General features: G+C 40.2%; 3 protein-coding genes across 3 annotated transcripts; 1 reads left to right on the forward strand and 2 right to left on the reverse strand.

Annotated features, from left to right (window-relative positions):
* Positions 1 to 544: 544 nt before the first annotated feature.
* LOC109428798 (estradiol 17-beta-dehydrogenase 11) lies at positions 545 to 93,755 on the forward strand. Its single transcript, XM_019704654.3, has 5 exons — positions 545 to 1,302; positions 36,770 to 36,887; positions 83,591 to 83,826; positions 83,903 to 84,064; positions 93,134 to 93,755. Exons 1-5 carry the CDS (start codon positions 1,147 to 1,149, stop codon positions 93,434 to 93,436), a joined length of 975 nt encoding a protein of 324 aa, XP_019560199.3. The 5' UTR covers positions 545 to 1,146; the 3' UTR covers positions 93,437 to 93,755.
* LOC109421012 (uncharacterized) lies at positions 36,898 to 50,717 on the reverse strand. The gene is made up of 3 exons (XM_062850590.1): positions 47,335 to 50,717; positions 47,043 to 47,238; positions 36,898 to 37,570 (listed from the first exon to the last, which is right to left on the reverse strand). The coding sequence occupies exons 1-3, from the start codon at positions 48,006 to 48,008 to the stop codon at positions 37,322 to 37,324; spliced, it is 1,119 nt and encodes a 372-aa protein (XP_062706574.1). The 5' UTR covers positions 48,009 to 50,717; the 3' UTR covers positions 36,898 to 37,321.
* On the reverse strand, positions 93,502 to 107,842 carry LOC109421011 (chitinase domain-containing protein 1). The gene is made up of 4 exons (XM_019695496.3): positions 107,425 to 107,842; positions 107,175 to 107,355; positions 94,008 to 94,611; positions 93,502 to 93,943 (listed from the first exon to the last, which is right to left on the reverse strand). The coding sequence occupies exons 1-4, from the start codon at positions 107,686 to 107,688 to the stop codon at positions 93,802 to 93,804; spliced, it is 1,191 nt and encodes a 396-aa protein (XP_019551041.3). The 5' UTR covers positions 107,689 to 107,842; the 3' UTR covers positions 93,502 to 93,801.
* Positions 107,843 to 118,783: the final 10,941 nt, after the last annotated feature.

Consider the following 118,783-nt stretch of genomic DNA (forward strand, 5'->3'; position numbering starts at 1 on the left):
TAGGCCCAATAAGCCACCCGTAAAAATCCCCATTGCGAATAACAAACCCATTTCATACAGGGTGTGTTAAATATTCGCACGATAACTGCCTCGGCTATATCGTCCCTAAATATGCGATCAACCATTAATAAATTTGAAACATAGATTGACAATCAAAGAAAAAGTTGACGGATCGTAAAGATCCAAAACTATCAATAAAATAACTATAATTCGCAACTTTATAGCTATCATCCGAAGCGAATTGGCAATCGCAACCAATTCTGAACATCATTCCACCCGTCAACCACAGCCATATCGTCTCGTCTCTAGTTCTTTTATTGAAATTTACATTTCCTTATTGTCAATGCTTTTTGGAGTCCGTGGACGCAGCACGCTAGCAAACCACGTGCTCAAATTCACCTACCAATTTCGAATGCTTTCGCGAGGATCGAGGCATCGCGACGCAGCAGCGTCGCCGTCATGATCGTCACAGAAGTAGGTACGTACCGCGCCACGCGAAGTTTGCGCGTGGCGTACACGCCACCAACCAACCCAGCCCAAGAAACGGTCGATCATCGTCGTCAGTTCGCTTCAAAGTCTTTCGGCGATCGGTCGAATCGCGCTCTTTTCACTGGGCTCTCACCGTAGTGAACCGACACGTCCGTGGTAACCCTTTTTGCCGAGTGTAGTGTAGGCCAACCGGGCTCGCTCGAAGAAAGTCGTGGCCTGCTGCTGCTGCTGCTGCTGCTGCTGCTTGTTACCATAACTGTTCCGTGTTCCGAATCTTGCGCGTCTTTCTGCCTTTCTTTCTTTTCTGTGCCTGCTTCGATCGGCTTCTTCTCCTTGCACGGTGTGTGCATCGCAGCAAGCGGCGTGCACGGTGTTGATTTTATTGATTCAAAGACGAAGAAAAGGTGCTACCCCCTTGGTCCGTCGTTCGGCAGTTTGTGAATCGTGAGTTGAAGAAAAAGAAAGTTCCCAGCTCTTAAATCAAGTGGTGTTTGTGTACGTTCGTTGGGGCTACGTTGTCATCTCCCGTGTGGCAATCCCCTAATCGGAAAAAAAGAAGGTTATAAGAGCTGTTTTCGAGCGAAGAAAGTGGTTTTGGTTTCGATTAGAATAATTTTACATTGTTTGCTGATAAACCGAAAAAAAAACACAGGAAAAATGGCAATTCAGATGACCGATATGTTGTACGAGAACCCGCTGGATCACTTCCTGACGCTGTTTGTGGATTTCTTCATATTCTTCGTCAAGTCGATCTACTATACCTTGGAAACTTGTGTGCTGTCCTGTATTCCCTATCGATTCCGGAAACTGAAGGTATGTTTTATGCTACATTTATGGTTACAACTGTTTCATTTTTCATTCTCGTTTTCTGTATGACAAAATGTTTGAAGACACTTTAATGGACTACGCTAAAATAAGAAAATAAGAACAATTTTCTATTCACATAGGGCATCACGAACATGCTTATGTAAATTTGCATTTATGCTTAACAATCAACTATAAACTAAATCAGTGCTTCTTTTTACTTTTGAATCAGGTTAGTTATGTAGAAAAAGAATTCGCACAACATACGTTGAATAAGACATAAAAACCTTGTACAATGCAGTTTTCCTAATTAGAACATCTCCAGCGCATCGCAAGAATCGCGTAGATGCGACTTTTTCCAATACAAATAAAATGTGGCTCATGTGTGAGCATCATTTGAAAATGTTCTTCCTTTTTATGATATTTGTTTTGCAATATTCTCCTCCTAAGTTCCTAACTTTTAGAAAAGAGCGCATGAAAAGTCTAATTTTCTCTTTCAAAGAATTATAACTCGAAAACAATTTGTTGGATTGAAATGATGTCTTTGAGAATGTTTCAGGATGTTTGAAGGACTTTTAGAAGAAGAAAAATGCTCTGAGAGGTTTGGGATAAAACTTTTGTCGAAGATTTTATAATTTCAATTTTCCGAAAATCTTACTATTCATTTTTTCTCTAGAAAGCTGTCATTCAGCCTCACCGTATACCAAGTAACCTAGAATAGTCAAATGCATCTATTTCTCGATTTATTTTATTTTTCATCTATTTTCAAAACAAGTAGAAGAAAATCATTTTTGATATTTTTGATACCAAAACTAGATTCGATATTCAATTTTTTAACCATAATTCATCTAATCAATATACATTTTTTACTTTAGGAAAAGCACACTAATGCTCATAACTTTTTGGTTTTTCTCGAGGGATTTCAATGAAACTTTCACATTTCGCGAAAAACTCTTCTGGTTTAGGATATCGGAGACATGCCCAGACAACCAGGAATCACATAAGGATGCACGCTGTACATCGTATAAAGTACTACTTTAGGTCACTATCGCACATATGGTCGGCTGAGGGACAATTTTCATCGCATATGATGTTATTTTTTGAACTTACTGCGATGTATCTGGTAAAATCATATAAGAGTGCAAATTAACTTTTATAATGCATGACTACATCGTAGTAGACAATATTCCGATGTTTTGTTGCGACGAACTCTGCTTATTCGCAAAAGCGTTCGAGTGAACTCGCAAAGTGTCAATTGAATTCGCATAATTGCGTACTGCGATAATTATACGACTTCACTTGGTGCTTTTCCAATTATGTTCCAATTAACTCGCATTGGTGTACAAACTAAATCGCATAAAAGTGAAAATAAACTCGTTCAAATGTACATACAAACTCGCATAAGCTAGAATCGTTAACGTTGACATATTGCTATGTGATATGTGATAACAATGAAAGAGGTGCTGTTGGAAGAAAGTGAAAGTGAAAAGTCATCATTATTGTTACAAAACAAGTTACAAAGTCATCATTTTTGTTTTGTTGACCTTATAATTAACAATGGGTGGTGCTAGCAAGAGAGGAGTAGTGGTAACTGTGCGGGAAATCATGCTACATCATTTTGATTTCCAAAGAGCCTGCCGAACACGTACAGCGCACGGAAACCAAGTGCATTCCAATAAGCACTGAGGTGAGTTAGAATGTCATGACATTTAATCAGTGTGTTTCATAAGTAGTGTTTAGTGCTAAGTGCCCAAAGGTTTTTAGTTCGATACTTAGGTGACAAGATTTTTTTATTTCGAATATTTTTAAGTCGCAAAAGGTGCTATATTACGTCGCAATAGTCCATACCGTACATCGCATAAGATATCGCTTCAACTCATATAGCGTCATTATTTTCCCTTAAATGCACGTATAGCGCCTCCACTTTTGTACGCATAAGGCACATTTACTGCATCTTATGCGATGTAACTTTACCGCATGAAAGTACGTATAACATGAACATAAACGTCATTATGGGGGAAATCAGTTTGGTTTTTCTAACACATGCTTGCTTAATTTTCTCACATGTGTGAGTTTACAATTGAAGATGAAGAAATACTCGAATTTTCACCACTATCTGATATCGAGTTATTTTAAAATTTGCTTCAACGCTTGCTCAGGACACTTATCTTTTCATTGAAACCAAGAAACACAACATTTTCACAATATTTCACTGCAAAACTGCTAATTTATAAATTATGCGCTATCTTTTCCAAATTCCCCCCCCCAACGCACACCAGCTCGCACCATTTCACTAGCACTATCTTACCGGGAACAGTCTCACTTTTTAATTGCCTCTCGAAACGTAATTGCTTCCATAATCGAAGTGTAAAATGTTTCACCGGCTTCACAAATGGAATAATATTCACTACATCACGAAAAAGTCCGCGGCGATAGCCACACAATCGCGAAAACTGCACAAAATCGTTTTTCACTTTCCAACCGGCGCGGTATTTACTTCCATGTAGTGCACATACATGGTGTGGCTTTTCTTGATTTGCTGTTTCTTTTATTCTCCCATTGCCTATGCGTGCATATTTCTTGCGTCATATGCACAGCGTGATAAACAAGATGAAGATGGGAAAGAGACAAATGAAATGCACTAACGAACCTGCCTCATCTGCACATCCGCGTGCAGGAGTGTTTGTTTACTCTCTGTAAAGTCAGTATGCGCTTTCACCAATACTTATAAATTGTGAGTTGAACCTTATACGTGCAAATTGGTTGTCTGGGGGTACCTGATTCATAAGGTTTCGGGGTTATTTCAGATGGTTTTGCGGTAACAAATCCAGCACATAATTTGCGCAACGTATATCTCAAGATCCCGATCAGATAGAAGAATTGTTTTCTTGGTAAATTTATTCAGCAGAATAAGAACTATCTGACAACGGTGACCTAAGTTTGAGATTCGTGTCCGCAAGGTGGTGCCAATGAAAACATATTCAAACCCCTGTAGCTCGGAATCTTGATGAGATACAGTGCCGATTCGTTCGTTGGGGCTCGTTTGATGGGCTATCTCGATGTTCGCTATATCAACGCAGCTCAACCTGGAGAAATTTGTGCAAGTATGTGAGTATTTCATGACATATTTCTAGAGTATTTTGATTAGTTGTCAGTTGCCTCAACGAACGAACATGACTCGCTAATCGGGTGCAGTCGTGACCCAGATAGCGAATCCGAACTGTACAATGATGCTGTCTTCGGCAAAGTTTAAGTTTATGGTTTGTAATTTATCCACAAGGTGGCACCTAGTACACTTTGAAACCTTAATGAATCTAGAATCAGGCAGCTATGATTCTGCCGCTAGACGGAGCCAGCGTCAAAAACGTTCAAACACCTACATCTAAGAATTCTGATAAGCTAGAATGATGATACAAAACCATAAATGATCTACAACTATGCCATCAGCAGGTTAAGAATTATCTGGCAATGAGAACGTGAGATGTGCTCGTTAGGCGAAACCATTGTCAAAATAGTTTAAACTCCTAAAACCCAAAATTCAAAAAACAATGATGATGCAGTTTTCAGCGAAGTTGCGCAGCAAGCTCCAGTGTTGACCTGATTTTATTAGCTCCTGATTGCATTTTGGGCTGCCAAAATCGGGAGTTTATTTTCATGTTCAGTTTTTATTATTTTTAATCAATGAAAAAGTCTTCCTTCCCGTGAAAAAACTTAAGAAGGAGATAATCGTTCCAGTAGGTCGGCTCCAGAGGCACGTTCTTCGAACAAAGTTTGCGCAGTAAACTCCTATTGATTTGACGCTTGTTCACCTTACCTTACATAGCTGAATGTACTGCCGTCAAGAAGAATGCGAAGGCTGTAGTCCTTATCTGAATTTTCCACTCTTCGAGATAAGCCAAGAAAATTCATAAGATCGACGCACTTACCATAAGTAGTTAAAATGTGAAAATATACAAACATCTTATCGATACTTGTTAATGACTCATACTGCCTAAACCGACTTGATAACTCCTGGCTTCCTGATTTACTTATCCATGTACACATACCATGCCGTGTGTCGCACACATGATACTGAGATCAGCAACACCAACAGTTCCTGGATAAACCCAAAAAGGAATTATAGGAGGTATTCCAAAAGGTATCCTAGGAGGAAATTCTTAATAGACTCCAAGAGAAATCCCTAGAGAAATTCACGACGTAATCTTTTTAGATATTTCCAGAGGATTCCCTGGAAAGATTCCTATGCAACTTCTTAAGGAATTACCGGAAAATTTTCTGGATAAAGCCTAGAGGAACTTCCTTGGGAAATTCTGAGAGAAAGCTATGGAGAAATCCCCAGGAAAATCCATAAATAAACCCCTAGAGAAACTACTGGGTAAGTCTCTGGTGTAATTTCTGGAGGAATCTTAGGCAAAATGCTTCGCCGAACATTGAGAAATTTTAAGAGAAATTCCTTAATAATCCCTTGGAGGAATCCCCAGAGGAAACCTGAGAAAATGTCTGGAGGAATCACTGAAGGAATTCCCGGAAAAATCCACCGAGACATCTGACAAACTCTGGAGACCCTGGCAAAGTATCTGAAGGAATTACTTGATAAACCCTGGAAAAGTTCCTTGCGAAATTCCTAACAAAGTGCATGAGAAAATCATTTCAAGAACCCCTTTTCAAATTAAAAAAAAACGCAGTAGCCATGGAATGAGACGGATGCAAAAATTTTGTCGCTCAAGTTTTTCCGATAAAAAAAACAATAATTTTTCGATAACTCGTCTTATTTATTTCTTACAGCTTTGATGACTTCGTCAAAATTATGTACTTTACTGATACATACATCTTTGCAGAACATTGTATGGGTCCAAAAATTTAACAAACGTATATTTTACTTGAAAAACGTGTTTTTGGCACTTAATTTCAAACACAGGCTTCTCCATTCTCCATTGGTGTGATAATTATAACATTCACGTCTTCATCAAAGTTGTTCAGAGTTAAAAAAGCTACAACTTTGCTGAAGACATCAACCCTCTATCTCAACAATGTAAAAAATGTACCTCACTTTTAGGGGGATTTATCCGAAAATTCGAACTGTCAAAAGATAGCGCTGGTCATGCCCATCACTTTTCCGAAGACACCATTGCTCTATCTCCTTAATCATACGAGCTATTATTTAGAACGTGAAAATGGGGAAATAATCCATTGTGCCTTATTGAGGCTCTTGTGAAACCCCGCATGGAATCTCTAGAAGTACCCCCAAAAACCCATTGATGAATAACTGGATAAATATGCATCTTTAGAGGAATCCCGGATGAAAACCCTACAGGAATCACAGGAGGAAATTTATGGATTGATCTCTGGTTGTTCTTTTCCGAAAGTGAAAAATGTATTTTGGCTGGATGGAGTAAAAGCGAAGAAAAAAAACAAATAAAACAATGACATTGTAAAATTTTATTCCGAGTCTATTTGAAAATTTAAAATTTTGATCATTTTTGTCCAAAGTAGAAAAACACAATTTCATTGCTGATTGGTTGTGTTTGATTTTTATTAGGGTTTTATTACAGCAATAATTAAAACTCGCAGTTTTATGACTGCTTTTAAGAAAACCATTGATAAAATGTTTAATAGTATACTTCAAGCTATCCATAAAGACAGATTTTAAGAGTAAACAAAACTTTCCTATTTGTAAACCTTCTGGCAATCATTATTACCACAATAAAACTGTTAAAACTCTTGACAGATGGCGATCCGTTCGATTAGTAACGACATCTGTTGGTGGAAAAGCAGGACTACGACATTTCTAGGTTTATTGCAGTCATCATAAAAGCAAACTTGCTTTCGTATTATTTGCGCTTCCCAAGTAACATTTTAAGTTTTGTTCGGCTCTAAAAGAGATCTTCATGACCAATTTTATAAAACTTGCAATAAAACTGATTTATACATCAAAACCTCTTGATAACCTCTTTAAGAGCATCTTCCGGCTAAGTGGACCATTCTCGGAGAGGTATTGCAAACCACATTAAGAATAGCAATAAAACTATTTTAAAACCCCGTTGAAAATTTTCCCATTCTCGAAAAGAGGTTAAGATAATTGTTATGATAATATGATAATATGACAGCTCAAGATGCAGAGAAGCTTCTTCGATGGCACGTAAAGTTCAGGAGGATACATTATTCGTAAGTTAAAAGCGATCATTTCAAAGTAATATTTTAGTAGTTATTGTGTTGGTAGGCTTATGCGCATTCAATTTAACCGTGAATATGGAGGTTGCAGAAACATAAAATTAATGCGCTTCGAAAATAGTGACTATTATCATCTTGGAATGAAATTAATCAACTTGTTAATTCAGTTAAACTTTCTCGAATCACAAGAAAACTGAGAGAGTTTATTTATGTGGGTATGTTTTGGAAATGTCAGCAAACTATCAATTCAATGCTAATTTGAGCAAAATAACTATTTTCAATACACGTCAGCTAATTTTTCAATATGGCGACGACCACAATCAGCGAAAATAAAACGAAAGCAATTTTACTATTATGATGACCGTAATAAACCTAGCAGTGTCGTGGTTTCTGCTTTTTCACCAACAGATGTCGTTACTAATCGAACGGATCGCCATCTATTGAGAGTTTTTTTTTTAGTTTTATTGTGGTAATAATAAATGCCAGAAGGTTTACATATCGGAGAGTTGTGTTTACTCTTGAAATCTGGCTTTATGGATATCTTCAAGTATACTATAAAACATTTCATCAATGGTTTTCATGAAAGTAGTCATAAAACTGTGAGTTTTAATTATTGCTGTAATAAAACCCTAATAAAAACCAAACAAAACCAATCCGAAGTTGAATTGTTACTTGGGATTGCGCTTGAGTCGCTATTAGGGTCTGTTCCAATTGGAGAATTTAAAATAATTTTCACTTAAACTTGACAGTTCGATAATTATTACCTTAGGAGAACTGTCAAGTTTAAGTGTCGAACTGTCAAATTTAAGTAAAAATGAATTTTAATTCGTTAATTGGAACAGACCCTTAGTATACCAAAAAATCGATTAATTTGAACTAGAATTTACCTAATTTGTGTTTTTCGTATTTTACCTCTGTAACACATGAATATCAAAGGCATTTTTCGAATATAGTCGATGACCTTAAAAGTGAGGGCAGTTTTTCCGTGACTTTCTTGTAAAACTGATCTAGCCGCACAAGTTTTTATATACCGTATTTCAGGTTCAACTTCTAAAATGAGCTGTAGGTGATTGTATCTACACAGATCGAAACAAGAGTGTAAACTTATGTGGTATGTGATGCACATGTTTGGAGCGTGGGATATCACAAAAGTTTACATGACATATCATGTAAAAGTCATAAAATATCATGTGAACTTCCATTATATGTCATGTAATTGAGCATGACTCTGAGTGTTTACATGACGTATAACATGATATATGTACCATATGTACCATGTGAACCATCATAACACTAAGTTTACATGACTTAAATGAAATTTACATGACGTGTAAAACTCATTATTTTTATCGGTGTAGATATGTAGGGAATTGGTTCCCTTATTAAGCATGTGGCTCCCATTTTCATCTCACGAAAAACAAAGGATTGAAGCGCTGTTAGTTCCGTTTCTTATTTTTGTATGTTTTGTTAGAAGTAAGCACAACAAAAAAACAAAAAGAACGGAACCAATCGGTGCCATATTCGCTTGTTTTCGAATAGGATGAATATGGGATCGTGAGATTAGTGATAACACTTTTACCCTATGTTAAAATTACATTTTCATCACTGATAGTCGGTACTTGATCTCCACCTGAGGTTCTATTGCTTTCTTAACATTCTATCGGTTTTTTTTGTGCTGAAGCACGTTAGGCTAAACGTGTCACCTGATATGATACCTTTTTTTGCTAATGATTATAAAGCTTGCAAAAAAAAATATTAGTCCACATATTACTTAATTCGAAATAGTGACGTTAGTGACGCTATGGTCCGTTTAAGCACTTTTACTTAGCCAACTGTTTCCGTTCAACTTCAGTTGGGCGACTCAATCTATTACGAGTGCAGGAAAACCCACACAATGGGTGCATAAACCCGATGGGGCTTCTGCGAATGAAACGAAAACAAAAACGTTAGGAAGCTTAACGTCCGTAACCTGATGCACTTTTTGTACTTTCCCATTCACCGGAGTATGTATGCTGTAGCTAGGGAAATTTTCTAGCTGCCATAATTTCACGGCTTTTTTAGTTTCCCTCCAATTACCTATTTGTGATTACTCATAGTTTCTACTAATAATTCTGGTAGAATTTCTAGAGGAATTTCCAATAAAATTGTTACAGATGCTTGAATACCTTCATGAGTACATATGTACAGAGATGTTAGGACAATCGTGAACATATTGGACCTGGGTGTACAGGAAGCTCATTCCATCAATCTCCCAATAGCTTCACCAAATATGGGATTTCATAACTCAATTACAGTACGGTGAACCACTGCACTATTCGAATACAAAACGACGAAATGCTGACATCCAACAACGACGAGTTCAACAAACTGTGGCATCTTTGGGCGCATGCAAACAGCACCGTGTGACTGCAACTGGTTGTGAGCGTGAATCAGTTGCATCGCCGTTGTTTGGTCAACGGTAGCCATCTAATGGATATGACCCAGTTAGACCACGCTTTTATCCAACAACCAACATCTTTCGAATCGTGTTGTCGTTTGATTTTCGTTGTCTTGTTAATTATCTGGAGTTTCTGTTTTCGATTTCAACCAGTTTCAAGTTGTCCGGTCGATCATCGATCAAGGTGAATGTTTACTTTCTACGGGAGGTGAACACATTCGTATAAAAACGTAATAACAGCGCACCACGCTCAAAAAGCCTAAAGCTAATTTAATTTAGCCTGCATGTGTGTACACATCAAAGGGTACATATTAATTTTATTAGGCTCTCTTGTTATAGATCAACCTGCCGGCAGCGTAGATAATTACTTCGTACCGTAGGTACGTCAAACCATAACAAAACTGACAGCCTTGTGGCTTTCGCACGGTTTGACTTGTGGTAGTTTATTTTGTGCACTCATAGAAAACGCTAATCCTCACTAAAGGGACGATCATGTTTTGTTTGCATAAAACATACTAGACATATGTAATGACTGAAATTCATGGGCACAACTTGTATTAGAAAATTGATAAATTAAGAAAAATTGCGAAAAAAAATCCACGTAGTTCTGGTGGGGTTTGAATCCATGTCTCCCAAAGTTCGAAAGCCAATCTGAAGCCTCGTAGCCGTGCGGTTGGGATCACCAAGCTCTGCTACCGTCCCAAATGTCCATGTCGTCCTCAAAGCACACAAATTGACCGGATTTTGTGAAAATCGTTCCCCGGCTGTTGAGCCCGGCTCGTCATATCACACCTTTCAGAGCGATGTTGGAGAGTAGACATGACAGTCCATCACCTTGTTGCAGTCCCCAGCGAGATTCGAATGAACTTGATACTTCACCCGAAACCCTTACGCAGTTTTGCACACCGTCCATCGTTGCTTCAATCAGTCTAATCAACTTCCCAGGTAAGCCGTTTCCGTCCATGAGTTTCCATAGCTCTGCGTGGTCGATACTGTCGTATGCCGCTTCGAAGTTGTGGAGCGCCGAGGACCTGGGATCGAATCCCACTCCCGACAAACTCGCAAAATGGGAGTTCTTCCTTCGGAAGGGAAGTAAAGCGTGGGTCCCGAGATGAACTAGCCTAGGGCTAAAAATCTCGTTAATGATGATGATGATGACGCTTCGAAGTCGATGATCAGGCGATGCGTTGGGACCTGGTATTCACGGCATTTTTGGAGGATTTGCCGTATAGTGAAGATCTGGTACGTTATAGACCGGCCTGGCCGTCGATGGAGCTGGCTTGAAAACCTCCCACGAACTCATTCGTTTTTTAGGTGGCAGACGACGGAAGATGATCTGGGATAGCACTTTGTAGGCAGCATTCAAAATGGTGATCGCTCTGAAGCACACACATTCCAAATGGTCGCCTTTTTGTGGAAGGGACAGATTACCCCGTCCTTCCACTCCTCCGGTAGCTGTTCGGTTTCCCACACACTTAGAAATTCTGAAATTTGCACGAAACGGAATCACCAAAGAACGTAAACGTTTTCAAGACTGAATCATAATTTGGACTCAATTTTACGCGCATCATGTAAGTGCTGGTTGGTTGCGTTAGATGTCAACAAATTCGTTTCACCAGAAACGTAGAAGCAGTATCACGTTCATCAGGCACCTTATAACTCGGTGAAATAGCCGAGAGGTAAGAGATGTGGCTCACGATCAGGAGATCCGGTGTTTGAATCCATGCATGGCGTCATTTTACTTTTCTACGTTTTATCTGTCAAATCGGTTTTAGCGATTGCTAGACGCTAAGAAAAAAATAAGTTTTATTTTGGGGTGTCTTTAAAGACGTAAATTTACATGTTTCAACCTCTAAATTTGTGTTTTTGGAGATGCTCGTATATGTCAGGTTCAGGACACTTAAAATTACATGATATTTTCTTGGTGTGCAGATCATGACTATCAGCCAGTGCAGACAAGTGGCCAACTTTTCTGAGCCCATCTTGATGAGTTCAGCTGCGATACCATCCTTACCAGCTGCTTTGTTGGTTTTGAGCTGGTGAATGGCATCCTTAACTTCCCTCAGCGTGGGAGTTGGTTCATTTCCGTCCTCCGCTGCACTGGCGTCGTCGTTTCCTCCGTTGCCGTGGGCCTACGTTCTCCACGCCATTCAGGTGCTGATCGAAGTACTTCTTCCACCTTTCGATCACCTCACGTCCGTCCGTCAAAAGGCCTCCGTCTTTATCTCTGCATATTTCGGCTCGCGGCACGAAGCCGTTGCGGGATGCGTTGAGCTTCTGATAGAACTTCCGTGTTTCTTGGGAACGGCACAACAGTTCCATTTCTTCACACTCCGCTTCTTCCAGGCGGCGCTTTTTCTCCCGAAAGAGGCGGGTCTGCTGTTTCCGCTTCTGTTTATAACGTTCCACGTTCTGTCGAGTCCCTTGCTGCAGCATTACCGCCCTCGCTGCATTCTTCTCCTCCAAAACCGTTCTGCACTCTTCGTCGAACCATTCGTTCCGTCGATTCCGTTCCACGTACCCGAGTGCTCTCGGCTGCGTCGTTGATGGCTGTTTTCACTGTACTCCAGCAGTCCTCTAGAGGGGCCTCATCCAGCTCGCCCTCGTCTGGCAACGCGGCTTCGAGATACTGCGCGTATGCTGAGGCGACATCCGATTGCCTCAGTCGCTCTAGGTTGTACCGTGGCGGTCGCCGGTACCGTACATTGTTGATGACGGAGAGTTTTGGGCGCAGTTTGACCATCACCAGATAGTGGTCGGAGTCGAAGTTGGCGCCACGATAGGTCCTGACGTGGATAATGTCGGTGAAGTGCCGTCCGTCAATCAGAACGTGATCGATTTGAGATTCCGTCTGCTGTGGTGATCTCCAGGCTTGTCCGCACTGAACGCATGAAAATTCTGCTCTTTTGATTTACACCACCAAAACCATCGTATTTATGCAATATTCCTATCTTACCCGATAAAAGGATGTTGGAATTACCTAAATGTCATTTAGAACTGTCAAAAAACCGCGCTGCAGAGCCACACTGTGCGCGCAAAGAGAATTTCACCCGGGTGAATTCACCCCAGTGAATTTCTCTTTCCGCGCTCAGTGCGGCACTGCGGTGCGATTTTTTGACAGTTCGAAATGTCATTTAGGATATTCAAACATCCTTCTATCAGGTAGGATAAGAAGATTACATAAACATAATGGTTTTTGTGGTGCAAATCAAAAGAGCAGAATTTTCATGCGCTCAGTGTGGACAAGCCTGGTGATCTCCAGGTGTAACGATAAGGGAGGCTGTGTTGGAGGCGGCGAAATCAATGAGTCGTAGGCCGTTTTCGTTCGTCTGCTGGTGGGCGCTGAACTTACCAATCGTCGGTCTGAATTCCTTCTCCTGGCCTACCTGAGCGTTCAACCCAAGTAGCACTTGTAACTTACGGAATATTTTAGAAAAATAATATAGATTGCATAGCCGTTTCACTTCAGACTACTCGTAACTGTTATATATTTGCTGTATACATCTTGGTTGCTCAGACATCGCAATGCAACCTTAAATTTGCAGAAGCTACATTAATGTCACATGGTAGTTTTCGTGTAATATGCTCGTGAACTGTCAAATGCAGAAAGTTATATTCTTGACTTTATCTTGTTACATCGAAACCAAAAACCAAAACAAATGACCAGACCAGTTGCTGCGAAGTCATTGTTTAGTTGCCATGTATCATGTTACCGAAAGTCGTTTCCAAATGACGGCAGTGTAACTTTTTGTTGTTTCATTGTGAACGCGTATGAGACGCACGAAAACAAACGACTACTTGGTCACAAATGTGCAACCTAGCTGCTACTAGTAGGTGAAGAGCAACACTGCATGTCAAAAGTATTTAGTAATTAGATATGTTTGTATGCTAGAACTTAACAAATACTTTGTTTAGAACTTATTATGTTGAAGTAGCTCACGGAAAATCCAAACTACTTATATTTTGGGTGAATTTTACCAAAAAATAGAGTATATCGAATAAACTAGTTTCCCAAAAAAACAAATAGCGATGCATCGTCCCAAGGGGAGATCTTGTGCCAAATAAGTCAATTTCGGGAAAATGTAGTTTTACTCAAATTTGAGTTGTTTTCTTAAGGGGAGCGGGGGTAATGGGTTGAAGTTGTCTACTCTTGAGTATATTTTTTGATGGAGGAAACGCAATTTATCTAGTGCGATTTACTTAAAGTTATGTTATTGGGTCGAAATACGGGTTTACGTTAAAAAAACTTAAGCATGACAGTACCGTGAATTAAAAAAATGCTTTCAAACTTATAGTTGGGAATTCTGTATGAAGTAATGTTTGATGTGGATATTGATATCTTCAGACATCCAACCGACAATGTAGGCTCTGTGCAATCATCACAATGGCGATTAGTTGTACCAGTTACAAGAAAACTGAAATAATATATCTTTCAATTATGATATATGGAGTCCTAAGCAAACAGAATAGGAAAGAAAACTCATCAAAATTGACGAAAAAATTGGCCGTACAAATCTAGTATCTTTTTTCCCGTTCAATGATCGTACAACGAATCAGTGCGATGTGCAAATGTTCATGCTAAAATTCTCGAAATTTACAAGCGCACGTGTTTTCCGCTAATAAAATTGACAATTTCACCAGAAAAATATAATTGCCAGTCAATTTTAGGACGGTGCACCGACGAAACACATTTCCATTTCACTTGAAAGATACTTTTTCCAATCGTTATTGCCATATTTTTGATCCACCGGTTATCATTTTCCATAATTGTTATGACGAAACAAGCAATGTAACTTTGAGTTTATTTTTCTACTGATGTGTAAACAAACTATATTACACATTAGTTACCATCTAATGTCTTATGCGACGAACGATATGTTGCACAAAGGCTCCACCTCCTGCGCTTTTTCGGTGACATAGCTGTAGAAATCGACGTTGCAGTCATTTAAAATCGATTTTCGAATTTGTCGCGTAGAAATTACCGTGATTTAGTTGTAACAAAGTGTGCTGCTTGGGAAATCTTCTATGATGATCTTGACGTCATCGCTTGAGCAGCGATCGTGTTCGCACATCAAATCAAGTGCGAAAACAGCAATGTGGCGGCACCTGTACGTGAGCACTCACAGCACGAACTACTATGGCCGGGGAACATGGCTCCCTTCTGAATTATGCGTTCCGCTCTTCCGGCAACCTCACCAAGATGGAGAACCCATGACCAATAAAAGTCGTTCTGTCAACGTTTCTCCCTCTCCTATTCTACGGCATCGGCGACATTTATCACCGTCAGCGAAGCAGAACTGCAACAAACCAGTGAAACCATTACCACCCTCTGAACACCCACTTATGGTGAATTTATCTAATTTGAAATTTGTGTAGTAATAAGTTAAATGTTAATAAAGTAGTGATATTAGTGATTACAGCGAAGAAATAAAGTTCAATAAGACTTAAGCTGCTAGTACACAGGGTCAAATATTTGTCCGAAAAGAAACCAATGCTCAAACATCTTGTTTGACTCGATCAAATTTTCATTAGTGTCAAACTGATGTTGTTTCTTGAGTTCTTTCCTTGTCAAATATTTGACCCTGTGTACTACTGGCCTTACCAGTGATGTCCTGAACCTTGGTTGTGCCTGAAAAGGATAGAAGTGAACTTACCTATGGCGCGCGAAATATCCCCGTTGTGAAGTGTGGGGAATAGCGATTTAGCACAGATTCGCTGTTTCTACCCGAGTTATCAACACAATGTATGATACATAGATGAATAAAGGCATTATCAAAAGCTTGCTGAACAACTTTGTAAAGGTAGCATGCTTCTAGCTAATCAGAATTCCGAGATATGTGAGCTTGAATTTCTTTGATGCTATGTGCCACCTAGCGGATACATTTCAAGCCAAGATTAATCTTGCCAATTAGTTCCTAATCTACTTATCAACTTAACCGAAGACGACATGCTTCTAGCTATTCAGATTTTAGATACAGAAGAGCATGAACTGTTGCGAACTAAGATCGTAGTTGCCAGCTATTCCTCATCCTGCTAAATAACTTTACCGACGACATCATTCTTCTCACTTATCACTATCAAAAGCTAAATGTGTGGTCATTGTTGGTACCATAAAACAATCGGGAGACATTTTCAAAAAAGTCTTTGGATGGGAAATGTTATCAAAACATCATTATGTTTTTTTTTGCTTATTTCTCATTCTTTTGTAAGTAAGGTTTATCGTCGACATAATTAATTTTCCATAACTAATCATCATTATTGATTGGCGATGTTCATGGACGGAAACTCGACCCGGAAGCGCTGGAAATTGAAAAATATCATGACATTCTTTTCATGAAATTACACGACATTTTCCATTCCTGACAGCAGAAAAAGTTAAAGGAAATTTGAAGAAAATACTGGGTAAAAAAAGATTCGATAAATGCTTTTATTATTTTGCCTATTGTATTTGATTTCATCGTGTAGCTCATAAAAGCTTGCAGGTATAAATCTGTTTCTATGCACTTACTATTATTCATAGCGTACATTATTCCCCTTATTGTGTCAAAAACCCTTTTGCCCCTTCTGTTGCCGCTCGAGCTACTTTCCGGCAAAGAAGTTATGCAAAAATAATGTCAGACCCACCGTGTATACGTCCGCCAGTCGATTTCTCCACTCCCGCGGGGGTCAAGTGCCAATTCACCATGGGTGTCGTCGGCGGTTTACAGTTTTTTTATAGCTCCGAGGCATCCATCCCACGAAATGTTTTTATTTTTTCTGATGTGGGCTTGCCAAATTCAATTTACAAAAGATCTTAACGACATCGACTTGCGTGAAGATAATTTCTATTTTCGATTTCAGCTGACAACTTATAGAAGCCATAAAAATAGCGTTAGAAAGGATTACGTCACCTTCGCTTAGATAGTTTATCGGTGTCGGCTTGCAGATCTTGGAGAGCAATGTGACCCCGTGACATTTCGTGGTGGAGGACCTAATGACCTTTCTTTTTTCCCTAGCCATTTGAAGCGTTCGGTACTTGTGTATGAGCAAATTGACTTTGAGTGTACCACGAGAGTGAGCAATCAAGTATGTTGGGTAATTTCGCCGCAAACTGTCAGCTTAAGTGCATAGTGGTGCAAGGAAAATGAAACAACCCGGTGAACTGAGTAGTTAACGGGCCTATAACTTTCCTATAAATCAAAACTGTTTTAAAAAGTTATTCATTTTCCGGCAATAGTGGTGGCATTTGGCGGCCGTCGGTACCGTATGTTGTTGATAACGAAGTAGCTAGTGGCTTGGGCAACAGTCTAGGGTGGGTGACATTTACAGAACATGCTAATGTTTTCTTTGTCTCGCTCATTAGATGTTCTAATATGATGAACAGAAGCTTAGGATGACGTTTTTGTTAGTTCTGGTAATCCTAACTTCTCAAAGGTTATTCATACTCGTAATCGGCCGATGTACCCTTGACGTCTAATGTAGCAAAGCAATACTTATTAGTTAGCCATGAGCATTGGCTATATGCTGAACCCAAGAAGCCTGCAATGAGACATTGGATTGCCATGGAAAAACACGCAAATGATTAGGCATCGATAGACCGTGACATCCATACTCAGTGATTTGCAGCGCAGTAATTAGTCAACTTTTTTCGTCCACCATCTAAACATCATTTCCCATTTGATGATATTGGATGTACGATTATGTATCTTCCACCTCAAACCGGTGTATAACAAAAACCTTACAAATAACAAGGTAGTTTTACACCTGAATAGTTTACCATAAATTTCCAGCACGTGGAATTGACGATGGGTGTGTGTAGGCCACATTCTACTCATCTACCGGCGGCTTCGCGTTCTTGCGAGAAATGACGAATTCAAGATCGTTCTAAGATCGTTCGCTGAATTTTTAACACCTGATACTAACGAGTTATAACACCCGCACCGCATAGTCCGATCATGTTTCGGCTTATTAGCTAATAAACCTCCGCAGCATTCTCGCCGCAACAATAGATCATCTCCGATCGTGCGGTTATGAATCATGCATCACCGTAAAAATTACAATATCTCAAATAGCTTTGCAACATTCACCGACAAGGTAAGAAGGAACCCATGAAATGGTCGATTGTGTTTGCGGTTCGACTCAATTTCGCTGATAGTCGGGCGATTTGAATAAACCGCGATGCTTGAGGCCAAATCTGCTGCTGCTGCTACAATACCGCGTATTGTAGGTATTTGGTGTTCGATGAGGTGAGGTACGATTATTCCCACCTGATGATAGGCAAAATAGCTATGGACACGCGCATTTGAAAGTGAATGACCGCCCGCCATCCGTCGTCGTTGATCGCACAGCATTTAACGCACACCCCTCATTAGGCGAAAGACTTGAGCTGCCACGACGCCGCACAGGTGAAGCGACGAACCCGGCTTTGCCTTTCAATTACACCTAGCATAACGCACGCTGTGGGGAGTTGGCCTCAGAGGGTTGTTGGGCGTCAGACAGTGCGATATCGTGCGTCTAACCTGCCTAGCCTGCAAGTGCAAGTGCAAGTGATAGTAAAACGATTTGATTGTGTCGCCGGCCGCTTGCACTGTGTAAAAGCGCCACTAGTAATAAACACATGAAGAAACGAAAAATTTGCATTTTATGCATGAGGCTACTAACGGATGTCAACATCATAATTTGGATCTCTGTGTGTCAACGACAATTAACCCGGCGCGTGGAGTGTTTTGTCTAGCCGGTGCACAGTGGGAAAAAATCGTCAGTAAGCAGAATCCTCAGAAATTTCTTCATAAGTTGACTTTGAAAGTTTAAATCTTCGACAATCAATGTGTCTATTGTCATGTTTCGCAGATTTGTCAAGAATTTCTCCAACTGTTTCTCAACTTTTAATTAAATTTAGGATTTTGTCTTCTCAGAATCCTCCTAGCGCGTTTATAAAAAGTTTCCATTACAAGCATTACCTCAATCTAGCTTAAGATTACCTTCTTTCCCTCCTTAATGTAGCGTTTCAACTTGGACAAAGCCTGCATCTTCGCTTGGTTTTAAATGAACACTTTAACATTAAGCTGATTTTCCTGTTCCCAGGTAGAACGCTCAAGTAAAATTCCTTCTTTTCCGCAAGTAGTTTTGACAGATCCTGTATGGGGACAACCAATTTGCACGTATAATGAAGTTTTTATTCATGTTATACGTACTTTTATGAGGTAAAGTTACATCGCATAAGATGCAGTAAAAGTGCCTTATGCGCACAAAAGTGGAGGCGCTACGTGCATTGGCGGAAAAATTATAACGTTATATGACTTGAAGCGATATCTCATGCGATGTGCACTATTGCGACGTAATATAGCATCTTATGCGACTTAATAATAAAAAACAATTTTTGTCACCTCAGTTTCGAACTAATAACCTTTGGATTATCGAGCCACACTTCAGACATAACACCAAATACTACTTATGAAACACACTGGCTAATTGTCATGACATTCTAACTCACCTGAGTCAGTGTTTGTTGGAATGCACTTGGTTTCCCTGCGTTGTACGTTTTCTGGAGCTCAAAATGACGAAGTGTGATTTTCCGCAGTTATCACTACCCCTCTCTTGCTAGCACAACCCATTGTTAATTATCAGGTCAACAAAACAAAAATGATTACTTTATAACTTATTTTGTCACCATCAGGGCTGGCATTTCCTCACTCAATGCGCGCAATGCGCAGTTTCTAAACGCAAAGCGCTAAGAGCAGGTGACTACGCAATGAGAAATAAAAAGAACGCAGTGAGCAAACTCACACGCAAAGAGCAGTTTCCCATTACACACTGCGTTATTTGTTCTGCTCACTGTGAAAGAGTGTGAAAGTAAATTGACAATGAATGAGGCGAAACGAAGTGAAATCAGAGACAAACAGACGTAACACTGTCGAAATTTGCTTCCTATATTTGTCAAGATCCTGATTACTTTGAGAATTGATCTTTTCGGTAAAGTTGTTAGGCTGATCAAGTGCCTAAAGGTTATGGATCGTTTGATTGACCTCTAGCGCCACCAGGTGGTGCTAGAGGTCAAACAAATGTTATATTTCATATATCTCAGGACTCTGATCACTTAGAAAGCTGGTGTCTTCGGCAATGTTGTTTGGTAAGTCAAGGGCTCAAAGTAAATGGACCACTTGTTTCGAAACTCCGCCACTAGGCGGCACTAGTTACACATTTGCAAGATCATGCAAATGATTGATTTTTTTTTCATTAAGTATTCAACATGCTGTAATTTTGTTTTCTTTGAACATATTCAAGTCAAGTCAAATATTTTACAAAGACCAATATGTTAGCCGTAAATGTGCAAAATTTCAGTTCATTCGGTTCACTAAATTCTGAGATATAGCAGTTTAATGGAAAATACTCAAATATGAATCATTTAACTAGAATCGCTTGGGAATTAGAATTGTTACTTGGGAGGTGATGCGAAGTGACGACGCCAAGCTCGCGGATGTGGGAGCCGACGTGCGCAGTATTAGACGCACTCGTACAAGCGAGATGATCTTGGAGCGGAAGCGCGTTAAGGAACGTAAGGGCGCCGCCTACAAGTTTGGCGGAAGAGGTCCTTGGCGAAGGGGTAGAGGGCTCTGACAGCAGCGCGACTCTGAAGGTGAAGAACCTAGACGAGGTCACCGAAGCGAAAGAGCTTCTCGCGGCACTGCGGCAACAGTGCGAGGTGCAGCTGTTCGTCTACAGAAGGGGTTGGCAGGGACACAGGTAGCCTTAGTTCAGCTACCTGTGGCGGACGTAAACAAGTCTGTTAAAGTAGTGAAGGTGGGCTGGTCAGTATCTCATCTGACCTTTCACGAGTCACCGGAGGTTTGTTTCAGGTTTCTGGAACCAGGACAAAAGTCATGGGACTGCAAAGGCCCTGACAGGAGCGAACTGTGTAGGAGATGTAGCGCCAAAGGCAATAAGGCACAAAGCTGTACGAGTCCACTCATTTGTCTGATTTCTACCGGGAAATTAGTGAACAACAGGCAGCCAACGGGTGGTCCAAAGTGCCCGGCCTTCCAGAATGCCGCAGTGAACAAATCACAGTGCAGGTAACGCAGCTGAACTTGAATCACTGTGACGCAGCTCAGCAACTGCTTTGTGAGACAATTTCTGAGTGGGGGACGGATTTTGCCATCATCGTGGACCCATACCGAGTACCCGCCGGCAACGGCAATTGGGTCGCGGATGGGTTCAGAAAAATGGCGGCGTTATGGACGACGGGTAAATACCCCGTCCAGGAGTTGTGTCTACAACCTATAAGGGGTTTAGTGGTCGCCAAAGTAAAAGGGGTCTTGTCCTGTAGCTACCATGAGCCTCAGCGGTGGCCGATCGAGCAGTTCACACAGATGCTGGACTGTATGTCGACCGTGCTAATAGGGCGAAGGCCGGTGGTAATAGCGGGTGACTTCAATGCCTGGGCCATGGAATGGGGAAACCGTTTCACGAACCAGCGATGTCAGTTCCTGCTAAAGATACTGGCCAATGGTCTGGCCATGCTAGATGTCGACCTGGCTAATGTCGGTACCAAGAGTACCTTTAGTCGGAACGGTGCGGAGTCGATTATTGACGTTACTTTTTGTAGTCCTGGCGTAACAAGTAGTTCGAACTGAAGAGTAGACGATGGCTACAATCACAGCGATCACCTGACAGTTCGCTACAATATCGACGACGACAACAGCAGGTAGCGGGTAGAGGAAGAGGTGGCTAGGCCAAGGCCAAGACCTCGAAGGTTGAAGGCATCATGCTTCAACGAAGGGGTATTTGAGAAGACGTTCCGCCGTGAGCGAACCCTACCCAAATAACCAGAAGTTCAGATAAAAGGGTACTTTATGAGCTAAGCAGCTTGTTCGAAGTTGCTCATTAGCCTTCTAAGCAGCTTCATTTTTAAGTAATTTTGGAACTTGAAAGTTCACATAAGCACGCTGGATAGCCTTCTAAGCAGCTTCTGCCAGAACTTTGACAAAATTCATACAGAAACAAAAATATGTTTTTCAAAATCACAACCCTGTTGGTGGGTTTGAGGTTTCACGTCTGGGAAATTGCTTCTGATAATTATATTTTCACACATGTCGCTGCTATGTAGATTTGAACTGGATCCTTCTGCGTGATAGCCTGCCGACTTACCGCTGCGCTGCTGAAGACACTTGACAAAGTCAGGCTAACTTCACTACTGTACAAATGTGCAAAACTAGCTGCCGACAGAAAATCGATTCAAGTCAGACTTTACCTACTGTCCACTCCGTCGCAGCTGTAGTACTGTGGTAGAGCATAGAGTTCTCACGCAGCGACTATCGGTTCGATTCCGATGGGCGGCAATTTTTTTTTTTTTTGCTCAAGCTTAGTATTCATTGATTTGATAATTTCATATTTGTCTTTCATTCGTGTATGCTTAAACAGTTGTTTTCTGTAAAAGAAATAAATTTAATCTTCATTGAAACACAATGCTACTGAACTGAACTTCTATGAACTTGAAAGTTCCGACAAAGTTCCGAGTATCATCTTAAGCAGCTTTAAAGTTCCGCGAAGTTCAGATAAAGTTCCGAATGGAACTTTCTGGCTGCTTAAGAGGCTAACAATGAGCCTTGCCGGAACTTGTGACCGAAGTTCCAGCAAGGCTCATCGTTAGCCTCTTAAGCAGCCAGAAAGTTCCATTTGGAACTTTATCTGAACTTCGCGGAACTTGAAAGTGCATTTTGTCATGGGAAGCGGAACTTTTGGTTACTTGGGTACTTGGTCTAAACGGTGACGAGCTGGTAGCGGTGCTCTCTCGTGCGTACGATACGACTATGCCTAGGCAAGTCCAGCCTAAAAATGCGAGATCACCAAGCGAACTCAAGCGATTGTGGACCTGCGCTGCGCCTGCCTACGGGCTGCCTATGGGCTGAGGATAAGCGAAACAAACGGCGGGCGATGCACGCCTCTGCTAAATTCGCGCTGAAGACTGAGATAAGAGCAAGCAGAAAGGCCGGCTCTGAGAGTCTCTGTCAGAGTGCCAATGCGAATCCGTGGGGTGATGCCAAGAGGAGTAACAACTCCTACAGAGCAACCTCCAGAGATGTTGTTGGGAGGGGGGGGGGATAGTGAAGTCCCTTAGCGTAGGTAAGGCCCCAGGTCTGGATGAAAATCCAAAGGTGGCCTTAAAAGTAGCTATTGCAGAGGCTTCCGAGTTATTCAGGTCTGATATGCAGAAATGCCTAGACGAGGGAGTTTTCCCAGAAGTATGGAAGAAGCAAAGCCTGGTTCTATTGCCAAAGGCGGAGAAACCACCCGGAAACCCGTCGGTATATAAACCAATATGCTTGATCGACACGGCGGCGGGAAAGATGCTCAAAAAGATCATCCCCAATAGAATGTTGAGGCATACCGAGGGTGTAAATGGTCTCTCTAGCAAAAGTTCGGTTTCCGGAAAGGGAGGTAGACCGTAGACGCTCCTGTCGATTACAAAGCCAACCGAGATAGCGCTCCAGCGTTAAAGATGGTGGATTCACTACTGTGCAGTAGTGACTTTGGATGAAAAGAACGCGTTCAATAGCGCCAGGTGGCCTGCTGCCCGAGCAGAAAAGAATAGCAACAAAATAACATATCGAGATATTTATCTTAAATAACATTATACCGCCATATGCCCTTCATATGGTGGACATAAGAGGCAAAATAACAATAATGAATACCATAATTTTGTATAAATACCACCTGAAAAATAACAAGCCATGTTATTTCAATAATGAATGCATACCATAAATTTCAAGTGCTCTATTTGTTATCCAGGAGGTATGAAATAACCAAGTAATAACATGTCTTGCTATTGAATTGAATATTTTTCGACAGCTCCATGATGTAATAACAAATCTTGTTATTCAGTTATTTTCCCAGCTTAACCAATCAATACCTAACTTTGCTCAAATACCTCCATTTGTTATTGTGGTGTTCTCGTAACATTGCGTAGAATAATATAACAATACCAACTTGAGATATTAGAGCACAGGTTGCTCTTAGCACGGTATTTGTAAGGTATGCCCTTCTGCTCGGGTGTTGCCGCTCCAGCATCTAGGGATACCCGGGAACCTGTAAAAGATTATCGGAAGTTACATCCAGTATCGAGTACTAGTCTATGACACGGCCGTGGGTCGGAAGAGCTTTCACATAACCTCAGGAGTCCTGCAAGGTTGCATCCTGAGCCCGGTGTTATGAAATGCCATGTACGACGAGGTGTTGAGAGGGTGCAAAATGTTCAAAGTCATTGACTGAAAACAGCACGAATTTGAATGATTCTGCACTGAATATTCATTTTCAACATTTTCATTTTCGCTTTCCCTCTTCACACAGTCATTTCGTGGTCATTGAATATGAAACCGATCGAGAAACATCTTCAAAATTACCTACGTTTATGGCTACGATTCCTACCAAAAACACTCCACGACAATCAAATGGGACAAGATCTGTGTAAAGCACCATCAAATGTAATAGAAAAATAATATTTTACCAGCAATTAACACTTTGTAACTTGTTTACAAATATTCACTGACTTTCATTCAGTTGACAAACGAGTATCGAGCAGCTGACTATGAATATGCAGGCAAGTGAATGAAAATTGCCGCCCGGTGAACTTCAGCGCGTCTGCTCGAAAATTTTGCGCACTGGTTGAGGTTATAGTACCCAGTGGAGGTGAAGATTGTGGGTTTTGCCGACGACATTACGTATTAGTCCACGGTGAGACGATCGAAGAGGTCCAGGAAACTAGAGTTGGCTCTCCACATCACTACTGAGATGATGACCATGACCATGGGAATGTTGTTTAGTGGGTCGAGGGAAGAGTAGTCCTGGTCCTGGCCTTTGCTTTTGCTGTAGAAGGCGATCTTTAACCCCACACTACCTAGACCTTCCTGTTCAAGTGTCTGTTGAGTAGATTATCCCCTTATGGCTTAGAAGGAAAAAAAATACTCAATGCTGATGAGGGAAGAAATAAGTAAGTGTGGTGAAGTTTTAGAGCTACACTTTTGATATATTTACCCTACTGAGCAAAATAAAAATCTTCTCGGATTTTGACGGCTACGCAGTCCTGTTAAATCAAAACGAGTTGTTATCTAACCCGACGTTTCGACACTTTGGATGGTGTCTTCTTCAGGGGAAAGATACGTATTTCGTTTTTTGTTCGCTGTGATTTTGTCTAATTTTAACTGTCGGATGGTGTAAATGTTGGCCATCCGACAGTTAAAATTAGACAAAATCACAGCGAACAAAAAACGAAATACGTATCTTTCCCCTGAAGAAGACACCATCCAAAGTGTCGAAACGTCGGGTTAGATAACAACTCGTTTTGATTTAACAAGACTGCGTAGCCGTCAAAATCCGAGTTGTACAGAATACAGTCGATTCTCCCCCATTTATAAAAAACTTTTGAATTTAGAACACTCTTACATGCAAAACAATGTGTGAATTAATGCATTTTGTATGTAGCTTAAGCATATTTTCCTTACTCCAAATTTTGCCTCATATTCAGTTGTCTACCACTATGCGTAGATTCCGGGTCGAGCACGGAAAGCAATTATTTGCATAAATTTTCTAAAAGTAATCATCCGATTTCTACTGTAAGGAAAGCTTCCAATCTAGTGCGACTGAATGATACAGTCTGTAAAGCGTTACATAAACGGATACGTTTAATCGAACGCCTCAGCAACACGTGTTATCTGATTTCCAACTCGTTCGACCACCATAATTCGGTCGCGCGTTCATCAACTCCTGACCTATAGACCAGTGTGCCGACAGAATCTGATAATCTTGCATATAGCCAACGCCCTTTTCATCACGAGCGCCCTCGATAGAAATTATAGCCGGCATACACCCAACCTCGAAGTCTGAATCTTCTAAAAGAATTTATTTATGAGCTTTAAATGCTAATCAAACAGACCTTTATCTCTTGGAAAATCACCATTTTGAACGAACGATGAGTTCGATCCCATCAATATTTATGTAACCATCAACGAACAACCCCCGGATGGATGGGCGATGGACGATCGTTGTCTTCGACGCCGGATGGGTTCTACATCATATCCAAATATTTACACCGGCCGCGCGATAGTTGATTTAGCGTTCGCTGTCGCCGCTCCTGTGGTGTCCGCCCCTTCGCGATAGTGGGACAACTCTCGAGCTCTATAGCTCTCAGGAGATCTAGGTGAAGAAGCGTCGTTCGAGCGGAAAGGTGCGATCACGGTCAATATCTTCCGCACAAACATAAGACGAGGTGGCGACAAACGAAGGTTTCGATTTTTTCTTAAGTGCCCTCGTCAAGATGCGGATGGTTGTGTGAGCCGGGCGGTGGCGTGTTTTGAACATAGACAAGTGGACTTTTGTCCGTGGGATCTTTTGTACAAGACACTAACGAATGCAAAGACTTATGGGTTCGATTTCTGGACGGTCCAGGATCTTAACGGATCGCAATGGAAATATTCTTGAATTTCTAGGGCACAGAGTATATTCGTGCCGTGCCTGCTTTACGATTTTGTATTTGTTAAGACACTAACGCCATCTTCTTCTTCTACTTTATGGTTGTACGTCCCCACTGGGACTTGGCCTGCCTCGCGTCAACTTAGTGTTCTTTGTGCACTTCCACAGTTATTAATTGAAGGTTTTTCATTGCTTGTCATTGCATAAATTTGTATCTTGTGAGGCAAGTACAATGATACACTATGCCCAGGGAGTCGAGAAAATTTTCCCGATCGGAACGGGAATCGAACCCGCCATCTCCGGATTGGCGATCCATAGCCTGAACCACTAGACTATATGGAGACTCCTAACGCCATCTATTTGTCAAACAGTGGTGCCTTAGATGGGTACTAGGTGGCAATAATGATAGACACATTCTCTGTCATAAGTTATGTCTCAATAACACGTCCATTTGCCTCTGACAAAAAAACACGTGAACTTCACGAGCTGCGAGAGTGAAAACGTGGTCCATTACCCAGCATCAGAGCGAACGGTCGGTGGTGGTGGGTGACATTCCAGTATTTTTTAACAATAAACGCAGCGTAAACGGGCACAAATTTCGGGGGCACGTTTATTAACATATTTGGCACGCAATCGTCGATCGGGCATTGATAATTCAATTTTGGACCACACGCGTTCACGCGGTTTGTGAAAGCGAAATGAGTTTCATGTCTTCTTCGCACATGCGTGTTTTTCGGGTTGTTGCGATTGGATCGGGTGATTGATGAGTCGTTTGATTGATGGTAATAGGGGCTGTTAACATGCGACAATGATTGGCTATTGTTATCGTTGGGACGGTTGGGACGAATTTCAGGCATGTGAATCAGTCTATGAGATGTATTGAATAAGACTGCATTTTTAACTTCAAGTCTCATCTCTTGACCCTATTTTTTGGACATTTTGCTCCATCAAAAAAGTTACTTTTGTTCCAATTGTTTCAAGTTTCCCCAAGTTATATTTTTTGAAAAAAAAACCTAGCTAGAATTGTTGCAGAAATCCATCATGAATCTATGGAAATTCCTGCAGGGAGTTTTTCAGAATTTCGTACGAAGATTCCTTCAGAAATTTGTCTAGATATTTAATCAAAAAAATCCAAGGATTAATGAAGAAATCGCCTCAAATATTCTTTTAGAAAATCTTCTGTGGGGTGTTTAGAGAATATACCAAAAATTGCTTCAGAAAATTCTCTAGCAACTATTTCAGAAATTTTCCAAGAAAATTCTCCTGATATTGCCCAGCAATGCCTAAACATTTTTGTTAAATACTCCAAAAATGTATCTGGAATATTTATTCAAAATTTGCTTAAGAAATTCCACTTCCGAAAATAAAACAAATCTTGCAAGGATTCCTTTAGAAATTCCTTCAGGTATTCTTTCAGAAATGCATGCATAGGTTCCTTTATCTCTCGTTTGTCGGGTGAAGATCACTGCGTCCAGATTTTAGAACTATTGTGATATACCCTTTTGCTGTGAGGTACGCAAGTTATCTCAGTAACATATTTGTCACTGAGATACCTTGGTATCGACTGAACTCAAGACCATCTATTATTGATGAATAGAGATTCTGAGTTACAGTATGTGACTCCCTTATTCTGGCGAGACTAGCTTTATGAAGCCAACCACGTCCTTGGGAGATAAGATCCATATGTCAGCAGGCCCTAAAAAGGGCTTGCTGAGAACTTTGAACCTACGTTGAGTGAGTGCACTGCAATAGCAGAGGATGTGTTCTGATGTTTCCCTCTCCTCGTCACAGAAGCGGCAATTTGAGGTTTGGATTGCTCCGATCTTTTGTAGATGGTATTTGCAGGGGCAGTGTGCAGTTATTAGACTGGTGTAGATGTTGAGATTCCTTTTGTTGAGACCTAATAGTTGTTGGGTTTTTTTGGGGTTTATCGAGAGGTTCCTTTATAAATTTCTCTAGATATTTATTCGAAAATTTCTTCAATTACATTAGATAAATCTTTCATGGTGTCCTTGAGTAATTCTTCTCAGTATTTTTCGAAAATCTGCCAGAAAACCTTCAGAAATTCCACTAGAGTTTCCTTCGGAAATTTCTCTAGGAATTGATTTAGAAATTTTCACATATTCTCAAAAAAAAAAGATTCATTTGTAAATTTTCTTCAAGAATTCTTGCAGAAATTCTAAACCTTTTAGAAACTCCTGCAGAGATTCTTATACAAATGTATCCAAGGATTCCTCCAGAAATACCCATAGAAGTTCCTTATTTCCTTCTTTTAAAAAAGGTTGGAGTAATGGAGTTTTTTTTTTTCAGAAATTCCTCTACAATTTCTACAATTTCTGAGATATTTTTTTAAGAAAATCTTGCACTCAATTGTTTTAAATATTTATATATAAATCCAACTAACAATTGCAAGTCACAAACAAGCAAGCTTGCTGAATTGTTGCTTAATAATGGTAATGATAGCTGAACTAAAATTATGCTCTACACATTACTGTTTAAATGCTTTTCAAAAGAGAAAATAGTCAATGTTCGACTTTCCTCATCGGTATCAACAATGATAAATTGAAACACTTTTCAAAAGTTTAACAATAAATTTATTCGACAAGCATTGATTCCTTAACAAAGGAGTTTAACAAAACATTTGTCTGCATCTTATTAAGCTGATGCATCGATAAGCATATGCTCCTGAACAATGTGCTTTTCACTTGTCAGATAAACGCCTTCAACCCGTCATAGATTGACTCGGAACTTTGTTCGGATTATAGGATAAATCATGGCTAAAACTGTTTAGACAACCAAGTTATTAAAGAACCAAAATTTTAAACGAATCACATAAAATAAAACCGATGTAGTTATTAACATTGAGTGCCAAGAGACGTAATCAACGTAAAAATGAGGCATTTATTTATTATTATTAGTCTTTAACAAGATATCTTGTACCTTGATTATTATTTTTTTTTATCTTCCGCAGCAGTTCAATTGTACGAAACGCTTGGATCGATGCACTTGACATTGCTGTGCTGTCGTGTTTACTGAATATTGTTATATCTTCAAAAAGAACCAACACTTTTTGGCCACATTCGAAACAAGTTTTCCCACCGTGCGATAAAAATACTGACAGCGAAATCAGAATGAAAAACACGTGTTTTGAGCTGAACAGCTGTTGAAGTGTAAGGCGTTGTTCAGTTGATTACCACGTGGTGTGCTAATTCACCACTGCTGAACACAAGTTCAGGAGTGATCATTATTGAGTCATGCGAAGATTATGTTTTGCTTTGGGTGCTGCATCTCACCATCTCTAGGAGTGCGCAGATAGGAAGGCATGCGGCTGGCAATCGACAGGTCTCGAGTTCTAATCCGGATTTAGGTAATTTTATATGTAATTCTTATTTCATAATAGGTGTTCTTAACATGAGAGCAAATAATCACTCTCGTGAGAGTTCAACATTTTTGCATTTTATTTATTTTCAGTCATTTTTGCCAAAGCTTAATAACAACTTTCTTGTACATTTTTAAAACGCTTTGAACAACAAAAAAATAAGTTGGTGCACAACATGATATTTACAACTTCTCCAAATTTGTGTGAACAAAACCCGAACATAGGTTGTACGTGAAAATAATTCAAATGTTATTCAACATTATGCTGAATTAATTCGTCATAATGGTGCCTGTTAAATGAGTGATTGTTAGTTGGGAAATCCGTTTATATATTCATCCGTGAATTTCTTCAGGATTTCTCAAAGAGTTTCTTTAGAAAACCTTCCATAGATAATTTTATAAATTCCACACTTCCGAAATTTCCATTCTTAAAGAAATTGACTACTTTATCAAATTTTCCAAGATAGCAATTGGCTCCTTTAGCTTTGTTGAGATAATTTGATATTATGAATCTGCATGCCAAACTGGACCGAAATCCACATTTTCATGATTTTTGGCGCCCGAGAACCTACAGGGGATAAACAAAATGATCGGGACAGGCAAAATTTTCCCGTCTCAAAAAATGTTCAAATAGTTGTAACTTTTCGAAAAGTGCATCAAATATTCTCAAATTTTCACTGTAAGCTCATCAACTATTTGTAATTGTACTATTGTATCAGTGGACAAAATTTGGAAAAGATCGGACTATTCTGCACGAAGTTATATAGATTCTAAAAAAAGGTGGAATTATTCGATGGTCAACTTTGAGCTGTTATATTTCTGGATTCAATGAACCGAATACAATGAAATTTCGAGCATTTATGACTTACATAATGAGCTTTGAAAAACTTTTGACATAACTTAAAATTTTTAACACTGAAGAAAATTATAACGATTAGATTATTTTTCTAATAAAACACCAAATTTTCTTAAATTTCAACATCGTTTCAAAATTCAAGATGCTTATTATGGTTCATTTAAATTCCCTCCGATTGTCTTGAACACAGATATGTTTTGAAAGAGAGTAACAACAAAGGCGGCAATTCATTGAAAAAGTAATGGGATGCATATTAAAAAAAAAAGACCGATTTACTAAAAAATCATAAAATTAATGAAATCGCTATAACTTTTTCTCTTGTTATTAATTCCAAGTTTTTTCAGCGCTCATTATATAAGTCACTAGTTGTCCCGGCAAACTTTGTCTTGCCAAGCTGTGTTGGTTTGACAACTGTTGAGGTCATCGCAGCAACGCACTCTAGATTGATTTAATTTTGATCACGCTGAATTTGCTCCCGGTTCATAAAAGATCAGTATTTTCACAATTTTCATACTTTTACAAATGATTTTCGTAACTTTTTATACATATAAACACAGCCACCATGAATACGAATCGAAACGTGCAAGGGTCATGCTGATCGGTTCGGCCGTTCGTGAGTTTTGTTGCCTCAAAGAAGCTACAAACTCATTTTTATATATATAGATAAATGGACAAAATTTCATTGTATTCGGTTCATTGAATCCGGAGATATATCAGCTCAAAGTTGGCTACCTTTTTCTAAAATGCTTACAACTTCGTGCAGAATAGCCCAATCTTTTCCAAATTTTGTTCACTGATACACAACTAGTTGATCAACTTACAGTAAAAATTTGAGAATATTTGATGCACTTTTCGAAAATTTACAGCTAATTGGGCATTTTTTGAAATTGAAAATTTTGCCTGTCCCGCTCATTTCGTCGATCCCCTGTATTTAAAAATCCATTTGAAGTTTGTATGGAAGCGATCCAAGAAAAACAAATGACACGTTTAATAATTCTAGTGAGCTATTCGTTTTTTAAAGGATGCATGGCCTAGACAACGGATTAACAAGCAACGGTTAGTGACACAGACGATTTTTTTCCTGACACCTGTTGATTTGTCGTATCACCCCTCATCGGATTTTGTACCGGGTGGAACTGTCAAACAGTTGCCCAACTGTCAAAAGATGATTTCAAAAAATCTCATCGAAATTGATTTTGGGTATCAAAATGAGGCTTCAAAAATCTGAAGAAATCATAGTGGCTCAGAAAAAGGTGCTCTTAAGTGTAATACTAAAAAAACAATAACTTTAAAAAAAATTAAAAACCCGATTACTCCAAAGTTTTTTTCTTAGTACTTCTTAAGTAATTTCTCCATCGATTTATTAGAAATTCTTCAAGAGGTTGCTGCAGAAAAAGGATCGATGTTTCTAAAATTGCCACATAGATTTCTTTAGAAGTTTGACCAGGATTTTCTTTCAAAAATATTTCACGGTTTATTCGAAAAATTAGGTAAGAGATTCCTCCATTTCTTCAAGAGTTGTTCTAGAAAACCTTGCATTTTTTCGAAATAATCATCTCATCATCTCTCCAGAAAAAAATCTAGGAATTTATACAAGAACTCATTTAGAAATTGAAAGGCCCAGATGCAAAGGGGTGTAAGTAACCGTTGTTGTCGATTTTGAGCTGAGTATACCATTTTTTTCAGATTTCAAGTTTTCAGGAACTTTTTTAAGATGATTAGAAAAATACAATAAATAGGAAAGAATGTGTCAATTTTGAAAAATTGGCGAAAATCTTTAAACCTCATTTACTCGAAAGTCGGTCTTTGCCCTCTGCTTCTAACCCCCTGAATCATCAGAAAATGCTTGGAATACCTTCAGATATTTATACATGTGTAGCTAAAGTTATTTTTCTAGGAATTCTTTCAGAAAATTCTCCAGGGATTTCTACAGTAATCCAACTTGAGATTTCTTTGGAAATTCGTTCAGAAATCCATTCAGAAATTCCTATAATAATCAGTATTTTAGTATTCCTTCAAAAATTGCTTCAAAGTTTGCTTTGGAAATTCATCCAGGGACTTCTTAAGGCGAAACTGGAAGCATTTTCTCATTTTTTCGGTTTTTGATGTTTTATTAAATAACGATGCAATATTTTCAAAATCCGGTTTCGTACACATGTAGAGTATGGATCAAGGTATCTTCTGATTTTTTTGAGGTGGAAAATGTTTTCCTTTTTTTTCCGTATTAACGAGATTTTTAGCCCTGGGCTAGTTCATCTCGGGACCCACGCCTCACTTCCCTTCCGAAGGAAGAACTCACATTTTGCAAGTTTGTCGGGAGTGGGATTCGATCCCAGGTCCGAGGCGTGATAGTCAAGTGTTCTAACCATCACACCAGGAACCTCCCAGGAATCTTACAGATATTCCTTTAAAAATTGCTGCGGAGGTTTTTCCAAAGTTTCAGTTATGATTCCTTCAGCTATTTTACCCGGGATTCCTTTCAGGATTCTTTATGGGATTCCTACATCCTTCAGGGATTCATGCAGGGATTCCTCCAAGATTATGTGAAGGATTCTTGCAGGATATTTTGTTTTTTTTATGTAATTCCGTTAGTAATTCCTCTCAGGATTCTTTCGTTGATTTAGGGATTACTTCCCCTTTCGTTCCTTTAGGGATTGCTCCCGAGATATCCTCATGGATATTTTCCGGTATTCCATCAGGGATTTCTCTTAGGCTTCCTTTTATGATTTCATTCGGGATTATTCCCAAAATTTCACTAGAGATTCCTCCATGCTTTTTCCTGTGGTATCTGCTAGGATGCCTTCTAGGATTTCTACCGGGCTTCCACCATAAATTCCTTCTAGGATTTCTATGGGAATCCTCCAGGAATTCTTCTAGTATTGCTCAACTGATATCTCATGAATTCTTTCCGGAATTCCTTATTCCCAAGAATATTTCCAAGATTCTTTTCGATATTTCTTCATTGACACTTCCAGAGTTTTTTATTTTAGAATTTCCCCTATGATTCCTTCAGGGATTCCTCCAAGATTCTGCCCGCAATTCCTCCAGGAATTCTTACTGAAATCCAATTCAGAAATTCTCCTGGGCTTACATCGGTGTTTCTTGCAAGGATTTCTTCATTGATTCCTTCTGGGATTTTTTTCTATTGGTTTTTCTCAAGTTTCTTTCCGAAACATCATTCGAGATTATTCCCTAACTTCATTCAGAATTTCTTCTTCTGGGATTCCCACAGGAATATCTTCCGAAATTGCTTCTAAGATTATTTTATTGATTTCTCTTATGATTTTTTTTCGGCATTCTTTCAAGAAATTCTTGTAAGAATTATTTTGGGATTCCTTCAGAAAAGTGGAGCGGACCTGGTTGGATGGTTAGAACACATGACTATCACGCCGAGGACCTGGGATCGAATCCCACTCCCGACAAACTCACAAAAATGTGAGTTCTTCCTTCGGAAGGGAAGTAAAGCGTGGGTCCCGAGATGAACTAGCCCAGGGCTAAAAATCTCGTTAATACAGATAAATAAATAAATAATAATTCCTTCAGAAATTTCTCATGTGTTTCCTGCAATGATTTTTCCAGAGTTTCCTTTATAAATTCATCTTGTATTTGGGATAAACTTGAAAATTAATTGGCAAAATTGCGAGATGAAATTGTGAAAAAAATCGCGTTCAGGTGGAATTTCGAACCGACGACTCCGTATTCGCTAGACCGGTGCTTTAACCAACTATGCCACGGAACAGGTAACGATTCTGCTGAATAGAAAGCCAAACTGACTCCGACCCCACTCCATGAACACTCCTATTTTCACAATTCCATCTCTCGTTCGGCTTAGATTCCAACATACTCACGGTTGTGCCTTCTAATTATACTAGCGAGAGCGAATTACTTTTATAGTGCCCGAGACATACTGTCGCACTCCGCATACCTAGGCATCGAACCGTATGTATTGCCAGTGTCTATTTAGTATGCGTGGAGAGCTTGGTTTGGTCGCACGGTCAACTGCGCCGATGAAACGCAACTAGGGTTTACATGTCTATGTTGCCTTTTACCTCAGAAAACAGACATCCAAGTCCAATCTGAATCTTGTGTAAGCAATCCTTGAAAAAGGTCCAATAAGGGCCGAAACGTCGGATCAAGAAAATATGTAGTTGTTTTGATTCTCCCAGAAGACTGAAAAGCCAACAACATAACTGAAGACATCCAACATACAGTCGATCACATAAGAATTATTCATCGGTAACACAAGTGGCAATAGCGTGGTGCTGCAATCGGTTAATTTTCCATATTAATTTAATTCACCACTTGAAATGTTTCAACTCACCACTTACTGTGGCAATATGGTGTTTAGCGGTGTTAGTGTTGCCATCGTATATTGGTTTGCAACCTTACTCAAGCGAAGATTCAAATCCTTATACAACTTTCTGAATGAAATTTGTTCTAGCCTGGATGTCTGGTCTCTGTGCTTTTACAGACATGTACCAATTTGCTGGTACGATAACCGCGAACATGTTGTTGAGAGATTAGCATCTAAACCGAAAGAGAGAGAGAGAGATTCCGCAGAATCGTTACCTGTTCTGTGGCATAGTTGATTAAAGCACCGGTCCAGCGAATACGGAGTCTTGGGTTCAAATCTCACCGGAACGCGATTTCATCTCTCAATTTGCCAAATAATCAACATTCTGAATCTTCTAATTTTAAAACTTTTTTTTTCAGTACGTTACTTGATACATGCCTGTAAAGGGCAACATAGGCAAGTGTATACCCTCCAACATATTGGTATTCCTTCGCGATTTATTCTGAGATTCTTCTAATGATTCCTTTATCGATCCTTCGATGGATTCCTCCCGGGATTCTTTTGGGGGTTTATCCTGGGGTTTCTTCAGAAATGGCTTCCGGAATGTTTCTTGGGATTATTTTAGAGATTGCTATTGAGATTCCTTCCAGGACTCTTTTAAGGATTTTTCCCAGGACTACTGCATATATTCCTCTTAGGATTTCTCAAGGGATTCCATCAATGATTTTTTCAAAGATATCGTCAGGGTTTTCTTTGAAAATTCATCCTGGATTCTTTCTGGAATTCCTCCAGGATATTCAAAGGAGCTTTGTATGAGATCGATTCAGGGATTCCACTCGAGATTTCTTCCGGAATACTTTCTGGTGTTCTGGGGACTCTGCGATAGTGTAACAGAGGCCATGTATTGGAAAATATTTTGTACCAAATGTAAGTCTATGACATACTGGTCAATTTTGCAGAAGACACCATCTTTCCAAGTTATCCAAGCTCTGAGCTATGAGGTTTCAAAAATGCTCACTAGAGCGCCGCCTAGGGAGAGAAATACGAAATTTGCAGTTCATTATCCGTAACCCTTGATGTACTCAACATCTCTGCCGAATTCACTATCGTAACACATATCGTAACAGTTGTTTGACAATCTAATATACATATATGGTCCCATAAGGTTCCAACTTATCAGATAGAGGGGAGTCTGCGCTTCCTGTTACTGGTAAGATATTTCATAAATAATTGGAAATACACCTAGGAGTAACGGTAGAATCTAGTTGTTACGCCCTTTCAGATGCTAATCTAGAAAAATATGGTTAAAAAGGGAAGAAGAGTATTTTAAAAATTGTGCTAGAAATGATACGTAAATATGATTGCTCTCTAAAGCCCGGAAGAGAAGGATCGCCAAGGTAATTCACAACTAATCTAAAAATAGATTTCAGAATAAGGCCTACCATATCGGTTCTCAACATTGCATGCGTGAAAATAAATGACTTGTGAGGTGTGAAAACAGTTGCCAAATATGAAATTATTGCTACAAACAAAGTGCCTCGTGTGAAGACTGACAGATTGCCATTCGTGCCCACCAGCATATGAGCACTGAGTAATCTTGAAAAGTGATTAATATTCATTCAATATTTGATAATGATCAGATAGATCTATCATGGGACCAACTTACCGAAGCGTGAGAAAAGTCACACCAAGCCGCTTGTGGCTGCAGCATGGATTGCATGGAACGTTGAACACCACACATGTGGAGGATGGAATCGCGAACACACGAGAGATGATGGGTGTTCCAGTCATAAATAAATTCGCAATAAACTATTTGACCAACAATCATAGCGTTTTTACGGTTATTTGCCAGCAAACATCTCTCTCATCGCTTTATTTCAACCATTTATCATTTCAGGATGTGTCCGGCCAAGTGGTACTAATCACCGGTGGAGGCGGCGGAGTGGGACGAATTCTGGCGCTGAATTTTGCCAGACTCCGCACTCGGGTCGTCATCTGGGACATCAATAAGGATGGTGAGTAGCTTCAAGTATATGTACGCACGCATGGTCTTGCTACTAAGTATAACTGACTGTCGCTAACGGAGTACGGAACAGACGGACAGAGGTGATAATCAACTACGAAAGCGAAAATGGACGGGACTTAAACAAAGCATACCGATAGTAATTTATTCAATCCAGCTGAATCCGGTCATTGAACTGGTAGGGTAGGAGTATTCTGGTATAGATAGTTTTTTTTTTCTGAAAAAAAATACTTAAAATGTTGAGTATTTTCAAGATTGAAATCGATTTAACGGTTCTTCTAGAAATATTATAATAAAACATTTTCAAAATTATGTCAAATATTGACAGATTTCAAAATTTTCAAAACAAACCTTCAAATATGTAGGTGACCAACATGTCCACACATACCCTAGTTCCATCCCGCAAATCCAGCAAACGTGACTTACTTAGCGCTGAATTTTAATCGTTCTCATCATAAATGTGACCGCAAAGTAGAGTGTTTCTATCATGGTGGTAAATACGGGCACGGACATCTTGTACAGTCCTCCGCAGGTGAAACGGAATGGCTTCTGCGAATGCATTATCACAATCATCATCATGGTCTTGACACTGCGGTAGTGCTTCTCCAGCGTGAGTTTGTACTTCATCTGACCGTGCCAGTCCTGCTGGTAGAGGGCGATGGCGATGAGGTTGTTCTGTGGATGTTGGAAAATGTGCAGTTAGACATTGATTGGACAATATGCATTTATCAATGAGAGTTGTAGGTTTTGTAGCTGTGTACCGTGTAATAAATGCATTTTGATCGAATGTTTAAAATGAATTTTATTTTATTGTCTTCTTTTCTTCTTCTTATTCTTTTTTCTTTTTTTTCTTGTTTTTTTATGGCTCTATTTTCCCACTGGAACTTGGCCGGCCTCTTATCAATGTAGTGTTCTTTGAGCATTTCCACGGTTCTGAATTGAAGGTCTTCTTTGCCTGCTATGCATGAATTTGTATATTGTAAAGCAAGCACAATGATACACTATGCCCAGGAAGTCCCGACTGGAACGGGAATCGAACCCGCCGTATTCGGATTGGCGATCCATATTCAGCCTTAACCATTTATTGTCTTTTACCTCATTTGAATTTGTTGAAATTATTTTACTTATTAATTTAGTTTATTCTATGTTCGTTTAATTTTATTTACTTTTATGTTATTTTATTAGTAATTTATTTCACTTTTTCATTTTATTTATTTTTTTCTCATTTTTTTCATGGTCATGGTCGCCATGTAATGTAACAGGAACATGTTTCAATTTTTTTTTAAATTTTGAAATGGTAAACTGTAGGAAATAGTTAAGATAATAATAATTAAAGACAATTGCACCATCTTTGACCGTGCGGAATCTACAGACTGAACATTACTAACATTAGACAACGGACAACACATATAACACCCAGTGGCCCTGTCGAGAATTTTCCGCTTGACGGAAAGTTTTTCCCGGCAGGAGCGGAAATCGAACCCACATTCTGAGGCTTACGAGACAGCAAAACGAATGACGCCACTAATCGCTCGGCCACGAAGCCCACAAATGTTAATCTAATGATTAATGATTGGATTCAATTGCTGGAATAATTCTTTGAAATAATGTAGGGGGGGAGGGCATCCATTAAGTGCGTCACGCTTAGAGGGGGGAGGGAGGGTTTGTGAAAGTGTGACAAGCAATGTATTAGGTATAGGAAAACCCGTACGAAGGGGGGAGGTCGGGTTGAAAATTCTCAATTTTAGCGTGACGTACTCAATGGATGCTCCCTAGAAGGCCAGAAAAAAATACTAAAATGGATGTATTTTCTGTTGCATTCTTGGAGCAAACCTGAAAAAAACGTAGACCCATTCCTTGAAAAATCGGTAGAGAAAGTCATGAAAAAAATCCCACTGAATTTCTGGGATGTTCCCGGAGCAATCCTGGAAAAAATCGTGAAGCTATTCTATGAAAAATTACGGAGAAGGTCATCAGAAGTTTCACAGAAAATTTCAGGTCTTTTTGGATAAACCCTTGAAGAAACGTTTAAAAAATCTTTATAGTACAATTCCTGAGAAATTTCAGGAGTTTAAAAAAAATCAGGAGTTTTTCGGTGATGACTTTATTGAAAAAAATTACTGAATGTTTCCTCCGAAAAAATCTTCAAGGAATTCCAGAAAGAAAATCCTCAAGAAATTCCAGAAGAAATCTATGAAAGGTTTAGTGCATAAGTTCCTAGAGAAAGCCTTGGAGAATTTTTTGATAAAATATCTAATTTTTATAATTTCCTTTTTAAATTGTTAAGAGGACTTCTGTAAATGTCTGAAATGATTACAAGAAAACCTGTTGGAGAAATTTCTGGAAGAATGCCAGGAGGAATTGCAAGAAGCATGTCCGGAGGAATCTTGGAAGGTATTCCTAGAGAAATTACTGAACGAACTCTTCAAGGCGTTCCGCAAGAAAAAAAAACCCAGAAGAGCTCCTAGAAAATATCTCACAAAGTTCATTGAAAAATCCCTAGCGAAATTTCTGACGAAATTTCAAGAATAAAACCTAAAAAACCTGTCGGTATTTCTATAACAATTGAATTTTTGAAAAAAAACAAAATCAGTATAATCACTGGAGAAATGACTTAAGTCAATTTTTTTGCAGTAATTTATGGTTAAATACCTGGGAATTTTTTATCCAGATAAATTGAAGCAACTTCTGGCAAAAATCTTGTAAAAATACTTCAACAAATCCTGAAATATTCGTTAACAAATCAGGGGTAATTGCTAGAGATATTATTAGTAGAAATTCGCAAGTTATAAATATACGCATTAGGGAAGGAATTCCTGAATTATGAATAAATCTTGGGAAAATATTCCGAAGAAACTTATTGCTAAATTTCCTGCTTCAGGTATCTCGGAAAAACTTCTTGAGAATTTTCTGTAAAATGTTGAGATATTGCAGGAGAAATTCTTGGGAAAGTTCCTGTTGCCATTTCTGAAGGTAAACCCGAATAAACTGTATGACAAACTCTTATCGAAACCCCCAGCAAAATCCACGGAAAATAATTATAATTATTATTGCTTCTACTCAATTCTTGAAAAAGTCTAAGAGAAACTTTTCCAAATATTGCCGTATTTTCTTCGAGAAATTGTTACAAAACTTCATAAATATTTTTCAAAAGGATTTAGAAGTTCCTGGAATAATTGCAAATAAAACTATTGGATAAATTTCTCAAAAAACTTCAGGAGGAATGGCAAGATGCATATGTAGTGGAATTATAAGAAGGCAGAAAAAAAATCAGTTATATGCTCTTCGTAAATAAGGTTCGATTTTATTTCATCTTCCACCTTATGAAGCACAATATTCGAATATTGAAACCAGAAAATTACAATGGTTTCATTAGTTAATTCGTTTTACTGCGAATTGAATCATTTTTTTCAAAATTAAACTTTTACATTATTTCATGGCGTTTACGAAAACGACACTTATTCAAAACTAACCAGAGTCGCACAATGAATGCCAAAAATGAACCCTTGAATCATTAATATCCTATCGGAATTGCTACAGCTATCAAATTTTTGAAGACTTTAAAAAAAAAATGAAAATTTCTGCACAAAATTATAGTTAAATCACCAGAGAAATTGTTGAAGCAACCCCTGGAAAAAATGTAAGAATTCTTTGAAATACTTCAGAAAAAAACCTGAAATATTCCTTGAAAAATTCCCAAAACCACCCTGAGGTAATTTTGAGAGAAATTTTTGAAAAAAAAAAAACAAAAGTCATACATTGAGGTATTTGTGGAGGAATTTCTGAATATACGAAGAAATCTTGTGGAATATTCCGAAGAAACTTCTTGCCAAATTTACTGGAAGAAAGCAATTATTAAAAAGTATCATGGAAGAACTTCTGGAGAAATCCCTAAGAAGTTTCTTAAAAGATTCCCAGAAAATGTCCCTGAAAAATTGTCCTATTATCATTACTGGCATATTTGAAATAAAAAATCTTCATGAAATAGCTGAACGTATATCCGGAAATACTATTTGATTATTTTTGTCAAAAATTCTAGCATTTTTTTGGAGAAAATCCTCATGGAAAAATTTTTGAGAATATCCAGAGAAATATAATTTAAAATATCCATAAAAAACCACATAAAAATCTTAGATTTTCGGGGATTTTTGAACGAAAGCTGGAGTAATACCATGTAAATTCTTGGATTTTAGAGAAATTTATAAAAAAAAATGCGCCGGGCATTTTAGAGGAATTTAAGAATATATACTAGAAAATTTGCAAAAGGTTCTACTGGAAAACGTATTCATAACATTTTTGGTGAAGTTCCCAGAGAGATTTCTAAAGATATTTTTAAAAACTCCATAGGAAAATGTCGATACAAATTCCTGTTCTTTTTTTTTCTCTAGATATATTTGGAAGACTTATTGAAGAATTACATGAAGAAATTCCTGAGACTCCTGACTCCTTGAGACATTTCTTGGAAGCCTACAGAAGAACTTTCAGGAAACGTTTTGTTGGACAAATTCCTGGAAGCTCATACTCAAAAGTTCTGGAAACATTCTGGAACAAATTCGCTAGGGTTTATGGCCATAGTGGTTCCATATTTGGCCATAGTGGAAATTTAGAAAGCTTTCAAGCTTTGACCTTTTGTGGAACTTTGAATTCAAACCGAAGTGCTTAAGAAACTCCTGGGAAAATTTGGTAAAAGAAAAACCAGTATATATTAAAAAAGAAACTTGGGAATTGAAAAATAAATTCCTGAGTTATTACTAGAAATGTAGGACTAACTCCTACGAAAAGTCTTACAAGAATTCCAAAAGAAATGCTTGAGAAAATTCCCGGAATAATTTACTTAGCTATTCAGGGAAGAATCCGATGAAAACTTCCTTAAGGCATTCCTGGGAAAATCTTCGAGAAAATCTTGCAGAAATTTCTAGATTAATTTCTTGACAAATTTTCAAAAAAAATACCTGGAGGTTTCGATAGATAAACAAATCGTTATGACATTTCTAACATTTTTTAAGCAATTCTTAAAAAAAACTGGAGAAATTCCTGACGAAAGGACTCGTGGAGAACTTCCCGATGCGAATAGAAAAATTGTAGGATAATCTCCTGAAGGAATCTTGAGCGTAATCTTGGGGAAAATTTCTTAAAGTATCCCAGAAAAAAATCTCCGATTTTTCTAAATTTCTTAAGAAAGGGCACCTAGAGGGAAAGTGGAGAAGTTCGTGAAGAAATTGCAGAAAAAATATTCTGAAGACATTTGTACAAAAATTTCTGGACAGAACCCCTTAGAAATTCCTGACAAAAATTCTAAAAAAAAATCCTGGATAATTTTCTAAAGAAATTGTTAGATTCCTTATGTAGGGTACCTTAGGGTATTATTGACAGGTTTGTGCTCTTCGTCATGAGGGGTTTTGCTGACCAAATTGTAAACTATAGTTTCGAAATTTTGTTTAGAAATTGTTTTTGCAAAAGCCAAGCACATTGTCCACCAGGAAAAAAAAATCATCTGACTCTCCTTAAGGAGAAATCCTGGAGAAAATCCATGAAAATCATGAGACGATTCCCTCAAAAACTTCTGAAAAAGTTGCTGGAAAACTTAATCGAGAAATTCCTGGAGCAATTTCTTGGTATACGTGCAAAATTTACCGTGTGAATTGCAAGAGAATTCGTGTAGAAATTCCTGGAACATTGCCTGAAATAAAATCTCAAAACAAAATTTGAAGGGATTTCCAAATAAATCACTGGAGAGATTCATGAAAAAAAAATGATTGAAGGTAAATTTTTTGGACAAATATTTCGGAAGATTGCTTAAAAGTTTCAAGACTAAAGGACTAAACTAGACCGGGTAAAATATTGCAAGAATTCCAGAAGAAACTCCTGAGGATTTTTTTTACTACCGTACGGGTTTGGGCCGAAGGGTCTCACATTTTCATGAAACTTTTTCCACAGGCAGGGCTCATGGATATATGAACAAAAAAATGAGAAAAATTCAGGGTCGCCTATTTTCCCGGAAAATTCAACAGGATTTTTTTTGTTTTCCCCTTACACTTCTTATTTTGAAAAATCATAACTAAAGAAAGCGTTGTAGAAACAATGCTTTTTTTTTAGAAAATGATTTTTTGTCTCAGAAATCCAAAAAAAAATATGACCTGGAAAAAGTTTTCCACAAAATTTTCCACAGTTGAGAAAATTAGTAAAGAAAAGCCGGAAAACTGTGCCCGAACTCGTGGAAATTTTTCAAAATAATATTTTTGAGAAGTTATTTTATAAGCTTCAAGCGCTCAAATTTTTGGAATGCACTTTTCTTCATTTTTGAGTTTTGGCCAATTTTGTTGAAAAAAAATTGTGGAATACTTTTTCCACTTCATATTTTTTTGGATTTCTGAGAAAATCTACTTTCATTTTTTAAAAAAACTTTGTTGCTACAATGTTTCGTTCTTGAGCTATGATTTTTCAAGGAAAAGGCTTATATGGCACATTTGGACATTTTTCAACCAATTTGGCCATAACTCAAAAACGAAAAAAATGCATTCCAAAAATTTCAGCGATTAAAGCTTATAAATTAACCTTCTCAAAAAAAATTTTTTTTTTTTTGAAAATTTTCCACGAGTTCGGGCATAGTTTTTTCCAGATTTTCTTTACGAATTTTCTCAACTGTGGAAAATTTTGTTCATATATTTTTTGGATTTCTGAGAAAATTTGCTTATATTTTCTAATAAAAACTTTGTTTCTACGATGCTTTGCTCTTGAATTATGATTTTTCAAAGTAAGTAGTCTCAGGGGAATACGAAAAATTTCCATCTAAGCTTTTCTGAAAAATAGGTGACCCTGATTTTTTTTTTTTCATTTTTTTTTGTTCATATATCCATGAGCCCTACCTGTGGAAAAAGTTTCATGAAAATCTAAGACCCTTCGGCCCAATTTGTACGATAATAAATAAAATCCCCTCCTGTGAGAACTTTCTGGGCCTCAACAGCATCTCTGAAAACAAAAATATTCGATATGTTCCATATGGAATTCTAAGAAGGTTTCTAGAAGAAATTCCTAATTTCCAAAAGAGAAATGAAATGAAATTTCAAAAACATATTTCCTGAAGTCAAATTTTCCGAATGAATTGTTCGATAAAGAAATAAAGAATCTTATAATGATTTGAAGAAAATATGTCGTTGCATTTTTAAAGAAATTCCACGTGTTTTTTTATTTATTTTTTTACACGTTCCTGGAATTCCCAGAAGAAATAATTTAAGAAATCCTGAATCTCTGGGCAATCTCTGGAAAAATCATCAAGAAATTTCATGAAAAATACCAGAGTCAATTCCTAAAAAATCCTACTTTATAGAGGTATGTATCCTTGAATTAATCCCCCAAATTATTACTAGTGAAGTCCCTATAATTTCCGAACAAATTTTGAAAAAGTGGTATAAAAAGTATTTGATGAAATTTAGGACGGTTTGTATCGTAGTGCTTGAAGACATGTCTGAAATAATTCACACAAGACCAATATGAATACTTTTTCTTTAAAATATATGACGACATCAAAAAAAACGTTGTGCTGAACTTCAGCAACATTTCGGTAAATCCTATTGCTGCTGTTTCAAATGCTGAAAGCCTTAACTGTTTGCATGCATGTCTTTTATCTATTGGTATGTCTTTTTTCGAACACCTTCTCGTTAACGAAGTTCTAGATTTTTTTCATATCTATTTTTTTTAAATGCAGCGCACAGTGGTCCACGAAACAGATTTACGATGAAAGATGCATTTAGCGACTTCAAATGAGTTTTTAGACAATAATGGTTTTCTATAAAATTGTCCCTAATAGTAAGGCCCTCTTTTCAATGTGCATGAAGATTAGGGTGGTCCATATTTTCAAAGAAATTGGAAACCAAACTTTTTTATTTGCAGGAATAACTATATACATTCTTCGGATAAGTAGATCTATCAATTTTGAGCAAGTTTGCTGAAGACAGTTTTTATGTAGCTTTAAAATTGACCGATCTAGTGATATTTTTCTGAGTTAGCTTAGGGTGGTTCAAGAAAAACAGGTTTTCTGGCATTAACTTTTTCAGTTTCGATTTTTCATCAAAGTCGCCCATGAAACACTTGTAGAGCAAGACGGGTTGGGGCAAACATAAAAAATATCTTTTGCCCGGATTCAAAAGAAGAAATGATGTTATAAAACATATCAAAAAATTAGTAACCTAATTAAAAAATGCTTGAAAAGTGCCTATTTTTTCTAGAAAAACATCAATATCTTTTGAACAGAATGACGTAGCAAAATTCTCAAACAAAAAAGATAAAGCAATAAAACGATTTGTTCTAGCGTCACTCTATGAAAACAATGGGAAAAACCTCCAAATTTGGTCAAAAAAGTTTAAACGCTTTATCTTTTTTGTTTCAAATTTCTCATCAAAGTTGTCTAAAAACCATTTTTAGAGCTTTGAAAAATGCGAATTTTCGTGCGTTGAGAATGTTGCTACGTCATTCCGTTCAAAAGATATTGATGATTTTCTAAAAAAAAAATGGCTCTTTTCAAGTATTTTTTACTTGAGTTACAAAAATACCATCCCTCTAATTTTTTGATATGTTTTATAACAACATTTCTTCTTTTGAAGGCGGGAAAAAGATATTTGTTTATGTTTGCCCCAACCCAAAATAAACCCTTTTTAAAAAACTATGATGTTTTAAGAAAAACCCCTACAACTATTGAACCAAAAAAGATAACGACCATCTCAGCGCACGAAATGACGCGTCTTCAAATGCTCTACAACTGTTTCTTGGGCGACTTTGATGAAAAATCGAAACTGGAAAAGTGAATGCCAGAAAACCGGTTTTTCTTGAACCGCCCTAAGCTAATTCAGAAAAATATCACTAGATCGGTCAATTTTAAAGCTACTTAAAACTGTCTTCAGCAAACTTGCTCAAAATTGATCAACTTTCCCGAAGAATGTATGTAGTTATAAGAAAGTTTGGTTTCTAAAATCTTTGAAAATATGGACCACCCTAATTTTCATGTATTGGAAAGAGGGCCTTATTTTTAGGAAAAACTTTGTAGAAGACCATATGTGTCTAAAAAATCATTTAAAGGCGCTTAACCGTTATGTGGCCGGCAAACTTTTTGCTTTTTTCTACACCGTGTATTTTAAATGGGTGCTGGGTACCCGGGTACCCTGCCGGCCACATAAAAGTTAAAGCATCTTTCCTCGTAAATCTGTTTCGTGGACCATTGTGCAGTGGCATACGTGGGACCGCGCATAACATGCGAACGAAAGGTCCGATTTTGATCGTCTTAATTTTGTCCTGTTGGTTTCCACCTAAGGAAGGTTTATGAAGCATAAAACATGGACAAATTGAGAGTTTTTGAAAATTGATCTGCCATACATGTTGACCGGAGATTTGGTCTTGGCTAGAAACTTAAAACGTCAAAAATACCCAGTAGGCAAGACAAAGTTTGCCGGGTACAGCTAGTATTAAAATAAATATCAGCAATTATCAGGAATGGGTACTTGAGTTATAAACTACTAGCTGGCCCGGCAAACCTTGTCTTGCCGTCTTGTGGAGGTTTGACAACTGTTAAGCTCAAAATAGCACCGCACTCTAGATTGGTTTCATTTAGATCGTGTTGATTTCCTTCCCAGCTCATGAAAAATCTGTAATTTGTCAATTTTCTTACTTTTCCAGTTTATTTTCGTAATTTTTAATACTAATAAACACAGCCAACACGAATACGAACCAAACCGTGCAAGAATCATGCTGATCGGTTCATCCGTTCTGAGTTTTGTTGCCTCAAAGGAACTTCAAACTCTAAATATAATATATAGATTGAACGTAAATGTTGATATTCATTTAATTACATAAAAAAAATATTGTCGTCTTTTCTAAGTCATGACCCCTCCAGCCCCAAAGGTTTAAAAAAGATTCATAGACAAATTCTACAACTGCCACTTAAAGTCATACATATATAGGGTCTTGTACCATTTGGGAAGGTGTAACTATTTTGGGCACTTGCCGCTATAACTAAGTCAATTTCAAACCGATTGATTTGAATTTTTGTATAGAGTTAAGCTCACAAATGACTTAGTCATAGCGGCAAGTGCCCAAAATAGGTACACTTGCCCAAATGGTCCAAGACTCTACATTTGTTATTTCATGCACTACCTACCTTTTCGTCCAAATCATCCACCAGATGGGCATAGTAGTAGAACTCAATGATGGTCACAACCACGTGGATTAGACCCAAATAGTTGAAAGCATGGTCCTTGATCATAACGAATATGAGAGTTGAAATCGTTGTTACAATGTAGAATCCGAGTCCCAGAAAAATGGGCTCCACAATCTGTCGCAAAACTCCAACTAATCTACGGAAAATATTAAATTAAGAATTCATGTTAATGAGTGTAAATGTACACTTTTCGTCATATCTAAAGATCATAACAACGGCCCATGAAACTTACTCCATAACCTCCCCATGCCGGCTAATGCAATAAATCAATCGCCGCTCGATCCCTGTCCACAAAATTTCCTCCTTGTTCACGTAAACCGTTCGGCGTTTCTCGCTTTTGCGCAACGCAATCGGTGGCTTGTCATGAAAAATTTTCGCGAAAGCTTTTGCCAAAATTTCCAACTCCGTCTGGAACCAGTGCATCAGAAAGGAAACCACCAGTATGGACGTTGCATAAATCCCGTGGTGCAGCAGCGAAAACACTGCAGCCGCTTGGATCAGTGCCATGTGATACCAGCTGACCTCGGACTCGCCGATGCCCACGTACGAACTGGTCGGGTTGGTGAGAGCCATGAAGGCCACCACGTAGCACACGTTGAAGGCGCCGACCGAGAAGAAAATCTTCCACGTGATGAAGTAGGTCTTGCGACGGAGCCGATAGGAAACGGGGTCATCCCGGTGAAAGACATGGGCGTTGAAGTAGTCGATGAGGATTTGTGCCTTCGGGAAGGTAAGTCGCACCACGGTCATCTTGAACGCCACCAGCAGGTAGGCCATGAAGGAGATGATGCAGTAGCCGAGCATGAGCACGGTGGTTTCGCGGGTCATTCGGATGATGATGAGAATCAGCGGCGTGAAAAGGAGAACGAGAACGATGATCCAGCGGAGGTTGCGGTGGCCGTCCATGGCTGGAAGATTAGCAATCAAAAGATAGGAAAAAATGTCTGAGAGTTGATCGAATGCTTACAGACTGATTCGGAAATAACTATTTATTTCATTGAATAAAATGAAATATTAGAACGATTTTTATCTATTTCTTTCCATATTTTAAAAATTCCTTTTCAACCGTCATGATATTCTAGAATCTAGCAACAATGTAGTTTATTAATAACACTAGTTTACAAAACAAAATGATGAAGTTTTATTAAGGACCTAATTCCAGAATAGTGCTCGATTTTTTTAAGTAGAAAAAATTGAAGATATAGGGTGCGTGTACCAATTACGACACTACTTAAGGAAAGCTATTTATACAAAAACAACGAGAAGACCAACGAATGTCATCAATATATTATTTAAAAGACAGCTTAGTTTCCATACTTTACATGAAAAATACAGAATCGGAGCCAAAACTACTTTTAGTATTTATTAAAGCGTGTGCCAACGATAGGAACCCTGTACCAGTTATGGTTTCGCACTATTTGCATGCATTCCTTATGGGGTTAGCCATAACTGGTACACTATGGCGAAAACGGGTACAAGGAAGCCGAAATTTTAAGGAAAATGATTTATTTCTACCATGATTTGAGCAAAATGTGGAGTTTAAATGAAAGCGACCATCTTTTGTAAACGTGATCTGTTGTTCACAAATTTTTTCTTGTTGATTTACATCTTTGAAGGGTGAAAATCAACTATGGCGAATAATTGGTACTATAGCCATAATTGGTACACTTACCCTAGTTGAAATTAGAGTTTTACACTATATGAAAATTTTGAATTCACTGAAATTCATATTTTTTGAGTTATGGTGAACCAATTTTAAATCTTTTAGTACGATTTTTTGAGTATCTACAGCGATTTCTTCAAAAGTTTCATCAGTTTCCCATGTTTTACCCAAAAGAGCCTCTTGAAATTCCATCAAGAATTTTTACTGAGATTCACTCAGATGTTCCATATAAAATTATTCAAGGAGTTCCAACGGGATTTTATTCAGAAGTGCAGTTTAACAGTAAACAAACTACCTCGCTCTTCATAAGGTACCCCGAGGCAAGTGGGACCTAAAAAAATGCTAATTTAGTTTTGTCACGCCAAAAAATTCATTTATTGCGTTTCACGGGGTAAGTGGGACCTATTCAGAGTTTTTGTTCAAAGGGCTTAATATAAGTTGCAACAAATAAGGTAACATAAATCATAAATCCCTTATATGAATGACTATGTTTAGAGATTAAAATAAGAAGAGGTTTAAGGTATCGTACATAAATTACGTAACACATAAAAAGTCGCTGGGGAAGAAAACTTGAATCAACTCTAGCAGCTCATGCAAAATAAATTGTTTTTTCTATACAAAAAACGCCGTAAAGTGAGGAGACAAAAGATTTCGAAACTTGGTCTCTTTATTATATAGTTGATGAATCTCGCCAAAAGTAAATCTGGGGTTTCAAGATTTTCAGTAATATCTTCTCCCTTACATAATCTTACGATCATTAAATAATGTTTTTATTATATCATGAATTTTGAAAAGGTCATTTCCGTATTTAATTTTTTTATGAACGTAATGCTCAAAAGAATTTCATTCTGCTGCGTAATGTGAAAAAATAATGGAAGATATTTAGAGAAAAACATAAAAAATACATGCTTTTGTTTTTTTTTTTTTTTCGTTTTACCCAAGGTTTTACCATTTTTAACAAGAATTGTATCATCTAAACAAAGGTAATAATGTAATTCAACAGTAGATTACTTAACACGTCAATTTTTATTGACTTTCGTGCTAATTCATCTTAGGCTGGACAAGGCGAGATGAACCCATAAAATTGTGTTTGTTTATTCTCATAGATCCCACTTACCCCAGATAGCGAAATGCACTGGGGCAAGTGAGAGCAGTAAACTAAAGGTAATAAATAAAAATAAAATACAGCTTTTTCGCTTGAAATCATTTGCAAGAACTCCAAATACTATCCCGAAACCGAAAAAGTATTTGTAGAATGAAAAATCTATTTTTAAACGACGAATGTAGTAGAGCACGTCAATCTCACCTAGTGCATTGAAAATTACATATAAACAACAATAACGTATATGGTCTCTTTATGGTTGAAACAATAACATTTTTTATATTTAAAGTATCCGTAGGTGTGATACCTATGTTTTCCATGAAGAAAGTTAGTCTTCCAAATAAATCATAAAAAAATACCAACTGTAGGTCTCACTTGCCCCCCATTCTCACTTGCCTCGGGGTACCTTACATGTGTTCGTAAGAGATGGATATATTTACAATGCAATTAAGAGAAAGATGAAACATGATCGATGAGATTTGAATTACTTTGTACCAACCACTTGCGTATAAGGTCGTGAGTTCAAATCTCACCTGCAATATGGATTTTTTCGCAATTTCACTAATAACACTAGTTAACAGCATTTTTGAACTCGGTAAGCTGATGATCATTTTTGGTGTAGAATCATGCCCTGAGTTCGAAAACGCGAAGGAAAAAAATTACAGTGGAGCGGAATTTTTTTCGATTTTCCATACAAGGTTGATGATTTGATCTCTCTTGGAGTTAGTAGTTCGTCTGCAACTAAACTATTCTTCATTACACCAGCAAAGCTAGTCATGAAAATGTTTGACATTGCTCAGGTCATTTTGACAGACCACACACACAAGCATGAGAAAGACGGATCATATAAGTCCTGTTCAACGACGCAGGTTGAACTTGCTCGAAGTTGCTGCATCCTGCTCTTACCCATTTGTCAACAAACGGGTAAGAGCAGGATGCAGCAACTTCGAGCAAGTTCAACCTACGTCGTTATTGTTATTGTTATTGTTATTTATTTTTAACTAAAAATTTTGAAAGAGGGAAAAGCCCCTTTGAGTGATTTCCTCATCTACGAAATCTTTCTCAAAAAGGCATAAAACCTCTTATCTTTTCAAAAATCATTATAAAATAAACTTAAAACTAGAGGCTCCTCCGGAAAAGTATCCATAATCGAGCCGTGGTCTTGATGCGGATTTGTCAAGGGATGAACCAAGGTAATCTGACTACGACGAAGGAATTTTGAACATCAAGGACAGAAATCGGACGCAGTTCTTGAAAACTGAAAAAAAAAAATTAAAGAGTATCAAACAGCATAACCAATTTCAATAAAATATCTGAAAAGAATTTTCATCATGACTAAAGATTCACAACCTAAAATATCTCTAACAGATACAGGTAAAGAAAAGCCTAAATTTTTAAATCTATCAATTAAGTTTTTTCTGGGTAATGTATAATGAACACAATGAAATATTATATGATCAATATCTTGATATGATTCACCGCAAATACATAAATTTGAATCTACAATATTGATACGATATAAATGACTATTAGAAATATAATGATTAGACATAAGTCTTGAAAACAGACAAATAAAATTTCTACTAGTAGATAAATGTTTGAACCAAGGTTTTTTATCCACAACAGGACAAATGGAATGACACCAACGACCTTTATCACTGCAATCCCAATCAATTTGCCAAGAAGATTTCGATTTTTGTTTGATTTCAGCAAAGTATTCCGAATGAAAAATATTACGTTCATAAATAATACCACGAGTAGCACCTAATTTGGCCAAACAATCAGCTTGTTCATTACCAAAAATTTGACAATGTGCAGGAACCCACACAAATTTTATAATAAATCCTCGACGTTGTAAATCGTATACTAATTTTCTCAGCATTATGATTATGTAATGAATTTTAAAATTGAAATTTGTTGATTTAATTGCATTTAAACAACTCAAACTATCAGTACATATGATGTACAAATTTGGAGAATACCCTTCAATAACACTGCATGTGAAATATAAAGCAATCAATTCAGCAACAAAAATGGAACAAAGAGATTTCAATTTAAAAAAATGAGCCACCTCAATATTATAAACTCCAAATCCAGCACTATTTCTAATGAATGAACCATCTGTATAAAATAAATACTGAGGTTCAATTCCACCAAATTTACGGTCAAATAACAATTTAGCAAATCGATAATGCTCATAGTATGGAATTTGTTTTATTTCCAAAACTAAAGAGATGTCAATTAAAGGTTGAAAAGAGTGAACATTTATGTCATGATTATAAAAATTAATTGAATCAAGAGGGACAATGTTTCTAGTGTAACAATAAATAAATGAATTTAGGATCCTACAAGAGGGATTAATTTCATACAAATCTTTCAGTATGTTAATTATTGGATGGTTATTGGTAAAGCACTGGACTAGAAATTTAGTATTCAATTCATTGAAACGAATTTTGAGAGGAACAATGCCAGCTAAAACTTCAATAGATTTTGTGTGCGTGGAATTCATCAATTTTAAACAAATTCTTAAACATCGAAATTGATTTTTTTCGAGTTTTGCCAAATGTGTTTGAGAAGCACAACCAAAAGTAAAACAACCATATTCCATAACAGAATGAATTGTTGTCTTGTAAAGAGTTATCATATCAGATGGATGAGCACCCCACCAAGTGCCAGTGATAATGCGAAGAAAATTGATTCTCTTTGAACAACCTACGTCGTTGAACAAGACTATAGTTAACTGTGTTAACTATAGTTAACAAAATGATACATCTCATTACTGATCATGGGAAGTCATTTCATTTGATTTTTTATCAATATTTCGGGCATCGTTTTACATATCATTGAAAGTCGAAAAAAGTCGTCCAAAGCACGTATATGGCCTCCACTTTGGTATACATATAGCAGTTTGGTGCAGTTTATACGATTGAATAGGTTCTAATATGGTGTTGTATAAAAAAAAATATACAGTCCAAAATGTTAACTGGGTTTACTTTATCGATCCTGTTGCCGTCCTTTTCATGCTAATGTAACATCTGTCAAAATGACCTGAGAATTGTCAGTCATTTTGAGGTTAAATTCGTTGAAGTAATGAAGAATACAACAATCTAACTCAGAAAAGTAACTTCTGGCGAAAAGAAGGAATAAATTTCATGGAGAAATTAACAGTTCAGCTGCCAAACAACTCTGCAACAGTACACGGTTTGACACTGCAAATTCGAAAGAACAGCCTATTTTTATAAGAAGGCAAATATTTGAATAAGTGGAGAATTCTTGCAGTTTGGCTGCCAGTTCGTGACCGTGTTTATAAGTGTATTCAAGTAGATCAAAGCAGCCTATGTTGAAAAAATGTGATAACTTCCCGAGCAGAAAAGAATAACAACAAAATAACATAACGAGGTATTTATCTTAAATAACATTATACCTCGATATGCCCTTCATTAGGTGGACATAAGAGGCAAAATAACAAAAATGAATACCATAATTTTGTATAAATAACACCTGAAAAATAACAATTATTGTTAAGGTAAACAAAAACAACTCAATTTATCCCAAACTTCTGGGTGACAACTAAGCTAGCATTCATTCTTATGACTTTCGGGCGAAATGGCTGGACCCTCTTTTAGCTGGAACAACAAGGCACCGCTCAAACTTTATATTTATCTTCTTAGCGGTTGTCGACGCGACCACCGCAAAGTTGGCCGCACTGCCCGCCAACTACCACATGCACACCGAGCAGCAGGGAGTATCTCTCGTATGATAATCATTAACGCGCCAAAAGGCGCTTGGGTCCCATTATCTTTCGTATTCTATTGTAATTAGTTTTAGGAAACGGAGCACTTGAATTGTATACCTCAAAGCATCTAGTTCTATATTCAGTCGCGGAAATTACAGTTGTGAAGATCGTTCAATCGCGTAGCAGAAAACGAAAGTTACAGGTGTTTGCCATTCCTAGTTTAGTTCGTAATTGTGGTACAAGCGGTAAATAATTGATTCCCAAGTGAATTTAAGCCAGATTGAACTAATCTCCATGTTATTACTAGATTGTCGACTCACAGTAAGATCCGCCGATTGGTGAAGTTTGTCGGGTTCGAAAGTAAATTTATGAGCCCTCTAAATTGTAAGTAAGATAAGCATTTTCGTCGCCAGCAGATTTGTAATCTAAGTTCGTTTTTCAGTTTTGAAGCACCACGAAATATATGCTCTCAAACCTCAGTTAGACGCTCTTATTCGATCCGACAGCGGTTAACATGCAACTATACGTATCTTTATCAACTTCAATCACTGCGTTGTACTTGTTGAACTTAAAACGTGGATTTTCAAACATACGGATTACTTTCACTCATTGATAGCGATGTCGGGAGAGAACTGATCACACATCCCCATCACTTTAAGCTTTGGCACCGATGAGGGAATAAGAGCTTTGTAGCTTTCATCCAATTCGGTTTGAATGCCATCTTTAACAATATTTACGTTGTGTCCTGTTGCACACTCAGCAATAATAGAGCCATCTTTCACGTTTCTAAAGTTTCTGATCTTGTGTATTTTTGGATCCAGTTTAGTATACAAAAATTTTCAAGTATCGTCGCTACTCTGGTTGGACTCTTGCGGCTTTATCACGATGACTGGGCGAGCCTTACGAGTCACCTCATCCGTCTTGGTGACATTAGCGTCATTAGACTTCACGATTTTCTTTCTACTAGTTTTACCGTTAGTTTGATTCCCAGAGTTGTTCTTAACAATATCCGCGAAACTAACTTTTTCGATAAAAACATCATCCGAAGTATCGGCAACGTCGTCCTGAACTCTACTCTTTTTACCCCTGGGATTAAATTTCGGCTCCGAAGCCCGAATTAAATTGAGAAAAGGAACATTTCATACTTTCCATTTCTTTACTAACTAATCCCCCAAATCCAGAAATTACCTTCTCCAATGTACAATTTAGATTTCTCCCCAATTGTTCAATTTCGCATTTTACGGCTCTTTTGTCCACTAGTGCACTGCGTGAGCGATTCCAATTGGAAGCTGTACTTACAATTTGTACAGCGCCTAAATGTATTCTATTCTAATTCTATTATATCCAACTGGTTGCCGTTGCGCTGCTTACACTTTCTACCCTATCATGGTAGAATGATGAGCACGAGGAAGTTGATGTGTGGCTGTTGGTTGTTCCTGTTTCCAGTCCGATAGACGAGTGCACCGATGAACTGAATTCATCGCGGTCCGAGAATTTTGACACTACAGCGGGGTCGTTCCCAATCAGAATTGTTCAATTCTGATTGGAAATCTTTCACATCTGATTGGAAGCGACCCCGCTCTAGTGTCAAAATTCTCGGACCGCGATGAATTCAGTTCATCGGTGCACTCGTCTATTGGGGGCCCGGTCCATTATGAGTTGCCGTTCGCCGATGTCCAAATATCCGGGTCCATTTGAGCCATTGGCTCAGAAGGGGGTCAGTGTCAGCTGCTCTCAGGGGGAAAGAGCAACTGACGAAAGTGCCGGGGCTGGAATCGAACCCATGACCATCTTCTTATGAATCAAACGTGTAGCCACCACGCCACGGGCCCCGGCAGCGATCTTGATTTGAGCGCTACATTATCGTTCTCCGTAATAACCTTTGCCACTGCTTTAATCAGAGATGTGCATTTGTAGTGGACTACTTTTGCACATCCACATCCCGAACAGCACAAGGGTAAATCGCTTGGAAGCACATTACCACCACATAGACTACACTCAACCATCGCTGGAGCCTATACACAGATACAATATTATGCACATAATACCACATAGAACACAGAGAAACAATTAAAAAATTTGCTTTGCTGCTCGCCAGCAGTTACTGCTGCTGGGGTGACAGAAAATCATTAATTAAACACGAGCAACCACCCCCCCCCCCCCCTAACTATTGGTCTATTGGCGTCGTCGCGTTAATGCACTTTTCGGCCACAGCGCAAAACACTTTTTCCCGCGGCACTTTCACTATTTCACACGTAATTGAGTTAAATTTGAAGCTGCACGACAGAAACAAACTACACTGTTCACCATTACATCAATATGATCAATATGATCATCAGATATACATATTTCCTTCTTTTTATCATAGGCTTTTTTTTTCTAGTTTTGCCATTCAGGGATTAGTTGTCGTTGAAACTGACAATATTTGATCGAAGATGTTTCATTTAAATCATAGGCTGATCTTTGGAGTTATACTAATGCGGAGAACAGTCGCATGATCACTAAAGTTCATTTTTTTTTGCTAAACGGCATTCGACCAAATGTCTTCCGGTCAAATTACCCGGAACCGGCAGACGAAAAAAGCAGAATTATTAATTATAGAAGTGCTCAAAGAACACTAAGTTGAAGTGAGGCAGGCCAAGTTCAAATATTACGTAGCACACAATTTGACCCTTTTATACCACTTCCTCCCCCCACGTAACAACTTTTGTATGGGAAATTTTAAAATTTTGTACAAAACGTAACACAGCGCACAGTGGGAAAAAACAGTGCAAACCGACACTAAATTCTGTATTTCACTAACACATCCACTTTTTCTAATGAACATAACGGTTTCAGGCGTAGACTTGTCTGGAGAATCGAATGAAAATGGTTAAACAGACCGCACGGATCATTATCCTGCTCATTTTTTGAAGGACTTTTCTGAAAGATTAAGATGTAGAGAATCGATGGGAAGTAATTGCAGTGACCGCATGAATGTATTTATGCTTATTTTACCCTAATTTTCTACACATACAGGTCGGACTCGATTATCCGATTGACTCCTAAAAAAATCACCCTGGATAATTAGAATTTCCGGATAATCGAGCCATACTTTTTTAATTTTATTTTTAAGATTTATCAATCAAAAACAGTTTGAAAAACATAGAGACAAGCTTGTGTGATGTTATAGTCCTTAAACTCAACGGCTAACATGATTATAAGCATGTTTGTTGAAAATAAAATTTTAACCGAAAAATCTGAATAATAAAAATACTTCTCAAATAGGCTGGATCTGATTTGACATTTGCTACATCTTTTGACAAATTATCATCTAAAATTGCGCAAACAAAACGAAATATTATTTAGTCCCCGGATAATCGAGCCATTTTTTTTTTTTGGATAATCGAGCCCCGGATAATCGAGTCCGACCTGTATTGTGTTTTGTATGAAATTAGTTCTATAAATCACAAGAAACTTCTGAATGGTATGTTAGAAGCGTATATTTGGAGGATTATGATACAAGAAATCGATAAGAAGTGCCCTCCCCCTGGATATTCAATCTTGACGCGATGGGAGGGCTTAACCCATTAGCACTTTAGCGCCAGTTTATTCACCGCAGGGTTGACTTTGAGCTAGATATATCTGGTTTACGAGTTGAGCGCAAATGAAAAAATCGGCCGTAAGTGCTAATGGGAACCAAAGGAGTATCCGCTGTGCATTTATCACAAGTCAAAGACAAGTTATAATTCAGCTTGCATAGACCTAATCTTTGCATTCTTTGAATTATCTCAAATTTAACAGTAAATGTCAAATTTAACGTAACGCAAGAGTGGGTAGGGGAGGTCTCTGCGTTACACTCATCATTCATCACTTGAATTTGAAAGTACACAGGACAGTGGACGCAAGGATAATTTGACTTACAGACTTACAGATTAGGTTATGTTAACAATTAAATTCATTACCTGGACTGATTTGGTAAAGATAAAACGGTTGATTTTAGAAATGAGTTTATATTTGTATTTCTTGTTTTTATAGTTTTTGTAGGGATGAATTTATAAAAGTTGTCAAATAATCATTATTATTTTTATTTTTGACACAAAAATCAGCTGACTGATCTTTTTGCTTTTATATCTTAGATGGTATTATAACACTAAACAAAAAAATAGGAGTTTAGTTACATGTTTCTTTAGGACTCAGGACGGTTGACAATGTAAAGGGTTACGATGGATATAATAATACTTCGGACTGAGATGATCACAGATATGCAGAAGACGACTAGCGAAATTAGGAACACAATTCGACACATTATAGACTAAATTTTGACATAAAGTGTTTGACTGATCTCTTTACAACATCGAATGGAAGCTCAAAAAGTGTTATCTGACACTATTATGAGAGTTATTTGGGGATGATGCTGGTGCTGTCTATGACCAACATCGGTTATTGACACTATTGGTCATCAGCTTGAAATAATTTTCAAAATGTATTATAAAATAACTTAGGATATTATTTGATTATTGTTTGGGGATGCTGTCAGAAAAACTAGTTGCCTATATCGGCTAAAACGCTAGCTCTGGTAGCTGTCTCCAAATAATTTTCAGAAAAATATCAAATCTTTAAAAATTAGCTATGACATATTTTTTTTTTGCTCTTTGTAATATTTCTCAGGAATACTGCCTATGATCGCATAATTGTCCCATATGAATAGGAAACCCAGCAAAGATGGGACTGATATGCGATCATGGGCAGAATAGTACTTTGAAGGCGTAAACATTAACAACCTTTTTTCTCTCTGAATGTTGTCCAGTGACCTCGGAGATTTTCGATTATTGAAATATTGTTCAATTATCAAATCATCTTTGGAGCTTCCAATCGGTCAAAACACTAGTGCGATGGGATAGTTAAAACACAGTATTTTCAAAAACTACTACGACCCAATACTAATTACTACACACTTTGCTCAAGTTGACGACATCGTCTAGTCCATCGTGAGTATTGGTCCTAGTAGGGGGAAAGTTGGGAAAGGGTCCAGGCTTTGCTATCAGCTGCCCTGCAGCTCCACCTGGTCACTCTACAAAAAAAAATCGATAAGAAGTGTGCGAATGTAATTATGCTCATTTTACCCTAATTCATAACAAATATTGAGTTTTGTATGAAATTAGCTGTATAACTCACAAGAAACCTAAGGATGGTATGCTATGAAGGGTTTCTTTAGTGGATTATAATAAAAGGAATCGATTAGAAGTGATTGCAGTGACCGCGCGAATGTAATTATGCTAATTTTCCCCATATATATTGAGTTTGTATGAAATCAATTTAGAAATTAGCATCAACAATTCGGCTCCAGAGGCACGTTTTTCTCCATTTGGGATTCTTTCAGAAACTCCTCCATGGATTTATCTATGGCATACTCTTCCTTCAAAAATGTCACTAAAGACTCCTTCAGTAGTTCAAGAAATTCTTCACGAATGTCAGCAAGAAAATAACTAGGGTTTTTTCTATTGATGTTTTTTCTGTATTATCAAAATTTTCGGAGAATTTTTCAACAATTCCTTTAAAAGTTCTTCCAAGGGCTCCTTCAGGAATCCATTGGAAAATTCGTCAGGGATTACCGAAGAAATGTCTGCAGGTCCTGAAATTCCTACTGTGATTCCTGCAAAAAATATCACTCGGCATTCCTATAGAGATTCTTCTTGAAATTCTTTCAGATGAAATTACATAAAAAAAGATATTGAAGTAATTCTTCAAGGGTAGCCTGAAGGAATTTCTGAAGTAATGTTTGAAAATTTCTTAAAGAGATTCCTTAACAAATTTCATTGAAGCAATTCCAGAAACAATCGTTGGATGAGTTTCTGGAGGAATCCCTGAGGAATACCTGGAGGAACTCCTTGAGATGGCTTCAGAAGAATTTCTAGAAGAATTTTATGAGAAACTTTTGGATAAATTTAAGAAAAAATCCTGGAGAAGTTTCTGGGGCAATCCTTGATGGGATTTCTAAAGGACATCATTGAGAAATTTCTGAATTTGTCAAAGAATTTTCTGTAAAAAGTTTCTGAAACAAAAACGCCTGAAAGTTTGCAATTTTCATTTTCGCACCAAGCTCAAATTTGTACTAATGATGCACGTATAAAAGCATGACAAACAGTCAAAATTTAAGAACTTTTGACGCACTCTATGAAAAGTTACAGCATGTTGAACTTTTTTGTGAGAGAAAAAATGATGCCTATCCCAAACATTTTGGCCACCCGCTTTAGGTTTTTATAAATCCCAAAAGAAATTTACAATCCAACCCTAGAGGAACTTCCAGAAGTATCTTTTGAGAATTTTCTTGACGAATTCCTGAAAATGGGAATGACTCTATGTAATTTCACCAAATTCCGTTACCCCGAATACATTTTTTTTTTTCAAGATTTAATTTAGAAGGAAAGTCCAGGAATAAACTAGCTTTGGTAGAAAAATTTTCATTCTGCCTTTTCGCTGTATTTTTACTGTGAAATTATCTAAGCATATCAGCTCCATGGACCCTTTTTGAAACGTTTCAAACAGTATAGTGCGTATAATAGCATGGGACACGCTTGTATGGAAAAAATAAATCCTCGCTCTAGTCGCCTTTTTAGATCCCATTTGGATCCCATTTAGATGCCATATAAACTGTACAAAATATCAGCGCAGTCGGTGAAATTATAATTTAGCGCAAGCCCGTCACCCTCAGCATGGTCATGCTGAAAAACCTACGTTTTGCAGCTGTGGCTATATAGACCCTATTTTGCTATATATATATATATATATATATATATATATATATATATATATATATATATATATATATATACATAATTTTGCATCTTTATAATAACCTATGGAACCGATATAATTGCAGCTAAATAATATCTAAATTTATAATTTTTCATACATATTTTGCTTGCCGAAAAGTTTTTGAGCATTTGAATTATTTAATGAACTTGATAAAAAAAAATGGAAAATGTATAGCTAAGAACCTTTCCATGTTTCAATTCACAGAACAAATCTTACCAAAGTAGCGTAGAAAATAGCGAACATGCGCGAAACAATCCGTATGGTTGGAAAAGTAGTTATACCGTTTGTACTGATATTGCAAAAATGTCGAAACTCGGCCAACCGTCCGACTCCACATCTTTCTTCTTGCTGTAAATCGTAGCAATAATGTTCAGCACTGCTAATCTCAAAGACAGCTTGTCTCGTTAATGTTTCCACCGTGAACACGAACCAAACAACTCAACTGTGCAGCTAAGATTGACGGTGCCTTAAGGGCAACATAGGTAATAGACTACAATGCATTCGTCAACGCCCGCCACCGACTCCGAAGTAAATTTAATTATTTATACTCCGAACGAAGTTTTTAATTGTTGCGTAATGAGAGAAAAAAAAAGTTACTCAACCTAAAATTTTCACGCTTCGCTTACATGAGGTTCACGCAATTATGGAGGTTCCGAAACTTTCCATCAACTAAAAAAGCTAATTACCTTTTATGGTCGATCTGAGATCTGGTCAAGTACCGTAAACAAGGACTAAGACGTTATTCTTTTTTTTTTTCTTGGGCAACGATGTCGCCGAAGTCAGACGGTTTGTCGACCATAATTACTGTTAATTGGTGTAAAGTGATACTAAAAAATATTTCTGATGAATAGTGCCTCGTTTTAGTGTTATCGGTGCAACTTTGGAGGGTATTTTTGGTCAGCAACTTGCTGTTTATTTTAAATTTTTGGATAATTTTTATTTATTTTTTTTATTTTCTTTTATTATATTTATTTTTTATTTTATTTATTTTTTTCAAATGAATTTCCATCTCGGCTGTTACATGTTTCTGAAAGGGCAGGAATTGTAGGTTCTCATCGATTTTTTTATTTATCACATGCCACCGTGGTTTCTTGATGCAAGCTTAATAATTACAAGTTTTCTTATAAAGTGATCAATTTCACCCCATTGCACAAGCACCTGCTCTAGAATTCACCTTTGGCTCTTTATTACTCTACTCTACCACCACCGACCAGACCACCCATCTCCGAAAGAGAAAACAAAAGCGAAACCTCATTATGCAACCGAATCGGTCGCCATGTAGTGCAGTATGCGAGTAGGTAAGGTAGGTATGTGGTGAACCTCCAACGGAACCCGGACCGTACCCAAAGTGTGCCGTGTTGGATTCTTCGGAGCCATCTACTAACTATGGATATGGGTGTAACCGGTTTCAGCACAATTATGCTCAGACGCGGCGAGATGACACCCTCCTGCGGCTCGGATCAACCACCATCGGTGTCCATCGTCCGTAAGTTATTGTAGAGCCAACAACGACGACGGTGTTGACTCATTCATTCATTCATCGCCGGATTCGCCGGACCCAGTCGGCGGGGACCCTCTGTGGTGGTCGTGAAGATGGTTTTGTTTTTATGAAGTTTGAGCCAATTTGACTTTATAATCTGCAGCTAGTAGCTTTGCTAAGTCGGAGAAAACTTAATCGCTAGAGTAAGGTGGGGCAAAAGTTCGACCTTAGTTGATAATTCAACCTATTTCAAAAAATCGAAGCAGATAAAAATAAATAAATACCGTGTGGTGATTCTACCATCCATGAGCAAAAATTTTGCTGAACAAAGTTACGCCAAATGTCTTTTCAATTTTGAGTTACAATACTTTTTGTATGTGTGTGTTTTATTCGAACTCTTGCCCCACCACTGGGGCAAAAGTTCGAATCTAGTGTTTGTGGAATTTCGCTAACCGTAGCACACTATTTTGACACGTTGGTAATATGAATTCCTGAAACCACTTAATATTTGATGTTAGAACTGGAATACACTTTAAAATTCGATTTGGATTTTACCCAAATCAGGGTTAAATTTACTACACCAAAAATTAGTAGTTTTCCGCCAAATTCAGATAAAACAACTTTTTTTTTCAACTTTAATCGAATTTTCTCACTAATTCCATCACTCTTAGAGATAATATGTGCATTTTGCAGAATTTTAGATATATACCTAAAGTTGCCACATGACTCGAACTTTTGCCCCACAATTCGAACTTTTGCCCCACTATGTGTAAAATACGATTTCCAAATCTGTTTTGCAAAAAGTTATACATTCTGGAGCATCTTCAAAATATACCTAGTTACGCCCCAAAATAAAATATCGAATTCGATTTCATTAAAATTTCATTCCATGCGTTGGAAGGGCCATCGCATGTTACAATTTTTTGATCAAAAACCAACATTTTGTTATAACTTCTCGAAATATTGATGAATTTTCATAATTTTTGGAGTGAAAGACTCTTTTTCAAAAAGGGTTCGAACAACCTTGACACCCGAAAGAAATAATTTGAATTGAGCTCAAAAACTTCAAAAGAAACTCTTGCCCCACTCGAACTTTTGCCCCACTTTACTCTACTGATTAGGAAAGATCATCCAAAACAGATGGTGATGAAATAGTAGATCTGATGGATTTTAAGCAGGCGCAGATGGGAATATTATGTAGAAACGTGACCACTGCCTAGTTATTTTTATTTTGTCTAGATTAGACAAAATATAAGAAGCATACAGATTAGAGTATCTCGGCAATCGGATGTGTGTTGATTGGAAGGTGATAGCAGTAGGGTCTGGGACCATTTGGGCAGGAGCACCTATTTTGGGCACTTGCTGCTATAACTCAGTCCATTTCAAACCGATTAACCTGAATTTTTGAACACAGCTAGATACTGCGCTTTCCTGATCGTGTTTCAAAAATCAAGTCAATCGGTTCAAAATTGGCTGAGTTATAGCAGCAAGTGCCCAAAATAGGTGCTCCTGCCCAAATGGTCCCAGACCCTACTTTGATAAACGCATGAAGATACAGGTACAGAAGTTCTATACAGAAAGTAAGATGACTAATTCAACAAAATTGAATGTTATGGAGCTGTTGTTGATTTTTCTTTTTCCTCTTGTTATACATTTTCCGTGACATTTTCAAAAAGGGGAATGACTGCTTTTTAAGCACAGAGAACAGACATCCAAGTCCGGTTCTGAAACTGTGTAAGGAATTTAACGGCCATTTGAAAACGGCAACACAAGTGGCAATAGCGTAGCGCTGCAATCGGTTAATTTTCCATACTAATTTAATTCACCACTTGAAATATTTCAATTCACCACTGACTGTGGCAATATGGTGTTTGGCGGCGTTAGTGATAGCATCGTGTATTGGTTTGCAACCTTACTCAAGTGAAGATTCAAATCCTTACACAACTTTCCGAATGAAATTTGTTCTAGTCTGGATGTCTGTTCTCTGTGTTTTAAGGTTCAATTAGACGTGATAAATATTTGGCCAAACAAGCCCGAAAAATGACCAACACAACGTAAATCATAGCAACCTTGCATAAATGTCAGACTTCAATGGCAAATCAAGCCTTACTTTATCAAACATCGTATCTAACAAAATCCACGAACGGAGAAAATCGAAGAGGAAGTTCGCTGTTCCCATAGCAACTCATACATTGAGCATTTGAGAAACGTGAAAAATCCGGATATTTTTCCGCAAATCATCCGCAAAGGCGTGTGGTACAAGTAGTCCTTAAAGAAATTCAGCGCCTCATGTGAAAATTTCTTTTTTGTTTACATATGTTACATACGGTGTTTGGTAAAGTTAGGCTTGAAATATTTGGATTGAAAAAATGACAAACAGTCTAAGGGCAATCTTTAACGGAGTCTGTACCTGGACACCCCCACAGTATTTCGTCCCTTACCGCGTTAATGCAGGGCTCTGGCGTGGTGAAACTCTTTCCCGTGCTACTCGTGGGATTAACTATGTATTGCATCTTGCTTTGCTCTATAGATTACCGTGCAAATGTTCAATCGTCTAAAATATTTGTTCACACTTCAAAAGCCAAGGAAAGTAGCTAGTAAACAAACCGATTATTCCATGCACCACCCAAAAAGTGTAACCGACGCTTAAAATTTCTAGCAGTGAAACGAACCGATGTACAGTGTTGGTAAAAACTCAAATTCTCAAATCTCATGGTTGAGTTGTTTCACGCGCGATTCTTGACTCGCCAAACTCACCGCCAAAAAAATCATGCATGAGTTGACTCATGATTTCACTCATTGCTTTATTTCTTGGTGTTCTTGATATTTACATCAAAGTTTTTACGATTGTATGATAGAACAAAAACAAATCTAGCGTACAACAACATTGAATGCCGTTTAAATTGATTTGAATTCGTTTTACAAGCAAACGAGATTTCGACGCTTGACTCGTGAGAGCGAGATTTTGCATGAAATTCTCGCGCGTGAGAAAACGATTCAGAATCGCGTGCGAGTTTGCTCACGCAGGAGCGGTTCATGAGCAAGCTTTGAGTGTGAGTTTACCAACACTGCCGATGTATGCTGAAACTGGTGGGAACATATTGCGGTGTGACAAAAAAATTCTGCAGGGGGTCGAATACGGTGCAAATAAGCAATAGTCAAACTTAAATAAACAAAATCAAACAGAAGGAAGTGGTAGTGGCGGGGCTAACCTTTTCGCAAGAAGTGTGTTGGTGAGGTCCCCGAGGAGCGAGGAGGTAGGAGCGGGAAGCTACACACGCAGCTCCAGCATGGGAGCTCTGATCCATTACCCGGATAGCCTGCCGGTGGAGGTATTCACCGACTTTACGTCCACGAAGTCCAGCATAAGTAAGGACCTGAAAATGGCCCTGTTGCAACTTCGTAAGTCGATGGACGATGCCAAGCGGGATCATGTGAGACTCGTGAAAACTGCAGCAGCAGCGGAACCGGCAAAAGTAAAGATTACGAAGTCTACCCAGACGGAGGCCTTCGCTTTCGCAGGAAGTCCAAAAAGTTATGGCGGATGCGACTGCTCATGATAAGCACTCGCAGAAGCGGGTGAGGCATCCGTCAGGTGAGGAGCTTTCTGCCAGGGCCCACAAAGCTAGGAAAATACTAACCCCGAAAGTCAGCAGTAGTGCCGGCAAATCGGATCCCAGCCAGGTGTCCCGAAAAGCTGGGAAGGGTGGGCTTGAAAAGGCTGGTTCGTCCCGGATGGAAGGGAACAGAGGGTTCCGACTGTTGAAAGGCCCTCATCAACCACAGAGTAGGGTAAACCAAGGGAAGCACCCCCTATGGACGAAAGTCGAGCGCAAGAGGAAGAAGAAAATGACGCAGGTCGATGAAGTCATGAACGCCAAACCAAGAAGTCACAAAAGTGTAGGTGCCAAGCGCGAGAAAGGCGATGACGCACTCGTCATCAAAACCGAACAGTCTAATTGAAAGTACTCGGACGTCTTGAAGGCGAAGCGACGCCAAGCTCGTGGATCTGGGAGTCGACGTGCGTAGTATCAGACGTACTCGTTCGGGTGAGGTGATCCTGGAACTGAAGCGCGATAAGGAACGCAAGGGCACCGCCTACAAAAGTTTGACGGAAGAAGTCCTTGACGAAGGGGTAGAGATGAGGGCTCTTACGCAAGAAGCGACTCTGGAGGTGACGAGGTTATGGAAGCAGAAGAGCTGGTCTCGGCACTGCGGCAACAGTGCGACGTGTAGGTTGTGGCCACCACAGCTATTCGGTTACAGAAGGGGCTGGCAGGTACACAGGTAGCCTTGGTTCAGCTACCTCGACCTGTGGCCAACGTAAAAAAGTCCGTTACAGTAGGGAGAATCAAGGTAGGCTGGTGCGTATGTTATCTAACGTTTCACGAGCCACCAGAGGTTTGTTTCAGGTATCTGGAACCAGGACACAAGTCATGGGACTGCAAAGGCCCTGAGAAGAGCAAACTATGAAGGAGATACGGCGTCGAAGGCCATAAGGCACAAGGCTGCACGAAACCACCCATTTGTCTGATCTGTACCGGGAAATCCGTGAACAACAGGCATTCAACGGGTGCTCCAAGGTGCCCGGCCATCAAGAAATTCGCAGTGAACAAATCACAGTTCAGGTAACGCAGCTGAACCTGAACCACTGTGACGAAGCTCAGCAACTGCTAGGGGCTGTCCATAAACCACGTGGTCATGTATGGACAAATAAAAAAAATTGTATGGACTAATGACCACGCGGGGGGGGGGGGGGGGGGGGTGTTGAAAAGTCCCAAAAAAAATGACCACGTGGTTTATGGACAACCCCTAAGTCAGGCGGTTTCTGAGTGGGGCGGATATCGCCATCATAGCGGACCCATACCGAGTACCCGCCGGCAACGGCAATGGTCGCGGATGGGTCCAGAAAAATGGCGGCGATATGGACGACGACCCCGTCCAGGAGTTGGTGTCTACTACCTATAAGGGCTTCGTGGTCGCCAAAGTAAACGGGGTCTTCTTCTGTAGCTGTTATGCGCCTCCGCGGTGGCCGATCGAGCAGTGCGAAGGCCGGTGGTAATAGCGGGTGACTTCAATGCCTGGGCCGTGAAATAGGGAAGCCGTTTCACCAGCGGGGTCAGATCCTGCTAGAGACACTGGTAATATTGGATGTCGACCTGGCTAATGTCGGTACCAAGAGTACCTTTAGTCGAAACGGTGCGGAGTCGATTATTGACGTTACATTTTGTAGTCCTAACAAGTAGTTCAAACTGGAGAGTAGACGATAGCTACACTCACCACTGGCTAGTCGCCGTCTAAACCTAGTAGGTTTCGCTCACGGCGGAGTGCCTCCCTAAATACCCCTTCGTCGAAGTATGATGCTTCCACCTGCGAGGGCTTGGCCTTGAGCTAGCCGCCTCTTCCTCTACCCGCTGCCTGCTGTTGTTGTAGTCGATATTACTCAAGCCAATGCCGGCCTGCGTCGCGTCTGCCTACGGGCTAGGCAGCAGATGCAGTGAGCACGATCTGAGGAAGAGCGAAACGAGCGGCAGGTGTTGTTTGCCGCTGCTAAAGTCGAGCTGAAGACCAAGCAAAAAGGCTCGCTTCGATGGTCTCTGTCAGAGTACCAATGCGAATCCGTAAGGTGTTGCCTACAATAGAGGTGGCTGAGCAGCAGCTTGGCAAAATCATCGACTTTGCGTCCACTAAGTCGAACATAAGCAAGGACCTGAAAACGGCCTTGCTTCGACTTAGGGCGTCGATCGACGATGCCAAGCAGGAGCACGCGGCACTCGCGTTGCTGACTGCTGCAGCAGCGGAGCCTGCAAATGAGAAAGTGCCGAAGTTTACCCAAACGGAGGCCTTCTCCTTCGCAGGAAGTCCGAATAAGGCGGAAGCGACTGCTCGCTACAAACGGGGCAAGCAATCGCAGAAGCGGGCGAGGCAACCGTCAAGCGAGGAGCTGTCTGGCGGTGCCCGCAAGGCCAGGCGAATCATTACCCCGAAAGTCGGTAATAATGCCGGAAGGTCGGACCCCAGCCAGGGTTTCCGGAAAGCTGGGAAGGGTGGGCCTGAAAAGGCTGGCCCGTCCCGGAACGATGGGAACAAGGGGTTGCGACCGCTAGTGGGCCCTCAACAGCCACAGAGTAGGGCGATCCAAGGGGAGGACCCCCCTTGGACGAAGGTAGAGCGGAAGAGGAAGAAGAAGGCGAATCCGCAGGTAGTAGCGCAGGACGCCAAGCCAAGGCGTAGGAAGGCAGGTGCCAGGCGCGAGAAAGGCGACGCTATCGTCATCAAGACGGAACAGTCCAAGTACTCGGACGTCTTGAAGATGATGCGAAGCGACGCCAAGCTTGAGGGTCTTGGAGCCGACGTACGCAGTATTAGACGTACTCGTACGGGCGAGATGATCCTGGAGCTGAAGCGCCAGAAGGAGCACAAGGGCGCCGCCTATAAGAGGCTGGCAGAAGAGGTCCTTGGTGAGGGTGTGCAGGTGAGGGCTCTGACACATGAGGCGACTCTGAAGGTCAAGGACATCGATGAGATCACCGAAGTGGAAGAGCTCGTCACGGCACTGCGGCAACAGTGCGATGTGCAGGTGGCCGCCGCAGCCGTTAAGCTACGGAAAGGGCCAGCAGGGACACAGATAGCTTTGGTTCAGCTACCTGTGGCGGACGTCAAAAAGTCCGTTAAAGTAGGGAGCATAAAGGTGGGTTGGTGTGTATGTCACCTGACATTCCACGAGCCACCAGAGGTTTGCTTCAGGTGTCTGGAACCAGGACACAAGTCGTGGGACTGCAAAGGCCCCGACAGGCGCAAACTGTGCAGGCGATGCGGCGCTGAAGGTCATAAGGCCCAAAGCTGCACGAGTCCGCCCATCTGCATGATCTGTACCGGGAAATCCTCGAACAACAGACATCCGATGGGTAGTCCAAGGTACCCAGCCTTCAAGAAAGCCGCAGTGAGCAACAAATCACAGTGCAGGTAACGCAGCTGAACCTGAACCACTGTGATGCGGCTCAGCAACTGCTTGGTCAGGCAGTTTCTGAGTTGGAGACGGATATCGCCATCATATCGGACCCATACCGAGTACCCGGCGGCAACGGCAACTGGGTCTCGGATGGGACCAGAAAAATGGCGGCGATATGGACGACGGGTAAATACCCCGTTCAGGAGTTGGTGTCTACTACCTATGAGGGCTTCGTGGTCGCCAAAGTAAACGGAGTCTTCTTCTGTAGCTGTTATGCGCCTCCGCGGTGGCCGATCGAGCAGTTCACGCAAATGCTGGACCGCTTAACGACCGTGCTAACAGGGCGAAGGCCGGTGGTAATAGCGGGCGACTTTAATGCCTGGGCCGTGGAATGGGGAAGCCGTTTCACGAACCAGCGGGGTCAGATCCTGCTAGAAACACTGGCCATCTTAGATGTCGACTTGGCTAATGTCGGTACCAAGAGTACCTTTAGTCGAAACGGAGCGGAGTCAATTATTGACGTGACCTTTTGTAGTCCTGGCCTAACAAGTAGTTCGAACTGGAGAGTAGATGATGGCTACACTCACAGCGACCACCTGGCGGTTCGCTACAGTATCGACTACAATAACAGCAGACAGCGGATAGAAGAAGAGGCGGCTAGGCCAAGGCCAAGCCCTCGCAGGTGGAAGACATCATACTTCGACGAAGGGGTATTTAGGGAGGCGCTCCGCCGTGAGCGAAACTTAATCGGTTTAGACGGCGACGAGCTGGTAGCGGTGCTCTCACGTGCGTGTGATGCGACCATGCCTAGGCGAGTCCACCCTAGAAATGGGAGGCCACCGGCTTACTGGTGGACCGACGCGATTGCGGACCTGCGCCGCGCCTGCCTACGGGCTAGGCGGCGGATGCAGCGAGCACGATCAGAGGAAGAGCGAAACGAACGGCGGGTGGTGTTCGCCGGGCCTGCTTTGAGGTTCTCTGTCAGACTGCCAATGCGAATCCGTGGGGTGATGCCTAAAGGATCGCGATGGCCAAGACAAGAGGTTTAATGGCTCCTACAGAGCAATCTCCAGAGATATAGAAGGAGATCATCGAGGCGCTTTTCCCGCGTCATGATCTTAGTCCTTGGCCTCCTTTCGTAGGAAAGCCGAGGGCTGGAGCTGGCGATGATGAGAGGGTCACCGATGTGGAACTTACGGGAACAGCAAAGTTCCTTAGCGTAGGTAAGGCCCCAGGTCCGGACGGAGTTCCGAACCTGGCCTTAAATGTAACTATTGCAAAGGCTCCCGGAATGTTCAGGTCTGCTATGCAGAAATGCTAATTCCAGAAGTTCGGAAGAGACAGAGCCCGGCCCATATAGCCGAGGCGGTAAACGCACGGGTATTCAGCATGACCATGCTGAGGGTGACGGGTTCGATTCCCGGTCGGTCCAGGATCTTTTCGTAAAGGAAATTTCCTTGACTTCCTTGGGCATAGAGTATCTTCGTGCCTGCCACACGATATACGCATGCAAAATGGTCATTGGCAGAGGAAGCTCTCAGTTAATAACTGTGGAAGTGCTCATAGAACACTAAGCTGAGAAGCAGGCTTTGTCCCAATGAGGACGTTACGCCAAGAAGAGAGAGAGAGAGAGAGAGAGAGAGAGCCTGGTTCTACTGCCAAAAGCGGGGAAACCACCCAGAGACCCGTCAGCATTTAGACCAATATACTTGATCGACACGTCGGGGAAGGTGCTCGAAGAGATCATCCTCAGTGGAATGTTAAAGTACACCGAGGGCGTTAATGGTCTCTCGAGCAGCCAGTTCGGCTTCCGAAAGGGGAGGTCAACCGTCAAAACGCTCCGTCAAACACTTGGGCCATGTTGATTTCGCCTGTAAAAAAAAAATGTCGGCGTCGGTGGTGTAGTGGTAAGCGTGGTTGCCTCTCACCCCAGTCGGTAGGGGTTGAGTTCCCGTCGACACCGATGCGATTTTCTGAGACATAAAATCCGTGATCACGCCTTCCCTTGGATAGGAAGTAAAGCCGTAGGTCCCATGTGTAGGCCCATGTGTTGATGTGATGGGTTCGATATGTAGGGTCCTCAGGTGTGGTGGCTGTCTCCCTGGGGCGGCGGAATTTAAGGGTTAGCTCCTAGGACCTAGACCCAGCTGACGTAAAACACAACTGGCGCCGAACGGTGCTAGTTGGCCAGAAAAAAGAAGAAGAAGAAGGAGAAGAAGAAGCCTTAAAAACGCCTCCACAGCTATAGCGGCACTGTCCCGGATGCTGACCAATAGCTCTGCGGTGTACGCCAGTAAGCGTAAAGCTTCTGGTCAGTGTCGCTAACGAATGCTACCATGGTAAGCTGGAAAGTATTTACAGGCTGGTGTGCCTGAGGGTTGCGAGCGTTCACCGTACCGTGTCATACGATGCGCTCTGCGTCATCACTGGTATGATTAGGAAGGACATACATACGGTGTAGAGTGCTTCGAAATGCGCGGCACAAGAGGCATACTCAGGACTGCCAGGATGGCCTCTATGGTCAAATGGCAGCGCGCGTGGGACAGTTCCACCAAAGGAAGATGGACCCATAGGTTGATACCGAGGGTAGATAGTTGGATTAATAGGCGCCATGGGGAAGTTACATTCCACCTGACACAGGTCCTTACAGGTCATGGTTGCTTCCGACAGTATCGTTTCGGGCATGCATATTCTCCCGAATGTCCAGCGTGCAATGGTTTAGAGGAAACGGCGGAACACGTTTTGTTCGTGTGCCCGCGATTTCCCACAATGCGTGACCGCATGCTTGCCACATGCTGGGAGGACACAACTCCGGACAATTTGGTCCAGAGTTTCAACGGCTATCACCCATATCCGTCTGGGAGCTACAGAGGAGGTGGCGCGTGGACTCGGAGAATGGCTAGTCCAGATGCAGTACAAGAGGTGGTCCAGGGGTTCGAAGTCGGCTTCGTAGGTCATACCGGTGCCCTGCGGTCGAGATCGACCCTTACAGCGATTAAGTGGCCGTGGAGAGGAAGTCCCGGTAGCGGTGCTGTCGTGGCGTCAGTCTACTGGGTTGGATCCGAGCCCGCAGTTGTAAAGGGGTCCGCGGCAAGGGTCGGGGTAGGTGAGACCCTGCTGTCTGCAACCTTCGGGTGCAGCTGATATGGCCTGAAGGGTAGTGATACCCAGATGCAGTACAAGAGGTGGTCCAGGGGTTCGAAGTCGGCTTCGTAGGTCATACCGGTGCCCTGCGGTCGAGATCGACCCTTACAGCGATTAAGTGGCCGTGGAGAGGAAGTCCCGGTAGCGGTGCTGTCGTGGCGTCAGTCTACTGGGTTGGATCCGAGCCCGCGGTTGTGAAGGGGTCCGTGGCAAGGGTCGGGGTAGGTGAGACCCTGCTGTCTGCAACCTTCGGGTGCAGCTGATATGGCCTGAAGGGTAGTGATACCCTTCCTTTGCGGGCAGGTCAGATCAGGTTGCACGTGGGCATCAGTTCTTGATGTCTGCCAAGCAGTTGGTCGCGGGCGGGGTTGACCCTGCCCGCCTTCCGAGGACAAAGGGAGTGGCGAGGACCACTCGGGAAACTGGCTAAGCGCCAGTATGTTACCGTGATGGACTCTCCAAAACGAGTCATCGATGTTCGTTGCTGCTAGGCTACGCAGCTATCCTTGAGGGTGCGATGTGCATTAGCCCCTCTCTGAAGCAATACCTTTTTGGTGGTTCCGAAGAGACGTAGGGTTTGGCAACCATAGGAATGTGTTTTAGTGGGTCGAGGAGAGAGTAGTCCTGGCTTTTACTAGTGTTGTAGAAACCGGCCTTAACCCAACACTACCCTAACCTTCCTGTTAGGGTGTCTGTTGAGCAGATTTTCCCCCCTATGGTTTAGAAAAAAAATACGGAGAGAGACCCCAGCGTACTGGTGGAATACGACCATTAGTATCCTCTGCGCTACTTGCCTCCGTGCTAGGAGACGCGCCCAGAGGGCCAGAAATCAAGCTGTGAGAGAAGAAAGACGAATCGTGTTTCGGGAAGCTCGACCCGCCCTTAACCCTTTCGAGCCGGAGGGGTCATATATGACCCCAACATAGAGACGGCTGTATAAATTCACTCATTCGATAAAACAGAATACTGTCTTCGGCAAATTTGTTGCAAATTGAGTCCTCTATTAGAAAAAAAATGGGAATATTTCTATTTGATACTTTATTGATAACCTCTAAAAACTAAATAATTGACATACCAATTGTTCTAAAAGCTAAACTTGGATGTGGGTTACGTTTATATACAGTGACCCCACACCGATGAATCACCTTAATTTTGTACACTATTTATGAATCAACATGTTAATCAAATGAGTGATCCATAAACTGTGGTCATTTTTTTTCCGATTCATAAATTGTGGGGTCACTGTATATTCATTTAGCCTTCGCCGAGAATATCAAATGGTGTTTTATATTCTGGGATGTTCTAGGTGTGTGTGAAGAATTAGCTTAAGTTAAAATTCACAAATAAAAAGAAATTAAAAAAAATGTTCTAGGTGTTCTAAACTGTTCTATAGTGAAGTCCTTCAAATCTACAAGTATGATTTATGTATTTTCGCCACAAATGATAGCATTGCATAACCTACTGGGATCCGTGATGCTCTTGACATCTACAATGTCATTTATAGGCACTATAGGGATATTCCAGCCAAACTACCCTGGAGTTCACAACTTCAGGTCTACACTCGTAGCAGTAACCATACCTGTTATACTGAGTCACATTGCATAATCAACCGCAGTTACTAGAGCAATCTGAAGTCTACTAGCTTATTATAAACCTTTGAGATATTCAGGGTCGTCCAAACTGTTCTATAATAAAGTCCTTCTAATCTACAAGAATAACTTTGTGTTTTTGCCATAAATAATAGTATTGCATAATCTGCTGAGATCCACGACGCTTTTGAAATCTCAAATGACATGGATGACAGGGATATTCCAGGTCAGCCAAACTACTTTGGAGTTAAGGATTTCAAGTCTACACTCGTAACAATAGCCATATCTGCTATGCTGAGTAAAGTTTCATATTTATCCGTGGTGACAAAACCAATCTCAAGTCTACTTTTTTATTATAAACCTTTGGGACTTTTTGATTCGTATAAACTGTTCTATAGTGAAGTCCTTTAAATCTACTAGAAACACTTTACGTATTTTCGCCACAAATAATAGTATTGCATAATCTGCTGGGAACCGCGAAGCTCTTGAAATCTCAAATTTTATTTAGAGACACAGCAGGGTTATTCCAGTTCTGCCAATTCCAAGGTAGTTATTCAGGACTTCGGGTCTACACTCGTAAGAGTATCCGTATCTGCTATACTGAGTAACGCTGCATAATCAACTGCAGTTACTCAGGCAAACTGAAGTCTACTAGCTTTTTCTTTTTCTTTTTTGCCTTTCTCGTACACCAAGGTGTACCGAAAGGCTATATGTTCACTCCAAAAATGAAATCTTGATAGAACCCCCGGAGGACCAAGTCTTATATACCAATCGACTCAGCTGGACGAGTTGAGATGATGTCTGTGTGTGTGTATGTGTGTGTGTATGTATGTATGTGTGTGTGTGTGTGTGCGTGTGTATGTGTGTATGTGTACAAAAATGTCACCTCACTTTTGGATAGTAAATATCATCCGATTTCAACGCTTTATGTTTCAATCGACGCGGAATATTGTCCCATTGTTTCCTATTGAAAATGGTTTGAATCTGTCCAGCCATTCCGGAGTTATGGCCATTTAGGTGTTCCGGACCGGTACCCCAGGAAAGGGCCAGATATGAAATTGCAACAAACCCATGCATGCGACCCATCAAACCACGGCATTTTCGATTATCTGATGAACGGTCAGCAGGAAAATAGACTATATCTGAACCGGTAGTGTTCCGGAACCGGTTCCGGGTGTCCCGCCGGAAGTGGCCAAATATAAAAGTGAACATAATCCATTCATGCGACACATCCAACAGCTGTATTTCAGGTAACCTGATGAACGGTTAGTTGGAAAATAGTCTCAGACCTAACTGAACCGGTAGTGTTCCGGAACCGGTTCCGGATGTACAACCGGAAGTGACCAAATATAATAGTGACCCAAATCCATGCATGCGTCACATCAAACAGCGGCATTTTCGATAACCTGATGATCTGTTAGCAGGAAAACCGTATCAGACCGTATCTGAACCGGTAGTTTTCCGGAACCGGTTCCGGGTGTCCCGACGGAAGTGACCAAATATAAAAGGGAACTAAACCCATGCATGCGACACATCAAATCACGGTTTTTCCAGTAACCTGTTAGCCGATTATTAAGAAAGTAGGCTCAGACCACATTGAGGACTGCCGGTTGTATTCCGGAGCCAGTTCCGGGTGTCTCGCCGGATATGATCAAATATAAAAGTAAACCAAACCCATGCATACGACACATCAAAGCGCTGCTTTTTTGATAACCTAATGAAAGGTTTGCAAGAAACTAGTCTCCGATCATATTTAAACCGGTAGTGTTCCGGGACCAGTTCCGGATGTCCCACCGGAAATTGCCTTTTATAAAAGAGAACCAATTCCATGCATGCGACACAACAAATAACGGCTTCTCCGATAACCTGATGACTGGTTATCAAGGAGTAGGCTACGACCACATTAGTGTCTGCGGCCAAATATAAAATTGAGCCGAACCCATGCATGCAACACAGCAAAGCACGGCTTTTTTGATAACCTTAAGAATGTTAGGAATCAAAAATACGACTAATTTTAATGTATCCATGCAGAGTTGCAGCCATATTTCGGTGTCCCGATTATTGCGGATACATGCTTTAGAAGTGAACCAAAATCATGCATGAGGTCATCCATTAAGTACATGACGACCCTAAGGCCGAGGGGGGGGGGGGGTGTTGTTAAAGTGTGACAAGCAATGTATTAAGTATAGGGCAAACCCGTACGAAGAAATTCCCAATTTCAGCGTGACATACTTAAGGCGAAACTGGAAGCATTTTCCCATTTTTTCGGTTTTTGATTTTTCATTAAATAACGAAGCTATATTTTCAAAATCGGGTTTCGTGCACATGTAGAGTATAGATCAAGGTATCTTCTGAATTTTTTTTGAGGTGGAAAATGTTTTCCATTTTTGCATAAACCATTTTTTGTGATATTTTGTTCAAAAATGGTTTCTGCAACAACGAAAAATATTTTCCAATACAAAAAAAAAATCAGAAGATGCCTTGATGCCATACTCTACATATGCACGAGAACCGATTTTGAAAATATTGCTTCGTTATTTAATAAAAAATCAAAAACCAAAAAGTGAGGAAATGCTTCCAGTTTCGCCTTAATGGATGCTCCCCATGCAACTCAGCAATTCGCGACTTTTAGGCAGCCTGATGAACAGTTGACAAGAAAATAGCCACAGACAATATTTGGGACAACCAGTGTTGTCATGGAATTGGTTCCAAGTGTCCGCCGGAAGTAGTCAAACGCAAAATTGAACCAAAACCATGCATGCACATCAAATAGTGGAATTCTGAAAGTGAACAAAACCAATGTTAGCTATACATAAACTAAATCGTGGCTTTTTTGATAGACTGTTAAACGTTGGGTAAGATTAAAAGTGAAGAATTGGTCAAAGTCTTCATATATGCAAGAGAACAAAATCATCAAATCACACCATTTCAAATACATGCGGTGTTAATATATGGTAGGATGGATCAACGTGTTGTGGGAGAATTATAATTTGATCGCATCAACACTGAATAAAGTTTTTCGAATCTCCTTTTGCGTCTAAAATTACTGTGCACAATTTGGGTGCGGCTGGTTGAGCCCTCGCTCTTCTGATTACGATTGAAAATTGAATGAAAAATTTACTTTTTCTGCATTTTTTTTTTCATAAGGATTTTTTATTTTTTTTTTTTATAAGGATTTTACATTAATCGTATTGAGCGTATTCTCAGGATCGGCTAACGTCGACGGAAAGATACATATTAGCCTGGTACACGGTTCATATGGGAAAATATAAATCATGGAAAAACTTCAACTCCTGTATACTTTTTGAGTTCCATTTTGGTCCCATATCAACTGTGCAAAATTTCAGACCGATCAAAGAAACTATATTTTAGCGCCCGCCATTCTTATTAGTTTTTCATACGATTTACTATGGAGAAAATTTACTTATTCAAAGAAAAATCACTTGAGGTCACCCATTGATCCCTAAAAATAAGTCGTTGAATGATTTCTGCAGATAACTTCACAAGGAATCAGACCTCCGAAGACCGCAAAGCGATGCGGCATTCGTATAAAAAGTTATTAAGCCTTACCCGATCGATAAAATGACGAGATTTTATTATTTACTAGCTGTCCCGGCAAACGTCGTGTTGCCTGCCTACTGTGTTTTTTGACATCCAGCTCTATAGTGACGTGCCCGGCGAAGTCATCTGTATGTGAGCCCCCCGTTCCAGAGACCGGGGAGCTCTCACACCATGCTAAGAACCTTCCCCGGCCCCGACAGCACCCGCATACAAAATTTCACACCGATCGGTCCAGTAGTTTCCGATTCCATAGCGGTCAGACAGACAGACAGACAGACAGACAGACAGACAGACAGACAGACAGACAGACAGACAGACAGACAGACAGACAGACAGACAGACAGACAGACAGACAGACAGACAGACAGACAGACAGACAGACAGACAGACAGACAGACAGACAGACAGACAGACAGACAGACAGACAGACAGACAGACAGACAGACAGACAGACAGACAGACAGACAGACAGACAGACAGACAGACAGACAGACAGACAGACAGACAGACAGACAGACAGACAGACAGACAGACAGACAGACAGACAGACAGACAGACAGACAGACAGACAGACAGACAGACAGACAGACAGACAGACAGACAGACAGACAGACAGACAGACAGACAGACAGACAGACAGACAGACAGACAGACAGACAGACAGACAGACAGACAGACAGACAGACAGACAGACAGACAGACAGACAGACAGACAGACAGACAGACAGACAGACAGACAGACAGACAGACAGACAGACAGACAGACAGACAGACAGACAGACAGACAGACAGACAGACAGACAGACAGACAGACAGACAGACAGACAGACAGACAGACAGACAGACAGACAGACAGACAGACAGACAGACAGACAGACAGACAGACAGACAGACAGACAGACAGACAGACAGACAGACAGACAGACAGACAGACAGACAGACAGACAGACAGACAGACAGACAGACAGACAGACAGACAGACAGACAGACAGACAGACAGACAGACAGACAGACAGACAGACAGACAGACAGACAGACAGACAGACAGACAGACAGACAGACAGACAGACAGACAGACAGACAGACAGACAGACAGACAGACAGACAGACAGACAGACAGACAGACAGACAGACAGACAGACAGACAGACAGACAGACAGACAGACAGACAGACAGACAGACAGACAGACAGACAGACAGACAGACAGACAGACAGACAGACAGACAGACAGACAGACAGACAGACAGACAGACAGACAGACAGACAGACAGACAGACAGACAGACAGACAGACAGACAGACAGACAGACAGACAGACAGACAGACAGACAGACAGACAGACAGACAGACAGACAGACAGACAGACAGACAGACAGACAGACAGACAGACAGACAGACAGACAGACAGACAGACAGACAGACAGACAGACAGACAGACAGACAGACAGACAGACAGACAGACAGACAGACAGACAGACAGACAGACAGACAGACAGACAGACAGACAGACAGACAGACAGACAGACAGACAGACAGACAGACAGACAGACAGACAGACAGACAGACAGACAGACAGACAGACAGACAGACAGACAGACAGACAGACAGACAGACAGACAGACAGACAGACAGACAGACAGACAGACAGACAGACAGACAGACAGACAGACAGACAGACAGACAGACAGACAGACAGACAGACAGACAGACAGACAGACAGACAGACAGACAGACAGACAGACAGACAGACAGACAGACAGAAATTCATTTTTGTATATAGATTGTTATTCCTTACATGTTAAACAGCGTTGGCATGCCATTCGTTTTTCAGTCAATAACTTTTTCCACATGCCTTAGATCGCTTTGCGGTCTTCAGAGGGTTTGTTCCTCGTAAAATTTCCCACAGAAACCATTCATTGATATATTTTTAGGGGTTAAGGGCCAACCTCTGGCAAATTTTCTTTGAAAAAGTGATTTTCCCCATAGTAAATCGTATGAAAACTTAAAACGGCTGGCGCTAAAATATAGTTTCTCCGATCGAGCTGAAATTTTGCACAGTTGATATGGGGCCAAAATGGAGCTCAAAAAGTGTACAGGAGTATGATGACTTTTTGTGTCCCACGCTAATACATATTCAACGAGAAAGGCACTATCACCACTAGGTGGATTAATCTGGGTTTTTTATCTGTATTAACGAGATTTTTAGCCCTAGGCTAGTTCATTTCGGGACCCAAGCTTTACTTCTCTTCCGAAGGAAGAACTCACATTTTGCGAGATTGTCGGGAGTGGGATTCGATCCCAGGTCCTCGGCGTGATAGTCAAGTGTTCTAACCACCACACCAGGTCCGCTCCACTCTACTACGTTATTATAAACCTTTGCGACTTGAAAGTTGTCCAAACTATTCTATAACGAAGTTCTTCAAATCTACAAGAAAAACTTTATGTGTTTTCATCATAAAAAATAGCATAGTATAATCTGCTGAGATCCGCGAAGCTCTTGAAATCTCAAATGTCATTTAGAAACAATATTAGAATGTTCGAGGTCAGCCAAACTATCTTTAGGTTCAGAACTTCGGGTCTACACTCGTAACATCTGCTATATCTGACATACTGAGTAACGTTTCATAATCAATCGCAATGACTGGACCAATCTGAAGTCTACTATATATTATTATGAACCTTTGGATAATTGAGGGTGGTCCAAACTATCCTGAAGTTTAACTCTTGAAACAGTAATCTGTTATCCCCCTGGCATATCATGAGTCATTTCAAGATAGTTTTGAGATATTCCAGATCAACAAGGTCACTTCACTTGTAATAATAATTTTTGCCACTGCGTTAAGTAGTGTTACATATTCCACTGTACTTACCAAAGTAGCTAGAGGAACAAGAAGCAATGTTATATATTTTTGGGATATTATGGGCTTCCTTACTGTTATGAAGCTTAGTTGATAAAACAACTACTGTAACTTTCAGAAGACTTACTAGACATCCCAGCGAACACGAAGTCGTATACGATGTAGAATAGGATGCTGCGCGTGTAAAGTGTACGCATATCACTTCCACTTTATCATATGTGATCGTGTGTTGGCTGGGATGATAGATTACAAATCGTATAATGAAAGAAGTCGCCTAAACTCAAGAATTGTTTGGATGACCTAGGATATCCAGACTGATTTGATATTGTATATTAACTTTTCAGAAGATTTACTGGGCATGATAAAGGGTGTCAACGATGAAATTGGCACACAGAAAATATTGTATAACTTTTGATTACGTTCGCCAAAATAGCTAATTTTTTGACCATGAACAGTATATTATGTGTAGCATAATTTTTCTGCAAGGAAATCACTCAAAGGGGCTTTTCTCTCTTTCAAAATTTTTAGTTAAATAAACAACAACAACAACAACCATAAAATTTTCATTAAAATCGGTTGAGTATTGGCGGAGATATCGTTGAAACAAGGGGATTGCCACTTGAGAATCTTGTGCAAACAAACTTTTTTTTTTGTTTTTATTTATGTGTATTTTAACATAACGCTAATTCTACACTTAAGGACAGACTTGTTAGAATCCCAAAATGGCCGCCACAATGGCTAATTTTGGGACCTACTCACGATTTCGAGTGCACAAATCTCTTCATAAACAAAACCAGCGCACCTGATCTTCTTAATTTAAGCTTATTACAAGTGAGCAAGAACAGATTCCCGTAACGTGGGTAGATCACCTTAGAATGGTGCGTTGCGGCGTAAGATCTACCAAATCAAATTTAGATCTTCAAATTTTCCTGCCTTAAGTAATCAGGCAGTTTTTTACAAATACTCCAAGATCGAAGTTTGATGCACTTTTTTGATGTTTATGTAATATTTTTATTTCAATTTTGCTGCTAATCAACGTTTTATTTCAGCAGGATTCAGGTAAATGTATTGTATGAAACAAATAATATTGTAAAAATATATTATAACTGTGGCGAGCGTATCACTAGTATGTAGCTTATTCGACGTCAATGTTAATATTATCCAATATTTCAGATTTTCAACCGAAAAATCAAGTAATTTAAATAAATTCTGACGACGAAGAAACCAAGACGTATTGTGCAGATAACTAAGCAGTCTAATAATGGTGTGCCTGAACGGTGCCTAACGGCATCCTTTGGAGTACCCTTCCACTAACAACACCTAGAACAACACCCAAATCCCCTTGACACCCAGGCCTGAGAGCTCGTAGAACTTTGTACATCTTTCTTTGGTGTCTAACTAACCATCCTTCCATATTCCTCAGCAGTCGCAAGGACGAGGCCAGGACAACTCTCGACTGTTGGAGGATTGCGTCAGTCTTGTCGAGATGTTAGAGATAAGTCTCCAATCTTTGTTTTTTGGTATCCGACGGGAAGGAGGCAATCCTCATAACTGTGGTCTAGGGTTGTACTAAGTACCTACGAAATTTGTGCGACTTGTTTAATGCTAATGTTTACTGTTTCAGTGGTAACCAGGTAAATGATTAAACCATAACAATTACTCATACGCCTTTTCGCCAAGGAAAGCATCCCATTAAACCCTATCTAATTTCCAACTCCAGATATCTATGAAGTGGGCCAAGTTCTTGGACACATTCTGAGTAGATATCTTATCAACATTTCCTCCCCATCCCCGCTGATCGTAAGGACCTGGCCAGGTGTCGAGAGTTCGTTAAATGAAAGGTTTGTCAAGTCCCAGGCAACTTTTCTGGCGCATTAAACGTCTCTATCGACAGACACCCCAGGATGTGTACGGTCGGCTATGCTATGCTATGCTATTACAAGTGAGCAAGAACAGAATAATGAAATTCACTGTTGTTTGAAGCTTGCTTCTTAAGATTTGTGCGTCTGAAGTTCTGATGCACTATTGAAGCGGGATTTCAAGGCGTTTGTCCTTAACAAACATTTTGGAAAATATCACTTTTTTGCCGTTTCAACTCTGGCGCCAAAAATACTGAACCGATTTCAATGAAATTTTTATGTACGTAAAGTATGTATGTAGAAATAATTTGTCAAAATTTTATTCAATTTGATCATACCGTTAAAAAGTTATAGCCACATGTATAGCCATATATGTCGCACTATGTCACAATAAGCAGATGTGGTTTTTGGCATAGTGAAATTCAAACTGCTCTTACTTTGAAAGTACTCAACAAAAATGGCTGAAATTTTCACTGTAAACAGTTGAACACAACATTTTTATACTGTCAAAGTTTTATAAAAATCGGGACAGTGTTATCAGTTCTACAGTCAAAATAGTGCACGTGGAACTAAAAATGGTCGAAAAGTACCAAAAATTTTCCTTGAAGCGATTTGAGCTTTGAATATATACCAGAAAAAGTACTGAACCGATTTCGATCAAATTTTTATCACTTAATTGATACTATGTTAAGAATATCGAGTGAAATTTTCAAACGTTTTGATGAGGTAACAAAAAAGTTATAGCCTAAGCAATTTTTTGAAATGGGTGCCCAAATTTTCTAAAATCTCATTTTATGATATCGACAATATCTGCGCCAATACTCAACCGATTTAAAAAAAAAAAAAATATGGTATTAGCTACACATAATATACATTTTTTTCTGAGTGCCAATTTCATCGTTGACACCTTTTAGATTACAAACCGTAGCTTCGTATAATGAAAGAAGTTACCGTTACACCCGTAGACTTTAGGATCTAAACTTAAGAACAGTTTGGATGACCTAGGATATCCCGACTGATCTGATACTGTCTATTGAACTTTCAGAAGACTTACTGGATCCTCGTGTTGGAGCTCTGATCATCTGCTCAAATTTGGTCCTGTGTTAGGCTTCGCCACAAGAATACCATTATCTACGAAAAGACAAATTACAATGTCTTCAGTCAGCGGATACGTAGGGGGCATCATTATCATCACGCCGACGCGACCAAATTCAGAATGTCCTTTCGATGCCTCAGTCGGGTCCAGATGGCCTACCGTTACTATGTTCGCATGAGCTCATCACAAATTCACAAACCTTTGTTGTCTCTTCCACAACAAATTTCTCTTCCTTTGTGCAATCACCTCAGCCCATTTATCATTTCGCCATACACCTTCTCAACCGACATCAGCAGAGTCATAAACCTACAAGACGTGAATTTGCAACCAGTGTTTGCCAGACAGGGGGGCTTCAATTTGCATAACTCATCTCGAACAAACTGCTACCTTGTCACATCTCAATCAACGCAAACTGAACTATAGAGATAAAGCCACACGAAATCACCATTTCAGACAGCGCACCGACTCCGAAAACGCCTGCGCCGGTACGTGACTTTCCACTGTAAAAACCCGACGCGCAAATTTACCATGCGCAAACGGTCGATCTCTCCTCTGTGTACTCAAGAGACCCTTTTGTCCGTCCTCCGACTACTAAATAAATGACTCAACTAACGAACTAAACTGAGACTCGTTTGTTTGCTCCTTCACAGCGCTGAAAGGCACCGCCGACGAGCTGGAAGCCGAGGGTTACTACTGCCACACCTATCTGGTGGACATCTCCGACCGGGAGCAGGTGTACGAGGTGGCCAAAAAAGTCAAGCAGGAGGTCGGCAACGTGGACATTCTGATCAACAATGCCGGAATCGTGGCTTGTCGGACGCTGTGGGATCTGTCGGACAAGGCCATCGAGAGTACCTACGCGGTGAACATCTTGTCGCACTACTGGGTTGGTGTCTCCAAAAAACTTGAATGGGTGATTATTAGTGGTGTTGCTTGGATAATGTTGTAATTTTTCATTTTAGACCACGCGAGCTTTTCTGCCGGAAATGATGAACTCCAACAAAGGGCACATTGTGACGGTTGGATCCGTGGCTGGACTGCTCGGAACGTACGGATGTACCGATTACAGTGCCACCAAGTTTGCATGCGTTGGATTCCATGAGGCGCTATATACTGAGTTGAAGGTAAGTGCAATCAGCTACACGTATTGTATTCATACTCTTGAACTTCGAACCTGAAGAAATTGCTGATGATGTAGTTTCTTCAAATATCGATACCTACACTCGAACCTCCATTTAGGTAACGAGTCAGGACTGCCTAAACAGAATTATTTTAACTGGCTTTCTCAGTCTGGGGAAATTCAAAACCACTAGTTTTGTATTGCCCGCCGTTTCGGCCTTGTGCCTTTTTTAAGGACTTTTTCACACTGGACTGGACACACCTATTAACGACCTGGACTGTAAAATCACCTAAATAGAATTTTTACCTAAATGGATTCATGACCAAAATGGATTGAGTTCATTACCTAAATATATTTCAAGATCTTTGTGCCGACTTTTCGAACCCTCTGGCCCTGTGGATTTCAAGGTTGCGAAGAAGTTTGGGAAACGCAAGTGGCATGAAGATGCAAAGGGAAGCGGGTCAAGGTTTTCAGATGTAAAGGGAGGATGGTCAGAGGGATTTCAAGAGAGTGTTTAGGGAGGGGGGGGGGGGGGGTTTGGAGGTGTTTCCAGGCGTTTCAGGAGGCTTCAGAGGGCTTTTAGGGGGCTTCATATGCTCTCAGATGAACTTCACGGGAGTTTCAGAGGCGTTCCAAAGCGTTTCAAGGCGTTTAAGGGCGTTTCAGGAGGTTTAGGAGGTATTTTAGGGGGCTTCAGAGGCTTTCAGGTGCGTTTTACATGGATTTCATTTGTGTGTTCAGAGGTGTTTTAGAAGGTTTCAGAGAGGTTTTGTGAGGCTTCAGAAACTCTCTGTTAAGTTTCACGGAGGTTTCAAGGAGATTTCAGAGGCGTTTCAAAACCTTTCAAGGTGTTTCAATGCATTTCAGGGCGTTTCATGGCCTTTCATGAGGTTTCAGGAGGTTTAAGAGTGCCTTCAGAGAGATGAATTTGCCGAAGGTTTAATAAGGGTTTTAGAGACGTTTCAGGAGATTTCACAGGGGTTTAAGAGGACTTCAGAGGCTCTCAGGTGAATTTCCTGGAGGTTTTGTAGGGGTTTTAGAGGCGTTTCGAAGCGTTTCAAAGCGTTTCAAGACGTTTCTTCTTCTTCTTCTTTGTGGCTCTAAGTCCCCACTGGGACTTGGCCTGCCTCGCTTCAACTTAGTGTTCTTTGAGCATTTCCACAGTTATTAATTAAAGGGCTTCCTTTGCCTGCCATTGCATGAATTTGTATATTGTGAGGCAAGTACAATGATACATTATGCCCAGGGTATCGAGAAAATTTTCCCGACCGGAACGGGAATCGAACCCGCCGTCTCCGGAATGGCAATCCATAGCCTTAACCACTAGGCTACCTGGAGACCCTTCAAAACGTTTCAAAGGTTTTCAATGCGTTGCAGTGCGTCCCAGGAGGTTTTAGGAGGCTTCAGAGGCTCGCAGGTGAATTTCTCGCAGGTTTCATGAGGGTTTTAGAGGCGTTCAAAAGCTTTTCAAGGCGTTTCAAAGCGTTTCAAGAGGGTTTAGGGGGCCTCAGAGGCTCATGGAGCTTCATGGGAGTTTTGAAGGCGTTTCAGGGTGTTTCAGGAGGTTTCAAAGTGGTTTCAGGGCGATTCAGAGGCTCTCAGGTAAATTTCTCAAAGATTCATGGGGTTCTAGAGGCGTTTCAAAGCGTGGTCTTCAGAGTGGTTTCAGGGGAACATAGGAGCGCATTTCTCTTTTTCTCTATTGCGTAAATCTCATACCACATGGTAACACATAGCATGAGGCTGTGTAAGCATAAATTTCATTCATAATGCTCCAATAGATCACTGATTGAGCTTGTAGATCAGATGGACTAAACTCCAGGGAGTTCTCGGATACTCTTAAACTTTTAACCCTTAAACACTCCGTAACCACCCTTAACTCTTAATTCTGCTTTTTTCATAAACCAAATTTATCTGTAATCTTGAGTACTTCAACTGCTCGAGACACAATCAAAGGTAACATTACCTACCTACCACAATCAAAGGTAACATTACCTAAATGGAGGGACCTAAATAGATTTTACCTAAATGGATCCTACCTAAATGGAGGTTTCAGTGCAATAGTTTCTTAACCACAAAAAGACCCTCGGAGGATTAAAAGCATCGCTGATGGATTGAAGGAACTCGGTTCGTCGGATTTGTGGCTTCTTCATATCATCACCGTAAGGAAAAATATGAGTAATTTGTTTTGAGACAACCCTTTAGAATCGTTCGAAACTCACCAGGAACCCAATGAAACTTCCTGGAATTCCCCTGAAGCCTCCCCTCCCCTGAGAGCTCCTGAAACGCCACTTAAACTTTCAGCTTTTACTCTGAAACCCTCTGGAACCTTCTATAATGTGCCTGAAAAGCCCCTGCGATTTCCTGATACTATTTGGTACCCCATGAGGCCTCCCAATAAACCACTGAAGCCCCCTTGACACTCTTCTATGGACTACCAAAGAACCCGCTGAGACCCCTTGAAATGCCTCGCAGATCCTCTGGAATCCCCCTAGGAACACCTCCATTCCAGACCCCCACAAACTCCCCTGGAATACTCTGAGACCCTGGAATACCTTAAACCTCCTCCTGGGGCTCCTGAGGCCTCCTGGGACCTCCTGTAAGGCCGTCGAGGCATCCTGAGATTCCCTGAAACTCCTCTGAAATCGCCTAAAAATCCTGAAACCCCTTGAAATGCAACCATGCAGTGATCTTAGAAAAACAACTTTTTGCCTTTCTCGTACTGGTACGAGTATAGTGTATAGTATAGTGTACTGGAAAGGGGCTGTCCATTTATTACGTAAGGGAAATTTCACGACTTACACCCCCACCCCCCCTTGTAAGATTTTTTTATGTATGAGAACTCAAATATTTTCGTATGACGCGTAAGATTTCTCAAACCCCCTCTCCCCCTATAAACCCTTACGTAATTAATGGACAGCCCCAAACGCTATGTGTTCACTCCAAAAATGACTTTTTGATAGAAGGCCCGGAGGGTCGAGTTACATATACCAATCACGAATTGAGATGATGTCTGTGTGTGTGTGTGTGTATGTATATGTGTGTGTGTATGTGTGTGTGAGTGTGTGAGTATGTGTGTGTGTGAGTATGTGTGTGTGTGTGTACAAAATAAACTCACATCATTTTTTTTTAAAGACACTACACCGTCTTCAACCAGAGGTTGTACAGACTGAACAAGCACTAACATATGACAACGGACAACACACATAACACCCAGTGGCCCAGTGGAGAATTTTCCGTTTGACGAAAAGTTTTCCCCGACTGGAGCGGGAATCGAACCCACACTCCGAGGCTTACGAAACGTCTAGATTACTGACGCCTCTAGCCGCACGGCCACGAAGCCTACAGTAAATCTCAACCGATTTTAATGACCGATGGTTCATTCGATGCGGAATCTGGTCCCATTGTTTCCTATTGAAAATGATTCGGATCGGTTCAGCCGTTCCGGAGTAATGGCCATTTAGGTGTTCCGGATCGGTACCCCAGGGAGAGGCCCGACATGAACATGCTACAAAACCATGCATGCGACTTATCAGACCACGGCTATTTCGATAACCTGACGAACGGTAAGCAGGAAAATACTCTCAGCCCATATCTGAACCAGTAGTATTCCGGAATCGGTTCCGGATGTCCCGCCGGAAGTGGCAAAATATAAAAGTGAGCCAGCGACACATCAAATAGCAGCTTTTTCGATAACCTGATGAACAGTGAGCAGGAAAATAGCCTTTGACCCAGCAGAGACTACCGGTAGTGTTCCGGAACCGGTTCCGGGTGCCCCGCCGGAGGAGGCCAAATATAAAATTGAACCAAACCCATGCATGCGACACATCAAATCGTGTCTCTATAGATAACCTGATGAACGGTTAGCAATAAAATGGAATCAGACTATATTTAGGAAAACCAGTAGTATTCCAGAACCGGTTCCGTGTGTCCTGCCGGAAGTGGTCAAATGTAGATGGAAACCAAACCCATGCATGCGACACATTAAATAGCAGCTTTTTCGATAACCTGAAGAACGGTAAGGAAAATAGCTTTAGCTCATAGCAGAGACTACCGGTAGTGTTCCGGAACCGGCTCCGGATGTCCCGCCGGAAGTGGTCAAATATAAAAGTGAACCAAACCCATGCATGCGACACATCAAATAGCGGATTTTTCAATAACCTGGTGAACAGTAAGCAGGAAAATAGCCTAAGATCGCAGCAGAGACTACCGGTAGTGCTCTAGAACCAGTTCCGCATGTCCCGCCGGAAGAGGTCGAATGTAAAAATGAACAAAATCCATTCATGCAACACATCAAATCGCGGCTCTTTAGATAACCTGATGAACGGTTAGCAAGAAAATGGTTTCAGACCATATTTGAGACAACCAGTAGTATTCCGGAACCGGTTCCGGGTGTCTTGCTGGAAGTGGTCAAATGCATATAGGAGCCAAACCCATGCATGCGACATATTAAACCACGGCTTTTTCGATAACCTGATGAACGGTTTACAAAAAATAAATAGACTCAGATCACATTAGAGACTACCGGTAGAACCCGTTTTGTATGTCCCGCCAGAATGACCAAAATGTAAAATAAATCAAATCTATGCATACACATCAATTTTCGGCTTTTCAGAAAACCTGTTGAACAGTTAGCAAGAAACTATTCTTAGACCATATTTGAGACAATAGGTACAGTATAGGAACCGGTTCCGGGTATCTCACAGGAAGTGGTAAAAACAGCTAAAATGCAAGCGATAAACATGTGTAAGAGAACAAAATCTTGACAAAACTGATGCAGGCTCATCAAATCACACCTTCTCATATTCCTGAGGTGTGAATATACAGTAGAATGGGGGTTGCATAAGAAAATTGAAATTTGCAACCTCGAGCAAAGTTTTTCAATCCCCTACCTTACCTTGATACCTTGTTGGCTACAAAGTAACTTTACTCCAATGCCGAGCGTATAGTAGAGCACCATCTTCGTCGGTCTTGGGCGATGTTCCTCCAGTTTCCCCGAACGTGTAGGGATCGTAGATCTTCTTCAACCGCGTGCAGCCAGCGAGTTCGCGGCCGCCCACGAAGTCACCTACCTCTACCGGGTTCTCTGCTGAATATTGTTTTCGCTATTCTTTCTTCCGACATTCGCACTACGTGACCAGCCCACTGAAGTCTGCCGTATTTTATACGTTTCACAATATTCGCATCTTCGTACACTTGGTACAACTCGTGATTCATGCGTCTGCGCCACACTCCATTTTCTTGTTTCCCACCGAGAATTGTCCGCAGCACTTTGCGCTCAAAAACTCCAAAAGCTTTTCGGTCTACCTCCTTTAACGTCCACGCTTCGTGACCGTAGAGGGCAACCGGAAGAATCAGCGTCTTATACAGAGCGAATTTTGTTTGCGTTTGCAAGTTACGGGACCTAAGCTGGCTACGCAATCCGTAAAAGGCCCTATTCGCAGCTGCAATACGCCTTTTCACTTCACGGGAAACGTCATTGTCACATGTCACAAGTGTTCCAAGATAAACAAATTCTTCAACAACTTCAAACACTTCCCCATCAATCACTACCTCAGCACTAACACCACTAGGCCTGCCTCTGTCTCTACTCGCTATCATGTACTTCGTCTTGGTAGAGTTAATCGTCAAGCCTATCCTCGCTGTCTCTCTCTTCAGAGGAGCATAAGCTTCCTCCACTGCCCTACGATCGATGCCGATGAGATCAATATCGTCCGCAAAACCGAGGAGCATGTGCGACCGTGTGATGATAGAGCCATTCCTCTGCACGCCTGACCTCCTAATCGCTCCTTCGAGTGCAATGTTGAACAATAAATTTGAAAGAGCATCCCCCTGCTTCAATCCATCCAAGGTCACAAACGACGTAGACACTTCGTCCGCGATCCGAATACTTGATTTTGATCCATCCAGCGTTGCGCGTATCAGCCTAATTAGTTTCGCCGGAAAACCATGTTCTGACATTATCTGCCAAAGCTCATTTCTTTTCACTGAATCGTACGCTGCTTTAAAATCAATGAACAGATGGTGAGTCTGCAAGTTATATTCCCGAAATTTATCTAGGATCATCCGCAGGGTAAACATTTGATCCGTCGTTGATCGGCCCTCACGAAAACCAGCCTGGTATTCGCCGACGAAGGACTCCTCAAGAGGTCGCAGTCTGTTGAACAGGACACGCGACAGTATCTTATACGCCGAATTTAAAAGGGTAATCCCTCTGTAATTGGCACACTCCAGTCTGTGCCCTTTCTTGTAGATTGGGCATATGAGGCCATCCAACCAATCCCCTTTTGCGTCTAAAATTGCTGCGCAAAATTTTGATCCGACTGATTGCTCCTCGCGCTCTGTGATATGGTTCTAATTTCAATTGGATTCAGTACGAAAAATTTCACTTGCTTCCATTTTTTGGTCCAATTTTTTGAATCTAGTAACCAATGATAATAAAATATAGCTTGAAGTGTGCAGGAAAATGTTTATCGAAAACTGTAAAGTAATTTTTGGTTGTGAAATAAATTATATTTTTAAGCTTGTTATTTTCGTCTTGGTATTGATGGGTCTCCAGTAATAGTAAAGGTGGTCACGCAGTTAACTAAGAGGTCTGATGTTTTTCAGCTCTGCCTATAAATTGAACATAACACCGAAAATATGTGCCATCAGTAAGTTTCCCAAATCGACGGTGGCTTGGATAAAATTCTTGCTTTTATAAATAAAGTATTCACAGGATTCAGGATGCTTACGTCGACGGAAAGATCATGAGTACATATTCGACGAGAAAGGCACTATCACCACTATAGGTGGATTAATCCGGGTTTTTTACTTTTGTCGCAAAATGTTGTCGAAGTGTTCCCAGGAGTGTTCCTTTGGGGATTCCTCCTGATTTTATTTTTTTTCGAGGGTTTCTATTGGTTGTGGATTCATCCAGAAATTCTTTCGGAATTTCCTTCTGGAATTCCTTTGGTGATTCCTCTTAGAATTCCTTCGGAGATTCTTTCTGAAATTCCTTCAGAAATGCCTCATCGGGCCCCTCCAGGATTTTTTTCTGGATTTTTTTCGGGATTTCCTTCTTTAATTTCTTCGATGATTTTTTTCTGAAATTCCTTTGGAAATTCCTCCTGGAATTCGGGGATTCTTCCTAGAGTTCCTTTGGGGATTCCTTCTTGTTCTTGAATTTCTTCGGGGATTCCTCTGGCGCTGTTCATTAACTACGTAGACTCATTGTTGGCCATCTCAGACTCCCCCTCCCCCTCCGTAGAATTTTATTCATACAAAAATTTGAAATTTAGTATGTAGCGTAGACTTTGCCTTATACCCCCGTACCCCCTCAGAGTCTACGTAGTTTTTGGACAGATCCTCTCGGAATTCCTTCGTTGTTCCCCCCTGGCATTGTTGCAGGGATTTCTCCTGTAATTTCTTCGAAGATTCCTCCTAGACTTTCTCCGGAGATTTCTCCTGGAATTCCTTTGGAGATGCTTCCTACAATTCTTTCGGGATTCCCTTTGGAATTCTTTTGGGGATTCATCCTAGAGTTTCTTCAGGGATTCCTCCTGATATTCTCTCGGGGAATCCCCCTGGAATTCCTGGCAGAGATTCCTGCTGGATAATTTTCGTTGATTCCTCCAAGAAATTCTCGCTGGAATTCCTTCGGGGATTCCTCCTGGAATTCCTTTGGAAACTCCTGCTGCAATTCCCTTGGGATTCCAGCTTCAATTCTTTTGTAGAATTCTCCTTGAATTGCTTCGAGGGATTTGTTCAGAAATTTCTGAAGGGATTTTTCTAAGAGAGATTCTTTGAATCAATAACACCTAGATAATAACAAGTCTTGTTAATTCAATAACAACATACCTAAAATTTCCAGTGCTGTATATCCCGAACAGAGGAGAATATCAAATTCATAACAACAGAATCACATAGCCTGTTTTTATATCATAACTTGTTATTACTAACTTATCAAAGTATTACTTTTTTATAACATATTTTGTTGGGCAAACTTATTTTTTATGATCAAGTTATTGAGATTCATCAAGTTAATAACATTTCAATAATATACTTTGTAGTTGACCAAGTTTTGTTATTATTCTGCTACTGAAAATGTACAAATTTGTGTTGACAACACAACAATAACAAGTTATCAAATTAACTGCAAGATTCATTGTTATTTTGTTATTGAATCTATCAAAACTTGTTATTGAATTGGTCTCCGGCCCAGGAACATTTTTTTTGTTACGATTGTTGTTATTTTGCCGCTTATGACAGACAAGTTTATAACATAATAAGATATGTTAATAACATATAAATTACTAAGTAAAAGAAAATCGCATTAAGTACTGTTCCTTTGAATTCCACTAAGAATTTGCATCCTTTGACAGATACGTATTTCGACCTCAACTGTAAGGTCGTCTTCAGTGTCTTGTACTTGAGTCGAGTCAAGTACAAGACACTGAAGACGACCTTACAGTTGAGGTCGAAATACGTATCTGTCAAAGGATGCAAATACTTAGTGGAATTCAAAGGAACAGTACTTAACGCGATTTTCTTTTACTTACAGATATTCCCCTAACAAGCCCAGGTTAATCATCATCATATAAATTACTGATTTCATTATACAGTTATTATGTCAAACTAACATGTTGGATTATGCTGTTGATATTTTCTTCTCCTCGGGATGGTATCCAAAAGGTTTTGAATAACAAAATAATGGCATTTCTTATTATTAAATTGTACATAACAACAACAACAAACCACATGAACAAACTCTGCTCACCGCCACCGCCAATCGTTATTAGGATGCTCTCACAATGTTCTGTAGAATAACACAACAATGGCAGTTTTAGGTATTAGAGCACGGATTGCGGTTGCTCTTTAGACTCTGAGAGGGAGGGGGTCTGGCCAAAGTCTACGGTCCATACAAATTTCGAAGTCTTTGTATGGACGAAAGTCTACGAGGGGGATGGGGGTCTGAGATTGCCAAAATTGAGTCTACGTAGTTTATAGACAGCGCCTTAAAAAATGCGAGAAACATCTTCATATTTATGCATAACTTATCATCCTACCATTTTTTTTTGTTTTTGCCTTCCAGACCCACGGCTACGACAACATCCACCTGACGCTGGTCTGCCCGTACTACATCAACACCGGAATGTTCGCCGGCTGCAAACCACGGCTGCTGCCCATGCTGGAACCGAAGCACGTCGCCGACAGCATGGTTAAGTCGATCCTGAAGAACGAAGTCAACTGCACCCTGCCGGACAGCGTTCGCGTCTTCTTGCCCCTGAAGTGCCTACTGCCTGCCAAGGTCTGCTGGGAAATGATGAGCCGCATCATGAAGGGTCCCCAAACGATGATGGGCTTCCGCGGCCGAGGAAAGGCCACCGCCGGCTAGAGGGCTCTTCTGGCAAGGAACGGTGGGGACGTTCTTTTCTTCCTTTCAGTAAATTATTACCGATGGCTGCTACTAAAAGATTCCGGGATTCTTCGACTCGGGCGCTGACGAAGATGCTCAAATTTTATTTCGATTTTTTTTATAAAATTATTTATGATATCGACTCAGAAGAAGATTTTCTAGAATTACAGATTTTATCCTTAATACAGAAACCTTAAGCCTAAAATATCTATAATCGACATCCTAGCCTGTAAGATGTATTGTAACTACTTTAAAATTTAAAGTACTTCCAAATAAACGAAATATTTCGAAAACTCTAGTTTATGTGACGCTTTTATTTTACGACCTACAGTTGTGAAGTTTGACTAGAAAAGATCGTAGAAGTAGTCCAATCCTTGTCCCAATTCCCACAGCGAAATTCCGGTGCCAAGATCCTTGGCCAGCTTTAGCCGCTCGTTGATGGAGAACAGCGTCGGATAGAATACCATGTGACGACCGTTAGAAGTTCTGAAAACAGGAAAGAATGCGTAAAGTAATCAGTATGAAAAAATCGTTTAATTTCCTAACTCACTTCACTTCAAAGAAGTTCTCCACATCGTGATCATCGTACGTCAGGTGTCCCTTCAGATGCTTCAACAAACCCAGATATTCATGACTCACGATCGGTTGTCCACCGTTAGGAGTGTAATCGCTTCCGTACAAATTCAATCCCAGCAGGATCTTAGCCCGCTTCTCCTTCACATTCTCCGCACTGTCCGGACAAATGTGCTGCACGGCGTTCTTCACCCAATACAGCGGAGCGCAAGCCCCCGGTCGCTGAATACTCGAGTAATCGTAGGTCATCAACGAGAAGGCCGTCACCGCCGGAGCCAACGATTCAAAATGGCGCCGCGAGAAGAGATCGTACGTTTCCTTGCGCGCCGGAGGAATCACCAAAATGCAATCGAAATTGGCGTTGGTCAACGTTTCGCAGATTTCTTTGACCAGTCCCACCAGGTATTCGTCGTCGACTCGTGCGGCTAACTGGGACCATACCTCCAGAACGATTCCATCGAATTTGTACTTACGGACGGAGTTGAGAATCAGCTTGGCGGCGATCGTGCGCTCCTCGCTGTACGTTAGCAGCTGGGAGAAATCCTTGTCGGTGAATTTGTCGAATAGAACGCGGGGAACGACTGGAAAAAGAGACCAAGTATTATGCAAACATTAGTTTATATTTAAATCAACATTGTATATGAGTGGAGAGGACCTCCCCAGGCAACCAGGAGACGCATAAGAAATCGCTTTGTACATCGTATAAAGTACTATTTTAAGTCACTATCGCATATATGTACGGCTAACTGAAAATTTTCATCGCATATGATTTTTTTTTGTCTGTATTAACGAGATTTTTAACCCTAGGCTAGTTCATCTCGGGACCAACGTTTAAATTCCCTTCCGAAGGAAAAACCCACATTTTGTGAGTATGTCGGGAGTGGGATTCGATCCCAGGCCCTCGGCATGATAGTCTTGTGTTCTAACCACCACACCAGGTCCGCTCCACACACATGATGTTATTTTTTGAAATTATTACGATGTATCATGAAACTCTAAGTAATGTAAATAGGAATTCAGGGTCGTTATTCCAATAGGAACGAAGTTCGCCTTTTCCCCCACAGGCTGGGAGTAACTCACTGAACGGTAGGAACGCAAGCAAATGAAACACTTGTCCACAGGGGTGTTACATGCAACCGCTACGAACGTACCTACCAAGGTCTTTCAACACAAGAGGTCTCACAAGTCTAACGGAAAAAGCATATTTAAAGCAAACCAAAGAAGAACGAGGCTTGATGGCTCCCTTTTGGGCCCGGAGGAAACGTAAGTGAACCAGTAACCTTATTAAATCAAGGATGCGCTTTTGTAAAATAAAAATAGCGATCACCTTCATACATTTTACAACATTCTGGGTTTATACGCCCATTATTGGGCCCTATAGGACGTCACACAATGATAGGGAGTACTTGCCGAAGGCATCGTCATGCCTGAAGGTGTTGCGACTGCTGGACGGGCGGAAAGCGGGTGGTGCTCGGTCGGTTTGCCCGCCAGATGGGACGGGGCTGGTAGTGAGTCCTCTGAACGACCGCCGGGTGAGGCGGGAAGGGTGGTGAATCTTCTGAACGACCGCCGGGGGTGGCGGGGCGATGGTGAACCTTCTGAACGAGTGTACTGGCCAGCAAGTGGCCCGAAACGATGAAACTGAAGAGCCAAGCAGGCTAGCCAAGGCTCCGGCACTGCTCTCGGGGCTTCACGGACGGAGAGGTGTCACTGATGGCTCGCGGAGGGTATCGACCAGCGATGGCCGATCCAAAATGGCCGGAGGATGTCTATGGCCGATCCCAGAACTCCAGGCGGTTGGCGCGGATCTCTTCTGCACAACTTCGGGGTTTTTCACCACTACTTCAAATTTCTGTGACTATTTTCTAGCACACTATTTTATTCTTGGAAAAATTCGGAATTAAACACAGCGCGCACTACTAATTGTCCAATGGTTGTGACAGAAAAGAGGCTTTTTCCGTGTTGACTGAGTAGTTTTATTAGTTGGTGGAAATTCGGAGGGCAAACTTCGTAAAGATACGAAGTTTGACGTTTCAACAACCTCCTACCTTGGTATGTAATGTCTTGTCAAAATACATTAACGACCTCTAGTTGTGATTTTGTTTGAGTGTTCAAGCGTTTGTTTGTGAGAGCCGGCATTCATCCTTCGTCTAAATTTGTATACACGGTAAAAAAAAACATTATTATAATGTGACTTGTGTTGGAGGCAACAAGTGGAATATTTGTGACCATCGGTTACAATCAAGTAAAGTCATATAAGAATACAAATCAATTTTTATAAGGTATGAGTACATCGTAGTAGATGATATTCCGATGTTTTATTGCGATGAATTTTAATTATTCGCAATAGCGTGCGAGCAAACTCGCAAAGCGTCAATTGAATTCGTATAATTGCGTACTGCGATGATTATACGACTTCGTTTGGTACTTTTCTTGTTGTGTCAGTTTACCTCGCATCGGTGTATGGATGAAATCGCATAAAAGTACAAATAAGCTCGTTAAAGTGTGCATACAAACTCGCATAAGCTAGAAGCATTTATGTTGACATTATGCGATTTGATATGTGATAACAATTAAAGAGTTTCTGTTGCACTGTGGATGCAATGCCAAAAAGCTACAAGAAAGTGAACAGCCATAATTATGGTTGCAAAGTCATCATTATTTGTTTTGTTGGCTTGATAATCAACAATGGGAGGCACTAGCTGGAGAGGGGCAGTGAAAACTCTACGGAAAATGGTGCTTCGTCGTTTTTAGCCTGCCAAACACGCACAGCGCAAGTGAACCAAGTGCATTCCAACAAACACTGAGGAGGGCTAGAATATCATGATAATTAATCAGCTTGTTTCATAAGTAGCGTTTGGTGTTGTGTGTGAAGTGTTTCTCGACAATCCGGAGCTCATTAGTTCGATATCGAGCTGACAAGAATTGTTTTTTTTATTTTATTTAAGTCGCATAAGATGCTGAGTTACGTCGCAATAGTGCGCACACGGTGCATCGCATAAAATATCGCTTCAAGTCATATAGCGTTATTATCGTTCCGTGAATGCACGTATAGCGCCTCTACTTTTGTACGCATAAGGCACTTTTGCTGCATCTTATGCGATGTAACTTTAACGCATAAATGTACGTATAACATAAACATAAACTTCATTATACGTACAAATTGGTTGTCTGGGTCGTGTGGTGGTTAAAGCCCGTAACTATTCTCCAACAGTATATCACAGGAACTTGAGTTACCAGAAGAAGTACAAACCAAAACTATTTCGTATAAAAAATAAAACCCGATGTAGGGTGCATGTACCAATTATGGCACTACCTAAGGAAAACTATTTGTAGAAAAATAACGAGAAGACCAACGAATGTCAACAATATGTTAAAAGATAGCTTAGTTTCCATACTTTACAGGAAAAATATAGAAACAAAGCCAAAACTTCTTTTAGTATTTATTACAGCGTGTGCCAATGATAGGAACCCTGTACCAGTTGTGGCTACATTTTTTAGCTTCGGTTCCTATTCGCACTATTTTCATGCATTCTTTATGGGATTAGCCATAACTGGCACACTATGGCGATTTTAGGTGCAAGGAAGCCGAAATTTTAAGGAAAATTATTTATTTCTACCATAATTTGCGAAAAATGTGAAGTTTAAATGAGTGCAACCATCTTTTGTGAACGTCATCTGTTGTTCACAATTTTTTGCTTGTTGATTTATATCGTTAAAGGGTAAAAATCAACTATGGCGAATAATTGGTACTATAGCCATAATTGGTACACTTACCCTATTTCAACGATTTAAACCATAAACAAACTTGCCTACGCAACACTAGCAACAATCTTGAACGAGCTAACACCGCTGAGAGGTGACGTGCCAATCTTCGAAGGGCCGGACACCTAACTCCTTTTATTTGCATATCCGCGAGGGGCTGGACACTACCCAAACTCCAACACCAAGTTCCACTCCATGGGAACCATGTGCATTGGAGGAATCGAGTTCAGTTCTGTGCCTTCAGGGGATGGAGATGGTCAAGCGGATCCATAGCTTGAAGGAAAGAAGTGCCCTTCAAGCGAATTGGGAGTCGTGGGCTCGATTCCCACCGGAGCACGTGGATTTCTTTTCATAATTCAAGTTTCAATTTGTTCATCAAACATGTGTTCCTGTTGTGAGCAGGGTAATTCTCGCTGAGACCGTCCCACTATTTACACCATGTCTTTAAAAATGTTTAAGGTGGCGATTTTCTGAAAGTCTCTCCCAAAAAAGTAAGAAAAATGCATTTGGTTAATCAATTTGATGGACCCCCCGTTAGTTAGAGCCACAACCATTTTTGTGGACCCCTCGATTTCGATTAATTATTGACTCATTTAAACCGTTATAACTCAAAAGTTTCTCCAAAAACCGCCTAATAACAAAATGTTGTTAAAAAGAGGAAAGATAGAGCTACTATTTACAGTTATAAAAAAATGGGTCGGCCATATTTATTTTGGCCGCCATCTTGGATTTTTATACCAAAACTTGTTTTTCACCATGTTGGCAACCGCCTATTTTCAAAATTTCGTCAATCGAAAGCGGGGACATTTTTACACAACATATCAAAAATTTAGAGATGAATCTTTTTCCTATCAAAAGTTATCTGCACTTTTGTAAATCATGACACTCTAGCGCACTGGGCGAGGTGCCGGTTGTTAACATAAACGCAGCGTTATTTCACAGTGTTTACGAACATTTATTTAAAATCTGAATCCACTAATGAAAAGTTGAAAGTTTCAGCTTTTCAAAACATCAAAAAAGTTTAAAAAGCAATGTCCGCATCATTGAGAAACAGTTAAATGTATGAAGAAAACGTGTCATGATTAACAAAAGTGCAGATAACTTTTGATAGGAAAAAGATACATCTCTAAATTTTTGATATGTTGTGTAAAAATGTCCCCACTTTCGATTGACGCAAAAATTTTGAAAATCGGTGGTTGCCAACATGGTGAAAAACAAGTTTTGGTATAAAAATCCAAGATGGCGGCTAAAATCAATATGGCCGACCCATTTTTTTATAACTGTAAATAGTAGCTCTATCTTTCCTCTTTTTAACAACATTTTGTTATGAGGTGGTTTTTGGAGAAACTTTTGAGTTATAACGGTTTAAATGAGCCAACAATTCTCGGATACTTTTTCAAAACGACGTATCAACATAGGGTTTGCGTGTATTATACGTCGTTTTGAAAAAGTATCCAAGAATTGATCAAAATCGAGGGGTCCGCAAAAATGGTTGTGGCTCTAACTAACGGGGGGTCCATCAAATTAATTACCAAAATGCATTTTTCTTACTTTTTTAAGGAGGACTTTCAGAAAATCACTACTTTAAACATTTTTAAAGACATGGTGTAAATAGTGGGACGGTCTCAGCGAGAATTACTCAGCATGAATGTCAAAGCAATCAAACATTGTAATTTAAACTTGGCTTGATTACCCTAAGCAAAAATCGAGAAATTGACACGGAAAGTGCTGAAAAATCAACTTTTTGAAACTAGTTACTTGAGTAGCTAAAGTAAGGGGTTAACCCTAAACAACATACCGAACCTACTGGTTTCACAATTTTCAAGATTATTTACAGATTTTACAGATTTACAAGTTATGTACTTTATGGATTATTTTAGGATTAAAATCTTCCAAACAGCGAATAACGCCTAAAGGTAGGCAATGGCTTAATGAATTGATAGCCTATTTTTAATAATTCGTATGTTTAATTGAAAAAGAGCATTTTCTTTAAAAATTCGTTTATGAAATCCAACTCTAGGATATCATATTGAAGTAATACAGTGATTTCGAAACTCATATTGTATCTAGTATTTACGCCAAGCATAAATGTTTGACAATGTATCGACCACACGCAATTATGATAAAATCGATTTATTTCAATGTTTATGAAATTCAATTTTCATGAGTTGCATGTCATTTAATAGCTAAATGATAGCAAATTACGATATACCATTCGATAGCAGAAACTGAATCAATGTAAAATGCTTGTTTGAACATTTCATGGGGTCGGTCAAGCCGATCAATGTTTCCCCGCTGATCAATGATACCCCGTTTTATGGTAACAGTTTGAAAATATCATTCATATTTTTGCAGTATAACAGTCACAAATACAGTGTATCAAACAATTGTCCGTACAGCAATTTTTTGGTCAAAATAATTTTTCATTCAAAAGTTTATAACTTTTTTGTACGTCAATCAAAACCGCTGAAATTTGGACCAGTCATAAACCATATATTGAAGCTCCACTGGTAAAATTTTGAGCGAGATCGAATAAGTTTTCTGAAAGTTATAGAGCATTTAGTAAAACTTATAAGATTTTTGAACACATTTTTAAAACAAGCCTTTAAGCCTTCAAGCCTTTAAGCCTTAGATATAAGCTGTAACACACAAAAAATTGAAAAAGTTTCATCGAGTACATATTGAGATATTAAGTTTTGAAAATGTGTTCAAAAATGTTATAAGTTTTACTAAAAGTTCTATAACTTTCAGAAAACTTATTTGATCTCGCTCAAAATTTCACCAATGGAACATTAATATATGATTCATGATTGGTCAAAATTTCAACGTTCTTGATTGACGTATAAAAAAATTATAAACATTTGAATGAAAAAATATTTTGACCAAAAAATTGCTGTACGGACAATTGTTTGATACACTGTAAATACATAATTTGAAACAAAATTGCTACATTCTATTACGAGAAAAGAACTGAGTCATTTTTTGATTTTTACATCCTGATTCATTAACAAATAATTTTAATCCTGGATATTCACATGAAGTCGAACGAAAAATCGACGAATTTTTATGGATGTAGAGTGATTCGCCAGGCATTCCAAGGGTTGTTAAGATGTGGAACGCCCCCCACGAGATTAAGGAGGTTTAAGGGGTGTTCCAGCGGGTTCAAGGTGTCTCAGAGGCATTCCATGGGGCTAAGGGGGGTTTCAGAGGAGTTCCAGAGATGCTCCAGAGTGTTTCAGGGAGTTTCAGAAGCGTTTTTGTGGTTATAATGGGGTATTCAAGAAGTTTCAGGGGGTGCCCGTAGCGTTCCAGGGGTGTTACATGGTATTTCAAAGGGTTTCAAAGGTGTTCTAGGGATGGTCCAAGGCGTCTCAAGGAGTGTCATGAGCGTTCCATGGGATTTCAGAGAATTTCTGTAACATTTCAGTGGCCTCAGGGGATTCCATGAACGTTCCAAAGGTATTCCAGAGGGTTTCAGGAGCGATCCAGGGGTTTTGAAGGGGATTCAATGACTTCCGGGTATCCCAAGGGCGTTCCAGAAGTGTAGCTATCAGGAACGTGCAGGGGTATCAGAGGTGTTCCATTAGGATGAGGCTTATTTTAAAAAATCTTTCCGGGGTATAATTTCTCAAGTGGAACATGATCGTCTGGTAAAAATAAGCAAGCTGTACAAAAATGAGCACAGTTCGAAAAAAAAACTGTAAAATTATGACGAATCAAATGTAACAAAAGGACCCCGTTGTATATTATGGAAATTTTTGTGCGATCTTAAAATCACATTGCAGATATCTGCTAGAAAATATAAAGTAAAATTGAGCTCCGAGAGAGAATCGAACTCAAATCCTAGGGGTGTGAGTAGCACGCCCAAGCACTCTCGGCTATTTCAGATTGTTGAAAAGCAGACAGTCAAAGTTAAACTGCTTCTACCATAACGAACGAATTGCCGTCGTGCTTCGGTTGCTGCAGAGATTACTGAGAGAGACAACGAGGAAAACCGTCAAAGCTGCGAGCAGCCGTCCGATTAGCTGATGACGGACATCCTTTAAAATCTGTAAACAAGCCATCTGACCAGCAGCGGGCTGCTCGGCTGACGTTAAATGCTGATGATTGGAGTGGACCTGGTGTGGTGGTTAGAACACTTGACTATCACGCCGAGGACCTGGGATCGAACCACACTCCCGACAAACTCGCAAAATGTGAGTTCTTCCTTCGGAAGGGAAGTAAAGCGTGGGTCCCGAGTTGAACTTAGCCTAGGGCTAAAAATCTCGTTACTACAGATAAAAAAATAAAAAAAAATGCTGGTGATTTACAAATTTCTGCCGCAAATTTCAGTTGGTCTTCAATTTACGTGCTGTTAAACTTTCATATATTTTTGCTGTGAGCGATTTCGGTTGATATTTAGGGGTGGCGCAAAGGGCCTAAGTGAAATTTATACAGAGTGTCAAATTTCAAAACTACGATATTTCTCCTAGACTAAACCGGTGACTCTGGAATCATAAAGGGCGAAATTTGACCTAAAAATTGCGATATCTTTATTTGTTTCTGACATAGTGAGAAAAATTTCCAGTTTAGGAATGTTTATTCGCTTTTTATTTTGTACCACTATCAAACCACTATCGATCTTCAATTTAACATGCCTGAACAAGTATGGAAATCGGTTTGAATGAAAAGAAAAGATGAACTTGCGATGAAAACAAAGACTAAAGCCCTAAATATCAACCGAAATCGCTCATTTTTGTACAGCTCGCTTATTTTGATCAGACGGTCATTTTCTTCTTGGAAAATCATATCCCGGAAAGATTTTTTTAGGTTGGACCCACCCTAGTGTTCTATGCAGCTTCAAAGGGTTTTAAAGGCGTTCCAGGGGTAATCCAGGAAGTCTCAGGGGTTTTCATGGGCGTTCCAAGGGGCTTTAGAGACTTCAGCGGGATCCAGAGTGTTTCAAGAGCGTTCCAGTGGTGTTTCAATGAGTTTTAGGGGTTTTCAGAAGCGTTTTAAAAGTTTTAAGGGGTTTCAGGGGCATTCCATGAAGCTTCAAGGAGATTTCTGCAGTCCCAAGGGTGTTTCAGGGGATTTCAGGAGTTCTCCGGGGCGTTCCAAGGGGTTTTAGGGACTTTAAAGAGAATCCAAGGGATTTCAGGAGCGTTTCAGGGATGTTCCAAGGAGTTTTATGGAGTTCCGGGTGCATTTCAGGAGTTTTCATTGTGTTTCAGAGGTGTCCCGTGGTGATGAGATTTCACCATGGGAATCCAGAGGATTTTAGTGGGTTTTCCGGGGTGTTCCAGTAGTTTTAAGGGGTTTCATTGGATTCAGAGGTGTTCCATGAGTGTTCCAGAGGATTTCAGGGTTTTGGGGGCATTCCACGGATCTTGGGGTCTCAGGGGATTTCATGGGCGTTCCAGGGGGCTTTAAGAGGTTTCGAAGGCATTCCATACTGTTTCAGGAGTGGTCCTGGCGACCCCAATGGATTTCAAGGGTGTTTCTGGGGGCATATCCTTGATATCACCTGGAATCTTGAATCGCGTGTCTTCCGGAAGTCTCCCAGAGATGTTTCCGTAACTTTCTTATGCTTGAGCTTGATTCACCACCCGACTTCAATATCCGCAGATCAGCTACACTCAAACAGGTCACCATTGAGATAAATCAATGGAATTAACATATTTTTATGAGTGGGTGTTGATGATCTTCAAATGAAATTATATGTCAATATTGAGAGGAAGGAAGTAACTAATACAATCGCTTCCCCACGGCAAATCATTTAGTCCTCTGCGTTTGCACAAGTTCATGTTAATCTTCAAAATGCGTCACGTAGGAAACAGATTGCTGGCGTAGTGTATGGTTAGAGTAAAAAAAAAAACACCCTAATCCACAAGGAGGGTTAAGATTTTGAAGTATTTTTGGGAAAAGGCTGCGTGGCAGGGTAAGGTAAAATCGCTCAATTCCTTCGGAAATCAACAAAAAGTTTCTATCCACGAACTTAAGTCCGAGTATTAGTTTATCTAACTCTCTTAGGTAGTCATTGTAGGGATCATGAGGGATAATAAATATAGAATAATGCGGAGCGGACCTGGTGTGATGGTTAGAACACTTGACTATCACGCCGAGGACCTGGGATCGAATCCCACTCCCGACAAACTTACAAAATGTGGGTTCTTCCTTCGGAAGGGAAGTAAAGCGGGGGTCCCGAGATGAACTAGCCTAGGGCTAAAATCTCGTTAATACAGATAAAAAAAATATATAGAATAAGAAATATAATCCTGTTCAAGGAACTACGGCATAACAAAAATGCAAGGTATAGCAATGAGAATTGTGATGTCCGTCATTATAGAGAAAAGTTTAATCATAGTAGGCGTCCAATCAGGATTTGAATGTAAACGTCAGTTTGTTGGTTAGCTTTCGCGATAATAAACGTGTTTAAAAGAAAAATGTTAAGTGTTTTGAATTGAAAATGAAATCATTCATAAAAACGATCCAAGAATATTCCAATCACTACAGTCATCAAATGAAAAAAAAATATTTTTTTTTTTGGTTTTTATTTTTGTGTATTTTAAATAATGCTAATTCTACACTTTGGAAAAAAAATTCGGCTGCGCCGCCACTTACACTTGACATTTTTGCTAGTAATTTTGTCATTTATTCCTCTACAGATTAGTTTCTACATTAATCCTCAAATGGCTCTACAAAGCACTAATAAAAAGATTCAATAAATAGTCATTTCCACGAAAACATCATTCTACAGAGGAATTTTATGAAATATTTGTGCAGGAATAGCGCAGTGAACTGATTTGAGATATAGCTTCCATGTGAGAGTAGGTATTATATTTGAAATATCTTTTAGCTTTTTTTACGAATCTTTTTACGATTTTCAACAATTTAGAATGACAATTCCTGTCTGGATTTTTCACCAAATATTTAGAAATATGAAGTACCGTCGATGGGGGTGACAATGGGTGTGGGGGGTGAGATTGGGTCAAAACGGAGAAACATAAAATTTGAAATAGCTCATCTGTGGAGCGGTTGGTGGTTAAAGCACGTGACTATCACGCCGAGGACCTGGGATCGAATCCTACTCCCGACAAACTCGCAAAAATGTGAGTTCTTCCTTCGGAAGGGAAGTAAAGCGTGGGTCCCGAGATGAACTAGCCCAGGGCTAAAAATCTCGTTAATACAGATAAAAAAATAGCTCATCAACTATCGCTAATTTATATTGAAAACTTAATATTCTTTCAAAGAGGAGATGTTTTTACATGTCATGATGCAGAATAACATGTTTAGCAATAATCGTTTTTTGTTAAATTTGTGGCTAAACTTATATGTTTTATCAATAAATCACTCTAGTAAATCACTCCGAAAAAAAAATTCTCCTTCGTAATGTTTAACACAAGTACCTAACCATAAAATTTCTTATAAGTAATTAGCTGTAGGTATTACCTGGTTGATGCAATGAAAAAAGCGGGATGTCATTGATCTTTTTATTTAAAAATTCAATATTTTTGACCCTATGTCTAAATATTAAGAATGGGGGTGAGATTGGGTCAAGCAAGTTCTCGAGTGCACATAACCTTAACTAAAAATCCAACGTATTATCCAGTCCCCATTTGACGTTAGAGTGGTGCCATGTTTACCGTATCTTAATAAAAGCACGCTTTCTTTCGAAAATATGAAATCGTGGAGCCTCGTAGCCGTGCGGTTAGGGTCAGCAAGCTTATAATCGCACCATGCTATGGGGTGAGGGTTCGATTCCCGCTTCGGGCGTTGAAACTTTTCTTGAGAATAGTTTCTTCCCCGTTTCCACTGGTGCATGCTCCGTTGTCCGTTGTCTCATGTTTAGTTTGAAACAGTCTGTGTACAGCCGAAAGCTGAAGACGTTGTCCGTGTCTTTTAAAAAAGAAAATATGACGAGAAGTGTCAAACAAGTGTGTTAATACGTTTAGGGCCTAAATTCATTTATAGCAATAAACCCATGCGTTTGGACAGCTCTTCTAATCATCAGCTAATCTTTAGAGTACTGCAATATTTTAAGCTCACATAATAGACTTAATAGCGTTCCTCTATCTCGAGATGGAGTGATTTGCTTTAGCAATATAGAGGTCAATGATCAATGGGTTATGACCCTGATAGGCACGCTGAACGTGCACTATGTCAGTGTGGTGAGCTTCAGCTAATGCACGAAAAAGTATTATAATTTGTAAGACAACCCACCCAAGATGTTAAGCTAGGCGCACCAGGATGCCGTAGTGCACGTTCAGAGAACCTGTCTCGGTCATTTTCAGAGATGCCAGATATACAGATTTTTCTGTAATATACAGAGTTTTGACCTTCTATACAGACAAAATACAGATTTTTAATATGTGATACAGATTTCTCCAGAAAGCATAAAATTGGAAGTTATTTTCAATAAATTTAATGAAAACTTTATAAATTGCAGCCTAAACTTCAAAAAATGTAAATTTGTACATTTTTACACATGTTATAGAAAAATAAATACCAGTAAAAATTAAAAACCGTAAAAAAGTGGTACATTTTTGTTAGTTTCCTTTAAAATCTAGGACTCTCGGTGTCTAATACAGCGATACAGAAAAATCTGTATTGATACAGATTTTTTGTTAAAATAATCTGGCATCTCTTGTCTTATTGACAACATGGTTGAATGAAGCTCAAGAATTATTACAAGATAGTTTCTATGCATTTGTCCTACCCACACAAATGGACATGGTCGCGCCTTTTTTGTGGACTACGCGATTTTTGGGCAGGTAAAGATAAGCGAAGGAATTTGAGAACTCTGAACTTTTCGATGTTGTTTTGACGCAGATGTATCATTACATAGAAGAATTATAGTATTTCAGAAAATAATGCGTTTGATTTGATATCCTATGTGCTTGCAGGACATTTTCCCAAAATCATTGAAAAACAGATGGTCAAGTCTGACTTAACGCCGACCATTTAAGGATAGTTTATTGCACCGACCCTCTCGAAAATGACAAATATTCTCTCAGACGAATGAAAAGTTGAAAATATAATTTCACTAGCTGGAGCAAAAACGTCACGCGTGAAAAAAATGCATCCGTCCGTCGCCACGGTCTACGACTGATTCTGGTCCGATCATGCAGATATGCCACGAAGTCCAAGGAAAGAAGGTACATAGAATATTATGACGCATCCAATCTTTTGGACGTTATTTTGCAAAAAAAAAAACGCGACTTAACGACCGGGACAGTATGGCCTCGGACGTTGTTATCCGGTCCCTAAAGAAACATTGTTCGTGAACAGAAACTGACTTAATAAAAAACTTTGTTTGAATATTTCATATCCTCGATCCTCATTTAACCGATAAATGTTTACTCCGCTAATCAAAGATAGCCCGTTCTACGGTACTTACCTTTGTTATTGATCGCCTCTCCTGCCTTTTTCACATCTTTCATCCATCCAGCATCAATATCATGCGCTCCACCCAGTTCATACTGCTTTGGACCCTTCCGCAAAACCTGCAGCCACACCGGTGAAACATAGTTGAATTTGCCACCCCAAATTTTGGCCACGTCATATCCGTGATTGTTCCACTAAAACAAAATTCAATTTTATTTATGAGATTCCCAACAACAACAACCAATCAATCAATATCCACTCACCGGAGTGACATACCCCAGCACCGTTCCCTTGAAGTTCTTCAGCGCCGTCTCCTCATAGTACGCCCCGCTCTCCACCAGGATATCCTTGGCCGAAGGTTCCTCCTGGATCAGTCCCCGGTCGAAAACACTCGTCGGTTGGGGTCCCTGTTTTACCTTAAGTTCCTTCACCTTCTTACCCTTCCCTTTGACATCCGAGGGCGTTAGAGTGGCACCGGAAGTGTGAACCAGAGCCACTAGTGCTAGCAACGCCAGAATGTGTCTCATCTTTTATCACAAAAATTATCAACTCGCCTAAAATTAGAGGAAACCGCTTATCGCTGCGCCGGCCGAGCTAAGCGAGTTGACAATCGAAACTGATGGCTAGACCCATGGGCTGCGGTTTTCTGTGTTGTGGGTTGAATAAATGAGATTCATTGCTGCAGTAGATTCATTGGATCAGCTGTGTTAGATGAACCGTATGAAAACTGTAAACATTTAATGCCGGTTGTCCTGAACAGAATGTGATAAATAAAGCACAAAAGCAAACTGAAGCGACGTAAGTAAGTTTTATCAAATAATTGGCTCTGATCAATCATTAAACTAGAGCTCTAATGCAGGATTGGTAATTAAAAGAACAAAGAAATTTCAAAATCTGCCATATTTCAGTCTTATATTTACCAACTATTTCAAACTTCACCTCATTTTTATTATTTCCTTTCACATGGGCATCGGAATGGATTCGATGAACTTTTTTGACGCTTCTGTAGAATATTGTGTGCAAGCTGATGAAAACGTAAGAAAACATGTGAACTTCACCTTGTAGTACATCATTTCAATCCAATAAGAACTGCATTAGCAGTGTAAAGAAGATAATTGTACTAGTAAGATTCGTTTTCTTCTCGAGTTCACCAGTGTGGTGGGCTTTATCCTATTCGCTCGAATTTTAGTTCTGGAAGCTGGACTAGTCACACCGACGCGTCACTATCTTATCTATTGATTGTGAACGTGTTTATGGTTTTTCATACAAAAAAGCGTTACGGAGGGGGGAGGGGGGGTCAAAAAATGACAATTTTAGCGTTACATAATAAATGGACGCTGCCTGTTGTTCGATTAGATTTGGTGTTATTAGAAATACATGTATGATTTGGTGAGCTCGTTCCATGCTATTTTATTGTGAAAGTATGGATGAATTATGTTCTCTTACATCACACTATATAGATTTTTTTTACAAATCTAGACTAGCATTTGAAAATGGCGTAACAATCATTGCGTATTTATGCTTCTCCAGGTTCTCCTGAGCGTAGTTTTCATTATTCATGTAATCTCTGACCAGTAACAGGTAGAACAGATACCCCTCTATCTTTTAACGGGATAAGTTTGCATATATAAATTGAAATACACCCAAGAGAGACGAAAGAAGCTTAGGCGTTTAATGGTTGTTCCGCCCTTTCAACATGGTCTAGAAATATGTAAAGAAACCCAGAAATTGTTGGAGGAATTCCGCAAGGAACTCCTATGGGAATTCTAAAAGGAACGTATGAAGGAATTCCACACGGAATTCCCTGTAGTAACGCCGTAATGAATTCCATTAAAATAATGTTATCTAAGGATATCGCAATAAACTTAAGAAGTGTTTTCACTGGGAACATCAGCAAGAATTACAAAATGAATTCCCGGGAAAATTGCATAAGGATCTACATTAGCGTGTCCCAAAATTGCATATAGTCAAAAAGCCTTGGGGCTCACCCTGCAAATGATAGCTAAGGGTGTTGAAACAAACTTGACAACTTCCAGAAATGATATTTAAAGGTCGCCCCAGCGAGATTTTTGAAAAATGGCCATTTTTCGTAGTAAATTTCAAACACATTTTTTTACTGTACAAAAAATCGCAGTACCCATTTTTTAGAAAATTACCTGTACGATAAAAACTTTTGTATAAAATTTATTACGAAAAATGGCCATTTTTCAAAAATCTCGCTGGGGCGACCTCTAAACGTCATTTCTGAAATTTGCCATCATACAAGAGTTGGTTTCTAACATCCTTAGCTATCATTTGCAGGGTGAGCCCCCAAACTTTTTAAACATGTGTAATTTTGGGGCACCCTAATCTGCATGAATTCCATAAGGATTTCCTAATGGACACCCGTCAGGATGAATCCTGGTAGAACTTTCTGGAGAAAGCCCTGAAGGATTTCCTGAAAGTATCCCGCACGGTGTTCTTGGAGGAGCCTCGGTTGGAGCTCCAGGAGAAATGCCGCAAAGATCTGTTGAAGGGTGTGTTGGAGGAATATTTACCGGAAGAAATCTCGGGTGAAATTTCCGGGAGGGATTTCAGAAGAAACTTCTACTAAAGTCTCAGAAGGAAATCATGAAGTAATTTATGAAACAGCTATTGAAGGAACCGGCGAAGGAACTCCGCAAGGAAGTTTTCAAACAATCATATTATAACGAACTTCTGAAGGAATCCCAAAAGAAATACCGGTGATTCCTGGGGGGATCCCAGAATAAACTCCTGTTGAAGTCTGAGAAGGGTATCATGAAGGAGTCAGCTTGAGGAATTCAAGAAGGAATTGCTGGATGCATTCCAAAATGAAATCCTGGAAAAACCACAAAAGGAACTTTTGGAGAGATCAAAACAGGATTTTCAGGATGTGTAGTATTCTAGTTGCTTCCGTTCTCGTTCATCACCTCAAACTAACTGCCGCTTCCCCACCATCTGTCAAACTCTCTAATCACAACAACCAAGGTGCCTTATCTCAGGTAGGGATAACATGTGTATTCGCTAGTATTAACTCAGAGCAATATATGACGTCATCCAATCAGGAACTCAATACACTACAATCCCACCTTTACAATAAAAAGCGTACAAAAGCGTACGCCCAATAAATATCACATTGAAATACAATGCAAAGTTTTCAAACAGCTCATCTCCTAGTGAGTCTCCTAGTATAGCATGAAGTGAACAAAGATTAACCTAATCACTTGTATGTGCAAATCTAAATCATAAGTTGGCATTACAGAATACACACCTTGTCCATCTCAATGAGAAACAGTAGCTCTTGTTTCAAACCGATATGCCGATGGTGTACACTACACAACAAATACCTTCAATGTTCGTTATCACAATTGCCACTCTGACTAACAATCAACTAGAACAGTTTGCTTAATATATCCACCGATTCCCTCTTTTCTTTTAAATTTAGATGATCGACAACCAGATACAGTCCGGATTCGCTGGTTGGGTCACGACTGCGCCCCGATTAGCGAATCATGTTCGTTCGTTGGGGCAACTGACAACTGATCAAAATGCTCTAGACACACGCAAGTGACGAGAAATATTGCTGTGTGCATTCGAAATGCAAATATCAAATGCGGGAGCACCAAATGCGGTAAGATTTTCTAACAAGTAACCCGATGTCAGTGGGAGCTTTTGAATCCTAGGTTGGCGGTGGTTTTGACCTGTTTTGACTATGGTTGCTATGTTGCCTTTGGTAACACTGTGTACCGCGTTTGGAGCGCATTTGGGCATCGCTTGCATCTTGAACGCACACAGCAAGTGACGAGAAATACGTCACGGAACACTCACATACTTGCGCAAACGTTCTGTATACAGGAGCTGTGATGCGACGGCGGTCAGACGTCAAACTCGTTTTGACATCTATTTTGACATTGACAGTGCTTTTTAGTTGGGTTTTGCCCCAACCAGTGAACATTCAACCATCGAGACAGCCCATCTAACGAGCTCACAACGAACGAATCGGGACTGTACTGTACCTACCATTAATCTTAAATGGTAATTGTAAACATAGTATGTTTAACATACAAACCACACTTTCTCGCAGTGGCCTTTGAATGAAAATATCACAAGTGTTGTTCGCTACCGGCCAACATCATGTGCGCTATGTGTCTTTCCCTCATCATGGTGAATCGAGCGCAGAGGCGCTTTTCTTGAAAAACAACATATAATTTCAAAATGTTTCCCAGTCTATTCTAATCAACATGCCTAGCATGCACATATCGAAAAATTAACTGATCTGAGTAATAAAACAACATTCCACATCTACCATGCCAGCGTAGCAGCAAGACAACAATCTCAGAAGATTTAAGTAGCAGCGCTGTATCAGTCCTCAACTCATTGTTTAATCTTCAGATCTAATATCAGGGATGCTTCTTCTGAAGCGCTATTATATTATAGACTTCAATACAAATAGCTCAAACCATTAATAAAACGTCTCAGGTAATCCAGGTTATTTTTTTTCTTTCTCAACGCCTTTACCAGATAGTGCAGTTTCTGTAAATTCCAAACCTCCATTGATTTTCAATCATCCGACTGTTTCAGCAACACTAATTTGCTTATGCATGTTCAATTCAATGATTAATGAGTTTGGAATATTGTATGCAGCAATCATAAATTAAATTATTTCGACTTCCGTCAATATTCCAAAATCCTTCGTTATTATTTCACGAGCGGATTGTGTCACCTGTCGGTCATTTATGCATGTACCTATTGTTCAGCTTACATAAGCTGAAATATATGCAAATATATGCACTCAGGAAATTCTAATAATACTTGTAGGCAAATATCTATGTTTTAAAGTACATTCAAATCATGCGCAACTCATACTTGCCGATGCAGGTAAATGAGCACATAGAGAGTATGGGCTGCAAATCATATGAGTCGCAGTTGTTCCATTAGTCGAATTAATGGCAAGCATTTGCTTACTTCTATTGTACAAAACACATAGAAGTTGAAGAAGACATTTTTTTCCCGTGTACATATTACAAGCTGTGAAGCATTAAAAGCTTAAGATTTGCAGTTCATAAGGAATTTCTCAGCCTATCTCGATGTGTGGAAAAGCCCTTACCTAAATCTCTCAAGAAATCATCCATTCTCTGATCATGTTATGCAGCTGCAAGGAAATAACAGTTGAAACGGCTTTCTATAAAAAGCTTCTGCTCGGAATATTTCATAATGTATCACTTCTTCTTGATCACCCTCTTCATAAGTCTAGGAAATCCATCATCTTCTCATTGTTGAATATTTTCCTCATTCTGATCCCAGCATTGATTAACCTACCTATCCTAACATCTTGTCAATAATCGCAGCATTCATATCTTAATACATAGCTCCCTCATCACAGAATTCAAACATGGCCGCACCAAAAGCTGGCTAGAAAACCGACTTACATTATCGGAAGTAATCTTAGCACTCGTAGACCAACACATCCGATCTATTCAATGAGTCATTTTACGAAACAACAACATTGATGATATTGAAATTCCCGTGTTAGGACGCATCCTGCTGTCAAATGTTCATTCATGAAATCGACTCGTAAAATGGACTATTATAAGCTTTCAGCAGATAAGCGGAACTATAGCAAATTAATCACTGCAGCATGTAATTGTATTGTTCCTATCTCGAGCACTAACCTCATCTCGATGATTTTGTGTTCGCTGACTGAAGCAAAACCGAGCCAAAAAGCCATGATAACAATTTGTGCTATCCTAGTGCTAACGTAAGATCAAACAAACAAAAAGCACTGTCAATCAAGCGCAGTCATGTCGCAACTAACGAATCCACACAGTATATGAATCTCACGATATTACGTTTAGTTTTTCATATACTTAGCATGTGATCTACGCAGATAAGAATCTTAGCTCTATCAGTATGTGAAACTCATTAACCTCATTATTTGTAGATCTTTCTGGTTCTCACGCCCACTCAAACGTGGCATGCCTTCGGCATAGAACTCATATAATTCTCAGAAGATCCTTGTGATCGCCGTATTTTTATATGCTTCAATTAGAAGTCGAAGTACATATAATGCCCATGATTTCTTGATGGGAGACACCGCAGCTTCTAAAAATCAAATATCATTAATCTCGTACCTGAGACTCTTCCAGTATTCGTTAATTTCGTAACGGTTCCAGAGGATTTATAAAAACTTATACATATATATTTCATATGCCTTACGCAATTGGGAGATCCTTGTAATTTTTGTTTTTTTTTTTCCAAAACAAACTTTGCAACTCAACGTGTCTATCATACAGTGAATCCCTTCGTTTCTCACCACTGGAAAATCATTTCGAATTTCACCACCCAAAACAAATCATACAGATTTTTTCAAGCATTCTCGTGATTGACTCCATTAGTAGTAGCCTTTTGATTTTCGCAATCCTGAAGTACTACCAATTTTCTTAACGAGGATTCCTCCGATTTTCGCAAGCCGAAAGGAAGTCCCTCAAACTTCTCTTCCATGGAGCATCCTCGTAATTCTCGTCACTGGAAGATTCTATCGATCTTCGCGTAACAAAGGAAGCCTCACAATCTCTTTTTTCCACTGAGAATTCTCGTATTTTTCGCCACTGGAAGACTCATCAATCTTCGCAATCAATTGAAGTGCTAAAGACTTCTTTTTAAAGGAGAATTTTCATGATTCTCGCCTCTGGAAGATCCTTTCGATCTTCGCAATCAAAGAAAGTACTTTAAACTTCTCTTCCAGAGACAATCTCGCCACTGAAAGATCCTTTCGATGTTCGCAATCAAAAGGAGTGTTACTTCCCTTCCACGGAGGATCCTCGTGATTCTCGCCACTGGAAGATCCCTCCGATCTTCGCAATTAGAGGAAATCCTACAGACTTCCCCTCCAGGAAGAAACCTTAAGATTCTCACCTCTGGAAGATCCTTCCGATCTTCGCAATCCAAGGAAGCGTTACCGACTTCCTTTCCACGGAGAATCCACGTGATACTCGCCACTGGAAGATCTTTCCGATCTTCGCAATCAGCGGAAGTCCTACAGACTTCCCCTCCAGGGAGAAACCTTAAGATTCTCGCCACTAGAAGATCCTTCCGATCTTCGCAATCAGCGGAAGTCCTACAGACTTCCCCTCCAGGGAGAAACCTTAAGATTCTCGCCACTGGAAGATCCTTCCGATCTTCGCAATCAGCCTACAGACTTCCCCTCCAGGGAGAAACCTTATGATTCTCGCCACTCAAAATCCTTCCTACCATCGACAACTCTGTAAAAACTTTCCTTGGTAACTCATTCCTTTCACTAGGGAAATCCTCATGTATTCCGCAAGTGGAAAATGTCACAGTTCCCCATCTTGAACCCATAAAGCTCAACTGCTTTCAAAGTGCATACTTAAAGGCCAAGGTCTGTACTACTCTACTATCTGTAAATATCCTTTCGACCTTCCCAGCACTCTTCGATTAAAACCCAATTCTTATATCGAATAGTTGTTCACTGCACCCAAGTCTCTCCCTCATCATCACCTCTACCTGCTGCTACGAAAAGCCTCAATGCATAGTCCTACGCACGACTTTTCCGCCTGATCTACATCCAATGCAAGTAAACAACACAAAATTGCATGACTGAATCATTCTGCCCCGTTGTCCCCACTTTCATCATCCTGCGTCTTGACTACCGGTAAGTAGCAATATTCTCATTTCTGGTCAAATCTTTTCAACTGTGTCAGCCTCAAACAAATACCGCCGCTTCGGAAATACTCGTTATAACCTTTAAAACGACAGCACCTCGTTACCAGCCCTTTTCTTCCATTCAGCAAAATCAAAACAAAACAGTTTCAATCCCTAGATCCCACGGCAGCTTCCGCGTTGTCACTCAAACTCAATTATTGGTGGTGCCTCTTTTGCTCACGGTGCGTTCAACTTTTACACGCCACATCCGAAAAAAATCGGCTTACCAAGAAATCCGATCCTCGTTCGCCAGTTGTAGTATTCTAGTTGCTTCCGTTCTCGTTCATCACCTCAAACTAACTGCCGCTTCCCCACCATCTGTCAAACTCTCTAATCACAACAACCAAGGTGCCTTATCTCAGGTAGGGATAACATGTGTATTCGCTAGTATTAACTCAGAGCAATATATGACGTCATCCAATCAGGAACTCAATACACTACAGGATGAGTCTTAGAAAGAATTCTGAGAGGAACCCAACAAACATTGTCTCTGTACAATCGATGAATAATCTTCTCTTAGGCTTGATTTCGGAAATGTTGGCTGTACACGATATTATTCAGCTATCATTGTCAGTTGGGAATCCCTAAAAGAATTCCTAGAGATTTCATGGAAGGAATCTCTGAAGAAATCCAGGAAGGAGTTCCTGGAGAAATCTCGGAAATAAAGGAATACGAATGAATATCTTCACTATCGAGACTTATAAAGGAACATTTGAACTGGACAAACTGGAGGAATCCTGAATAAAACCCAGGAAGAATCTCTGAAGAAGCTCTTCAGGAATCTCAAAAGGAATCCCTGGAGGAATTCTAGAAAAAAATATAGAGAACCTGCGGAGAGAATTACTAAAGATATCCCGGAAGAAATACCTGGAATAATTTCGGAATGAATTCATGGAATAATTTCAGAATGATCTCCTGGAGGAATCTCACCAGCAAGTTAAAAATTATCACACTTCTTAGCGTGCCTGATCCACATACATATTTTATTCTCATTCACGTCATCTGAGTTTTTTGTTTTGATACCTTAAAAATCCTGAACGCTGGGATTTCTACAGAAGTTCCATTTGGGATTTTTTCAGGAGTAATTTCTGGGATTTATTCCTCCTGGAGTTGCGACAGAAATTATTTCAGGAGTTCCACCCCGAGTTGAAAATTTAGTTATAACGAATCGTCCATGGCTGTTTGTCTCCAGTTCCGCACTCTGCGTAGGGTCCGCAGATCGTCCTCCACTTGGTCGACCCACCTAGCTCGCTGCGCTCCACGTCTTCTTGTACATGTCGGATGACTCTCGAGAACCATTTTAGTCGGGTTGCTATCCGACATCCTGATGACGTGACCCGCCCACCGTAGCCTCCCGATTTTCGCGGTATGGACGATGGTTGGTTCTCCCAGCAGCTGATTCAGCTCGTGGTTCATTCGCCTTCTCCAAGTCCAAGTAGGGTCCACGTTTCGTGCCCATAGAGGACGACCGGTCTAATCAACGTTTTGTAGATGGTTAACTTCGTGTTACGGCGAACTTTATTCGATCGTAGAGTTCTGCGGAGTCCAAAGTAGGCACGATTTCCTGCCACAATGCGCCTCTGAATTTCTCTGCTGGTATCGTTGTCGTCGGTCACCAGTGAGCCCAATTACACGAATTCTTCAACCGCCTCGATTTCATCACCGTCGATATGAATTCGGGGTGGCGGGCGCGGTGATTCCTCCCTGGAGCCCTTTGCCATCATGTACTTTGTCTTCGACACATTAATGACTAATCCGATTCGCCTGGCTTCACTCTTTAGTCGGATGTACGTTTCCGCCATCGTCTCAAATTTACGAGCAATAATATCAATATCATCGGCGAAACCAAGCAGCTGAACGGACTTCGTGAAAATCGTCCCACTCGTGTTTATCCCCGCTCTTCTTATTACACCCTCCAAAGCAATGTTGAACAGCAAGCACGAAAGACCATCACCTTGCCGTAGCCCTCTGCGAGATTCGAAGGGACTCGAGAGTGTCCCTGATACTCGAACTACGCACATCACTCGATCCATCGTCGCCTTGATCAACCGTATCAGTTTATCCGGGAATCCGTACTCGTGCATAATCTGCCATAGCTGTTCTCGATCGATTGTATCATACGCCGATTTGAAATCGATGAACAAGTGATGTGTGGGCACATTGTATTCGCGCCTTTTCCGCAACACCTGGCGGATGGCGAACATCTGGTCCGTTGTAGCGCGTTCACCCATAAATCCAGCCTGATATTGTCCCACGAACTCTCTTGCAATCGGTGATAGACGGCGGCATAAAATTTGAGAGAGTATCTTGTAGGCAGCGCTCAGTAGTGTGATCTCGCGGTAGTTCCCGCAATCCAACTTGTCGCCCTTTTTGTAGATGGGGCATACGATACCTTCCATCCATTCCTCCGGTAATACTTCCTCCTCCCAAATCTTAGTAATGACCCAGTGGCCAGTGTAGTGCTCTCACCAGTGCTTCTCCACCGTATTTTAGAAGCTCGCTTGGTAGTTGATCTGCTCCAGCGGCTTTGTTGTTTTTTAACCGGCCAACCTCCTCCTCAATCTCTTGAAGGTCAGGGGCTGGAAGTCTTTCGTCCTGTGCACATACTCCTAGATCTGTTACCACGCCACCTTCGGTACTTGCAACGTCGCCATTGAGGTGCTCATCGGTATCGAATCCCACTCTCGACAAACTCACAAATTGTAAGACGATCAATATTAAGTTTTTTTTTGTTCGACACTCGCATTTCGTAACCAATGATGTCATGTACATTCAATTTGAGTTGTAACTGAAGCCGAAAAATTTTCTTCTGAGGGCGTTTTATACTGAAAATTTGTTCCTCAAATTGTGGCTTTTGAGGTGGTGGTATACAAAATTAAAAATTGTAATAATTTGCACAAAATAGAATAAAAATTAAACTTTTTTTTTTGGTAACATCGCGGTCCCCTAGACTGGCTTTACGGCCCCCAGGGGGCCGCGGACCACCGGTTGGGAACACGTGGTTTTAAGTGATGTAAAAGCAAGGTTGAACTTTCGTTTTTTATCTTTTGTCGATATCCTAATCAACGTGGTTAACGACTCTTATTAAGAATTGACATATTGATAATGATCTGGTAAAATGTATGCAAAAGATCCAGGATTTTTTTTCAAGACACTCTTTACGGAATACTTTTGAGCCGCTGAGCCTTATGTTGCATATGCAATATGAATCGCCCTTGGGTTATTAAAGAACAGCAACTTTCATTAGACGTAACAATGTATTATGTAACCTAACCAAGACACTCGACACGAAAACTGGAACGATATCTGCAGCACCCAATGTTTGATCAATGGATTGATCATTGCTTATTAGCCACACAGAGAATTCAATTGAATTTGAAGCGAGCCATGTAAAGCATCTAATCCACCTCAAGATGTAAACAAACGTCCCCTTTGTACTCCACACCATGGTAATGTATTACGAGCCGGACCACTCTGCGCCGACGGCTGATCGTTCCAATGGTCTCCTGTTATTATCGAAGAGACCGCCCCAGGTGAAGAGTGTAACAAACTATATCTACCAGACGACAGCGCAACACACGTGGGCGGTCGGGTTCCTCGCTTGTTGAAAGTGATCTACCACCATAGTGGTAACATCAGCCAGCAGTATCCGCACAACAAACCTGGACAATTGCAGTGCACCACATTCAAAAGCAGCAGCGTGGAAAATGCCTTCCATCCCCAAGTACGAATCTCTATAGGTACCCGCAGCCGGCCGAGAGAGTGAACCCCCGCAAATTGACGAGAGCTTTTCTCCGTACCACGGCACAGTGGCTCGCCAACGAAAATATGTGAATAAATTAAAGCCAAAAATGATTGCAATGTATCAATTTTAATTGTTAAAGAAGGTTCGAAATCTAA

Source organism: Aedes albopictus, chromosome 2, assembly GCF_035046485.1.
Source record: "Aedes albopictus strain Foshan chromosome 2, AalbF5, whole genome shotgun sequence".
NCBI classification, from domain to species: Eukaryota; Metazoa; Arthropoda; class Insecta; order Diptera; family Culicidae; genus Aedes; species Aedes albopictus.

Bases quoted from the DNA above. Each gene is read 5' to 3' on its own strand.
- LOC109428798 (XM_019704654.3), top strand. From the start codon at position 1,147: ATGGCAATTCAGATGACCGATATGTTGTACGAGAACCCGCTGGATCAC. The intron at 1,303-36,769 runs GTATGTTTTATG...TTATCATTTCAG, and splicing joins ATCGATTCCGGAAACTGAAG to GATGTGTCCGGCCAAGTGGT. The intron at 36,888-83,590 runs GTGAGTAGCTTC...GCTCCTTCACAG, and splicing joins CTGGGACATCAATAAGGATG to CGCTGAAAGGCACCGCCGAC.
- LOC109421012 (XM_062850590.1), bottom strand. From the start codon at position 48,008: ATGGACGGCCACCGCAACCTCCGCTGGATCATCGTTCTCGTTCTCCTT. The intron at 47,239-47,334 runs GTAAGTTTCATG...TATTTTCCGTAG, and splicing joins CGGCATGGGGAGGTTATGGA to ATTAGTTGGAGTTTTGCGAC. The intron at 37,571-47,042 runs GTAGGTAGTGCA...CAACATCCACAG, and splicing joins TGGATGATTTGGACGAAAAG to AACAACCTCATCGCCATCGC.
- LOC109421011 (XM_019695496.3), bottom strand. From the start codon at position 107,688: ATGAGACACATTCTGGCGTTGCTAGCACTAGTGGCTCTGGTTCACACT. The intron at 107,356-107,424 runs GTGAGTGGATAT...ATTTTGTTTTAG, and splicing joins TGCTGGGGTATGTCACTCCG to TGGAACAATCACGGATATGA. The intron at 93,944-94,007 runs GTGAGTTAGGAA...TCCTGTTTTCAG, and splicing joins GAGAACTTCTTTGAAGTGAA to AACTTCTAACGGTCGTCACA.